General features: G+C 37.4%; 5 protein-coding genes and 1 long non-coding RNA gene across 11 annotated transcripts; 3 read left to right on the top strand and 3 right to left on the bottom strand.

The window, feature by feature from the left end:
• Window positions 1–11887: 11887 nt before the first annotated feature.
• Window positions 11888–13966, bottom strand: LOC121973733. The gene is made up of 4 exons (XR_006109729.1): window positions 13926–13966; window positions 12898–12958; window positions 12593–12720; window positions 11888–12444 (listed from the first exon to the last, which is right to left on the bottom strand). It is a non-coding gene; the product is annotated as an uncharacterized LOC121973733 (long non-coding RNA).
• Window positions 13967–25901: 11935 nt separating this feature from the next.
• LOC121972856 lies at window positions 25902–26978 on the top strand. The gene has a single exon (XM_042524478.1). It carries the CDS (start codon window positions 25902–25904, stop codon window positions 26976–26978), a length of 1077 nt encoding a protein of 358 aa, XP_042380412.1.
• Window positions 26979–45769: 18791 nt separating this feature from the next.
• Window positions 45770–47504, top strand: LOC121971505 (NAC domain-containing protein 87-like). Of its 2 annotated transcripts, none has more exons than XM_042522813.1 (4): window positions 45770–46126; window positions 46211–46354; window positions 46662–46792; window positions 46890–47504. In XM_042522813.1, exons 1-4 carry the CDS (start codon window positions 45979–45981, stop codon window positions 47256–47258), a joined length of 792 nt encoding a protein of 263 aa, XP_042378747.1. In that variant the 5' UTR covers window positions 45770–45978; the 3' UTR covers window positions 47259–47504. The 2 variants fall into 2 exon arrangements, with proteins under 2 accessions (XP_042378747.1, XP_042378748.1); XM_042522814.1 differs by having other exon boundaries at window positions 45772–46126; window positions 46689–46792.
• A 7764-nt stretch (window positions 47505–55268) lies between these two features.
• Window positions 55269–59366, top strand: LOC121972855. The gene is made up of 10 exons (XM_042524477.1): window positions 55269–55604; window positions 56745–56811; window positions 56917–57009; window positions 57604–57658; window positions 57738–57867; window positions 57935–58228; window positions 58311–58412; window positions 58506–58959; window positions 59036–59087; window positions 59193–59366. The coding sequence occupies exons 1-8, from the start codon at window positions 55269–55271 to the stop codon at window positions 58947–58949; spliced, it is 1521 nt and encodes a 506-aa protein (XP_042380411.1). The 3' UTR covers window positions 58950–58959; window positions 59036–59087; window positions 59193–59366.
• Window positions 59367–63870: 4504 nt separating this feature from the next.
• Window positions 63871–75881, bottom strand: LOC121971503. Of its 2 annotated transcripts, none has more exons than XM_042522806.1 (11): window positions 75713–75881; window positions 74811–74925; window positions 74273–74458; window positions 74074–74185; window positions 73953–73986; window positions 71872–71903; window positions 71719–71753; window positions 71489–71641; window positions 68265–70783; window positions 64331–64357; window positions 63871–64249 (listed from the first exon to the last, which is right to left on the bottom strand). In XM_042522806.1, exons 2-11 carry the CDS (start codon window positions 74879–74881, stop codon window positions 64182–64184), a joined length of 3237 nt encoding a protein of 1078 aa, XP_042378740.1. In that variant the 5' UTR covers window positions 74882–74925; window positions 75713–75881; the 3' UTR covers window positions 63871–64181. The 2 variants fall into 2 exon arrangements, with proteins under 2 accessions (XP_042378740.1, XP_042378741.1); XM_042522807.1 differs by having other exon boundaries at window positions 63871–64246.
• Window positions 75882–89158: 13277 nt separating this feature from the next.
• Window positions 89159–124425, bottom strand: LOC121971504 (ATP-dependent DNA helicase Q-like 3). 4 transcript variants are annotated; one of them, XM_042522808.1, is made up of 21 exons: window positions 124267–124425; window positions 124008–124133; window positions 123700–123856; window positions 119857–119964; window positions 119483–119490; window positions 119315–119398; window positions 107836–107976; window positions 107191–107225; window positions 106951–107034; window positions 106229–106317; window positions 105762–105914; window positions 104086–104182; window positions 99222–99225; window positions 95676–95825; window positions 95504–95596; window positions 95372–95437; window positions 95117–95247; window positions 92100–92194; window positions 91574–91701; window positions 90360–90463; window positions 89159–89913 (listed from the first exon to the last, which is right to left on the bottom strand). In XM_042522808.1, the coding sequence occupies exons 2-21, from the start codon at window positions 124017–124019 to the stop codon at window positions 89403–89405; spliced, it is 2250 nt and encodes a 749-aa protein (XP_042378742.1). In that variant the 5' UTR covers window positions 124020–124133; window positions 124267–124425; the 3' UTR covers window positions 89159–89402. The 4 variants fall into 4 exon arrangements, with proteins under 4 accessions (XP_042378742.1, XP_042378743.1, XP_042378744.1 ...); XM_042522809.1 differs by having other exon boundaries at window positions 119315–119389; XM_042522810.1 differs by lacking the exon at window positions 107836–107976.
• Between the last annotated feature and the right edge of the window lie 19754 nt (window positions 124426–144179).

Here is a 144179-nt window from a genome sequence, read left to right as displayed (position 1 = left end):
AAGTCCTACAATATATCTATACAACTGTATGTAAAATCGCAATAGTAAATCATGATGTCCTCATGTTCATCGAGTCAAAATGATACACACATATAAAACTTTAGTATGTACAATAAGCCAAAAATATATGTGTACATTAATATAGAGCATTACACCAAAAATACATATTCATACATAATGGATACTTCATCAAAAGGAATAACTCTCATACTTAGCAGAAGCTGATGAAGCACCTTAGGTGGCAAGCTCTTGGTGAGTAGATCCGCTAACATGGAATCTGTCCTTATATGCTCTATCATAATTTAACCACTTTGAACACTTTTTTTAACTGTCAAAAACTTTATCACTCCCTCCATCCTCAATAAATTTGACATTTCTCATCTTGAAAAAAGATCTACTCAAGGGTATGTAAAACTTAAAATCTCTTAAGTTTTCAGAGTATCCTACAAAATGACAACTAACGATTTTTAACTCCAATTCCTTTTGTTAGACCTATAGGGTCTAGCCTTAGCTGAACAACCCTAGACATGTAGATGTTTAAGAGTAAGCGCTCTACATATGCATAATTCATATGAGGTTTTTGTTACTACCTTACTTGGAACTTTGATGAGTAAGTAAACTATAGTCTTGAGTGTCTCATCCTATAAAAACTCTAGTAGAAAAAAATACATTTATACTTCTCACCATATCTTTTAGAGTCTGATTTTGTACTTCTACTACACCATTCTGATGAGGCGTTCCAAGCATGGTGTATTGTGCCACGATTCTACACTCTGTAAGGTAATATGCAATGGCACAAGATGTTGTTCACCTGATCCATCAGATCTACCATATTATTCACCATCACGGTCTGATCTAATGACCTTAATCTTCTTACTAAGTTGATTTTCATATTCAATTTTGAAAGTTTTGAACATGTCCAGGGATTGTAACTTCTCATAAATAAGGTACAAGTATCTGCATTGAGAATAGTCATCTATAAAGCTTATAAATTATGCTTGTCTGTTCTAAGAAGACTTAGAGAACGATCCACATATATCCATATATATAAGCTCTAAGACTCCATGATTCCACTTTGAATATTTATTACTTTTGTTAGTCATTTTTCCCTTGATACACTCAATGCAGATTCTAAAATCTGACATATTGAAGGAATCAAGAATTCCTAGTAACATTAACCTATCTAAGCGTTGTTTAGGGATATGTCCTTAACGCCTATGCCACACATGTATTAATTTTCATTTGTCACATGACGCTTCACACCTATAATATGCATCATAATATTATACATATGAGTTTCAGTATCCAATCTACATAATTTGTCAATCAAGAAACCAATACCACACAAAATAGAATTTTAAAAAAATACTAAGCTTTTTATTTCCAAATGAACAAGTGTATCCAAATTTGTTCAAAAAAAATAAAAATTAAGTTTCATCTAAATGACAACACTGCAAATGTATTTTTCAAATTTAAAATTATATTATTCCCTAAACAAACTCTAAAAACATCTATTGCTTCTACTTTTGCCTTCTTGTCAGCTCCCGTATAGATAAATCTTTCAACATCAATTGACATTCGGATCTTGAGGCAAGCTTGCATAGTTATATTTATGTGAGTAGTTGCACAAGTATCTATCCACTAAATGTTATTATGTACAATATTTAGGTTGATTTCTAAATTAACAAAGTTAAGAAGTTTACCTTTCTTGACATACCAGTTGATGTATCTGGTATAATCCTTCTTCCAATGACCTTTATTTTTATAAAAGAAATAAGTTGAGTCTGAATCTTGTTACTTTTGCATCTTATGCCTTGAAGCCTTTGTCACTGCAAGTTGTTTACCGTTACTCTTACTTTATCCTTTCTCTTCTTATTGTTCAAATACTGAGATGAGGATGCAAAGTGAGCACTGTGAAATGTGTCATGCCTTAATTTCTCTTTTTCTTGTAGACACTAAGCTATGAGCTGATTTAGTGTCCACTTCTCCTTTTGAGTATTATAACTTATTTTAAAGGTAGTGTACTATGTAGGTAAAGAGATTAGGATGAGACTCATAAGAACGTTTTCAGACATATCTAACTTTAGTGTGTTAAACCTTGTAACCAAGTTTAACATCTCTATGATGTACTCCTTAATGCTACCCTTCCCGTTGTACGACATAGACACTAACTTTATGAGAAGTGTAATAGTCTCGACCTTTTTATTTGAGATAAATTGATCTTCTAACTCTCTAATAAATGTCTTGGCATCCTCGTTCTCAATAATTGAACCTCTAATTCCAGAATGGATATCTCATGATCATTAGACTTATGTGACTTGATTGCTCCCACTTGTCATAGATTACCTTTTGATCCATAGTGGAATCACAAGTCAAAGGTGCAGGGTGATTATGCCTAAATGCAAAGTCTAGATCTATATAGCCTAGTAAAACTGTTATATGCTCTTTCCATTGTCCAAAGTTTGTACCAGTAAGGGGATGTTGTTTAAATTAGGAGACATTAAGAGCACTACATAAACAAAAACAAAGAACATAGCTCAATTCAATAAACAAGGCATGTATCTTTATATTTGTGTAATAACAAAATACAACAAATAAACTTACAATTTTATGGACATTAATTTAGATATCTAGTGCAATATTGCATTATGTTTTTGGACTAAATTATAATTTACTAGTGATACTCTTCAAACAACTTATAATCACCTTTATCTGCCACATAACTCGCCTTCCTTTAGGCCGATGTATCATGCGCATGATATTTTATTTATAAGTTTCTTTAGTTAGCTTATGTTTTCAACATCACTCACAACACTTCAATCAGCCACATAGTGTCATTTCCTTTGCACTAACACACTATGCGCATAACTTTGAAACCAAACTGGACTTGTGAGCTTACTTAAACATATATCCGGTATAAGAATGATTTTCTTTTGGGTCAATCATCCTTAGCATGGATATACACCCCTCTATGCTAATACATCTAACCTCCCCAATAATTCTCATCACTTTGACTATAGTATAGGTTCAACTAAACAGCAAGAGCTAGGAAGAATACAAGAAAGAAGATTTGCTGAAAACTGAGTTAAATTCAGTTATCATTTGATTGGTGTCAGCTGTCAATCAATAGACACATTTCTCAATTGATTGCCAACAAGCCGCAATCGATTAACACACTTTATGTGCAAATTTTTGGGCATGCTAATCAATTGGTGCACAGTAGTCGAGTTCCCTGATCAACTCGAAAGACTTCTATTCACAAGTTCATCCACTTCAATAAATTGGTGAACATCAATCGATCCACTAATCAATTTGGAAATCTTCTATGGACAACTAAATGAAATGCAACTGATTGGTAATATCCAATCGATCGACCCAATCGATTCTAAGACCTTCTATATCTAACCCAGGGTTCTCCAATTGATTAACCCTTTATAGCAATCAATTGGTGTTAACCAATCGATGGCCCAATCTACTTGGAGACCTTCTGTACATAATCCCTAGTTTAGCAATCGATTGATCCCCATAGAAATTGATTGGTGAACACCAATTAATCACCCAATTAATTCCAACCCTTTCTGTGCTCGATTCTAAACATCCCAAGTGATTGGTCCTTGTGACAATCGATTAGTGAACATCAATCAATTAGCCATATTAATTTGGTAACATTATGTGCCCAAATTCGCACTTACCAATCGATTGGTGACCTTCATCAAAAGATTGACATCAGAAAACCTAATTTTTTTAACATGATTTTTTAGCTCAAAACCCCCTAAAATCGTGTTGTCAATCATGTTCTTCATAGATAATGGGAAAAATTCGATTCATAGGTTAAATCCTAACATATCCATGCTACATTCAATGGATATACATCGATTTCGCTCATCTATATAGACTTAAATGCAAAATCGATATATATTTCTAAATCGTTGATAATTAGCTCTGATACCAGTTGAAAGTTTTGTAACACATCAAAATAAAACAAAAGAATGCATCTATAACAATATCTAGTTATTATCAATCTTTAAGGCAATACAAAACTGAAATTGATACAACGACAAACCAATGCTGACCTAAGTCCATAGCTAATGTCATTGTATCTCTTATTTATCGTTGGAGTTCCTACAAGGGCAGAATGAATCTTTTACAGTAGTGGTTCGCAATCGTAGTCCTTCTTAAATGGGGAAGAGAGGAGGAAGAAGCTCCCATAAACCCAAGGTTCAAGATAATACCCTAAATAATGAGCTTCTTCCCTTATATATCAAGCTCATCCTATAGGGACCAACCAAATAAAGCTCATACATCATTAACAGTCCATTAATGTAAATGAACCAGGTTAATGGATCTATACATTAAATCCACATCCAATATCTTAAATTCTCCTTTATACATAAAGCATTAGATCACTTAATTGGGGATTAGTTCCTTAATAATAATTAGTTGTATGCATGTATCAATCAAGTGTAAGTCCACCTTATAGAGATTAAGTCCACTCATGTGGATTTAATAAGATTAAGCCCATCCATGTTGGCTTAATCATATCCTTCAAATTACACCAACAATTCTATCTTGAAGATTATTATAACTAATGATCTTTTTAATAATATGTTCATATATATTTATTTTGTCATATATAACTTTAGTTTGAATATGCTCAAATTAAGGTTTGAATAACTTGAACTCAAATTTTATTTCAAATCGAGTTTGAGACATAGTTATTTGTTGTATTTAACTTTGAATCAAATTTGAGTATTGCATATACTTTTTGAACTACTTAATATCAATATTTTTATAGTATTCGGCTTGATTATATATATATATATATATATATATATATATATATATATATATATATATATATATATATATATATATATATATATATATATATATATATATTGTTAGAGTGTATACTAAAAGTCTAGCTTTTGTATAAACATTTATTTAGAAATAAAGAATCACAATGATCAAATACCTACATTTGTTAAGTGTGGTTATTCAATTAATTTATATTGTAGATAACATGGTGTATGGTGTCACATACAGAAGATCATGTTATCAATTCTTTATAAATTATAAACAGTTGCTCACGACTAAGATGGAAATGAACAAACCATTGGAATAGTCATAGTGTAATTAGGTATTAGTTTATCTTGACTAATAAATTACATTAGTACACTCTAAGTGTATTGAGTAGGACCATTTTAGGTAAGTTCTTTTTATACTGACTTGATAAAAGAACTAGACCTTAGTTATTATGGAAGTGTGTGCTCTTAATCCTAATATAATAACAAACACATATATTTAGTATTTATTTCTTTGACTTATCAATGGGTGAGATTTAGCCCGATAAATCAATAAGCCCGATAAGTTGGGAAATGATATTACTTATAGTGTGTGTTGTTAATTATAGAAGGAAACTGTGTCCTAATAATCTAGGTTGAGAATGACCCCAAGAGGAGCTCATAAGGATTGTCATGTTAAACCCTGCAGGTGGACTTAGTCCGACATGACGATGAGGTTGAGTGGTACTACTCTTGGACTAAGATATTAATTAAGTGAGTTGTCAGTAACTCATTTAATTAGTGGACATTCAACATCTTAAACACAGGGAGACTAACACACTCATAATAAGAAGGAGCCCAAAATGTAATTTGGGATTGGTGCGATAGTTCAATAATAATTCTTTAGTGGTATGAATTATTATTGATGAAGTTAAGTTGTGTGTTCGGGACGAACACGGGAAGCTTAATTTCATCGGGAGACCAAAACCAATTTCTTCTCTCGGTCCCTATCGTAGCCTCTTGTATATAGAGATTTATACCCACCACATACCCACTTATTACCCACCTTTATACCCATCCTATTGGGGTCGGCCAAGCAAGCTTGGAACCCAAGCTTGGGTCGGCCAAGTAAATAGGGTGAGTTGAGTTGGTGTGGCTGGCCCTAGTTTGAACCCAAGCTTGGTGTGGTCGACCACATCACATTAAAAGGGATTTTATTTTTAATCTTTTCTTAATGTAGATATCATTGTTTTAAAAGAGAGTTTAAAATTTAAATATTTCCTTTTATAGCTTTCTACAAAAGATTAAGAAAAGATTTGAAATCTTTCCTTATTTGTAGATTGATAGGTAGATTTTAATTTTGAGAAAACTTTCCTTTTTTAATCATGTTCATGATTTAAAAGAGAGTTTAAAAATTAAATATTTCTTTTATAAGTTTCTACAAAAGATTAAGAAAATATTTGATATCTTTCCTTATTTGTAGATTGAAAGGAGATTTTAATTTTTAGAGATAACTTTCCTTTTTGGAAATCATCCACATGTTTAAAAGAAATATTTTAATTTATAAAATTTCCTTTTTACAAGCCACCATGAAGGGAAAAATTATTGAATAAATTTTTATAAATTTCCGGAAATAAATTAGGAAGTTTTAATTCTTGTGTTAATTAAAACTCTCCTTGTTTGTTTTTAAAAGTGGCTGGCCATTGCAATTGAGAAGAGAAAAATTGTTTTTAATTAAATAAATTTTCTTTTTCATGGCAAAAGAATTAAGGAAGTTTTTATTTAAATTTCCTTATTTGCCAAGGCCAAGGATTATAAAAGAGATGGTAGAGGTGCCTTCATGGGTGACAACTCTATTCTTTTCTTCCTCTCTTTTTCTCCTTGGTGTGGCCGGCCCTAGAGGTTCTCCCTCTCCTCCTCTCTTCTTCTTTAGTGGCCGGTTTTATCCCCTCTTGGATCTCTTGATGGTGTCCGGTTCTAGCTAGGAGAAGAATGAGAGAAAGGAGGTTTTGTTTCTTGCATCCCTTGGAGCTTGGCGGTGGTGGTCGAACCTCACATCTCTTGGAGTTTATGTGGTGGTCGAATCTTGCTTGGAGAAGAAGGTGGCTTAGGTGGATTCTCATCTCATTAGATCGTTATCCACACAACGTCCGGGTTAAGAAGAGGAATACGGTAGAAGATAAGAGGTTATTTGCTTACAAAGAAAGGTATAACTAGTAATCGTTTTCCGCATCATACTAGTCTTCTTTGTATAGTTATTTTTGGAAATACCAAATACAAGAGGCATATGATTCTAGAGTTTTCGGATTTGTTTTAAATGTGTGTTTCTTTTGTTTTATTTTTCGAATTTGTGATTCGATTGTTCTTTTTGGTTAACCTAGAGTTATTTAAGGAAATTAAATATTAGCTTTCCTTAAAAGGCTTTGTCTAGGTGGTGGTGGTTGCTCCTATATCCAAGAAGGCCATATGCCTTGTCATGCAGTCCTGGAAGCCAATTTTAGAAATTAATATTTAATGGAATTAATAACATAGACGGATTTGAATTAATAGTGTTAAGTTCCGCTTGCAATTCAAATCTAAACCATCAAGAACAGATAAGTTAAATTTGGAATCAATGATGTTATGTTCCGTCTGCGATTCCTAATTTAACTTCTAAAGAATACAATAGGTTATTTAAAGAAAGGTTCGACACTTGTACAAAATTTTTGTACAGTGGAACTAGTACGTTTTCCTAAGACTAACCAACATATATATATATATATATATATATAGAGAGAGAGAGAGAGAGAGAGAGAGAGAGTAGAGAGTAGAGAGAGAGAGAGATTTTAGCATGCACATCTACCGTGGACAACTCTCATATGGGAGGGCACCTCGAATCAATTTAAGGCACCCTCATCATTGTCAGCGTGAGGGGCACCCATCATAGGTGTGTTGGTTAAATTTTTCCTATATTGAAAGAGAAAGAAAGAGAGAGATGATATGCTAAGTGCCCCCCGTGGGTGTCTAGCGTGGGCAACTGAGTGTATACGAGGCACTGAAGGTGTTCAAAATACTTTTGGGCACCCCGCGTGCACTCAGTCGCCCATGGGGGCCGCACAACACACACATACACATATGGTTTTGTTACCCTAAGAATCTTATGTTGCATACCCCGTGTAAACCCGAAAAATTTTTGGATTTGATTTTTTTTTTTTTTTTTGCTTAATACTATAACTAACTCCTAAATTCTAAAGATAAAATTTTATTGGCATAACCGAAAGCTTAAAAAAATAAAACAGAAAATTAAAAAAAAATGAACTCACGTTAGGAGCGGATAGGGTGGGAAAGATATCAAAAATTTAAGTATGCAGTGAATACCATACTGATATCTACCGTTCATATCAACATTTTTTGTATCGGTGTCGGTATAAAATTTATTATTTTTCAATATTTTGATGTATATTAAAATACTGAATAAATTATTTCTTTTTTCAATTAGGATTTTGGGCTTTAATACGGTGATACAGAAAATTTTAAAAATATAAGACACAATACGACTAGGATACGATGATTATTAAAAAAATATAAAAATATTATATTTTATGTCTTATGGTATACTGTGCATCTTATGATTCAATCCAAATGAAAAGTTATAACATTTCAAAGTTCACTCACCAAATACGTTGTAGCAGCTACTAACTGGTAATTGTTACAGTACAATTTTCTCTGTTGTAGCAGCGACTGGTTTGTAGATGCTACAATAGCATTAGAAAAACTATGTTGTAGTAGCTATTGGTTAGTAGCTGCTACAATAGAGAAAATTATATTGTAACTACTACTGGTTAGCAGTTATTACAATGTGTTTCTCGAGTAAATTTTGAAATATCAAAACTTCTGATTCTGATGAACCATATAATGTACAATATATCAAATTGAAGATCTCTTAAAGCTTTAATTTGATACATGGTGTACTCGTAGTTCAATTTGAGTCAAAAGTTATGACCTCTCAAAATTTACTCAGAAACACATTGTAACTGCTACTAACCAATAACTGCTACAAGCAATTTTCTCTGTTGTAGCAGCTGCTAACAGTAGCTGCTACAATATAATTTTTCCTGTGAACTTTAGTATTAAAAATATAAAAAAAATCCTAAAATAAAAAATCATATTACAGCAATCAGATTAACCCTTGCAATATTTAATTTTTTTGTAATTGAGCCCAAATGTATCCATAAATGTGTCCCATCCGTATTCTAGCGGCTAAGATACCATACCAAAAATTTATACTAAAACTTTAGTATACTAAATTTTTGGTACGGTATCATTATAAATTTTTTTATACTAAATTTTTCAGTATAGTATACAGCATGAAAATTCAATATCAATATACCACATATATATAAGGAAAGACATTAATAGTAAGTTGGATTCTAGAGCTTCCTTAAGAATGATAGTTTAACACCCTAAAGAAAGTAATATGATGGGAGAATATTCTTGTTTATGAAGGACCTTAACTCATCTCACATAGCCCTCGACCTGAAGGAGCTCTGTATCAAAATGACAAAGAAATATGATTGGGCATGAAATTGACAAGCTAAATGAGTAGATATGATCAAAGAATATGATTGGGCATGAAATTGACAAGCTAAATGAGTAGATATGATCAAAGAATATGATTGGGCATGAAATTGACAAGCTAAATGAGTAGATATGATCAGAGAATATGATTGGGCATGAAATTCACATAGCCCTCACATATGCTCAATCTTGTTCAGAGAATGTGTTCCCATCAAATTTCACAAACAAAGATCAAGCAACCCACTTTAGGACAGCAGAATGTATCTATACAATCCTATTTAGGTTAGCTCAGACTCTTAATTGCCACGCACAACTCGATATTCTGAGTTCCGAATTAGCATGTTGAGTTCCCCATATAGCTTGATTTATTAGACTTCTCATGCAACTCAACTTCACAAGTTCTCCATGTAGTTTGGCCTCCAAAAAAACACATGCGCATGCAATTTAGTTCTGAGTCCTCTAGCCAGCTCTCCCCCTCCGATCATTTTAGCTCTTCGAGCTCCCTATGCCAAGCTCGATCTCTCATATTCCTTATTTTACTAGCATACTTGCATGCAATAATTAGACATGTCTTCTAATCCGACAGATTAAGGAGATGTCTATGAGCTCCTATTGTGATGATGTATTAAATAAAAAGAGCTCCCTTTATTAATCAGATGATTAAAGATATTCTCCGGCATAACTATTTTAGGACTCCATTCAAAAATATCTTTTAAAAAAATTATGAGCTACATGATAGTCAATTATATCATCTTCGAGTCGATTTGATTGAGTATATCTAGACACGTTACGGTCACGCGATCAATGAAAAAATAATTTATTTTATAAAAAAGAGTGGGACTTATAAAGAAGTCAACTATTTGATTTTTTTTTTTTTTGTTTAGAGAGATGAATGAAATTTTTTATTTTTATGTAGCACTAATATGATATTTGATCATGTGTTGAAACTTTCGAGATTGATACACTGGTGATGAGATGAGGGTGTTGATTGCTGTCACAGAAATCCGCAAAACGAAGGAGGTCAGAGAGAGGAACCACTATCTTCTAGAGCGCTCGGAGAATCACATAAACTTGAAAAGGGGTTAGAATGGTGTTGGGATACCCCAACATTGTCACTCTGACGCATAAGTTAGAATCAACAAGGAGGTAAAAGAAAAATGTAGGCAACAAATAGTAAAATTCTTGAGATAAGCATGTCTTTTACCTCTCCTCGTTGACCCCTTTTATATTCTTCATTGATGGTCTTTTGTCTTGGCTAGCGCATGAGATCTTGTCACAATGAGGTCTGGGGTTCGAATCTCGACAAAATCGGTTCGAATCTCGACAAAATCGAGGTAAATACCTCTCTTATGTACTAATCACTATTTCAAAGGCTAGTAGCCGCCCGTGATTTACCTCCTCTGTGTTGGCCCTGGGACGGATTGACGGGGACGTTAGGGGCGAACGTATTCACCTTTTACCATAATTGATGATCACTACAAAAAATAAGGCATTTTGGGATGAATTTTGGGACGAATTTTACAAAAATATTCGTTGCAAAATTTTTTGGGACGAAATCAGGGACGAAAATTTTTTCGTCCCAAAATGTTTGATGCCAACTTTTGGAACGAATTATGATTTGTTGCAAATTCAGCAACGAATTTGGGGACAAAATTGGCAACGAATAAAATTTTCGTCCCCAAATTTGTCGCAAAAAAGGAACGAATAATTTTTTTGTTGCAAACTTAGCAACGAATTTGGGGATGAATTCAGTTCGGAGGAAATAATTTTTTGTTGCCAAATTTGTCCCTATTTTTGCAACAAAATTGGGGACGAATTCAGTGACAAATTATTTTTTGTTGCTAAGTTTGTCCCTAATATTGCAACGAATTTGGGGACAAATTCGGTGACAAATTTTTTTTGTTGCCAAATTTGTCCCTAATTTTGCAACGAATAATAAATTTGTTGCAAAATTTTAAGCATTTGCGACAAATTTGGGGACAAAAATACTAATTTAATTAATAAATAAATTTTCGTCCCAAAATTCGTCCCAGAATCTGGGACGAATTTTGGGACGAATTTGTGGATTCGTCCCAGAATTCGTCCCAAATTCTGGATTCGATACAATTACGATAGAGTGGGAACAAATCGTTTTCGTCGCCAAATTCGTCCCTAATACTAAATTTTTTTTCCATATTAAATTTCTTTTTGCAATTCAATCCATAGATACATAAACACCAAATTCAAATAACATTTATATACATTCAACACATCTTAATTTCACATACAAGAGTAATAATTGAACTCGATCAACTCATAATTCAACAAATATAAAGATCTCAACAAATTTTACAAGATCTATCTTGTTCAAGCTTCTAGAAAATATTATAAAGTTCAACAATCAAATGTTATATAAGTCCATCATCCATCCAAGGAGGTAAATAAACTAAAAATACATCAAGTCATCTTCGTCTGCCCAAAAGCTTTGCACCCCTTCAAATCTCCTTTGCCTACATAACAACAAACAAATAAACCAGATCATGTGTAACAAGAAAGATTATAAATATAATACGAAATGCCCATGTAACAAGAAAGATTGGAAACAAGACATAACTGTGAAATTCCTTAAACATTCAAATAAATGTCCTATTTACCAACGATATGAACCATCCATGTCATAAAATTATAAGAAGTATCTTGAAGCTAAGTAAAAACATCGTAAATATGATACAACCTAATATAAATGGCACATCAAATTGTTATAATAATACCTATTTCACCATATCAATCAATAGCTACAAATATTCTATGTCCATGTGATCACATGGAGAGCATGAAAGATATTCTTAAAATTTCCTAACATATGAAAATAGCTCAAATGAAGAAAACACAAACTAATTAAACTTAATTTTTTTGTGATACAAGTGTTTTAGTAATCATGGTTACTTGGTTGTTAGGTAAACTCTAATCATAATTTGCAATTTGAACTAATAAAGCAGTAGTAATAAATTTCAATAAATTAAAAGCAATTAGAAAATAAATAAATAAATAAATAAAATTAAAAGTTTAACATGTTACTTAATACTTACTTTTTTTCTCGGACCTTTAGTTCGCCTCACCAACCCTGTTAAAAATAAATTGACAATATTAATTAAAATAAAAATTAGAAAAGTTAACAAGTCATTGATTAATGTGTAAAATAGTAAACATGAGACAAATAATCATCATACATAATTATGAGAAATTTCTTTAAATAAGCTAACAAAACTTACCCATCGTCAAAAATTAAAGTCATCATTATGATTATCATCCTCCTCCTCCTCCTCCTCCTCCTCTTCCTCATTCTGCATTATACTTGAATTCTTGTTATACATCCAACTTCGCTCATTCTGCATTTTACCTGAATTCAGCTATTTAGTTAAACATTATTAACAGAAATAAATCTTATCATTGAAGACAAAACAACAAAGAAAAGCTTATCAAAAAGAAGAAATACAATTAATCAACTATAAAATAATTATTTAAAGCTAACTTTATATACAGATCATAAAATGCATATTAATGAACTTAGAAATACCGAAAAGACGTGAACAAATACAGTTGTCTTCAACTACACTGAGATCATGCCAAATTGAAACCTGCACAAGCAACATTATCAATTATTATAGTATTATTCTAACAATTTTAATAGAGTTGAAGCAATTGTAATTAAATTGAAATAATAATATTTTAATGGAACAAAATTTGGAAAAAAACAAAATTACTCTCTATATTAGAGCAATTGTGGATCAGAATTGACATTTTTTAGATGAAAAATAAAATATTTTGATAAGGATATTTTTGAGATAAAAAATAGAATAGGGTCGCTTCTGTTTTTTTCTTTAAAAGAAAATCTTTTTAACAATAATAATAATAATGAGCACCCTTTGAATTTTGTATCAAAGAAAAAAAAACATGTCAACTCTATTGTAATTTGTCCCTCCATTAATTAATTCCAATCTAAAAACTATCCTACAAGTATTTGTAATGATAAAGAGGATCAGTACACAGAAAATCAAAGGTAAATTTATACCTATGGTATACTGGAGCTCCCCATACATTTAGGATTCGAAACCCTAGTATCAAAATTTTGCCCTAGTGTAGTTGAGATTTTATTACTTCCACACCCCTAAACTGTACATCTATATACAAGAAGAACTACAAATCTTTATCCAAAAACAGACCTAAACCCTATTTCACATATCATCATTGGTCATTGACATCTAAGTGATCAAGAGTTGCAGTGCTTTTCTTTGTTAACAAACAAGAATGAAGCCCTAAATTTCACAGATCAGTACTCCACCATTCCAAATCTTGTGACATCAGTGCTAGCAGCGGCGACTCGCGGCCAACTGCCGCTAGCCACGGCCAGCCGTGGCCACGCGCGGCCAGCCGTGGCCACGCGCGGCAAGGCGACCCCACGCGCGGCGCGCGGCCACGCGCGGCGCGCGGCCACGCGCGGCCAGGCGAGGCCAGGCGAGGCCAGCCGCGGCCTCGCGAGAAGAAGTGGGCAGATGTGGGAGAAAGGAGAGGGAAGAGGGGAGAAGGGAGAAGGGAGAGGGTTACCTGTGCCGCAGCCGATCGGGAAGGAATCAGATGAGGAAGGGGCAGATGGGTGGGAGGAGATTTAGGGTTAACTTATAAATTAAAAAATAGATTTTGGGACGAATCTAGGAATTCGTCCCCAAATCTGGGACGAATTCCAGAATTCGACCCTAAATCTGGGACGAATTCCAAAATTCGTCCCAAAATATAAAAAATTTAAAAAAAAATAAAAAAATGATTTGGAAACACTAAATATGAACTTAGAGATATCGGATTTCCGTGAAATAAGTTTCTATGGATTTCTAATTTTCTCGTGATCTTAAAAATATCTTCATCCATAATTTTAACATACTATATTAAATGCGGCAAATTTTTTTTATTATGAATTAGGTCAAATTCGGGTTAAAAAATCACCATACTAAATATATGAAGTTAAAATTATGGATGAGGATATTTTTAAGATAATGAGAAAATTAGGAACCCATAGAAACTTGTTTCATAAAATTCCGATATCGTTAGGTCCATATTTAGGCCTTCCAAATAAATTTTCTTTTATTTTTTATTTTTTTAAATTTGGGACGAATTCCTGGATTTGTCCCAAATTTTGGGACGAATCCAGGATTCGTCCCAAATTTAAGAAAAATAAAAATTAAAAGAAAAATCATTCGGAAGGCCTAAATATGGACCTAAGATCTCGGAATTTCATGAAATAAGTTTCTTTGGGTTCCTAATTTTCTTATGATCTTAAAAATACCCTCATCCGTAATTTTAATCTCATATATTTAGTGTGGTGATTTTTTAACCCGAATTTGACCTAATTCAGGTAAAAAAACATGAAACACAATATATTATTTTAAAATTAAGGAAGAGGATATATTTATGAATAAGGGAAAATAAGAAACTTATAGACTCTTGTTTCATGAAATTCTGACATTTGTAGATCTATATTTTTAGTTTTAAACACATATTCAAACATGCGTTAAACGCTAACATACTTAATTAATACTAAACTATCTATGTTTCACTAAATATGGACCTAACGATCTCGGAATTTCATGAAATAAGTTTCTATAGGTTCCTAATTTTCTTATAATCTTAAAAATATCTTCATCCATAATTTTAACATATTATATTGAGTGCGGTGAATTTTTTATTACAAATTAGGTCATATTCATGTTAAAAAATCACCACACTTAATTTATTAGGTTAAAATTCAGATTTAGGATATTTTTATGATCATGAGAAAATTAGGAATCCATAGAAACTTGTTTCATGAAATTCCGAGATCATTAGGTCCATATTTAGGCCTTCCGAATGATTTTTCTATTATTTTTTATTTTTTTTAAATCTGGGACAAATCTTGGATTCGTCCCAGATTTTGGGACGAATCCAGGATTCGTCCCAAATTTAAGAAAAATAAAATATAAAAGAAAATTTATTTGGAAGACCTAAATATGGACCTAACGATCTCGGAATTTCATGAAACAAGTTTCTATGGATTTCTAATTTTCTCATGATCTTAAAAATATCTTTATCCATAATTTTAACATAATATATTAAATGCGGTGAATTTTTTATTAAGAATTTGGTCAAATTCGGGTTAAAAAATCACCATACTAAATATATGAGGTTAAAATTTTGGATGAGGATATTTTTAAGATCATGATAAAATTAGGAACCCATAGAAACTTGTTTCATGAAATTCCGAGATCGTTAGGTCCATATATAGGCCTTCCAAATAAATTTTCTTTTATTTTTTATTTTTTTAAATTTGGGACGAATTCCAGATTCGTCCCAAAATCTGGGACGAATTCCAGATTCGTCCCAAAATCTGGGACGAATCCATAAATTCGTCCCAAATTTTGGGACGAATTCCTGGATTCGTCCCAAATTTTGGGACGAATCCAGGATTCGTCCCAAATTTAAGAAAAATAAAAATTTAAAGAAAAATCATTCGAAGGCCTATATATGGACTTAACGATCTCGGAATTTCATGAAACAAGTTTCTTTGGGTTCCTAATTTTCTCATGATCTTAAAAATACCCTCATCCATACTTTTAATCTCATATATTTAGCGTGGTGATTTTTTAACTCGAATTTGACCTAATTCAGGTAAAAAACACGAAACACAATATATTATTTTAAAATTAAGGAAGAGGATATATTTATGAATAAGGGAAAATAAGAAACTTATAGACTCTTGTTTCATGAAATTCTGACATTTGTAGATCTATATTTTTAGTTTTAAACACATATTCAAGCATGTGTTAAACGCTAACATACTTAATTAATACTAAACTATCTATGTTTCACTAAATATGGACCTAACGATCTCGGAATTTCATGAAATAAGTTTCTATAGGTTCCTAATTTTCTTATAATCTTAAAAATATCTTCATCCATAATTTTAACATATTATATTGAGTGCGGTGAATTTTTTATTACAAATTAGGTCATATTCATGTTAAAAAATCACCACACTTAATTTATTTGGTTAAAATTCAGATTTAGGATATTTTTATGATCATGAGAAAATTAGGAATCCATAGAAACTTGTTTCATGAAATTCCGAGATCATTAGGTCCATATTTAGGCCTTTCGAATGATTTTTCTATTATTTTTTATTTTTTTTAAATCTGGGACAAATCTTGGATTCGTCCCAGATTTTGGGACGAATCCAGGATTCGTCCCAAATTTAAGAAAAATAAAATATAAAAGAAAATTTATTTGGAAGACCTAAATATGGACCTAACGATCTCGGAATTTTATGAAACAAGTTTCTATGGATTTCTAATTTTCTCGTGATCTTAAAAATATCTTTATCCATAATTTTAACATAATATATTAAATGCGGTGAATTTTTTATTATGAATTTAGTCAAATTCAGGTTAAAAAATCACCATACTAAATATATGAGGTTAAAATTTTGGATGAGTATATTTTTAAGATCATGAGAAAATTAGGAACCCATAGAAACTTGTTTCATGAAATTCCGAGACCGTTAGGTCCATGTATAGGTCTTCCAAATAAATTTTCTTTTATTTTTTATTTTTTTAAATTTGGGACGAATTCCAGATTCGTCCCAAAATCTGGGACGAATCCAGAAATTCGTCCCAAAATTTGGGACGAATTGCTGGATTCGTCCCAAATTTTGGGACGAATCCAGGATTCGTCCCAAATTTAAGAAAAATAAAAATTAAAAGAAAAATCATTCGGAAGGCCTAAATATGGACCTAACGATCTCGGAATTTCATGAAACAAGTTTCTTTGGATTTCTAATTTTCTTATGATCTTAAAAATACCCTCATCCGTAATTTTAATCTCATATATTTAGTGTGGTGATTTTTTAACCCGAATTTGACCTAATTCAGGTAAAAAAACACGAAACACAATATATAATTTTAAAATTAAGGAAGAGGATATATTTATGAATAAGGGAAAATAAGAAACTTATAGACTCTTGTTTCATGAAATTCTGACATTTGTAGATCTATATTTTTAGTTTTAAACACATATTCAAACATGCGTTACACGCTAACATACTTAATTAATACTAAACTATCTATGTTTCACTAAATATGGACCTAACGATCTCGGAATTTCATGAAATAAGTTTCTATAGGTTCCTAATTTTCTTATAATCTTAAAAATATATTCATCCATAATTTTAACATATTATATTGAGTGCGGTGAATTTTTTATTACAAATTAGGTCATATTCATGTTAAAAAATCACCACACTTAATTTATTAGGTTAAAATTCAGATTTAGGATATTTTTATGATCATGAGAAAATTAGGAATCCATAGAAACTTGTTTCATGAAATTCCGAGATCATTAGGTTTTCTGATTTTTTATTATTTTTATTTTTAAATTTGGGACGAATCCTGGATTCGTCCCAAAATCTGGGAACGAATCCAAATTTGTCCCCAGATTTTGGACGAATTTCTGGATTCGTCCCAGATTTTGGGATGAATCCAGGATTCGTCCCAAATTTAAGAAAATAAAAATAAAAAAAATTATTTGAAAGCCTAAATATGGACCTAACGATCTCGAAATTTCATGAAACAAGTTTCTATGGTTCTAATTTTTCATGATCTTAAAAATATCTTTATCCATAATTTTAACATAATATATTAAATGCGGTGAATTTTTTATTATGAATTTGGTCAAATTCGGGTTAAAAAATCACCATATTAAATATATGAGGTTAAAATTTTGGATGAGGATATTTTTAAGATCATGAGAAAATTAGGAACCCATAGAAACTTGTTTCATGAAATTCTGAGATCGTTAGGTCCATATATAGGCCTTCCAAATAAATTTTCTTTTATTTTTTATTTTTTTAAATTTGGGACGAATTCCAGATTCGTCCCAAAATTTGGGACGAATCCAGGATTCGTCCCAAATTTTGGGACGAATCCAGGATTCGTCCCAAATTTAAGAAAAATAAAAATTAAAAGAAAAATCATTCGGAAGGCCTATATATGGACCTAACGATCTCGGAATTTCATGAAACAAGTTTCTTTGGGTTCCTAATTTTCTCATGATCTTAAAAATACCCTCATCCGTACTTTTAATCTCATATATTTAGCGTGGTGATTTTTTAACTCGAATTTGACCTAATTCAGGTAAAAAAACACGAAACACAATATATAATTTTAAAATTAAGGAAGAGGATATATTTATGAATAAGGGAAAATAAGAAACTTATAGACTCTTGTTTCATGAAATTCTGACATTTGTAGATCTATATTTTTAGTTTTAAACACATATTCAAACATGCGTTACACACTAACATACTTAATTAATACTAAACTATCTATGTTTCGCTAAATATGGACCTAACGATCTCGGAATTTCATGAAATAAGTTTCTATAGCTTCCTAATTTTCTTATAATCTTAAAAATATATTCATCCATAATTTTAACATATTATATTGAGTGCGGTGAATTTTTTATTACAAATTAGGTCATATTCATGTTAAAAAATCACCACACTTAATTTATTAGGTTAAAATTCAGATTTAGGATATTTTTATGATCATGAGAAAATTAGGAATCCATAGAAACTTGTTTCATGAAATTCCGAGATCATTAGGTACATATTTAGGCCTTCAGAATGATTTTTCTATTATTTTTTATTTTTTAAATTTGGGACGAATCCTGGATTCGTCCCAAATTTAAGAAAAATAAAATATAAAAGAAAATTTATTTGGAAGGCCTAAATATGGACCTAACGATCTCGGAATTTCATGAAACAAGTTTCTATGGATTTCTAATTTTCTCATGATCTTAAAAATATCTTTATCCATAATTTTAACATAATATATTAAATGCGGTGAATTTTTTATTATGAATTTGGTCAAATTCGGGTTAAAAAATCACCATACTAAATATATGAGGTTAAAATTTTGGATGAGGATATTTTTAAGATCATGATAAAATTAGGAACCCATAGAAACTTGTTTCATGAAATTCCGAGATCGTTAGGTCCATATATAGGCCTTCCAAATAAATTTTCTTTTATTTTTTATTTTTTTAAATTTGGGACGAATTCCAGATTCGTCCCAAAATCTGGGATGAATTCCAGATTCGTCCCAAAATATGGGACGAATCCATAAATTCGTCCCAAATTTTGGGACGAATTCCTGGATTCGTCCCAAATTTTGGGACGAATCCAGGATTCGTCCCAAATTTAAGAAAAATAAAAATTTAAAGAAAAATCATTCGAAGGCCTATATATGGACTTAACGATCTCGGAATTTCATGAAACAAGTTTCTTTAGGTTCCTAATTTTCTCATGATCTTAAAAATACCCTCATCCATACTTTTAATCTCATATATTTAGCGTGGTGATTTTTTAACTCGAATTTGACCTAATTCAGGTAAAAAAACACGAAACACAATATATTATTTTAAAATTAAGGAAGAGGATATATTTATGAATAAGGGAAAATAAGAAACTTATAGACTCTTGTTTCATGAAATTCTGACATTTGTAGATCTATATTTTTAGTTTTAAACACATATTCAAGCATGTGTTAAACGCTAACATACTTAATTAATACTAAACTATCTATGTTTCACTAAATATGGACCTAACTTTCTCGGAATTTCATGAAATAAGTTTCTATAGGTTCCTAATTTTCTTATAATCTTAAAAATATCTTCATCCATAATTTTAACATATTATATTGAGTGCGGTGAATTTTTTATTACAAATTAGGTCATATTCATGTTAAAAAATCACCACACTTAATTTATTAGATTAAATTTCAAATTTAGGATATTTTATGATCATGAGAAAATTAGGAATCCATAGAAACTTGTTTCATGAAATTCCGAGATCATTAGGTCCATATTTATGCCTTCCGAATGATTTTTCTATTATTTTTTAATTTTTTTAAATCTGGGACGAATCCAGGATTCGTCCCAAAATCTGGGACGAATCCAGGATTCGTCCCAAAATCTGGGACGAATCCAAGATTCGTCCCAGATTTTGACCCATTTTTTTCATTTTTTTCTGAAATATATTTCGATTCTGGAACGAACCCTGGATTCGTCCCAGAATCTGGGACGAATTCTAGATTCGTTCCAGAATTTGGGACGAATCCTGGATTTGTCCCAGAATCTGGGACGAATTTTGCAACGAAAATAATGTTCGTTGGGAATTTGCAACGAAAATATTTTGTTGCAGATTTCGTTTCTAATTTGGATCAAATTTTGTGTTTGTCGCCAAAATTGTTGCGATTTTGGGACGAAAATTTTTCGTCCCAAACTTTCGTCCCTAAATTATTATTTTTTTGTAGTGGATCTTTTGTCTTCTATGTATTAATAATCAATAATGATATGATAGCTTTTGACATCCTCCTGTATTAATGATCAATAATGATAAGATGAGTTTTGACCTCCTCCTATATTAATAATCATTAATGATCGATGGCTTTTGACCTTCGATCAATGATCTTCTAATTGTTTTTGATATTATGGTAACGATTTGCTATCTTTAATGTATTGTTAATCGGTGTTTCAAGCTATATTAATTATGCCTATGCATTTGAGGACTTTTGGTTACATTGATCTCTCCGGAGAAAAGAACCTCATAAGCATTATATAATCGATTCGGAAACCAAGTATATGACTTTGGTATTAGTCGCTCAGGTGACCCAAGGCCTACATCCTTGCCCTGTCAGATCTCTCGAATGAGGTCTTGTTTGGCTGGTCTGACTCAAGTAATAGTGACACTCGGGAGGGAACGATCGATCAGGAGTGACATTGTCTCTTGGCGCTTGGCTCAAGTGACGCCGAGCAAGCATGATCGGACAGGAGTATTGGCTGGAGTAGTCTTACAATCCCCGCCCCGGTTGGTATGGTTCAAGCTAGTTTTACCGAACTGAGTTATCTTTGACTAACTTTTGTCTTCCATGTAAGCTCCACATAAGTAAATATCTTGACTCTTGTGAAGACACGTGGAAGATTTTATCATTCCCACATCAATATTGTAAGGATCATAATTATAGATAATTCTAAATGCATGAAAAAAAGAATTAAATTAAAGCGGTAAAAATTTACAGTGATCTTCCACAGATCCGTAATCAGCAATGGTGAAACTCGCTGTCGTAAAAGCGATCACAGGATTGGAAAGCCCTTAGCAATTTCACAAACCAAATCTCACCGCCTTGAATATTCTCCTCGCTTACTCTCGTCTCCAACCCACGCATGATCCTTGGGCGCACCCCTTTTATATAGGGAAATAAACCAGAGGCATAATGGACTTTTCCATTATGAGTAGTGGGGAACGACGGTCATGTTCCCACATCCCCCACTCTCCCCATTTCCCACTCGTCCAAGGTAAGTCACTAAGACTTGTTTATTCAGGTAAGTCACATAGACTATTAGAGAGTTTGGTCACATAGACCATATGAGAACATCTAATCCATACTTAGAGAAATTGGTTCGTGCAACAGCAAGCACACTGAGCAATAGTTGCTAAGAAGATTGTTACACCTTGACTTAGCCGCTCCTTGAGCAATCAATGCTAATAAAGTTGTTACACTTTGTTTAGCTGCTCAAATAAATTAGAGACACACTCTTCATGGCACATAGCCACTTTCCTGGTGGCACATAGCCTTTATACAGGATCCATCCAATCTTCAAGCGACACACAGCTATTATCTTGGAGATATCCATGTCTTGCTATTTACCCAGATTAAATAATTTTTATTTGCATCGATATGAACATCTCTAATCCCTTATAATGACCATTATGTCAAGAGCATGTTCCATATCCAATATTCACATTCATTTCTATACATAACAGAAATGGGTCGACCAGTGAATAACAACAAAAGATGTAAATATATTTAATCTTCTTTTTTAATTAGAATCTATTCATTTTAATCAGTCACTTTCCTAGTTATGCTTCATAGACCGAATCATCCATAGTCAAAGGATACACACTAAAGTAGCAGACACTGATTAAAACTTTAAGTAAACGGCTAAATAATCACTAAGGAAAAAAATTGAGATTAACATATAATCTCAAAGGTCTCACATAGTAGAGAAATAGGGATTCATTCTCCTACTACTTTTATTGTCGCAATAGCACATGTGGTATGAATCACATGCTACGATGTTAGTCTCTTTACTAAAAAGAGCGCATGTTGTCTTCAAATTTAACATCGTACAAATTTTGATCTAGACATACCTAATGTCTAATCCTGAATTCAACATATGAATTCTAATCTGGCTTTCAACAGGTTCAATAAATGATGGGTTCATTTACTTCGATCATTATTAACACATAAACGATCTCATCTTGACACAATTATCAAGGCGACCTCAACTTATGGATCTGTCTCTAATTTCAGCTACATAAGCTATTCCATAAGTAATGGTTTTACCCTTATTTGTACTTAACAAACAGAGATGATTGTCCATGTGAGTGGACCAATCTCCACCTGCCAACATGCTTACCAAGATCTTATATGAATGTAACAAATACAACATATACACTGAATAAATTTTGGCAAATGACACAATCATAACACAAAGTCTGATTGTTATTCCAATATTGTTACATTCTACGAAGTCCTAAAGACTTTACATGTTCTTTAAATGACTCTTTAGTCATTGGCTTAGTAAAAGGATCTGCAAGCATAACACGTGTAGGGACATACTCAAGAATGACTTTTCTTTTAGCCACAATATCTCTTACAAAATTATATTTAATTTCTATATGTTTGCCTTTGCTATGATATTTGGGGTCCTTAGAAAAAGATATTGCAGCCTGACTGTCACAGTAGACAGTTACTGGACTCCCACTATCCTCAGCAATTTTCAAATGCTTCAGAAACCTTCTCAACCAGACTGCTTCTTGCACAGCAGCTGAACATGCCACATATTCAGCTTCCATAGTCGACAAAGCTACACAAGCTTGTTTCTTGCTGTTCCAAGAGATGGCGCCACCATTCAGCAAGAATGCATAGCCTAATGTGGATTTTCTATCATCCAGATCTTCAGCCCAATCTGCATCTGAATAACCTTTCAGACTCATATCTGATCCTTGAAAACAGAGACAATAATCTGTTGTCGCCTTCAGATATCTGAATATCCTTTTTACTGTCTTCCAGTGTCTTGGTCCTGGGTTTGACTGGAAGCGACTGACCAAGCCCACAACATAGCTAATATCGGGACATGTACACAACATAGTGTACATCAAACTACCAATAGTACTGACATATAATTTTTTATTCATCTCAGCTATTTCCTCTGGAGTTTTAGGATACATACTCTTGCTCAAAATAGTACCTTTCATAATAGGTGTATGTTCTATGTTGCAATTAGACATGCTGAAATGATGTAACATCTTATTTATATAAGACTCTTGTGACAAACCCAAAAGTCTTTTAGGACGATCTCTTATGATCTTAACTCCTAAGATGTATTCAGCTTCTCCTATATCCGTTGTATCAAATTGTGATGACAGTCACTTCTTGACTTCATTCACATATACTATGTCATTTCCAGATATCAGCATATCATCAACATATAATGATAAAATGACATACTTTCCTTTTTTCCTTTTCAGGAAAACACAATGATCCTCATTGATCATCTCGAAACCATAAGATAAAATGACTTCGTTAAATCTTATGTTCCATTGTCTTGACGTTTGCTTTAACCCATATATAGACTTTCTAAGTCTACATACTTTCTGCTCTTGACCTTCAGCAATGAAACCTTTTGGTTGAACCATATAGATTTCTTCGTCAAGATCACCATTGAGGAAAGTAGTTTTTACATCCATTTGATGTAATTCCAAGTCATAATGTGCCACAAAGGGCAAAATAACTCTTATTGATACAAATTTCACTACGGGAGAAAATGTCTCTTCAAAGTCAATACCCTCTGATCCGGTGATAATCTAGGAGGGCCCCCCTCCCAGGAAGTGCAACGCTTAGGTGGACGTCAAAACCGAGAGGTGGTCAGCTAAGGGACCAGCCGAGCGAACGTCTATACAGGTCGGTCGGTCGGAAGAGTTCACCGACTGACCGGAAGTATTCAAGAAGAGTTGGGTCAGCCTGCGGCGCATTGAAACCAAAGTCACTCACGCCGCTCGGATGTGATATACTCGTAAGGGGATATGGAATTGGCTGGTCAGAACGATCAAGGGAAGTTCAATCAGATTAACGGCCGACAAATCAGACGGGAGATATGTGCCAACATCCTTTTGGGAGTCAATGTCGCTGGCTGATGGCGTTGATGGACGGAAAATCGTACGGGAGAAGATCTCGCCGCCTTGACAGAGAGGTGTTCGCCCCGTTATAGTAGGACGTCAAGGACCCTTTCTCGATGTTAGCTTTTGGGGAAATTTTGGGAATGTGCGACGGCTCGGGGAATGTGCAGTTAGCCTGCCGAAGCTCTATATAAGAGAGGAGGTGGTCATCCGCGGAGGCATGTGCAGATACGTCTTTGAGCACCACCATTCACTTCTTCATTTCCTTTATTTTCCCTTCCTGCTGTTGTGTGACTTGAGCGTCAGAGGGCCGTCGCCGGGAACCCCTTCCCGGCTTGGCACTAACGACTTGTGATTGCAGGAGCGAGGCGTTTCCATCGCACACGGAGATCCACCTCAGCGTTATTTCCCGGCAGCCGTCCACTCAGCTTCAGGGCAGAATCAAATTGGCGCCGTCTGTGGGAACTTCAACCTGAACCCAAAAGCGGAGGATGGAAGACACCGGACGATCAACAACCGTAACACAGACGACAAAAGAGTTGGAGAGGCTGATCCAAGCCGGAGTGGCAAGAGCAATGGAACAACAGCAGTGAATGCTAGCCGATCGACCAGCACAGGAGCCAGCCATCTCAGGATCTGGCCAGGCTGTAGATCCTGGTCGCGGAGCTGAACCCATAGCCCACCCGGACGTGGGCAAGAGATCAGACACGACCGGGCCAGCACCAAATGCGTCAATCCCTTTTCACCGAGCATTGTCTAGGACGCCCTCAGAGGAAGGAGGCAGAGCCCGCCGAGACCAAGGTTCCTCGTCAGATGAGGCGCCCGAAAGGGATGCGAGGAAGGGAAAAGCGCCACGAGACGGAGACTCGCCCGAACGGATCAACGACCAGTTCTCGCGAGGAATCATGGAGGATCCCTTACCTCGCCACTACACCCCATTGGCGATTGGGGAGTACAATGGGAGCGCCGATCCAGATGATCACTTGGCCAAGTTCGACAACGCGGCCACTCTGCATCAATACACCGATGGGGTGAAGTGCAGGGTATTCTTAACAACGCTTTCGGGACCAGCTCAACGGTGGTTCACTAGGTTGCCGACCGGATCCATACGCAGCTTCAAGGATTTCCGGGCCACTTTCCTACACCACTTCGTGAGTAGCCGCCAACATCAGAAAATGAGCGTCAACTTGTTTTCACTGAAGCAAGGTCCCCGAGAAGCGCTCAGAGCATACATTCAACGATTTAACCAGACGGCAATGGACATACCAGCAGTCTCATCAGAAGTGCTGGTAAACGCTTTCACTCAAGGGCTCGTAGAGGGTGAGTTCTTCCGATCCCTCATCCGCAGACCCCCGAAAGATTTCGCTCATCTCCAAAGGAAGGCCACGGAGTACATCAACGTGGAAGAAGCACAAGCGACCCGAAGGAAAGAGGCGCCTGCCGAGCCTCAACTAGCGGCCGATCGGAGGAGACCAAGCAACCACCAGCCTCCGACCGTTCCCAGGACCGCGGGGTCGCAATCGTATCCCGAGCAGAGAATGCATGCAGTCCATATGGAGGTCGCCCAACTCAAGAAGGGCAAAAAGTGGACCCCGATGTTCTGTAAGTTCCATCAATCAGGGACGCACAACACGTGGGAGTGCCGAGGCGACCCTAATGTGCATCGGCCCGCGCCAAAGGAGTATAGACGTCGGTCGCCTACGCCGGATCGGCAGCCCGAGCGCCGAATCGACCGAAAAACTGAGGGTCGAAGGGCTCACGAGCCACGGGAGCATCATCCCCGAGAAAGAAACCCTACTCACGCCTCAGCCGATCAGAACAGACATTCAGTGCGAGAAGAGGAGAACAGAAGGAACACTTCCCGTGGAGAAATTGGGATGATCTCAGGTGGCCCGACCTGGGGAGATTCCAACCGAGCCCGGAAGGGCCACGCGAGGCAGCTGACCATATACGTGGTAGGGTACAGCAAGGAGAAGGCAGAGGGGCCCGAGATCAATTTTGGCTCTAAGGACTTGGAGGGGATCGAGATCCCTCATGATGACGCACTGATCATCAAGACGGTGATCGTAAATTATACCATTCGCCAGACTTTCATCGGCACAGGAAGCTCGGTAAATATTATTTTCAAACAAGCATTTGATTTATTGCAGATTGATCGGGCTGAACTCCTACCCATGGCAACACCGCTGTACGGCTTCACCGGCAATGAAGTCTCGCCAATCTGGCAGACGAGGTTGGTCGTCTCGCTTGGAGAGGAGCCCCTGATTAGGACGCGCACCACGAATTTCATCGTGGTAGATGCGCCCTCACCGTACAACGTGATATTGGGCTGACCGGCCCTCAACGAATTTTGGGCGGTAGTGTCGACCTATTGCCAGAAGATTAAATTCCCGGTGGAGAATCTGGTAGGCGAAGTTCGAGGGGACCAAGTGGCAGCCCGGCGGTGTTATGTTGAGATGGTCAAGGCGAACGCTAAAGCCGCCAGGAAATGCCCCCGATTGGAAGTAAACGCCATCAGAGAAAAGCCGCCCCCACTGGTATACGACAAAAAGGAGGAGGTGCAGATACATCCAAGTCGGCCGGAGGCTACTACATTTGTAGCATCCGATCTGGCCGGCCTGCAAAAGGAGGAGCTGGTCGCCTGCCTTCAGAGAAACCATGATGTGATTGTCTAGTCGATGCACGAGCTACCCGGGGTCGATCCAAGTGTGGCACTGCATGAGCTGCACGCTCGACCAGACGCCCGACCGGTCAAGCAAAGGAAGCGCGACTTTAGCGCTGAGCAAGACCTGATTATCTGAGCCGAGGTATAAAAGCTACTGGAGGCCGGACACATCAAGGAAATTCAGTTTCCAACCTGGCTCGCCAATGTAGTGTTGGTCTCCAAGCCAGGTAATAAATGGTGAGTGTGCATCGATTTCAGGGATTTAAACAAAGCCTGCCCCAAGGACTCCTACCCGCTACCAAGGATAGACCATATGTTGGACTCAACGATCGGATGCGAGCTGATTTGCATGCTCGATGTCTATCAAGGCTATCACCAGGTTCCACTCGTGCGTGAAGACCAGGAGAAGGTCAGTTTCGTCACAGCTGATGGGACATTCTGTTACAAGGTCATGCCGTTCGGATTGAAGAATGCAGGCGCCACCTATCAGAGAATGATGAACAAGGTGTTCCGGAAGTATATCAGACAGAATTTGGAGGTATACGTTGATGACATACTCATTAAGTCACTTCGATCTGTCGACCTATGTGCAGATGTGGAAGAAACATGCCAGACGCTGAGAAATTATAGGATCAAGCTCAACCCAACCAAGTGTCTGTTTGGTGCTAAGGGTGGACGGTTCCTGGGCTATATAGTCACCGAACGAGGAATCGAAGCGAACCCCAGTAAAGTAAAAGCTCTCCAAGACATGGCGCCGCCTCGCAACCTGAAGGAAGTACAAAGGCTGACCGGAAGGATCATGGCTCTATCAAGGTTCATATCTAAATCAGCTGACCGGAGCCTGACATTTTTCAAGATCTGAGGCGAGTGACCAAGTTCCAATGGGATGGCGAGTGTGACAAGGCGTTCGAGGAACTCAAGCAATATCTCAGCTCCTTGCCCATCTTAGCCAAGCCAGTTGTGGGGGAGCCGCTTTTAATTTATTTATCATCAACCGAGCATGCCATCGGTTCAGCGTTAATAACTGAGAAAGGGGGGAAGCAGCAAACGGTGTATTTTTTTGAGCCACATATTGAAAGACGCTGAGTCTCGCTATACAGGTCTTGAGAAGCTCACTTACGCTTTGATCCTCGCCGCTCGGAGGCTTCGACCCTATTTCCTGGCCCACTCTATAATTGTGATGACCAATAGTGCCTTGGGTTGGGTCCTGCTCAACCCTGAAGCGTCTGGCCGGTTAATCAAATGGACCACTGAGCTCAGTGAGTTCGATATCCAATACCGACCTCGGTCGGCTATAAGAGCTCAGGCGTTGGCGGATTTCATCACAGAAGTACCAGACCCTGAGCCAGAGTCCTCATGGAGGGTATACGTGGATGGTTCGTTCACCCGATCGGGTAGTGGAATAGGCATCCTGCTTATATCCCCAAAAGAAGACCGAATGCATCTATCCATTTGATTGGACTACCGAGCCACCAACAACGAGGCTGAGTACGAAGCGCTCATAGCTGGTCTCCAAGCCGCTCGGCACGTCGGGGCCAGGGAGGTACTCTTACATTCGGATTCACAGTTGGTAGCTCAGCAGCTGAACGGAACGTTCGAGATCAATAGCGCTCGGCTCAGGCTATATGCGGAGGCCTTCGAAAAGCTTAAGGTAAATTTCCAAGAGGTCGTTATTCACAAAATTCCCCGATCAGAGAACCAAGCGACGGATGAATTGGCAAAGCTGGCTAGCGCAATGACACCGATCATCGCCACTTCCCCCATTGAGCGGGTCTACCTAGTGGCGCACGTTGACCAGTTAAGGGGGATACCATTTCCGGAAGACTGGAGGACACCCATCATTAGGTTCCTCCAGTCAGGAGGCTTACCAGGAGGTCACGAAGCTGATCGAATCTTAAGAAGGAGAGCAGCTCGGTTCACCCTGGTGGGCGAACAATTGTATAAAAAAGCTTTCTCACGCCCTCTGCTCAAATGTGTGGGCACCGAGGACGCTGAATACATCCTTCAAGAAGTACATCAAGAATCTTGCGGAGGGCACCCGGGTGGACGATCACTAGCAAAGAAAGTTATCCTAGCAGGATATTTTTGGCCAACACTCCAGAAAGATGCGAGCAAGTTGGTAGCCACTTGCTTATCCTGCCAAAAGTACAGCAATCTGACTCACCGACTGACCTCCGAAATGAAAGTGTCCTCTATTGCGTGCCCATTCGACCAGTGGGGAATGGACATAGTCGGCCCTTTTCCTATGGCGAACGGTCAGAGAAGGTTCCTACTTGTGGCCGTTGATTATTTTTCAAAATGGGTGGAAGTCGAACCGCTGGCGAGAATAACGGAAAGCATGGTCAAGAAGTTTTTATGGCAGAATATTATATGCCGGTTCGGCATACCACGCCGACTTGTCTCGGATAATGGGAGACAGTTCACGGGCCAAGAGTTGGGGGAATGGTGCGCGGGTTATGGCATACAGCAAGCTTTTACCTTCGTGGCCTACCCTCAAAGTAATGGACAGGCTGAAGTTACTAACCGGGAAATCCTCAAGGCGTTGCACGCTCGGCTCAATCACATGTGGGGCAGCTGGGTGGACAAGCTACCTAGTGTGTTATGGGCGCTACGGACGATTCCCAAGGAAGGGACTGGCTTCACGCCATTCCATTTAGTATACGGAGGAGAGGCGGTCATCCCAGTCGAGGTCGGGATTGAGTCCAATCGGGAGCTTCACTACGATGAAGAAAATGGGGAAAGGTGACTGTTGGAGCTCGACATGGTCGATGAGACACGCGACAAAGCGGTCGCCCGGCTGACAGCATATAGACAAAGGATGCGGCAAAACTACAATCACCGGGTGATCCCCAGATCTTTCCAGGTGGGCGACCTAATCTGGAAAAGGGTCAAGTCGGTCGGAGATGTCAAAAAGTTGGAAGCTCCATGGACGGGCCCATTCAAAGTAGCAGAAAGGTTGTGGTCGGGTGCATACTACTTGGAGGACGCGGAGGGAAGGAAGCTGGAGAGACCGTGGAGCGCAAATCACCTCTAACCTTACAGAGCCGGATGAGAGGTGAGCGAGAGAATTCATGTACACTTGCTTAAATGTATGTTTCCTTGGACACAGGAAGAAAACAATGGGATCTCTCCTAACCCCTTCTTAGCAAACGCTTCATCGACGGTCGAGCGGCGACCTTAAACCCTCGCGTCATCGACGGTCGAGCGGCGACCTTAAACCCTCGCATCATCGACGGTCGAGCGGCGACCTTAAACCCTCGCATCATCGACCGTCAAGCGGCAACCTTAAACCCTCGCGTCATCGACGGTCGAGCGGCAACCTTAAACCCTCGCGTCATCAACGGTCGAGCGGCGACCTTAAACCCTCGCGTCATCTACGGTCGAGCGGCGACCTTAAACCCTCGTATGATCGAGCGACAAGTAAGAACAAGATGATTGCCTAATCATATTCAAAGACGATAAAAATATCGAGGAAAATTGTCAAAGATAAGACAAAAGTCAGTTACATCTTAAAAGTTCATGCCAACCGGGTACACCCGATGGTCGATTAGTACAACTGAAAAAAGCACTTAGCAAACCAAGCGAACAGAAACGCTTTAGTGGGTTCACTCCAAATAAGCCAAGGCACCGTCGGGGATAGAGTAATTGAGCTGGTCGTGATCAATCGTGGAGTCGAGCAGATTGGCAGGCAGATGTCCCTTTTTCTTGAGTTGATCAAAAATGTTGTCCACGGCGCAGCCGAAGAATCGGAGAACTCGGGCAACGAACTTATCCACGAAGGTGTCAGACCGGATGTAAGCTACCTTCATCTCTTCGAATCGGCTAGGCTCGCTTTCCTTATTGGCCTCCAAGGCCGACCGGGCGCTCTCCAGATCTACCTTCACCACCGCAAGATCAGCGTCCTTGTCGGATAGCTGGCTTCTTAAAGTGGCCTCTTCAGACTCGCGAGCTTGCCGCTCGGAATCAACATACCTTCGACATTTTTCATCTTGTCTTCCGTCTGCTTTAACTTCTGCTCGAGAGTCCGGGCTTCCACATTTTTCTTCTCTAGATCCTCAACAACCTGTTGCTTGCGGTTGGTGGCCAGAGTGATTTTTCCCTCGAAGGTGGAGATCTCTTTCTTGAGTCGGTCAATATACCCGACTTGCTCGGCGCTCTTACCCCGCTCTGCGATCAGCAACTCTTCACTCTTGGCTAAGTCAGCTTGCAGCTGAGCCACCCGAGTGTCATTTAGACCGTGAGTGGTGCCCGACTGGTCGGGGGTTTCCTCCAGCCGTTTCAACTCATCCTCTACAAAGGCAAGTCTCTGGCTTATAGCCAGACCATCTACCCAAAACTACGAAAGTCGTGATGGGAAGGGATCATAAACAAGGCCAAATTAATCGGTATGGAAGTTAAGAGAAAAACTCACGCCGGTAATCTGCTTAGTGTAGCTGTTCGCTAATACACCCGGAGGAGCAGCCGTCGCTCGGGCGCGCGCATCTTCCCATATCTCGGTCAAATGGCCTTTAATGATAATCCGGTGTTCAGTCTGATCGGCTGAGCTACCCGGCGCTGAAAAATCTTCAGTAGGAAGGTGGAGTGTGGCTGTGATGTGTCTCCGACGAGTTGTAGCCGAATGGGAAGAGGCTGATCGGCCCGCGCGGGAAGAAGAAGGCACTGGGTTGATGCTTGACCTTAAGATGCGGCCCTGAGCCAATAGTGGCGGTAGACTAGCTGCGAGAGAGGCAACGAGAGGGGCGGAGGGTGTCCGGTCAGAAGAAACATTGGCAGCCTCCGACAGTATCTGACCGGAAGCACTGGTCTGATCGGCAACCCTCGCCATTGAAGTCGCAGAGCACGCAGCTTTCTTTGCGCGACGCCTCTTGCGCGTATTCTCAAGTGGCGCTTCCGATTGCGAGCCCTCTTCTGGAGCTAGCTGATCCGCCGGAAGCTCCGCGATCGGCATTCTCGCTGCTGCTTCTCCGACTGGCATCAGGTTCAACTCCCCATCGGCCTCCTGAGTAGGCCCCTGTTCGGGCAGTACCGGTCCGGGGAGATCTTTCGGCTGAAACCCCCGCTCGACCAACACTTCAACCACTACCTGGTCAACATCGGCAGTGGTAAGCTTCGACTGCCCGACCAAGCGCGCTCGCATCATGATGTCGGCTGCAAAATAAAGAAAGAAATCAGTTAGATAAAGAGAAAGGAGGAAAATTGATGGTGTACCTAGGTTGATCGGCTCGTCGGGGCTGATCGGACTAAGGTCAAAAAGCGCCAAGACTCCTTCCTCCAGCAGCTTGTGAATGTTGAACTTCTGACCAGCTAGCATGGAGATAGCAAGCAAGTAGGCGGGAGTGTTCTTGTAGCAAGGCAACAAAGGTTGGGGCCCTAGCGAAAGTTTCCAAGTGGTTTGGAAGGAAGGTCGGTCAGGGAAGTGGACAAAGAAGAAGTGTTCTCTCCAATGCTTATTGGAGGAAGGCATCCTATCAAAAAAGACCAAGCCCGGTCGAGCTTGTAGGAGGAAAGTGCCTGGCTGATCGGACAGCTTGGGGTAATAAAAAAAGTGGAAAATTGAAGGGGTCAGGGGAATGCGATGTAAGCGGAATAGGATAATTACCCCGCACAGAAGGCGAAAGGAATTAGGGACTAGTTGAGAAAGGGATAGACCGAAGTATCTACAAACATCAAGGATGAAGGGATGAAGAGGAAGTCGTAGACCGGCAGCAAATTAGTCGCGGAAGAAGCAGACACAGTCGGTCGGCGGAGCGGAAGGCCTATCGGTGGCTAGCGGGACATGGATCTCGTAGCCAGGAGGGAGTTCAAAGGTATTGGCTAGGGTTTGGGCATCATCCTCATCGAATCGTGACTCCATAGTATCGTACCAAGGGCCCGGAGCAGAGGACGAAGGCTGTGATGCACCGGCCATGATAGAAGGGAGGAAACGAGAGGAGTCGGAAGGAAGTGCAAAAAGAAAAAGAGGGCAGAAGCAAGAGAAGGAGCTCGCCGGAAGATCGCAGGAGACAAAGAAGTTAGGGACTACAGAAGAAGACAATGGACTCACCAGGAACGGGAATGACAAGGGAACAGGAGGATTTGCTGAAGAACACGAAGTATTGTCGGGGAACACGGGGAAAATCGCCAAATAACACGGACGAAGTCGCCGGAAGCAAAAGCATGAGAGAAAGAAGATGGCGGCGACAAGCATATAAACATCAAGGGACCTCGCTTAGCCGTCCGATTGATAGTGCGAACACCTAGAGGCAAATCTGACCATTGAAATTCAAACAACCCAAAGGTCATATCCCAGCTTGTCACCTCAAGCATGCGCTAGCAGGAGGAGACGCGTGGCGTGCGTTGATAAGGTGGTTGTCAGAGCACTTAAGGAAGCGTGCTTCACATCAATGCCTCAGGCTGATAAAGGTTTTCGAAGAGATTTTTGCGAGGGGCGCCTTAGCAAAGGCTCTAGAAGCCAACCGAGCAAAGATAGAAAGCTCGCGGTTAAACAATCCGGTAGGCCGGCCGGCGGGCTCGTGAAGGGGGCCGACCGGTATAGGTGACCGCCATGCCCGCAGGAAATCACATCTTCACAACATTTTGTCCAGTCAGTCGGACTTACAGCCTCCTTCGACTAGACTTAAAGGGGGGGCATGTGATCCGGTGATAATCTAGGAGGGCCCCCCTCCCAGGAAGTGCAACGCTTAGGTGGATGTCAAAACCGAGAGGTGGTCAGCCAAGGGACCAGCCGAGCGGACGTCTATACAGGTCGGTCGGCCGGAAGAGTTCGCCGATCAACCGGAAGAATTCAAGAAGAGTTGGGTCAGCCTGCGGCGCACTGAAACCAAAGTCACTTACACCTCTCGGATGTGATATACTAGTAAGGGGATATGGAATTGGTTGGTCAGAACAATCAAGGAAAGTTCAATCAGATTAACGGCCGACAAATCAGACGAGAGATATGTGCCAACATCCTTTTGGGAGTCAATGTTGCTGGCTGACGGCGCTGATGGACGGAAAATCATACGGGAGAAGATCCCGCTACCTTGACAGAGAGGCGTTCGCCCCGTTATAGTAGGACGTCAGGGACCTTTTCTCGATTTTAGCTTTTGGGGAAATTTTGGGAATGCGCGACGGCTCGTGGAATGTGCAATCAGCCTGCCGAAGCTCTATATAAGAGAGGAGGTGGTCATCCGCGGAGGCATGCGCAGATACATCTTTGAGCACCACCATTCACTTCTTCGTTTCCTTTATTTTCCCTTCCTGCTGTTGTGTGACTTGAGCGTTGGAGGGCCGTCGCCGGGAACCCCTTCCCGGCATGGCACTAACGACTTTTGATTGTAGGAGCGAGGCGTTTCCACCGCACACGGAGATCCACCTCAGCGTTATTTCCCGGCAGCCGTCCACTCAACTTCAGGGCAGGATCACCCTCCATTTGGGTATATCCTTTTGCAACTAAACGAGCTTTGTATCTATTAATCGATCCATCTGCTTTCCTCTTTATTTTGAGAATCCACTTATTCCCAATAGCCCTTCGGCCCGGAGGAAGATCGACTAAGTCCCAAACATGATTTTGAATCATGGACTCCATCTCTTCAACCATTGCAGCTTTCCATTTTTCTCTAACTCTACATCCCAATGCTTTCTCAATGGATTGAGGTTCGTCGTCATCAATTGGAAGTGTAACCAATGCCTCATTCTCAATTCAAACCTCTTCTTAGGTTTGATCTTACGAACACTTCTCCGTAAGTTGGGTTGTTGAGAAGTCAACTCATGACTCGGCATATCACTCCCACTCAGTTGACTAGACTCAGGTATCCCTTTTGACACCTCTCTTGTTGATAATATCTCATCCTCCTCAAATAGAGGAATATTTTTATCAACATTACCTCTAATTGGAAACTCTGTTTTGAGAAAAGTCGTATCTCTCGAGTCTATTTCGGAGATGGTTCCATCTAGTTGCTTACCTATGAAAGCATAACCTTTGGAAGTCTCATGATATCTTATAAAGATACATTTCTTACCTCTAGGCTCTAGTTTTCCATACTTGTGAGAACTATCATTAACATAAACAGCTAACCCCCAGGGTCTCAGATTACTCAAATTTGGTTTTCTGTTTGTCCAACGTTCATATGGGGTAGATGGAACTGACTTTGAAAACACTTTGTTAAGTATATAGGCTGTAGTTAATAATGCATCTCCGCAATAGGAGATTGGCAAATTAGCTTGCGCCATCATAGACCTAACCATTTCAAGAAGAGTCCTATTTCTTCTTTCAACTATCCCATTTTGCTGTGGAGTTCCAGGGATTGTCAGCTGTCTAATAATCCCTCTATCATTACATATTGTCTTGAACATATCAGACAAATACTCCCCTCCATGGTCAGTGCATAAAGTCTTAACTTTACATTCCGTTTGATTCTCAACTTCGTTCATATAACGAATGAAGCAATCTAATGCTTCAGATTTGTGAGAAATCAAATACACATGACCGAACCTAGAGAAATCATCAATAAATGTAATGAAATAGGAAGCTCCATGTCTATCATTCACATTCAGTGGACCACAAATATCCGAATGAATTAACTGCAATGTTGATTCAGATCTAATAGCCTTACCAAATGGTTTCCTAGTTGCTTTTCCAGCAAGACAATGCTCACATATAGACAATTGAATCTTAGCCCGAGTGCCCAATAGACCCTCTCTAGCTAACCGATTCATACGTTCTTGTCCTATGTGTCCTAATCTAGCATGTCAAACCTCATCAGTTATATCTGCATCACTAGTTAAAGAAATGTTTGAAAAACAACCATCAATAGCATAATTGACATCTGGTTCTACATCAAGAACCATAAAACCATTTGTTAAAAAACCATATCCGATTGACACTGAGTCAATCTTAAGTTCAACAGACCGACTGTAAAAATTAATACAATACCCTAAATCAAGAAGATACGTAATAGAAACAAGATTCCGTTGAATTTCAAGAGCATACAGGACATCATGTAGAAACAAAACTCTACCACCACGGAGGTTGAGTTTGCAAGTGCCGACTCCTTTGACTTCAACTCTTGCATTGTTTCCCACACAGATCCACTTGTTGCCAGCTGGTACCCGACCATACTCAACAAATGTAACTCGTTCCCAAGCTACATGGTTGGTTGCTCCCAAATCTATAATCTACAAAGGATAAGAATCAGCTAACAACACTGAACTAACAACAAAATGCTCTTGAAAAGAAGACACACTTGGATTTACCTTTTTTGGCTCAGTGCACTCCCGAGCAAAGTGGCCCTTTTTGCCACAGTTAAAACAAGTCAACTTGTTTTTAGGTTTCTTTCCAGTCTTCTTTACTATCTTCTTGATTGAACCTTGTCCCACAACAGCAGCTTCCCTCTTCTTTCCCTTCCCTTTCTTAAACCATTTCTTTTTCTTGGATCCATATGATCCTGTAGAACCTACAGCCACATAGGCTTGTCCAGAAATCCTTGCGAATTCAACTCTCTCAGCCTCCAATTCTACATGGCATGAGACATCAGTGAAAGTCTTGATACTCTCACTGTGAGTTAGGGTCTGCTTCATGGTCTCCCAAGAATCTGGAAGTGAAAGAATAACTGCTTGAACCTGTTGTTCATCAGTCAACTCATGACCAGCAGTTTTAAGCTACCGAATCATGTTCGACATCTCCCTGAGGTGTTGAACCATTGATACATTCGGACGCTTTTTGTAGCTGTCAAACTTGATTGTCAACTATCGAAGCTTGCTCAGACTTACTTCACTATATTTTTCTTTAAGGGCTACCCAGACTGCATGAGCCGTAAGATATGACTCATACTCAAAAGCTAGGTCGTCTACCATTGAACTAACCAATATACCCTTTGCAGTTGAGTCCTTTTTCTTCCATGCCTTATAGGCATCAAGATCTCGTCTGTGTTGTCCAGTGGGACCATCTACAGGTACTTCCATAACATGATTTACAGCCTCTAGAACTTCTTGTTCCTCAAGTACATATTGTATCCTGAGGTACCAGATCTTGTAGTTATCCCCATTAAGTTTTTCACCTTTGTTGAGTTCAGCTATTATGTTTTTGGTTGCCATAATCTATCATAAATAAACACATTATTTAGTATTCAGTGTATATCATATGTCTGCAATTTATGAATGACTTAATATTACTTTGAGTTGGTTTACAAAATCAAGTGACAACTATGTTTTCACTCATCATCCGTATGACCAATCAAATTAATATTAATCAATTCTATTACATACATCCCAACAAATGAACTAATCATTTATAATATCAAGAATTCTTTAATTAAATGAACTAATCATTTAATATATCATGTTTTTTAAAATTAAATGAACTAATCATTTAATACTTCATGAACTAATCATGCATCATGTCAAGCAAACAACATAAATAAATAAACACATCATTAACATAAAATTATGTTGTAAATTGTTAACATATAACTAACTAACATGAATGAAATGGACTAACATATTGTTCATACAAAACGACAATAACAATAACAGAACTTTAGTAAACTAAATAAGTAACTACCACTCCCACTAGGACAGACACTAGTGCAGTGGCTAAAATAATCTCTCTCAGCCTGGACTCATTTGGGGTAATCTCAGGCAGGACAACTTCAAGATTTTCAATTGGATCCCACACACACTCTCCCATATCCTCTTCAGATTCATCTGGATCTTCAGGATCTTCTGAATGCTCTTCAGATTCTTCTGGATCCTCCTCTGGAGGATCTTCAGGATCTTCTAAATCCTCTTCAGATTCATCTGGATCCTCCTCTGGATCTTCAGGACCCCAATAGAGATGAAGTAACTGTCTACACATCTCTGAATACGAGATGTGCCCATCATAATCATCCCAAAGTTGGAATGTTATCTGCCTAAGGTTTTCCGGCAGTGAATAGACTAAAGCAAATCTTCTGTGTGTGTCTTGGACTGGAAACTCTTCTCGCTCAAGTTTCCAGAACAACCGATCGCGCTGACCAATAAGCCATCCGAATCCTTGAACAGGGTCGAAATCAAGCTCCTTAATCTCCTCCCAAAGCTCATGTTGTCGTAAATCACGACTAGCCATCTGAAAAATTGAAATTAAATAAGTCAGTATAAAACTGACTAACCAGTACAAAACTTACTTATTTCAATTTATACATACATAGTACTAACATAATAAATCAAGAAAAATAAATTTTCTCGATTTTCAGGAGTTAAGTCGACAATTAGAACAAATCTAATTGGTTAGACCCATTAGATCGGTTGATTAGGGATCCAGATCCTAAGCTCGGTCCATTGTCCTTAATTAGAACTAATCTAATTGGACAGGAATTTTTGTACCTATGTTCTGTTACTATTTGATCTAAGTCCATTTCTACCAATTTTAGACTTATTGATCAAACTCAGGTCCGTTTGATCAAACCAATGTCTATTGGTTTAAGTCTAACCAATTAGAACAAATCTAATTGTTTTAATCAAATCTGACCCAATAGAACAAATCTGGTCATTTGATCATATTTGATCCAAGTCCAATTAATCAACCTAAATTGATTTCGGGTTTGGATCAAATTGGTTCGGTTAAACTAACTAATGATTTATATCTGAACCGGATCTAAATGGACCAAAATTACTCTAGACCATTTATCATAAATGGTAAATTAATTGAACACATTTCCAATTAATTACCGCATGCATACAAATTAAACGTATTGCTACAGTAGGTATACATTGGCATGGTACAGTAGGCATGCGTTAGGAAATTTCGATGGTGCACATTAATTCCTCTTAAACAGCAAAACTTATCCATGCTAAGTAAAAAGCGTTATCTTTTTTATTAATTTATTTGATTTATAAATATCAAACTTTTCCTCAAAGATACTGTGCTTCGTGTTCACATTATCTCTGTCGTGTGCTGCCCACGTTCGCACGTTGCACACGCCGTGCATGCCACGCAACTGCGACGGACACAGTCGCCGGCCACGAAGGTCACTGATGCATCGTCGACCAGTCAGAATACCTTTGCGGACCTTTGCCGGCTCCAGCGAAAATCACAAAACCGTCGCGATTTTCTATCCTGGCAACAGCAGCGCTAACGTTGGCAAAACGACTCGATCGCCAAATTGCAACCCAGTTGCAAGTCTCCCTGTGACCTTATTGTCGGCAACAATCAGAGACAAACTCCGTTCCACATCCCTCTTTCGAGATGGTGACCCTTACCAGCAACCCTATCGCCGGTGAGCGGCGTTGTATGTTACGACACATTAGTCGTGCAAAACAATGACGACAAGTAACGACGCGAGAAAACATCCGAACGACGATTTCATAATTCGTCTTAAGCATTTAGAAATAACTACGCACTCTTATACCAATGTAGATAATTCTAAATGCATGAAAAGAGGAATTAAATTAAAGCGGTAAAAACTTACAGCAATCTCCCGCAGATCCGCAATCGGCAATGACGAAACTCGCTGTCGTAAGAGCGATCACAGGATCGAAAAGCCCTCCGCAATTCCACAAACCAAATCCCACCGCCTTGAATATTCTCCTCGCTTACTCTCGTCTCCAACCCACGCATGATCCTTGGACGCACACCCCCTTTATATAGGGAAATAAACCAGGAGCATAATGGACTTTTCCATTATGAGTAGTGGGGAACGAAGATCATGTTCCCACATCCCCACTCTCCCCATTTCCAACAATAATAAAAAAAAAAATATGACACATTTATTAGGATTTTTTTTCTCTAAATTAAGTGTGCAATCATGGGATGCTAGGTTTTTGGGTCATCCATCGTGAGTACTTTCCGATGTATCGTAACGGTCGATAGAAAATTTCTATAGGATCAGATCCCCTCATATTCAATTTTACCTAGTTTAACAATAAGAACAACTGGTTGAACAATAACGTAAGGAACGGAAAAAAAAGACCTCACGGCCAACTCTGCTACCGGAGATGCCAAAACAACCTAGTGTGATACGAGGATTTTGAGTAATGATCTTTTATAAATACTAGTGTGATCGTGCACACGCGTTGTGCGTGTAATATAATAATATATAAATTATTTGGGTCTTTGAAAATCCGAATTGTTGTAATATAATAATATATAAATTATTTGGGTCTTTGCAAATCCGAATTATTTGGATTTTCTAGTGTTACCCTTATGAACCAAGAATTAATTATTTGACCCATGCAATAGTGACGCTAGAGAATCCCAACAACAAACTACTGTAACGGGCTTCCTTATGAAAAAATTTATTTTAATTTAATATTATACTTGTCTTAGTAAAAAAATTAAGAAAAATATATTTTTTAACATCGTCGGTCTAAAATATTTATAGAAGTTTCTTTGATTATAGTGTTATCAATTCTAAGATATGAGATATAAGAAAACTATATTTTTTTATATAAAACAACCAGAAAAAATTAATGATGAGAAAAATTGATAATAATACATTGTAGCTGAGTCTTGAACTCTAAATCACTGATTGTTTCGTTTGTGGAATTACTAATAAACTTTGGAATTATTTTTAGTGTGAATAGAAAAAAGGACATTAACGTAAATGTATTTTAAGTTTCACCAAAGTTAGTTAGTAAAGGAGGAAGATTTTTAATAAAATAGTAAAATTAAAATCGTCAACGATACGAGTATTTAACTCTAATCTCTCTTCTCCATTTTCATTTTATTACTTCCTCTTCCCTATAATATCATATTAGCTTAAGCATCAAATCAATCTCTAATGTACACTTTCTTATCTAGAGGACAAATCACATTAGTCTGTATAGGTTGCACGTAGGCTGACTGGCTGACTATAAACCGAGATAGTTTGACATGTCTAAGGGACAAGTGACTTCACAAGGACCCACCCTGTATGACTCACATCCAAATGCGTTTGCAGATATCCAATTCCAGTTAATCCTTGAAATGATTGACTTGACTTTATAAAAATTTTCTATCAACTATTAAGATAATTAAAAAATATTTATAAAGACCCATCTAACTAGTTAATATGGGCAGTCTCATGTTTTTACTAAAGAAAAAATCTCCTGTACACTATAACTCAGATTAAAATCTTAAATTCTTCCTGACCACTGCAAACGAGACACGCATCTTCTCTTTAAGTGCTGTAAAGGAGGATTTCAAGCAACTTAATTTTGATTACTTCTGCTGCACCTCATTATTGTTCGGCCCATTGTGCACTGGTTAACAGACAGTCGGCCCCACACGCATACAGCTATCTAAGTCTGTGGCCCACGCAAACATGTGACTCGAAGATATTCAGGTTTGTTAGATATATATTCTGATTAATCGCTTCATATCTTCTGCTTCATTCCCTACTTGTCTCCTTACACTCGACATTAAATTATATCGCTTGTCCTATTCAACAACTCCACTGTTTACTTTGAGGTACATATAAGAAAAAAGGTGAATTATATTTTAGATGAGAGATTTAGAATGTTTGCGGATTAATTTTAATCTATTTTTTTTCTCACCCGTTTAAATTAGGTAAAATGAACTTTCCACCCTCTCAAAAAATATTCTCAATCTTTATTCTTGATCTTAGCCGTCATAAACTCTTGCAGCATCGTTGTGAACTCGCGGCTATAATGACACTACGAGGTTACAGAGGCCTCGTGCCAGGTAGACTTGGTCGTAAGGTCGTTGGCACCACGACTATGAGTTTGCGGTCTCATGAGCTCACAGAGGCCTCACGATAACTAGGCTTGGCCACGAGGTCTTCACGAGGTCATTGTCTTTGTGATTGTAACAACCTCACGAGCTTGCAGAGTTCTTGTTGCGGTTAGCTAGGTTTGGCAGCAAGGCTCTTTGCAAGGTCATTATCATTGCGTGGTGACCATGGTGGCAAAAATCGAATACGCTCGCCTCCAGCGTCCCCGTCAATCCGTCCAGGACCAACACGGAGAAGAAAAATCACGGACGACTACTAGCCTTTGGAATAGTGATTAGCACACAAGGGAGATATTTACCTCGACTTTGTCGAAATTCGAACCTCAGACTTCATGATGACAACACCTCATGTGTTAGCCACTAAACCATCTCGAGAGAACCAAACATAATCATGAGGTTGTTGCCTCCTTGTGGCGATCAAGCCTGAACCCCTTAGGGCTCAGTGTAGCTAGTTCCAAGAAACCGGAAATAATTTGAATCGTAAGAGTGACAATTACATAATACTCGTTGTTTATATATTTAAAAAGATATAAGATCTCTTCATTAGTATAGGTCCTTTTGAGTAGAGTCAAATAATAAAGTCATGATATTGTCCGCTTTGGATTTAAATTCTCATGACTTTATTATTTGACTCTACTCAAAAGGATCTATGCTAGTAAAGATATTTTACATCTTTTTAAATTCATAAAAAAATATTTTTTTTTATATATCTATAATATGAAATTTTAAGTGTGTCCCAACAGTATGAACCGACGATATGCTCGCCCATCTAAAAGGATCAAAATCACTTCTTTTCTGAATGTGGCGATCAACTAAGGCATCAAGCGTTTATCTTTCCTAATTTTTTCTCCTCTTTACGATGATTCCCTTTTTTTTTTGTTTCATTGATAACTATTTCCGCTGTCAACTGCTTTCCTTTTCATCCATAAATAAATTAATTTGTTTAAGATAAACTGAATGAATCAAATTTTTTATAAAAATCGAATAAATTAAACCGGTAAAAAAAATCAACTAATTGGATCTATTACTGATTAATCGATCCTTTTTATCAATCAAATAATATTTTTTTAAACATCAGTCCAAAACATTAGTCAACTGCTTATAATATAGTATAAATCAAGATTTTTTTTTTAAAAAAAAATTAAGTTTCTAAATAAACCAAATTAAACTTGTAAATTCTTTGGATTCAATCGATTAATTTAATTTAACTAATTTTTTACAAGTAAAAACAATTAGGGATGAATATTTTATAGGATCGAAAAGTGCTAGAGGGTGGAATAGCGCTCGTGGCTAATTCGTTTATTTTAAAAGAATCGAGTATATTGTAGCGGAATAAGAACAATTAATAGAAAATAATGACACAAGTTTATTTTACTTGGTTCGGAGCCTGTGACAACTCCTATTACAAGGCCCACACTTGTTAAGTATTTATTTTGAGCAATTCACTATCAATCTGAAATATTACAAATTAAAGTATAGCTAATTAAGTGTAGTAAAAATATACTAACAACTAAGAAATATGGAATTGGAGCTTTAGGTTGTCGGTAGGGGTGAGCATTCGGTTTATTCGGTTTATTCGGTTAATTTGATATTAATTTTATATAAATTCTTTTTATTGTTATTTTAAACAAATTTAGTTAATTCGGTGTTAATTGAAATAACTAATTCGATTAATTCAGTTTTAGTAAAATTTTGATTTGATTCGGTTAGCCAACACTAAATCGGTTTTCGGTTAATTCGGTTAATTTATGGACCGAATTAACCGAATGCTCACCCCTAGTTGTCGGAACAGTGTTATGACTTTGCCAAAATGTCTTTTGAGCAACACACAGAAGAAGACTCGCAATTTTCTGATTTTTCATTTGCCTCTACTCGAGCTAGGCTTAAGTAAGCCATTGAGGGCGCCTCCAACCTCCATAGAAGGCGCCTTCAGCCAAGGTTTTATCTCCATTTCCGCGGTGTCGATAAGCTCCGCCGCCTGCACCACTTATCCAACCGAAGGCGACTCCAAGCTCCATGGAGGGCGCCCTCCATCCAACGTTCAAGGCACCTTCCATCTCCTTGGAAGGCGTCTTCACGCATTGCTGCACGAGGCTTTCGACCGAGGCGCCTCCAAGCTCCATGGAGGGCGCCTCATGAACTGTTCATCCGAGGCTTTTAAGTCTTTTCTCTCCATGCAAGATGCATTAGTCCAAAATACAAACATATTCTGTAAAATAAAGTTAGCACAATAAAATATGAAATAAAAAGTCATTTTGATAGTCTCTGAACTGTCCGGTTCTGACTTCATATTTCGCCTCCGAAAACCCGAGGTCGAACCGATGTCTACTACTCCCTCATCGGGGAGCACGTCCTCACCTACTCCTCTCAGGAGAGTTTACCTATTGCCAGACCGGTCGTCCGACTGACTTGACTTTTGCTCTGCGTCCGAGTCTTCAGGACTTTTTCGCTAGACGTTCGATTCCCGACCGTCCAATCTTCCACCAATTCACCCAAAGATTCTCGATCAGCCAAGACTTTCCACCTAGAGTCTCCGACTCTAGGATTCACCCAAAGATTCTCGATCAGCCAAGACTTTCCACCTAAGGTTATCATTCCCTAGGACCTAGGGTTACCGCGCCTAGGGTTTTCCACCTGCATAACCGTAGTTAGGACTTTTTATCACCTAGGGTTACCACCCCCTAGGACCTAGGGTTACCACCCCCTAGGACCTAGGGTTACCACCCCCTAGGGGTTTCCACCTGCCTAGAATCCACTAGGACTTTTGCCTAAGGCAACTTAAGACTTTCCTACAAGCTCAATCAACCTTATTAGACAATAAGACATCTTAACTTTTGAATTTTTTGTCATTATCAAAACATAAGTTTAATCGCCTGGTGCTTCCTGCACCAATATATTTCTCTGGATTAAGATGGTGGGAAGGTTGGGCTAAAGAGATGGGTGGATCATCAAGCAATTGGCAAGTCAAAGCTTGCTTATTAAGTATCAAGCAGTTAAAGGTGATTTGTTAGCCTTTAGTATTCTAATCAATTTATTTTTAGGCTAATACAAAGAAGATAAATCATGATTGATTACTAGTCATTAGTGCAAGTAGCAATGTATAAGGAAAGATATGCTTGGATATACTAAGATTCAACCCTAAGATCTCATATGATAACACCTCATATTTTAATCATCGTACTACCTCGAGAGAACCGTTTGGCTCCAATTAGAAACATTAAAAACAAGGGTATTTGATTGTCATTTCATAATATCTATCCGACTACTACCTACTTATTCCCTGCTTCATCCACTCGATTCACTCGTTGTGACTCGGAAGCATGCATGGACAAGTCACTAGAAGGGATAAACTTTTCGAACAAAAAATATTGTCAAAGGTTTAATGATTCTAGAATTTGTTTTATTGAGAACAAAGAAAAAGGAATTCCCAATCTACCAACTTATTCCTTTCCCTTTTATCAACGAGGAGATTATTATGCAAGACTGAAATTACCAGGAAACTCTCGGGTCGGTGTGACTTCGAGGGGCAGAGAAGGACTAGGACAATCTAGGAACTTATTAATTTATTATTAATTTTTTTAGGTGACACCTGGCTGGATTAATACTGAAGATGAGCGGTTTAATAAGTTTTCCTAACAGTAATTTATTATTGTTGAACATAAAGGAAAGGTGCTGCCATTGGAGGGCTTGTTTGAATTTTCAAATGAAAAATAAAAAATAGGAGGGCTTGTTTGAATTTTACCCCCAAAAGATTGAAAGAGTGTTATGAGCCACGAGAAGAAGACCAAGAGCAGCACGTCTGTCTCATTTCATCGGGAATGATTCTATTTAAGCCCTCTTCTCTTCTTCTCTCTATTCTCTTCTTCCCTGACTCCACCTAGCTCCGAATCATCGTTCGATTTCACCTGCCCTAATTCTTTCTCCTCCTCCTCCTCCTTCGGATTGGATCAGCAGCTAGCGGCAGAGGAAGAAAAGGAAGGGCATGGAATTGCCGCCTGGCTTCAGGTTCCATCCCACCAACGAAGAGATAATCAGTCACTACCTCCTGCCCAAGATCCTCGACCACTCCTTCACCGCACTCGCCATAGCAGATGTCGACCTAAACAAGTGCGAGCCATGGGATCTTCCAAGTAACTAATCTGTTTCTTTCTTTCTTTCTTTCTTTGCCCTGAACCCTTAAACTCTAAACCCTAAACTCTAAACTCTGAAATTAGGCAAGGCGAAGATGGGAGGCAAGGAGATGTATTTCTTCTGCCACAGGGATAAGAAGTACCCAACGGGCACGAGGACCAACAGGGCCACACAGTCCGGCTACTGGAAGGCCACCGGAAAAGACAAAGAGATCCACAAGGGAAAAGGTGAGTTGAAATGCTAAACTCAACTTTTTGAGCAAAAATGATTTGGAATCGATTTTTTAATTTATTATTAAAATAACGATGATCTCAATTCATTTTTATTTTTTTTTAAAAAAAATATTATTATAATAATAGTTATAAATTTATAATTGTTAAAATACGATATTGATCTGTGTTACCAGAAATTGTAAAATTCTAGCTGCTGAAACATAGTGTTTGTTATTAGGGAGTGAGTGTTGCCCTCGTTCATATATCCCTATACCTCTTGTATATAATAGAGTTCTTCTATATTCTCTTCCTCTTTATAAAGATCTTCATCCTCTTTTTCTTCGACAAGGTGCCCTTGTGGGCACGAAGAAGACTCTGGTGTTCTACAAAGGAAGGGCACCGAAGGGGGAGAAGACCAACTGGGTCATGCACGAGTTCAGGCACCAAAGCAAGGTACATGCATATCACAACTATCGAAATGGTTGTTCGTGTTAATTTTCTCCTGATTCCATCATATTTGTGAAAGATGTTGAAAATCCTGTGACTGCAGGATGAATGGGTTGTTTGTAGGGTGCTGGACAAGAACCCCTCGCAGTCGAAAAGCTTGCAGAGGATCCAGTCCTTTGAAGATGAGCTCCTGCTTCCTCCTCCTCCGCCTCCTGCTCCGATGGCAATGAGTTTCTCCGCTGTGCTCACGGCTGAAGAGATCGACCGGCAGCTCCTCATGAGCCTCCAAAATCAGAGCTCTTATTGCTCACTCCTCTGCGACTCGGGAGATTACTTGCACCAAGATGAAGAACTGTTAAGAGGCTTTGCCACTGCATCATCATCTAGCACGATGAAGCAGCTGAAGGTGGAGAACTCCTTTGGCGACGAATACTACCACCATGAAGAACAATGGAGGAGTGATCGATTCTGAGAATTCTGAGTACATATATATATATATATATATATATATATACAGACCAATCTCTTGTTAATTAGAAAGGATAGTGAAAATAATTTTTTTTGTTTGTTTGAACTAATGTTGGGGGTTTAATTGTACTCTTTGTTTGTATTAGTTGTGATTAGGCTGTCTAATTCATGATTTGTTTGATTGTAAAGAGTGAAATTTCTTTTTGGAAATTAAAAAATAATAATAATTTTCACCATTTTTGGAGTCTTATTCCCTGATGATACGATTTTTCTTCCAAAAACTAAACTGACTCTTATATTTTTTTTCTATGCTTTCTAAAATTATAATAATAATAATTTATTGAATATTTCAATACTCCCTCACAAACTAGTGAATTGGATAAAATACTTTGAGAGAGTACCTGATTAGATATTCCTTTGTCAGATCTGTGTCTAGTCGTTTTGGTCAGTCTATTTGAACTGCCTGTCTTGTTAGTCTTTTTTTAGTTCTTGATTTTATTTCTAATTTTGTGTTTTGGTTTAGGGTTTTGATTTCTGATTTTTTGTTTCAAGGGCCTGATTTTTTATTTTTCGGGATTCTGATTTCCAATTCTAAAGTTTTGGGGTTCTAGTTTCTGTTCTGGGTTCTGATTCGAGTTTATGGTTTTCTGGGCTTTGGTTCTGTTTTGAGTTATGGACTTTGTGTTCTAGGTTGTGGATTCTAGTAGGTTTTAGGTTCTGGATTCTGTATTTTAGATTCTGATTTTTATTCTAGCTTCTATTTTTAGAATTGAGATCCTTTGTCTCAAAAATGATGTGTTTCTGTGTCCCTTCACCGTTCAGACAGGTTAAATCATATCTCAAGGATACAGTGTACATCACGAGGATGTCATGACGGTCCGATCGGCGAGGGGACACGAGGACGTATTATTTTTGGGACAGAGGATCTCAACTACTATTGTTAGGGTCCCTCACAGCCATACGAAAGGAGTTGAATCATGGAGTTTTTAGCTTCTATTTTTGTTATTGGTTTTGGTTCTGTTTTGGATTTTGATTTTGGTCTGGGTTTTAATTCTATTCTGGATTTTGAATTTGTTAAGGGTTCTAGTTATGTTCTAGGTTCTGGTTCGATTTTGAGTTCTATTTTTGTTTTTGTTATATTCTTAGGGGTTATGATTCTATTTTAGGTTTTGGTTCTATCTTGGGTTTTGTTTCGATTTTTATTTTAATAGAAGGCAACGGAACTTAGTGGTGCCCAGTGCCAAACTTTGAGATGAGTGAATCATCAAATATCTAATTTGGGCGACCGGTATAGTCGTACGAAAATTTTTCATCGGTTGTCAAGGTAAATTTAGAAACATTCGCAGCTAGCTACCGAGAAGGTTAACATCCCATAATTACGTGCTCCATTTAGAGAAAAAAATTCTACAAATACATTATAACTAGGAATCAAATCGCAGGTTAGGTGTCTAGGTGGTTATGAAAACCGGTCAAATCCTCAAACCCATGATTTTAGCTACAGTTTCAAGAGAGGAGTTTCAACTGCCCGTTAATAGTAGTAATGAAGAGAATTGTGACTGAAAATGGGGAAGTGGAGAGACTATTGGCAATAATCGCTATAGTTACGAGAGAAGAGTTGTAACTCCCGGTTAATTGTAGTAATGGAGAAAATCATAACTGAAAATGGAGTTAGTGGGAGAGATAATCATCAAAATTTCATCCCTATAAATACTGATACATCTATCATTGGGAAAGTTACTAATTTTCATAGTAAGAGAAAATATATTCTCGACAGAATTATTTTAATAAAGAAGAAGTGTACTTCACAATTCCACCTTTACCATCACTTTATCAATTTCTAAGGATTATGATAAGTGGATTTATTATTTTATGATTTTGTTTTACGGTAAAGAGAATAATAGTTTTATTTTTAATTTTTTTTTCACAATACTATTGTGTTTCACTATTATTATTACCCATTATTGTTTATTATTGATTACTGTTATTACTAAATTTTGAGGTACTGAATTAATTATGAACTAAATTGTATGAATACATATTCTAAGCATTACTTATTACTGAATTACTATTTATTACCGACCTCTCTTCTAAAAGAAATCATTCTAAAGGGTTGATATTAGTTTAAGCTACGAGGAATATAATTTTATTTCAGTGTGCGTCAATTTCTATTTTGAGATTACTATTATTTTTATTACTGAGAAACTACTATCTTTCAAGAACCACTATATTTGTATTTTTGTCTCTCACTTGCTAAGTGACTTCCAAATCACCCACCCATTACAATTTATTTCAGTTAGAGACGAAATGGAAACTAAAAATGAAATCAAGAATAAAGAGCAAGTCGAGTTTAAGGATGGTAAATTTGCTCCAATTGCTGACAGAAAGACTAGAATTCTACTACAATAATAAATTTTTAAATTTAAGTGAATGTAATTTAATTAGTTTCAAATTGTGTAAATAGTTTATTGTTTATTTTGGAATGAAAAGATAGATTTTTGTAATTCTTGTACTACTATGGTTGGTTGTTTTTGAATTTTACATTTGAAAAAACACCGATGTCAATCACCGGTTGTGGGGCGTGACAGCCCCAGGGAAACTTTGAGATGACAATAGTACGTATATGATGCGATAGAAGAAATAGCATGTGATATAATGAAAGAAGAGAAACAAAATCATAATGAACGAACTCAGACAGTGATAAATGGATAGATGAGTTTCATAAGCAATGAGGATTCAATTCTCACGTGTCACAAATAAATATATGTTGCATTCAAATCATTCATGATCGTGCCATTTATGTGACTCTTATTCGATGGGCAGTGGGAAAATTCTATGATGTTGGATCAACCAACTCTAAGTAAATAACAGATAGAAATGCAGAACCGTAGTCCCTTAGGCCGTCCACTACCATTGGGAGAGAGGTAAAGAGGGGAAACTCATGTAGCAAGCGCTTGGGCGGAGAGGACTACATAGGCAGTGAAACCCTGTTGAGTTTTGACCCCGAACATTGCAACTTCATCGCAAGTACTTAATTACCACTAAACCATACCTCCGGGCATAATAAAAGATAGAAATAACTAGATCCCTATGCTTTTATATTCTAACCGAAGAAATATAGGAAGCTCATACTGGCTGTGATATGTTGCCACGTGTGCTCATCGGGTGATCAAAGGCAAGACTGCGTGCCCAACATGTCCTTTCCTTTGCTAAAGGAATGATCACCAACCACCTTGTTAGAGAGGGGATCTGCACAAGAGATTACTATTGTCCCGTGAAACAAGTTGCCTTCTCATCATCATGAGCTACTACCTGTCCAATCACCTAACCTCAATCCTCTCCCTTCTACACTCATGCTTCTAATGCTGCTCTATAATGCCCATGGTTAGAAAATTATCAGCAAATGTGATTAAGTAAAGTAGGAGTAGTAATCCATGGGAGATATCCCCGAACGGGATGTTCTCACAACCTTGAAGTGGAGGGGTAGGAATCCATGGGAGATATCCCTCATTATCCTTGAATGAGGGTGTTCTCGAGGCCTGGATGATTGAGGGGTTGTAGTCCAGGAGAGATATCCAAGGGTGGGAATATTCTCTCTGACTAGATGACTACACCACATGTTAGGCTGTTAGTTGGAGAAGTGTTAGCAGGAATGTAAGATAAAATCATCGGAATCGGAGTCCATGGGAGATATCTGAGGGTGGGAATATTCTTGCGGCCTAGATGACGAGCTGAGAACATTTTCAAGCAGGAATACTTCGGCACTGTCAATCAATTATGAAAAAAAGGAGTTTGAAGGTTTACCCAAGAAGCTACCCGTGCAGATTGTTACCCTTGCTGACTATCAAGACAGGTGGATTGTCACTTCTTCACTCGAGCAATATAACTACTAGGCCTCTCCACAACAAAAAAAAAAGCATTTAGCGACGGAATTAGAGACGGAAGTATAGTTCCGTCTCTAATTAGAGACGGAAGTATAATTTCGTCTTTAATTAGAGAATTTTGGCCGTTTTAAATTTGAAAAAAAATGAATCTGTAAATATTAGCGACGGAAATAAAGTATCCGTCTCTAAATAAAGACCGATATTTTGATTCCGTCTCTAATCAGGGATGGAATTACATTAGATAGCGAAGAATTAGCGACGGAACTTATAGTTCCGTCGCTAACTAGCGACGGAATATAAAGTTCCGTCTCTAATGTCGCGATTTAGGGCACAGAACAGAACCCTCGCGTTCCTCTCTGCGCGCGTTGTGTTCTCGTCGGCGATCCCTCGCGGCTTTCATCTCCTCTCCGCAGCGGGTCGTCTCCTTCTCAATTCCCTCTCGGTTAGTTCGCAGCAAGCTACGCCCTCGCCTCCTTCTCCTCTCCTCTGCGCTTCTTCTCTTCTCATCGGTGCCACCTTGGTTTCTCTTCTCACTCGTCTCCTTCTCCTCTCCACAGAACGCATCTCCTCTCCGCAGCAGCTCCTCTCCACAGAACGCATCTCCTCTCCGCAGCAACTCCTCTCCACAGAACGCATCTCCTCTCTTCTCATCGGTGCCACCTTGCCAGAAGTGTGATCGGTAATCTCCTCATTTGATTTTGCTAGGTTTAGTTTTAAGTCAGTTTCTTTAAGCTAGTTTACTCCTCTGGTAATTTTTATATCTCATTTAATTTGAATGTCTCTCTTTAAGCATGTTTAGAGAATTTTGATTTGGAGAATTGCTTTCTTTGTATGTTGATTGCCAAATGGAGATTTGGAGAACTTTTATGCCTCTTACTAGGTTCTTACTTGTAGTTTTAGGTTAGAATAATTGATTTCTTGTGAAACATACCTACTCATTTAATTTGAATGTCTCTCTTTAAGCATGTTTAGAGAATTTTGATTTGGAGAATTGCTTTCTTTGTATGTTGATTGCCAAATGGAGATTTGGAGAACTTTTATGCCTCTTACTAGGTTCTTACTTGTAGTTTTAGGTTAGAATAATTGATTTCTTGTGAAACATACCTACTCTTAGCATGGACTTTAAGAATTTTGATTTCTTGCTTGTGAAACGGTGGCATGGTTCTTACTTGTGAAACATGCCTCTTACTAGGTTCTTAAAGCCAGTTTCTTTAAGAATTTTGATTTCTTGCCAAATGGACTCTTAGCATGGACTTAGTAGTTAAGGACAACTTCTTAATTATATACTTAATATTTTGTATTCATGGTATGATTTTGGTTAGTCCTCTATTCTATTAATTGCATACTTAGTACCTCTATTCTATTAATTGCATACTTACTAAGTTATTAATCTAGTACCACAATTCCTTCTTTTACTTTTTTTTTGTTGTGCCATCTCTTATGGTCTCACACCTACATATTACAAGTCAGTAAAAACAATGTCCGCCTTTAAAGATACTAACAATGTTTTAGTCTTAGTATAAATTTGAAGTAGTTACTAATTCATATTCTTCACACATTAATTGTTTTTTTTCACCATGGTTGTTTTCAAATGTATTGAAATACTTACAAATGCATATCACAAAAGCATTACGGCCAGCACTCATCGATATGAAAATATTTGTTTACTGATAAGAGTAAACACTCTTAACACTCTAAGTTGACTAAGCTATGAAGATACTAATGATTATCTCCTTACATGCTTGCCTTTGAGTATTCTTAATGTGCCATTGTGCCAATGGGAAATTTATTCTTCAAGCTTTTTTGGAATTCATCACATGCCAGTTTTGCTCAATGGTTATGTTCAACAGCTGTACTCATTTCTACCATATTTCTTGCTTTTGGTTAAATTTTCTTTTATGATTTCATATTTGATGCTTATTGAAATCATGTATATGTAGAATCATATAAACAAGAATGCAACTGAGAGTTTGAATAGTTACTTGAGTTATAGGAATCCACTCATTTGTATTGCTCCACAAAATGTGATTTCACCATCTCCTTGCGAAAAGTGCATATCACCTGTACTTGTATTTGCTCCTTCCACTAATACTGGAAGATACACTTTTGAGCCTGTACTTAGATTTTTGATGTCACAATTCCCTCCATTTTCCCTTCCAGGAATTGTTCTTACAGCCTCGTTTGCAATCTTTTCCCATTCGGGGGTTCCTTCTTTTACCTACAAGTTTCAATGTACTTGAACAAAAATTGGATGTACAATAGATTAGAAAATGGATTTATCCGAGATGACTATTATGCTGGAGTTGAAGAGTTTGTGAACTTTGCGAAGAGTCATCCAGAATGTATGGATGGTGTCATGTTACGTTGTCCGTGTAATCATTCCAAATGTAGAAATAAAGCTTTTCATGACAAGGATACTGTCAAAGTACATCTATGTAAAAAAGGATTTGTTCCAAATTACTACAACTGGTACTGTCATGGAGAGCCTTATTTGTCTCACCGTATTGGAACCTCGGATGCTTCATCATCAGGCACAACTCCTTTAGGGGAATCATCATCTAATGAGAATGCAATGCAATCAATGGTTTATGACGCTATTAATGCTGTTGATCATTCAAATATAGATGATGTACCAACACGTGAAGTTCAACAAATGTATGACATGTTAAAGGCTAGTGAAAGAGAAGTGTGGGAAGGGATTCCGTCTGGTCATTCTCAATTATCAGCTACTGCAAGATTATTGAACATAAAGGCAGAGCATCATTTTTCAGAAAGATGTTACGATGACATCTGTCAATTGATGTCTGAGTTACTTCCTGCGGATAACATAATGCCTGATAGCTTCTACAATACAAAAAAATTGGTGAGAGGTTTAGATTTGCCGGTAGAGAGGATTGATTGCTGCATTAATAACTGCATGATATTTTGGAAAGAAGACAGTGAACTGATTGAATGTAGAATCTGTACTCACCCTAGTTATAAGCATAGTAGTCGAATTCCAGGGAAGAAAAATAAAAAGGTTTCATGGAAAGTTATGTATTATTTCCCGTTAACTGTTAGACTCCAACGCTTATACGCATCTACTGCAACAGCAAGCTACATGAGGTGGCATCATGAGCATGTTGGTGTCGGCCTTTTTGCATGTCACAAGGCGCTCCAAATTAATAAAGATTGGAACCCATATAAGCTAAAGAAAATGCGTGTAGTAAGGAGTCCCAAGTCGTATTTTTCCAAGGATAACTAGTAAATGCGTGTAAATCCTAAAATTGGTTCCAATCAAAGTATTACATCACAAGATCAAAGAATAAGGTCAAATAAGGTTCATTCTCATCTAAACATGATCCATTTCCTTCTCATCAAATAAGCATCAATTAAATTCAGATTTAAATGCACCAATGAATCAATTAATGCAAATCTCTCATCTTCAGTCAACAATCAATTCCTAATCGCATTCAAATTCAACACTTAACTCATCCACCAAGTCTTCACTTCTCACTAACAATCAACCACATTCTACAAAGGTGAACAATGAAAAGTTTAAGTAATTCATTCATAAACCAAGCACATTCAAAGCCACACCAAAATCAAATGAATCAAATAAGATGTTTCCTAAATCCATGAATTGAAACTAACGCTAACTTATAGAAACCTAAACAAAAGATACCAAGTAAGAAGAAAATTGCAAACTAAGTTAGTAGCTAAACATTACTTTAATTGCAGAAATCTTAAGGAATTAGAATTCGAATCAGAAATAAGAACTGGGTTTTTGCAACAAAGAAAATCAAAACAGAATTGCATAAGAAAAACTCAAACAAATTAAAATAGCAAAGTAATGGATCAGATCTGAGGATCTGAACAGGAACATCAACAATTCAAAGACAAAACAAATAAATCTAAACCCTAAGCATTCCTCAATCCGGATCCCGTAGCAAAAACTCCTCCAATCTGCTGTAAAACCAACAGAAATGCTCTCGGAACCCCTATAAACATTCAACAACAATCAAACAAACTTCCAGCTATTTCCATAGGGTACTCACAGCTCACGGAAACCTCCGTTCAAGCTCCATCCATCTGGAAACCTCATCGGCCGAAGAAACAGAGCCCAGGTCCTGTGAAGTTGCAAACCAGATCGAATGGCCAATTCAACACAGTTTGGCTGCGGAATGGAGATCGGAAAATATCCAGTAGCATCTGAGAAACCTCCCTTCAGCTCTGGTGGATGCGAAGATCGCCGATTGGGAGACCTCCACAATCGGAATCGCGGCGATGAAACAGAACCCAAATCGCCATTCGGGAAACCTCCCTCAAGCTCTCTGATCACCGGAAGACGAACGCCGGCAGCTGATGATCGTCGTCGTCGAAGAAACCAAGCTCTCGGATCTGGAACGTGGAATGGGAACTCGGCCGCCGCTAAGGAAGAAGACGATGCTACAGTGAAGAAATCGCGAACGCTCGAGCCCAGCTGCACTGTAGCTTCTCACGAAGCTTTTAAACCATCTTCAATCTGATCGGACGGCTGAGACTAATTTGAAGCTTGATCAACGGCTGGATCAACTCAGATCTGGATCAAAACCCTTGGATCTTTATCAATGGACAAGATCTGCTCCTCATTAGGTCGGATGGACCAGATGCTTGACGGATGGCTCAGATCTCTCCAATCTTCAATGGACGGCTCATAATGCTCCAAGGTTTGATCGCCTCATTAAGCCCTTGATTTGAGCCCAAATGCGGTCTGATTTGATCGGGTCCATGACCCTTTTGATGCCTACAAAATAATAAACAAATATTAGCATCAAATACCATGAAATTAGGCTAATTTGCAATTAGGTCCAAAATCAAATGCAATTATGAAATGTAATGCAAATATGAGTTTAAGCTATGAATAGACCATCAAAAATATGCATTATGAATCAAAATAATATAGCTAAATCATGGTTATCACATGTACACGAAGAAGGTATAATGTGTCATCCTTGTGACTCGCCTGCATGGAAACATCTTAATACAATATTTCCCTCATTTGCAATGGAGCCACGTAATGTGAGACTCGGACTTTCTACAGATGGATTTCAACCTTTTGGTCAGTCTGGACAGCAATATTCATCTTGGTCCGTTATAATAACACCTTATAACTTACCACCATGGATGTGTATGAAAGATGAAGTCATGTTCCTTACTGTACTTATTCCAGGGCCAACTAATCCAAAAGAGAAGATTGATATTTTTTTGCAACCTCTGATTGTCGAGTTGAATGATTTATGGAATATAGGGTCAGTAACTTATGATGTTGCAAGTAAAACTAATTTTAGATTGCATGCTGCATTATTATGGACGATCAGTGATTAGCTTATTTTCTAAAAATTTTCTAAAAATTAGCTTATTTTCCAGCTTATTTTCTAAAAATTTTCTAAAAATTAGCTTATTTTCCAGCTTGTATGAACAACAACTACAAGTACAAAATCCATCAATTTGTGCAAGTGAGATAGCTGAAAAGTTAGAGACGGAATTTGCATTATGGTTTCAAATCTATGTAAGTTAGAGGATAGTTTTAATTTCTTACATCCATATTAAATTATCAGAGGCTTATTTTAATTCTACTATTGTTATAGGTGTCTGATCGAAGAATATCAAATGTGCAAGATTCCAGGATAATCAATCTTGCATTAGGACCTCTCCGTAAGATAGTAGTCTACTCTAGCTACTATGTTAATGGTTTTAAATTTCACGTAACACAACGGGATTCACGCAGACTAACTTTCAATTCGGGTGTTTGTGTGAAAGGATCTATCAACAACAATAATTCTGAGTTTGATTATTATGGGAGACTTGAAGAAATCATAGAAGTTGAATATCCTGCTTTACCCATCAAAAGATGTGTGTTATTTAAATGTTCTTGGTATGATCCGACTCCAAGAACAGGTACCAGAATACATCCAAACTACAATTTAGTTGAGGTAAATGCAAACAAAAGCTTCAACAAGTATGAACCTTTCATTTTTGCGATACAAGCGGGGCAGGTTTTCTATCTTGAATATCTCACAAAGAGGAGAAGAGCTAGTGAATGGTTAGCAGTTTGCCGAACAAAGCCACGCTCTACCATAGAAATGCCCAACTCTATCGTGTACCAAAACCACGATGCATTTCAAAATGATACAGTAGAGATATATTCAGTAGATTCTCAGATTCAATCAACATCTCAATTACTTGTAGATGTTAATGTACCTTATGAGGAGATAGATGATGGAGAAATATCCAGCAGTGAGGAGCTTATTGAACATACAGAGTCTAGTGAGGAGATCTCCAAAATGTTAATGATTAAAATTGTTATATATCCAGATTAAGCATTGTTCAGTTAAATTTTAGATCTAAATATTCATAGTTATATCACTTGTCTTACTCTATTAGTCATTATTATTTGTTTGATTAAACCTAGTGTGCATGCGTATGTGTTATAATGTAATTCTGCAGATATAGACATGTCTGATGCTGGTGGCCAGATTGTTCTACGGATTATCGGGGGTTGGTAAGTATTGGTGTTATTAGTCTTATTCGCTACATCTATTTTTTTAACATATTTGGTTTATTTTATTTGTTAAATGCAGTTTTACCCCAAATGGTCATAGAGTAGCTGCATACATCACCTCGAAATTTAAAGAGCGATTTAGTCCCGCTGGTACTACATGGAAGCGGGTAGACCCAGATATGAAGCAATTTTATTACGATGAGTTTTTGGTAAGCCAATTTAATTATCATGATTTTGTTATGTTTTTTATAATAATTTGTGAATGTATTATTGCAGAAAAGATATACTTGGGAGACAGAGCACGAGGCAGAATTTTATGCTACCTGGAACGCAGCTTGTGCCAAACTATACAAAGACATGCTATATAAAGCAAGACAAAAGGGAATAAAACCATCCTATGTACCTGAGAACATTTGGGATGCATGGCGAGCCATTTGGGCTGTAGACAGATGGCAGGAAAATGCAATGAAAGCTCGAGCCAATAGAAAGAGTGAGCTGGCTGGCCCTAGTACTGGAGCAACAAAACATACCGCTGGATCCCGATCGATCGTCGAGCATGCCTTAGACTTGGTTAGTTTCCAATTTTAAAATTCTATAAGAGTTTTGTACCTAGACTATATCAATGGAATTATTTACATTCTTTAATATTCAGGAACATGATCTACAGCGACCTCCTACTTGTTGGGAGATATTTACCAAGACACACAAGTCAAAAGATGGCAACTTTATAGATCGTCGATCATCGGCATTAGACGTAAGATTCTACACTTGAATATATATAACTATTAACAATAATTACCTATCATTTTAGTAAATATCTGACAATACTTTTTTTTAATGTAAATAGGAAGAAATTGCTGCTAGGGTTGCACAGGCGTCTCAGCCTAGTTTAGAGGGAGGTGAGGAGCAGACTCTATCCACTGACCAGATAAATGAAATTTATTATGATGTGGTTGGTGGAAGGAAAAAGACCTCCACCCTATATGGTCTTGGGGCTCAGGCGAGAGTTGTATATGATCAAGCGATGGCTCCTAGGGCCAGGGGTCGTCCCAGCACATCATCGAGTGCATCCGAATCATCTGCTAGAGTAGACGTCTTAGAACAGGAAAACGCAGATTTGAAGACTCGACTCTCGACCTTGGAGGCTGAATTTCGAGTAGAGCGGCAATCCCGATTGGATCTTGAGAAAATTGGGCGGGATATGCAGGCCTTCTTGGATCAAATGAGTGCAACGCCGCATCGTTTTGCCTCTCAGGAGACTCAAGACCCTAATAATCCTCCTGATCCATAGATTGTGATAGGTATCTTGATGTTTAACTTTTTAAGTTTTTTTTTCACTAATGAAACTATGTCTAACATTGTATTATATCTTTTCAGGAACGTTGATGCCTATACAACACCATCATCATATAACCAAACTAGCTTTCAGGTATGTAAAATAAATTCATAATATTAAATTTAATATGTTACTCATAATTGTGAATTAGTTTATTCTTTGTTTTATTAGTAATCTATCGTATTAATATTTTTGCAGGATTGATTACTACTTGCTAGCTTAGGATTGGATTTTCTTTGCTAGATGGTGTTGTATTGTGATTTTAAATTTCAGATGTTGTAGTACTATACAATCAGATGTTTATGGTTGGAGATGTTTGGATATTTATCTATGTTTTGTGATTGGATGTTTAGTTTAAATTTTGTGCTTGGATTATTGTTTTGTGCTTGGATAAAGTTTTTTGTATGAATGTATTGTTATTTGGTGAGTTTTGTGTTGTTTGTATGTGATGGTTTAGATTATTATAAAATGTAAACAAGGATGACTGCAGGAACAGAAATGTGCTGCTGAAATCTCCAGGTATTAGAGACGGAATTTTAAAATTCTGTCTCTAATTTCACCATGGAAAATACTGTTATAACGATATCTAGCGACGGAACTTTAATTTTCCGTCGCTGATTGCCCTGAAATTGTTTGAAATGTCGATGTCTTGCGACAGAATATTTAAGTTCCGTCTCCAATTAGAGACGGAATATTTACGTTCCATCTCTAATTAGAGACGGAACAACATAATTTTGATCAAACCAGAAAGAGGATTTTATTTTTAGCGACTGATGATTAAATTCCCGTCTCTAATAATTTAGAGACGGAATATATATTCCGTCTCTAATTAGCGACGGAATTTATATTCCGTCTCTAAATACAGCCAGCGACACAATTTGTATCGACGCAATGATTCCGTCGCGAATCAGTCGCTAAACTAGTTTAGCGACGGAATAGCGACGGAATATTCCGTCTCTAATGCTGAATTTTTTTGTAGTGCTCCAGGAATATTCCCGATAGGGATGTTCCTAAGTCATGAATTTCCCAATCCATGAACTTACCTGTCCACAAACTTCTTCCCAAACCACGAACTTTCCAGTCAATGAACTTACTACTAATCAACTTCCTAGTCCATGAACTTCCTAGTCCACAGACTTTTCCCAAACTGCAATACTTCCCAAGCTGCCATACTTTTCAAGCCATGAAATTGCTTGTCTAGTCACATCTCTGAGACATACATAGACCAGTCTGGATATATATGTCTTGACAGGGATTGCAAGGCACATCAATTGGTATTTTTGGAAGATAGGATTTGTGGAGATATAGTTTCTCTGACGAATAAGCGACTTTGAGGCTCAATAAATACTATTCTTACGAAGGCATTGGGATCATTTAAGGTTTAGAGAAAAAAATATGGTTTAGAGTTTTGATATGAGGTAAGATGCTCAAAGCGGAGGCTATGGCAGTCGAGATATTGGATTTAATAAAAGGAATCATTTACAATTTAGGAAGAATCGATTATGATATTATGTTTAAAATTAGAATAATTAAACATTTGGTTGAAGATATCAGATATAATCTTAATTATACAATTATCAGGTAATTGTATAATCAGGATATCATAATCAAACATAACATACTATTATTTAGTTCAACCTTTCGAATACTCATTTTGAAAACTAGATAATCGCATTCCAAGTTATATCCCTCATTTGCTAATGTGACAGACATATTTTATAATCTGGAATCACTTATAACTTGAATCAAATAAAATTAAATAACATAATATTAGATAAATAACTAAGATTATCAATAATAATCTTCAACCAAATATATCCTTTTATTATCTAGACAACTAATTTACCCGTTTTCTTTCTAATAATTTTTAAAATTAAATTTACTCTTTTTAAAATAATAAAGAATTATATTTTATCATATTTTTGTATATTTTTAAAAAATATAATAAAAAATTATGACATATTTTAATATTTTTCAATGGTAATAATTTTTAATTTTATTTTATTTGATCATGCCCGACAAGGTGCTTGGTACTCTTCACCACAAAAATAAACAGGATTACCGATAGAAAATTCTATTGTAATTCCGTTGATATAGGCGTTTAGTGATAGAATTACGATAAAAATGATTTGTAAGGAGATAATTCGTCAAAAAAGAGTTTATCGACATAATTATAATTTTCGTCTGCGATTTCCGACAGAAAATGAATTTTTGTAGCAAATAACACCGACGAAAATATCAATTTTGTCGATAATCCTATTATGGATTACTGACAGAATTGGTTATTCTGTTGGTTATTTCATAATAGAATTACCGATGGAATTGGTACTTCCATAGGTAATCTATTTCGATATTTACCTACGGAATAATCTATTTTGTCGGTACTTCAAAAAAATAGTTTATATTTAAGTTATTTAGGTCAACCTATTTATAATTTTCATATATAAAAGAAATTATCACAAATGATGATACTTCATACATACAGATAATTTAAAGTGTTTCACAATCCAAACAATCACATTTTATATTCATCCATACATTCATACGATCATATTTCACAATCCACGCATACAAATATATTTTCGTACAACTTAACATTTACATTTTATACATTTCATACAATTCATAATATCACTAACACAAATAAACTAACATCCATATAACCACACCTTCATACAACTATACATCCATACGAACAAACTAATAAAAAAGTACCTAAATATCCATAATTTAAACATCTAAATAATACATCCATAATCACAATCATCTAAAACAAATAAAATATAAACATTCATACAAACAAACAACCATACAAATAAACTAATAGGTGGCTCCCTTGTAGGATCAGAAAGTCAATCTTCCTATTAACATGGCAGTTAATGTCTAAGGTAGGTCAACCAGAGTGAATGGCTAATCGGGACATCACAGACCACCATCCGATCGAACAATCTTAATCCCATAGGACTCTGCTCCCTACATTGTCTCAATCAGATCACACACAAGGCTTTATTCCCTTACTAGAGCCAGCCCTAGGATGGTCAAGATAGGATTGGTACATAGGGCCCCACCTCCGGTGAGAGTTTTTTTTTTTGTAATTTTTAAATATTATTTAAAGTAAATGCTAATCCATTGAAAATAATAAATTCAACAAGTGGGGTCATTTTGTAATATATATATATATACTCTCTGCTCCCCCTACATTATCCCGGTTGGATCTATCACTCCCATGGCTCAGTATCCTCTAACTTCTTATAAGATGGGCAGGCGTGTAAGTAGGCCCATCGACCCATGATAAGAGATTAAGCCCTCTTTTTACTAACCTATTATCTCATTATTTAGGTCAAGCCTAGAAAGCCCAATGGACCTTTCGACTCAAGAGCTCATCCCATAATTAATGTTGTACATGAATTGTCAGAGGCACGTGGAATTATATCTTTACATAAATATAAGATAGAAGTAACATATGAATGTTGGACTGTACAATGTAGCAAAGTACATGGATTTGATATATCTTTTATTTAATATAATATTTAATTAATGCGGGGATTACAAAGATTTTATAAAAGGATCTCACCTTACAAACGTATGTACATCTTTTATTTTGCACGCATCTCGTATTTTTCTACTGTCCATCTTTCATATTTTTCTCTACCCCACTAACTTAAATGTCAAAGTGGCTGACTTAGCTTACTATCTTTCTTCCTCCTCCACCTTATGATCTTCCAGATGAACTCTTTGAGATCTTTTTCCTTCAAGGTTTTTAATGGTCAACTCTAAAATTAACTCCCGATGGTTGAACTTTCACCGATTTCAAATCAGATGGCATCAGAAGTGAAACTGAAAAACATTGTCGAAGCAAATTCTCCCAACACCTTTGATTAAAAACTAGGATCGCCGCACAACTAGGGCAGTGAGGCTAGGCCTCGTGGTCGCTTGACCAGACGGCCAGGCCCAGCGGCCACTCGATCAGGTGGTCAGGCCCCGTGGTTGCTCAGCTAGACGGCCAAGCCTTGCGGCCATGCGACTAGGCCAAACGATTGTACAGCTGAGCCACGCGACTAGACGGAGTGGCCAGGGAGGTCGTGCAACCAAGCCCCACAATCCAAGTCCAGGCGGCCCTGGCTAAGCGACCACACCCCGCGGTCGCACAACTAGGCAACCCTAGTCGAGCGACAAAGTCCTGCTGCCACACGTCCAAGTGGTCGTAGCTGAGCAACCAATCCTAGCGACCGCCCCGGGCCTCAGGACCATAGGGCTTGTCTGCCTAGCCAAGCGACCTAGTCTCACGGCCAAAGCGACCAAGCAGCCAAGCCAAGTGACCAGGTGACCCAATTTCGTCGCCGTATGACGAATCACGCTTGAACTTATTTATTATATATTGTTATATTTTTTAATAAAAAAGATATTTTGAGAAGGAAATGCCTCCTTGAATAAAATATGAAATGAAAATATGATGCATCCTTCAAAACTTTTAAGACCCGAATGCACCCTTCAGAAAATGCTTCCGATGGCCACTTTTTCCTTCCACCCTACGCACTTTCAAAACCTCTTTTTATCATGCTTTACCCAAGGGTCTGATTCCATAAACCGAAATTACAAACACAACTGAAAAAAAAAAAGACTCAAAATTGCCTAGTTACTTTTACATTTTCTCTTATCTTCTTTCCCTCATAACTTTAATCTAAGTAATTAAACCACAATTGTATACGATTCTTTTAACTGTGTTGCAACTCAGACCACAAGAACAGATATACTGATTTGATTGTACGCTAGTGAAATGAACCATTCTAGCTTCTTTCCGGCATCAAGTTATCCTGATGAGATTTACTCCACACGATCTACGCCTGTTCTTTGCAATGAAATTTCAAGCACACAATAAAAAGAACTCTATTCTGGTGTGTCCTCTCATCATAAACTTATAGCAAAAGGGCACATAGCCGCAACAAACCATATACAGACTACATCAATTTCAACAACATTGATCAAGCTATTATTCTCATGAAAATCTGCACCGAAAAAGAAAAAGAAAGAAAAACCACAGAGGTAGTAGAACAATTCTCCAAACTATCGAACACCCCCGTGGACGGGCCTGCATTTTGTCAAACTCATAATGGTCATTCTACAACTAGCAGCATTTTGGAAGAAACTTACTGCTCAGCGAGCGGAGCTTGTATATATTGTCGGAGACTATCGGGGCTTCGTCTCATTTGATTTGCTGCTCCTAAATGTTGAGAGAGAGAAGAATGACCTAGCTGCTAAAAGTAACAAATAGAAGGAAGTATTGGGATGAGCACGAGTAAAATTGTCGGAATTATTGATCTTGCGTTAAATCTTACCTTTGGTTGATGTTGCTGCTGATGAACCTGAAGACAGACGAGCGTTTTTAGTGTTGGTTTGAGCAGCAGAAGAATTCGAAAAGAAATTTGTTAAAGTTATATGAAGAGATTATGTAGGTTTTAACAGGACTAATTAACCGACATAATTAACAACGAACTAGTTCAAGGCATTACCATCTACTATCCAGATAAATCAAATATAAGCAACTAGGTCAACTCCAAAATGCATATAAAACTAGGTTCTCTACGTTTTCACACTCGAAGGTCTCTCCATAGGAAAATGCCATGGGTTAGTACTTCTTGAATACAATGTAGGGTTTCTTCTGTTGATAATGCTTCCATTCACTGATTAAGTTAAATACACAATGAATAAAGTTAACTGATGTCAATCTCAATTTAATTTTGATTTGTGGCGATTGTGGGTAAAGGGGCCCCCATGTGTAATGTGTAAGGGGATTAAGGATCCATTTGCAATTTTCCATACTCGTCCTATAGGTAAAAGGGGATTACCAATTCATTGTATCAATGTTATGATAGCCAATGGATCTTACTCATCAGTTAATTGTATACCGATGTTATGATAGCTGATAAATCTCACTCATCAAGGCATCCAAGATGTTTCCTTGTCACTCATTATATTTCCCTTCCATATTTTATATCCCTGAGTTTCTACTGAATTCATTGCTTAATTATTAACCTTAGTAGATCAATAATCTGTCACATTGGTGATCTTCCAAAGGAGGCCTATATGGAGTAAACTTCAAGGATTGTTACTTGGGGAAAGACTAGTGTAATATGTAACCTAACGAATGTTTATTGCTCATGGGAAGACAAGTCAATGTGTAAGCTAAAGAACTCTTTGTACACAATAAAATAATTTCCGAGAGCTTAGTTTTGAAAATTGAACTTAGCTCTTCTACCGTATGGCATGACTATAAATCACAGTGTTCTACCTCATCTCATAGTCTTGAAGGCGTATTCTTCTTATTGCAAATGTAATTGATATCATCATCATAAATAATGAATCCATCAAGATTGTAAGATTGAAAGAATATCTGACATGGGTAACCTCAAGTACTTCCTTAGTAATAAAGATTCCTCATTCAGAACAAGGCATCTATATCTCAAAGAGCAAGTCGTATTAACCATGCTTGATGAAGTAGGCATACAAGGGATTAGTACATTAACCTCAAGAACTTCCTTGGTATATAAATTGCTCATTCAGAAGAAGGTATTTATATCTCAAAGTGCGAGTATCTATTAATCATCCTCGATGAGGTAGACTTATGAGGGATTAGTACCATGATAGGGGGACATAAGGTTGACAGGAAAATTAAACTCGCACACAACATTTCGTTTGTGGCTAATGTGATTAGTCAAATTCTATACTACCCATGTCATGCCTATTAGGTAGTTAAAACATTACCTAAAAGTGCTTCAGGAAAAAATGTGTAATTTGTGACCGAGGTCTTGAAAGTGCTTCAGGAAAAAGTGTCTTAATTTGTGACTGAGGTTATCTTTTGGTTGTGGGATACTCTAATTAAAATTAGGCAAGTAATCCTATACATGGGCGATCTGTATTTGACTATTGTGTTCTCTTAGAGGTAATCTTATTTCTTGACAAAGGAGTAGGCAGTGGTGGTAAGATTGAGTGCAGATGCAAAATACAAAGTGATGGGCTTAGCAACATAATAGTTCATTTGGGTTAAGCATCACATAATAGAAAACATATTGTAGAGCTGAAGAAGCTTTATTATGATAATCAAGATACAATATATAACCTAGAGTCTCATGTTTCACAAAAGGATAAACCATATAGAAATTATTTTATTATGTAGCAAGTTCAATCTAATTATCACCACACTTCTTTATTGTTCTAATGATCTGTTAGCAGCAGATTTGCTACTTAAATCATTAAAAGGGGCCATGTTGAAATATTCAAATAAGCTTAAGGGTGACTGCTATGAGTAAAAGTGGCTCATGTAAAATATTCAAAGAGGTTAAAGGCCCACTTTTTTTTTCATATTCATCTGGATAGAGGGGTCTAGCGAGATCAAATCTAGCATCATAACAGATCAATATTTTAAAAATACATGTACTCGAAACATCACAATGAAAATGCAAAGTATATAGAGAGATGTACAATAATATTGAAATTAGAGAAACCAAAATATATCTGTATCTTGTACCTATGTCTATTCTAAGTTTAACTGTGCTAATCCATATTCAACTAGTTGTATGTAAATGCCGCATTTATGAGCACGTGAAGAAAGCAATCCCAAAGTGGATGCCTTGGGACAATTAAATAATTTTGGTCTTGAAATATTATGAGATTAATGAAACTCAAATGCTACAAGAACCTATGCCTCCATCAAATACCCAATACCTATTTTGGTAATAACAACAATAACAAGCCTTATCCCACTAAGTGGGATCGGTTATATAAATTCTTCTACACTATTTGGCTCTATCTCTTACTGTATCATCATCTATATTTAAATAAATTTTATCTTGTTTTATTGTTGCTAACCAAATCTTTTTTTGATTAACCTCTTCCTCATTTGATGTGTATATTTATCATAATTTCACATCGCTTAACTAGAGCATTTATTGATTGTCTAAGTACATGTCCATATCATCTTAAACATGTCTCTCGGAGTTTTCACTCGATAGATGCAACTCCGACTTTCTCTCTAATGTTTTCATTTCTTATCCTGTCCATCCTTATATGTCCACACATCCACCTTATCTCCGCAACTCTCATCTTCTGCTCATGTGCTTTAGTCATAACCCAACCTTCAACTCCATATAACATAGCAGGTCTAACCGTCATTTTGTAAAACTTATCTTTTAAGTTTTAGAGATACTTTATGATCACATAAAACACCTGATGCTTTTTCTATTTCAATCATCTTACTTGTATTATATATAAAACATCTCTCTCAATTCCTGCATTTTGCAAAAAAGATCCTAAATACTTAAAGGTCTCATCTCCTATATTAACAATTGTCTCAATATGTCTAATATTGTTAAACTTAAATTTTATATATTCTGTCTTTACATTGTAAATAATAATTATTACTAGAGTCATTCATTATATTGTAATAATTTGTACTACAATTTTAATTAAATTAACTTTCTAGTTATAGTTTTATATTTAAAGGTAAACAACCTAAGTAGAAGGAACTATATGTGATTTAAAAAGTTTTTAGTAAATATCAGCACATTTGAATGTGCAGGGTACCATTTCGGCATGAGACTAAGACTCTACTCTTTATATATATTTATTTGGAGAGAGTAATTATAAAAAGTACTTATAAAAAATTAGTTTACGCCTACAATATAGTAAACAATAAAATGCTAAGGAGCTACACTATAGGAGATCTAAAGTTTCTAATAGTAAGCAATTGCTAAAGTTTCCAATATTACACTTCTATCTCTCTCTTCATTTGAAGTGTAATATTTGTCATTTTTTATTACGGATCTGAGTATCTCCTTGGTCGAAATAACTGAATAGCAGCCTACTTTTCGACTAAATACCACACATCTTCTTTTGAAGGATAAAGCTGCCTTCATTCTAAAACATCAAATGAACATTCATTAAACCTCAAGACTCCTCACTTCTGATTTTTATAAATTTATTATACTTGGGTTACAATAAAGAGAACTAACAGATAATCTTCTTTCTTCTTTCAGCTTAGCATAATTTTAAATGCATTATGATGGTTTGAACTGGTAGTTTAATTGAATATTTAAGCATTTTCAAAATCATGTGTATGAGGAATATGCATGGTGGTGATATACTGATATGTCCAAGAATGCATATGCTCAGCATAACCCAATTTTTAATATAAATGTAAGGAACAGACTAGAATTAGCAAAGTAAAAGTACAAGAGCACAGCATGAACAAAAACAATGATATTCTTTATATACCTGGCAATACATCATGAACTCCTAGATAATCGCCTGCCCCTGCCCTCTTGTTTGAGTTGTGATCATGCAAACTTTCGTTCACCATAGCTTTTAGCTGACTGTAGCTCTTCTCGTGAAGGGAAGTTCTTCTGGACATATCAAAGTTATTTTTGTAAGCAGATTTTGGATCTTCTACATCATCCTCTCCTTCTGAATTGATTGATGGGCTAGCCCAACCAGTCACATTTGCCTCTCCCTTGCTTTTATGAGCAAACTTCAAGAGCCTCTTCAATCCCTTGGGAGCATCCCTGTGGTAGATCAATGCAGGAGGGTTTTCAGCATTTCCCCACTCAATGGCATCTGGTTCATTACTATCAGCCTGAAGCATTTGAGATAATGAATGTCGAACACGAGGACTTGATATGAGTGGTGGTTCAAGAACATTGGAGATTGAGGCATTGGACAATCCAGTGTCACATGCAGTGGGAACATCACGTTCTAGTTCCACCCATGCAACTGATGAAATGCTTATATCCTCATCAGGTTGAATCTCAGCAACAAGAGGTTCTATAGAGTTATGGTTGGCATTATCGACGTCAGCTAAACTTTGATCCACAGTTTCTGTTTTTTCAAGATTTAAACAATTATCTAGTGAAGTTACTAAATTTGCATGAACATCATTTGCTTGTTCAGCAAGATCAGCCTCCAGTACCTTATTCATTGTCTCAGGTGTCTGCTCCTTTTCTTCAACTTGAATGGAATTGTCACTTCTCTTTGATGAAGCATCAGACTCGATAATTCTAGACTTGGTTAAACCACGATCAGCCACATGCCCAGTCCCAGAAAATTTTCTGGCAGGTTTGACTTCTAAAGGAACAACACTGCCTTTCTTCGTCACCTTGTCATAGAAGCTTGGTTTTGCCACTGATGAAGCAGATTCATCTGGAGAAGCAGTTGGATTTTTGTTTTTCACAGTAATATTGGTATTTACTGGTGTTTTCTGTTTCTTTTCCCCTTGACCTCTGGCAATTCGTTTAACTTCAGCCTTGGCTTCTGGCTTATCTCTTGGCTGATGCAATGGTTTTTCAATTTTGGGGCTAGGTGGAGTTGGACGAACAGGCTGGGATCTCGGACGGCTAGGAGTAGTATCACAGGACACTTTAGAAGAAATTTTAACAGGCTGTGCTCCACTTCTCTTTGGCAATGAGCCAGATGACCATGAAGCACGTGTAATTGGCAAAGATGATGGTTTTACTGAAGCTTTTTTGGATACTACTGACTTTGAAACTTCTGTTTTTTGTAACACTGGTGGAGGAGAATTTCTCTGAGGTCTTTGAGACCTAACCAAATTATCCAACCTTTTAGCAGTGACCCCAGATTTAAAGGCCGGCTCTGCTTTGCTCGGTTTCAAGGTTTCCTGTAAGACCCTAAGTTTTTTTTCCATCACAGGATGTTTGTTGCCATTGTCTGCTCGAAGTTTCTCATCCCGTTTTGCCTTATACTGACTATAAAATCCTCCTCTCTGTTTGTTGGAGATAGACAGGGACCCACCAGAACCAGTATTGGGATTACTGTAATTCCCCAGTTTCCTCTCCATCTTAGTTAGCATTTGGTTGAGCTCTGCTTCCTTCTGCTTACTCCACTCAGCTGAGGCAGTATCCCCATCATCAATTTTGCCAGTCTCGGATGATAATGAATCCACAGGACCATCCTTTGAAATTGCCACTATCTCTACCTCAGGTGATGCAGCAATCTGAGCAGTTTCAGAAGCAGTATTCAAATTGCCTGGAGATATACAAGACTCAGTCTTCGCAGGAGTCATCTTATTGTCTTCTTCCACATGTAAAGAACAACTGCTTTGAGATAAAGGGTCAGAAGCATTTTCTTGGTAATGATTCAGAGAATCGGTCAAACCAGAATTCCATTTTCTCAATACAGTTTTGTTGTTGATCAGAGAGTTGTCTCCTGAAGCTCTCCTTTTCTGACCATCCAAATTGTTATCTTTTTGTTTGTTTTCAAAGAGGCTAATTGCCTCTTGGACACTCATCCTTCTTACTGTCTTATCAGATTTCTTCACAGGCTGATCGGTTTGTTCATCTCCACTGTTGTTTTCATCAGTATCCTTGCTGGTTGGAATTTTCTCCCTGGTGGAAAAGTAACTGAGGCTCTTGATAGTCAGGGCTGTAGATCTGTGAGATCCAGACCTTCCGATTTGTACTCGTCTCATAGGAGAGGCAGCTCTTCTAGGGGTTGCAGACCTAACAACAGGTCGGCTTCTTTCATTGAATGTCTGATCTTCATCAGTAGACTCGGAGGAATTATCACTTTCTGTCGAACTCTTCCGCTCAGCTTGTGCAATTTTTGCAGGAGAGATGCCCTCAGTAGAAGATTTTGGTTTACCAATCGCTGCACTCAAGGTATATATTCCTTCAATAATATCCTCGGGATTATTCTTTGAACCATCAGAGCATTCTTCTTTAACTGAGGATTCAGCCAATTGGTCTTCTGAAATCAATGATAAGTACTTTGATAAAGGATCCCTAACATGAAAAAGAAACAAACTCATCTATAAACCCACAGAGTAATAATGGTACATTATTTGGTTGCATGAAAACTGAAGTAAAAATTAAAGACATTGACAATGAAAGAGAAAATCAGGCGGAACGCATTGACCTAACAGAACTGCTGCTTGAATCAACTAGAAGACAAAAATGAAATATCATCCATGAATTCCTGACATGTATAGAAATTTTGAGCCACTTAAGTTTTTTTTATTTTTAAACTAAGGTTCCTAGAAAAGACTAGCATGAAACTGAGTGACCAGGAACGAGCTTAGACATTTCATGGATGAAAATTGGCCATGATTTGTTTTACTGTTAAGGTTATATTTCCTTAGTGATGATCGTCATTTGTTGTAGTAAACCATAAGCGTCAGTTGCAACTCATGCCTAAGAACAGAACTTTCACCTCAGTGCACCTCTGAGAAGTATAAACAGAAAACTTATGCATATGAATGAAGAATTAAGAAGACCTTTAAGCTTATAGATTTCTGCAGAGTTCTGCAGCATTTAAATAGCAATATAAAAGAGAAATTTATCACCAGACAGAATATAAGCTTATAATAAAATTCTCCATAATTAATAGGTATTAAAATGATAATAATAATGATCTCAAAAGCCAAGATACACAAGTTTTTTTCCTAGTGAATATCATTAAATTTATGTAATCCATCTTTGAGAAGCTACCTCAAATCTCTCACTTGAAAGTGCTGTGAAAATTTTGCTAGATCAGATAACTGTTTCACTGACAAAGTGGCACCAGCAGCTTGGCTAAAAGATGCCACTAACTCTTCTTTGAGTACAACAATCCTCAACTCTATTGCACGCAGCAATTCATTCCTGTGGTGTCATCTTATTCAGTGAGTGAAGCTTGTTTTGAAATATATGGCGATGAAGATGGAAAAAAAAAAACTAACTTTGTAGCATCAGATGCCCCAGCCTCAACTTTTGTCTGCAGAAAGTTAAAGAATGACAAACACCAATTTAATTACATCTAAAACTAGAAACTTAAGAGAATAAAATCAGAAATGACTCTGCAGAAAACATAGAAGAGTAAAGCAATAATTTACATTTGTTAGGCCAACACCTTCAAAGTGGCTGCCTGTCAATGGAGGGAACCAGAATTTTAGGTGACATAAAGGTAATGCTAGACTGCAGGAAAATAAAGCAAAGCAGCACTTACAACATAGTTGACCTTTCTAATTTATCTTTGTAAAAACATAATGATGCAGCATGCAAAATGGATTAAAAAAAAAAACAGTACGGTGCACAAAGCTCCAATCGAAGAGTCGGACCACATTGAGTCACGTAGTCTTATCCCACATTGCAAGAGAATGTTCCCACAACTCATACCCGTGACCACAAAGTCACACAACAAAACTTTACCATAATGCCAAGGACCCCTTAAAAAAGGGTAGCCCCGTGCACGAAGCTCCCGCGGATGCAGATCCCGAGAAAAGGTCTCACAACATTGAGTTTATTGCACAACCTTACCCTGCATTACAGGAGACTATTTCTGCAACTCAAACATGTGGTCACACGGCATTAACTTCATCGTTGCGACAAGACTCCCCTTTATGTAAAATGGCACCGCAAAAATAAGAACACTCGCCTAAGAGAATTCAAAATATTATTATACTACAAAAAATGAATCATTACATGAGATCCTATCCCCTTTATAAATTCATAATCTGAGAGCCTAACTTATCTCCAAAATATAACAAATATTTTATAAATTTAAAATGACTCCTAAAAATATAGTAGAATTATAGAAACTTAAAACTTTAAGATTTCAAAATAAGCCATAAATTTTTCCCAAATTTTGAACTGTGTTGCACAATCTTGTGTTGGCCTTAAATCTCGATGTACACCCTAAAATGGTTAAGCTCACCAACAAACTATTTGCATAAACAAGAACAGAAATTGTCATTTGGAAGATAGTTGCCTCACTAACAAATAAAGTGTAAAATAGAACAATTGAAACCGGTCATAGTATTGACATTGTTCAACTTTGAACAAGAAAATTAATAAACTGAATGTCATGATCATCCAGGCCCAAGGAAACCTTATCAGTTTACAGGCTCAGTTACCTTTCGGGAGGCCTACACCTATAGAAATTGTCTACCAACAACACAGTCACATGGAATGCTTAAAAAATGTTTTAAAAAATGCTTAACCAATCTTCTAGAGTGTTCTAAAGACAAGATTAATGGAATGTAGTACGGAAAGTGTTGCAACCACAGAAATTCTAAAGCTTCATCCATAAAACTATTGTGCTCTCTGGTATACCATCCTAAAAGGATGAATTTTATTTAGCAGAAATATGGAGGCTGTCTACTCAAACAAACTGCTATTGCATGCAACAAATTCAGAGCAACAACAAACTAAATGGCTGTTATACATTTACATTTCCTAACAGACAAAAAACAATATAATATAGAGTAAGAAATGCAGATTAGAGTTGCCTCCAACAAACAGCATTTCAGCACCGAATGTATGTAATTTTCTTTCCTAGAGGTTTTTGAAAGTAAAATTTAGCTTCAAAAAAGGCCATAAGCGGTTTCATCCATACATAACACAGTAAGTTTTCATCATATTTTGTATAGTTCCCCAACAGATATGAAAATATCGATTAATATTTTGCCTATAAGTTCTCCATATGGGTCGAATCAATTGATATGACATAATTATTTGTGCATATCTTCCAAGGATGCTATTGTATGCATAGTATGGGTAGTTCATGGATATTAATTAGGCATCAACAAAATGATTCAGAAATAGAAAAGGAAAGGCAATTTTATCATTCCACAATCCCTCAAATCTAATTATAGTGGCAAAAGGTCATACGCGGACCCCAGGCGCCCCCACACGACCCCCTCAAATCTAATTTTGATCAAAGTATAATTTAACTAAAAAAGTCTGTAAACCAGGAAAATATTTTTTTTATCAAATTTACTGAGATTGTGTATAATAAATTCACATAAACAAAGTAGTAATACAGAAAACTGTAAAACACATTGAGGTATGGACACAAACAGATTCAAGTTTGAAACAATTAAAATAAGTGGCATGGTTACCTGAATCCATTTAACATCCCACAATCTTAGTTTAAGTTTAATAGGCATGATAACTACCAAGTAAGTGTACATACCTGCTGTAGCGTCTCCAGCGTGATCTGGATTTTGCTGAATAAATAGGAATATGCCTCAATGCATTAGCCAAAAGAATAATGGAATAAGATTTTTCCTCATTTGCAAGCAAGCAGTTCATACCTTATCATAAATAGAGAGATGAAACCTTCTGGTATCTTCCAACTGGGACATCTCATTTGCAACTGCAGTGGTGGTTCTTACCACATCGGGGGAGCTAACAATACCTAAAAAACTAAATAAAAATTTGATGATCAGTGTAATCGTAATCACTGACATGATAATAATGCTCATCAATAGAACCTTCTATCACTAAAAGTACCTTGCCAAAGTTGATTTGGTAAACCAAGATGAGATTTCGAAGGTATTAGCCAATTCCAACTTAAAGTTATTGCGAGATGGGTTTGATTGGCATTGCTTCACTTGTGCTAAATGCACAGCTAACTGGTCCAGAGGACCACATGCTAAGTTTTCAAATTTACCCTCTTTGCAAATGAGAACCTCATACCTGCCATAAATGAAAAAAAAACACAGAAAAACATGTTGAAATATGAAGTCATAGTCAAAAAAGAAAACTTCAAATGCATAGGTCAGTGCTTAGTCTAGCTTTAAAACCATATTTTCAAATCCTTCAGACAGTTGAAACTATCTCACTTCTTTTATTCAGTTGACTTAGTGTTTCTCCCTTAAATCTAAGTTGATTGATGATTTTGGTATTAAAAAATGCCAAATTACATTGGCTATAAGCAATTTTATTAATGAGAAATGCCAAATTACAACCTCAAGAAAAGTGATGAAGATGAAAAAGTAGAAGATGCTGAAGATAAATGCAGTAGATACTTCGTATGATCAATCTATACCTGTTCTCTTTTGATGATATGTTAAAAAGTGCATAATCTAGAATTGAATCTGCGCCTATCTCCCCTTCCATTCTTTTGTTACTGAAAGAGCAATCGTTCCTGGTACTTTAAAGTTCTGAAGGAAACAACATCTCAGTTCATAAGACTTCCAAGGAATCAGTTGAAGTTCACAACAGAAAGACTTATATAGTGCTGTAGTTCATTCCTTTTATTCAACTTGATATAACAAAAACTAATTCCGAGAAACAATAAACTTGTTAAGATTTCTATAATGTATAAGAAACTAAGGCTAAACACTATCAGTGCAATAAATCTGCAAATGAAGAATTTTCACAGTAGTTCCGCATCTTCATTCTTAACAAACTACAAAAGAAGTTGAAAAATGGCAGCTAAAACATTTGAAAATTAATTCACTTCTTACATGCAAATCCTGCAGGAAAATACATAGCAGCAACTGCAGGGTTAAAATACAAAAGAATGAAACACAAAATCGAAATTGTACCCAAATTGACTAAGCCGTCGTCCTAGAGTTGCAAAAACAATATAGTTCATGAAACAAATAACAAATGTCAATCTTCCAACCAGATCCACTAAACTTCCCAGATCAAAATCAACGATCTAAAGCACAAAAAATTCAAGGCCGAGCACGGAAGATGTACACCGAGAAACGAGATTCACTGGCAGGAATTCTCAAATCCAGCGATAACACAGTCCAATATTTCTCTCACGGCAAAACAAATCAAACTCAAAACGCTTAAACAGACAGCTCAAGCTATAGCATCCAGACCGAAAATGCACCATGCATCTAACTCAGGCCAAATCCTTGGTCCACGCCCCAAATAAAAAAAAAAAAACACAAAACCCGAGATCTGCAACACATTGCCCAAAGACGGAAGCTTCACCTAATAATGGGCGAAGCACAGCGCAATCGGGAGTACGAGAGGAGCGTGGGCACCAGATCCAGAAGCAGAAAACCCTAACAAGACGACCGCGCACTGCTGTGAATCGTGAGAGAGTGGAGCGTTGAGCGGAACCAACAACAAAAAGTACGATCGCCTCATTTCTCCCAGAGATGTGTTTTATAAGCCACCGCCTTGGTAATTTTTACGATAATGCCACTGACATCAAGTCGCTCTCCTCTGCTCTTCTCTGGCCCAAGGTAACGGGCATCCTCGCCATCGCCGACACGTCGGCGTCACGCGAAAGCAACCGTTATCGTGACGGACACATTAGTCGGTTGATTTGAGCTTTTTAGAATAATATGTGCCGCATAATTATGCTATGGGTGGCCTCCATACGCAAACGCGTGGGGGCCACCGTATGAACAAAAAGCAAACGTGAAACAAAGAAAAAAATGAACCATAATTAAATGATAATAAATTGGGCAAAAATTTTAAAACGATTTATATATATATATATATATATATATATATATTTATATTTTCTAATGTTTACTTTAGATCTTGTGTATGAGTATTTTTATGTATATGATTTTCTAAAGTAAGAATTTGATTTTCTAAAACTGTAACCCTATAATGCAAAGAAGTAAGTAAGGCTATGATCGTGTTATTCTGTTGTACTAGGATTTGGTCGCCTTGGCTTACTAAAGCAGAATTGCTATAGCCTATGTCTTTAGATTTAGCAAATTGTTGGGAATAGTCTAGAGCTTCCTCGTAATGAGAATTAGAAAATTGAAGTTTGTTCATAAACTGGTCCGAAAAGAATCTTAGTAAACTTTCCCTAGGAAAAACAATTACTAAACACCCACCTACTACATATAAATTCTTAAAAATACAAGATTCACCTACTAATGGCTCTACAAACAAAGACACAAGTTGAAAGTTTTTCTGGCACCTCACATACACTAAGACCTCAAACAAATCTCTCCATGATATCCAGAAAATCTACAAGCACTCAGGCTACCTATCAATTAGAAGAACTTATAGATATTGACCAAAACTTAGACACCTTCTCTAATGAACAATTAAATACACTAAACCCAAAACGATTATATCATCAGGGATTGTTATCTTTTTCCACTTCACTGTATAGACATCATAGAACCCAACCATTACACCTACCCGATGGGGGAGAAGAAAGATTTAACCTTATGAATGAAGAATCTGCTAGACTACTCTTACAAAGAAAACATAACTATATTCACCTAGGACTTATAGTGTTTGGCCTCAGAGGACTTACTCGAAAAAGCATAGGAGCTAAAGTTTTCTTAGTACTATATGACTCAAGATTCTCTGACAATGACAAAGCGGTTATTGGACTTATAGAAGTAGATATGAATAGTAATCTAGGAATTACGTATTTTTGTCCTAATTTTAATATGACCATTCCAGACTTTATTGACCATATTAAAATTTTTGTTCAAGCCAGGGGATATGGTGATTTTCAGAAACATAATATTCAAATAGACATAATCTTTCTTGGAAAAACAATGACTAGCATAAATAACAGTTTTAAAGTACAAATTAATAATATAATAGAAACTCTCACAACAAGGGGAATTTATTTCATAAAACCCAAAGACTTTTCATCTGACTTACTTGCTGGATTAGACTGGAATCTTAACTTAGATCTAAATATTACCCCACAAACACTACAACCAAGAGAATCCATAATCTATAAAGATAGACATGGTAAATCAATAGTAAGATTTCATAATTATAAAACCTCAACTTCCCAAGAAGACAGTCAGGAAAATAACCAACCTACTTTAAATCTAATGAACATAGAACTTAATACACACTCACAAAAAGAAAAAGATAATTTCCTATTTTATTATGATTTAAATGAATACGTCTACCTTCCATTTGAAATAACTAATTATTTTACACAAGAAGATCTTACAGAATTAGAAACTTTTGACATACTGCATCATAAGCTAGACGAAGATTGGATGTTATATTTTGATGAGGACCATAATATTATAGCTAAAAAGAAAGACTACTTTTCCAACGTTGCTTTAATGAATCCTGCAGAATCTAGTGCTACCAATACACCACAACCTTTACAGGTAAGATATCAAGAAAGTTCTATGAGAACTATGGATTATGGAGAAGGGCATCCTCCAAGAACACAAATTCACCCTTATACCAACAATAATCCTTTGTTAAGAACTATAGGGAAAAGAAGACCACCAGAAATTACATACTTTGGAAAGAATTCAGTTTTACTTAATATAGGAGAATGTGACGACCCACAAATGTATGACACTTATTTAGAACAATGGATAGTCTCTGTCAAAAGAGACTACCAAGCAAAACATGAATTAAATATAGAATCTGGTGACGCCATGATAAGAGTAGGAGAAAATTATTTAGGTGATGTAGCTAGAGCAGCATGGGAATCTTATAAAACTACTCACCCTGAAGAAATAGCTAGGATTGCTTCACAAGGTAATAATATACTTAATTTTTGTTATACTATCCACAGACTTTTTACAGCAAGAGACGCTAACACAGGATTAGATATTAGACAAAAAGAGGCTATGAGAGATTTAGAACAATTACAACTTTTTAATTGGAATTGGATTAAACCTTTTTGCAATGACTTTCTTGCCTTAACAGCAGTATCTGGAAATTACTGCAACCCGGAATTAGGAGAACGACTATTTAGTAAACTTCCAGGGGAATTAGGAAAGGAAATACACAAGGCCTGGACAGATATGAAAGTAGCACCACAATATGACAATATAGGAATACGTATACAACATATAATTTTTGTATTAAAAGAAAAATGTACTTACATCCATATTCAAAAACAACTTAAAAACCAACAATATGGGTTTTGTAGCCAAATATATACCCCACAACAGTATGGTTCAATGGCACCTAAACAAAAACAAAAGCATTATAGAAATACTAAAGCAACTACACAACCTGCTAAAACTAAAAATGTCAGGCCAAGAAAACATATTATGTTAGAAAAAGCAGAGAAAAGAAACCATATTTAAATAAAGAAAAACATGTCAGAAAATATAAACCAAAGAAAACATATGCTAATACTAATACTTGTTTTGCTTGTAATGAACCAGGACATTTGTCATCTGCCTGCCCAAATAAGAAAAACTTATACACAAGAGAAGCTAAATTAGTTACTTGTACAAATTTAGATTTAGTAGAAATTCAATCAGATGTCTCAGACACATCTTCTATCTATTCTATTATTTCTGTAGATGATATGGAAGAAATTCCCCCCTCTTCCGACTATAGCTTAGTAAACTCCTTTCTACAACACCCATACTACACAGACTTTGATAACAATTCAATAAACCTAGAACCAGAATTATGGAATGACTCTCCTATCATGGATACCAACTTAATGCTTACACAACTAAATACAAACTTAGGTGAATTCAATTGTACACATGATTGGAAATTAAAAACTGGAACAGATAATATACCCTGCTATTTGTGTAGTTATTATCCATCTATTGATAAAAGAGGTACCTGTATAACCTGCAAGAAACAGGCTTGTAATTTGTGTCTTCAAAGTTATTTTAATGTTCTAATCCCAATAACACAGCCCACTAAAAGTAGTACTAAAAATATCCTTTTAGAAACAAGAGTATCAACATTAGAAACCAGAATAAACCAACTAGAAACTCATGTGGATATAATAACAAACCAAATAGAAGAACTAATATCACAAGAGTCGTTACCATCTAACAAGGATAAAAGTTTACAAATAACAGAATCACCAAACACAGATATGGTTTTTATAAAAATCCCTAGTATTTGTAATACAAATAAAACCCTTGATGTTAGGGTAAAATGCTTAGTAAATATACATGACCATGAATTTACATTACAAGCTTTCTTAGATAGTGGAGCCACTAATTCAACTATAGATGAGGCTACACTTTTGTCTATTTTACCTAAAAATTTAATTAAAACTTCATCACAACCTTTAATTAGTACACAATTTGATGGCCAACAACTTACTAGTACCCAATTTGTCACAAACATACATATAAAATTTTATAATAACTGTGGCACCTATAGTACTTCCCAAACTCTCTCCAAATTATGGGTTAAACCATTACTACATCAGAATATTCACCTTATCCTAGGACTAAATTTTCTTATATCACCAGACAGGGCCTTTTTACTTACAAAAGATTATGCTCTATTCTTCTCTAATCCAATAGTTGCACCTATTGTGTCAGACTACCCCTCAGTAGTTAAGCTTTTAACAGCTTCAACAGAAACCCGAACCCAGTCTAAGGACAATACTTGCCAGTGTACTATAAAAGGGACATGTAAACAGATGTCATCCTGTGACCTTGCCTTTTCTGAATATCAGGAAAACTAGACTTACTTGGCTGGACAAGCCCTCTAAATGATCTTTCCTCATGGGATATTCCTAATGATCTACTTCTCCCTAAACAATTACTTCAAACTATTAACACCCATCAGCCAGATATAGACTCTCTTATATCTCGACTAGAAAAACTAGAGATTATTGGCGACAACCCAACCAAATATTGGGAAAGAGATAAAATTTATTGTAAATTAGCAATCATTAACCCTGATCTAACTATTAAGGCCCAAGACTTAAGATACACAAACTGGGAAACTGAGGAATGCAAAACACATATTCAACAATTACTACACTTAGGAGCCATTCAAAGATCTACCTCTAGACATAGAAGCCCAGCTTTTATAGTAAATAAAGGAGCTGAACAAAAACAAGGACAATCCCGAATGGTATTTAATTACAAAAGGTTAAATGATAACTGCCAGGAAGATGGCTATAAAATACCAGATAAAGACCAACTTCTGAATAAAATTCAACATTCTAAATGGTACTCAAAGTTCAATTTGAAATCAAGATTCTGGCAGGTACGGATGCACCCAGACTCAATAGAATGGACAGCTTTTTCTTGTCCTGAAGGCCACTTTGAGTGGCTTGTTATGTCTTTTGGTCTTAAAACAGCTCCTCAAATATTTCAACGAAAAATGGATGATATTTTTAGAAATGTTGCTCACTTCACCTGTGTCTACATAGACGATATTTTAGTTTTTTCCAAAACTAAACAAGAACACTATGCTCATTTACATACAATCTTCACTTTATTTGAAAAACATGGTTTGATTATTTCAAGAAAGAAAATGAAACTAGCTGTTACACATGTTGAATTCTTAGGGGCTGAAATAGGCCAAGGACAAATCACTTTACAACCTCATATTTCAGCTAAGATTTTGGCCTTTCCAGACAAAATGGAAGACACTAAAACTTTAAGAGCTTTTCTAGGTCTTCTAAATTATGCAAGACCCTATCTAAAAGATATAGGAAAAATTAGTGGACCATTATACAATAAGACATCTTTGACAGGACAAAAACATTTTAACCAACAAGATATTGCTTTAGTTCAGCAAATCAAACAACTGGTTAAAACTATCCCTAAGTTAACTTTACCTCTTGACTCAGATTATTTAATTATTGAAACAAATGGTTGTGAGACTGGTTGGGGTGGTATTTTATATCGCAAAAATTCCAAATATGAACCTAAATCATCAGAAGCTTTATGTCGTTATGCTTCTGGAAAATACCATGAAAAAGGACACTTAACATCATTAGATTATGAAATTTTAGCTGTTATTTACTGCTTAGAAGCTTTTAGACTATTTATTTGTAACAAACCAGAAATCCTTATTAGAACAGACTGTGAAGCCATAGTCAAATACGGTCAACAAACTAAAACAGTCAGAAAAGGCCTCAGTACAAAGCGTTGGTTAAAATTTACAGATACCATAATCAATAAAGGACTTAAGATACAATGGGAACATATTAAAGGGGTTAATAATTCTTTAGCAGATACATTATCAAGATTGTTACATTGACATTTTTAATCCTTACAGGATGGATAGACCAAGAAAAGTTCGTACTTTTTCCACCAAAACCATGCGTTTTGGCACTCAAGACTTACAACTTTTCACACAACCAGAAGATCATTTTCGCTTTGTTGGCAGAGACAGACTTGACCACATCCAAAATTGTCTTATTGACAATATTTGGCATATCCCTACACTTCCAGGAAGCTCTGGACATAAAATTGCAGTAATAAATGTTCTTTCCAATTACTTTCTTACCACTATCCAGAAACCAGCAGGAAAGAAATTTTCCTGTTACGTGGTCTTTTCAGGACCCTAGGCAGGGGTATACTCTACATGGGAGGAAACCAATTTAGCCATTCAAAACCTAGAACATCCATACTTTAAAGGCTACTATTCACTTGATGAGGCTTTTACAGCAGCCAGAGCCCATCTAGGACCACATTTCTTTGTGAGTACAACTCTGCAAACAACACCAATACAAGCCACTAGCCCTGATACGAATACTTTTACTTATGCTCAAGTTGTGCAACATACTCCGGAGAATAACCTGGCAGAAACTTCAACAGAACACACCAATACTCCTATTAGACCTGATTACCTAACTTTGGCTCAACTTAAAGAACAAAATAAGGCTACAACTTTACAAAGAGCATTTGAGATGCGCCTGGCAGGTTTCCCAAATACTATTCCTGAGGATATTCATACTTATGTTCGCAGTCTGGCTGAAAAATCTACTTTACAAACGTTTATAGAATTATGTGAAGCCCTAAAAGCTTTTCACAAAACACCTTCTGAAGGAATGACTATTGTATATGAAGCTGAGTTCAGCCCAAAACTTAAATTCCAGAAGAAAGGATCACCTTGCATAGAATCAGATAAATATGGATGTCAATGCCAGCTTCTCTATGCCTTCAGAAGAGCTAACATGGATTATGAATCCTACATTACTATGGCTTACAAAGGGAGACAAATTACCCCTTTTACTCTTCTTGATTATGGCCTCTTACATAAATTATGGATTCATGACCCAGATTCAGTTAAAGATTTCCCAAAGAAACTTGGTACTGTTATTTCTACTGCTTTGGAAGAAGAAGAAACGTTTGTAGTATGCACATTTGATAGTACTCCTCCAGAGTGGCTGGATCTCAAGATAGAGCCAGCCCGACATTTAGTAAAAATTGACGTAAATGAAGTTGGCGGTTACCAAGCCGAGTTACATGACTATCCTACAGACCCAGATTGTGATTGGGAAGCTTCTCCCTCCTTTTCAGACCAACGCAAACACTGGAGAGCTTCAGTCCAAGGGACGCATTGGGGCTGGGACAGACTTGAAGATCCTGATACCTATCTCCTAGTTGGCGAATCATTTACTGAAAAAATTTATTGGCCAAAAGATATGGGTACCAGATTTTTCCCTTTTCACTTTACTACACAGCATACTACCCTGTTTCAACATTACCAGAAGAAGACAAAGAGAATGAGTAACAAGAGGTTAGCAAGTTCTGCCCTTTCAGCTAGAGCCTATCGAGCTGCCTTAGCCAGACACAGAGCACCAAATCAAGCTTCCAGCTCACAAGCACCATCTTTAGACTCAACCGGAGAAGACAACATTGATAATATGATGGACAGCTAAGAATGACAACCACCTTACTCAACAGCGCCACCACTACTCAACAGCTATATGATGGACAGCCAAGAATGACAACCACCGTACTCAACAGTATCACCACTACTCAACAGTGCCACCACTCACCAATGTCTCCACTAAAATCAATACTTCCTTCCACCTGTCTTACTTTCCAAGATGCTTTCCTTCCCTCCTAAGCAAATGTTTTCCTTCCTCCCGAAGAAATCCCTCTACTCTTGCCTATAAAAGGCCATCTTCCTCTGCCTCCCAAGGTATTCGCAGAAGCACAACCCTCTCTCACTCTTTACCTCCTCAAGCTCTTGCAACTCCCTTTCCAGCTCTCTTTCGAAATCCTTCTTTTCTCCCTGTAAGTATGTAAAATATGTCAATTTTAGTATGTAATTTTCAGTATATAATGTCTATTAAAAATTTCAGTCTCAGTATGTAAAAATTATGTAATTATTAGTTTGCTGAAGTGTAATCCCCTGTAAAATTTCTCCATTATATAAATCCATGCTTGTTTTATAATGACAATCTAAGTTTAAAAACATTTTGTCTCTCTCGTCTTGGTTCTTTTCCTCAGTCCTTGTCTTAGTAACCGACCGGTGAACAGTAACTGTATCAGGAATAACCAAAAATCATATAAGACCTGTGCGAGCTAAGTAAGAAGGGTAGCAACCCAAAATCTTACGCATAAGCCGGGGCACTGATTGAAAGGTGAGGTCCTGAACAGGTGAGGCTCCCTGGAAAACAAACAAGAAAAGAAAGCAGTTTAGTAAAAAAAAAAAAAAAATTAAAAAAAATTATTAAAAAAAAACATTTCTGCACTTCATTATTACTGTATTTTTCTTTTACTATTTACTGTTACTGTTTTACTATTACTGTTTACTGTCAAGTTATTTTCTATTTACTACTGTTTATTGTTAATCTATTACTGTTTACTGTTAATCTACTTCTGTTACTGTTTACTGTTAAAAAAAAAATTAAAAAATTATTAAAAAAAATAAAAAATTATTAAAAAAAAATCATTTCTGCACTTCATTATTACTGTATTTTTCTTTTACTATTTACTGTTACTGTTTTACTATTACTGTTTACTGTCAAGTTATTTTCTATTTACTATTGTTTATTGTTAATCTATTACTGTTTACTGTTAATCCACTTCTGTTACTGTTTACTGTTAAAAAAAAAATTTTAAAAAAAATTAAAAAAAATTATTATATATATATATATATTAAATAAGGCTTTTAAAAAAAATAAAATAACACTCAATCTATTTTTTTAAAAAAAAAACTCTTATTTTAACATCATTACAGTAAAATTATTTTCGCTTAATCAAAATTTTACACATGAATTTGGTCAAAATTATTTCAACTTAATTTAAAATCATTTTAAAATTATTATAGCAACTATGGCATAGTGGCTTTAAGATTGTAATAGATACATTATAATTGTTACAATAATTTTTAAGTAATTTTGACATAAGTTGAGAACATTTTGATAGTTTAAATAATTTTAATTAAATTAAATTATAAAGACTATTTTTGATATAATAGTAGTGTATTTATAATAATTTTAATTAAGTTGAACTAATTTATTTTAATATATTGTAGTAATTATAGTTGTAACTAGTGCATGGCATTGCAACTACTATAATACTGCTAGAGTAAGAATATTTTTTAAAATGGAAAATACAGCATTATTTTGATGTTTTAATAATAATAATAATAATAATAATAGCCTTTTCTCTCTTTTTTTGCTTAATTAAATTTAACCTAACCTCATGAGAAGGATATCATAGTAACCTTGTCATATTTTGATGGCATTAACACGTTGTTTTAAGTTCAATTAATTAAAGCAAGTTAGGTATTGGACAAAGTTGAGCTTTAAGAAGCCCTAGAGCTATGGTACAATGATTAGGTTGTTTGAATTTCGACTGTAGTGAATTGTAGAGATTTTTTTCCAGTAGGACTATAAACTTAAAACTTTGGTCGTTTAGATAAGTCTCCACAAGTGCTACATAATTTAGCCTGATAACTTTTAAGAAATTTTTGTATGACTGAACCGATCATATTCGTCACATAAATTAACTAGTGAGTGGTGAGATGGCACCTCTCTTGGTTGCTTCAGTGTAGTTATGAGCCACTACGTTCCAACTACACTGTTATAATATTGTGAAATTATAAAGGGATTCCATGAGAATGCAATTTCATATTTAATTAATAAAAATGTATCTTGTTTTAATTATGATCTCATTATAAATTGTAAGATAAAATGTTCTAGGAATGTTGTTGCTTTACTGATACTTTGAGTAAAATGTGAGATGATCTCATGCGTGAGGTAGTACTATTAAATGTATCTAGTCATAATGATTTTGAGATAGAATATTGACTTTGTAATATGGTTAATATATGTCATGTGTTAGTGCAATAATGTTGAAAGTGATTAGATTCAACTTTGGATTTTGATATTGTATAAAAAGTTTAAATTAGACCTTCCATTTATATTTGATATATGTGTTAAGTTGTACACCGACCTTGGCAGGATACATAAGGTCAAGTGTTGATGATGACCACAAGGCAACATATCAATTACTTGGAGGTCTAATGGAATTGGAAGAAAATTGCATGATGCAATCGAGAGATTAGGACGAGAAGCATTGAGGTGGTGTTGATTGACCTATATTCATGGACACGAAGGTAGTGTAGAATAAGTGTGAATGGGAAAAGAGGTAGAAGAGAAGAAATTCCATTGTGAATGGGACTTTAGTCCTACATTGATAGTTTCAAGGCACTTTTGTTGGTTTATATTGATTCACATATATTAAGATTGTGAACAAATGCATAAGGAGAGACTTTTTCTCACGCGTGAGTGTGTAGGGGGGTGCAAATCTGGGTCTTGGATTTGTACTGAACCAAGTTGACTCGAGCGTAACTTGTGCACACGAATGCCGGGCTAGTCGGTGGTTGTTTCACTGCTTGGCTAATAATGACCACGCTCGACCTGGTTGCTTCGACCGATCTGCTACGCCTGCCCGATCAACACACTGGTATTGAAAACTAGCCAAATGAATATGAGAAACTCAATACCCTAAATAGATTCGGGGTTAATGGTTTAATAGTATACTGAAGATGGATTTCAATAGATTAGAGGATCAATCAACTAAGACAGTTGACTAGATCCGAGAGGCTAATGAATCAAAAGGTAATGTTCATGGCTAAGTTGATGGTGATGAATCTTATGCGTAATGATAGATTTCTCCACTTCCAGTAACTATTTGAGAAGGAGAATGTGACTTTTTGAGAATGATCCATTGACAAATCATAAATTATGGAATAGAAGTCTAGAGTATGTCAAACCACATTGAATAAACATAGTGATCTTGTGTAAGTGTCATTCTTGTATGTTTTCATATTTTTTGTGCTAGTCATTTGCAGGTGACTATCGTCATTCACCCCCACCCACCCCAACATGATTCTCAACCTGTGATATTAGAGTATGAGTTATTTGTTGGACTAACCATCAAGAAAATAACACAAAGATAGTCAAGATCTTACTTCAACATTGGGAAAAGACGGATGAAAATGTGGTTTCGAATCAATTTCAATGACGCATGTTATAAAGTGGCGGTTCGAGTTCTTGGTGGACTAGAAGGGAAGGGACCATTAAAAAAACAAATGGATAGAGAATCAAATTAAAATCGGTGAAAGTAAACTTAAAGATATTGTATCTATTTTATGCGTTTTACCTAACCACATCTTTAGCAAGGTATGGAATTATAAGAGCCCCAAAGATCTTTGGAAGAAGATCATCAAATTCCATGACAACTCCACTCAAGAAGGGAAAGTGGAAGGAGATAAGATCAAGGAGGCTTGTGGAGAAAAGTGATGAAAAATCTGAAGCTCCGTATTTTTGCAGAAGAGGAAGTGCGAGTTCCAACCATGGAAGAAGCTTTGATGGGCACCAGACTTTCTACATCAGGTGAGTCAGTGGAAAGTCATCCACCTCTTCAAGGAGCAAAGAAAAGCAAAATTTACTCCTGAGACCACCATGTCAGGAGTAAATTTACTCCTGCGATAACATCAATATCTGTCCGTGCTAAATACCTGAGACCACCATGTCATAGCCGGGCCCGTATTCACCGTGATTTACTCCCTCTCATACTTGTGGGGCCGGGGTGAGGGGGCCGCTGGGTTGGCGGTTCCAACCTTTTGCAACAAAGAAAAGCAAAATTTGCCCCTTGGGGCATGGTGTGATGGTAAGAAGTAGGACGAGATCTCATGTAACGAGAGTTCAAAACTCACACAGGGCACCTCATACGCCCGCGGTGTTCTAACCACTCATGATGTTGAGTTGTCCATAGGAACCACTGTACTTCCTAAATTTATCTTCACAACCAATAGAAAATTTTCGTAAGGAATAATCATCTCTAGGATTAGTCGATTTGAAAAACTAAATACCTGAATTAACAAAAACAAAAATAAAATTTGATTGAGGAGAAGATATTGGAAGCTCAAGCCTGAAGTACCTCCACATAAAAAAAATAAAACAAAAAGAGTATATCATATACTTTGAATGCAATGGAGAGACACTACAAAGTCCGGTGTCCTCTTAGCCAAGAAAGAGGTAAAGGCAATGGTAAATCCTAAACTTCATAAATTATGTGATATTTTAAGTAATGCAAGTTTTAGGAATAAGGAGGAAAAGAAGAGAAAAAAAACATAATTTGGTTCACATGTGGAAAGAGGGGTCATAAACACACGAAGAAGTGCCTAGAGGAGGAATTGAAGGAATGAAAGACTGAAATTTAGAAACTCATGTCAAGGGAGAGCTGTCAAGGGAGAGCTCCAAAATAAAGGGGAAGATATACTCTCCTTGCTTAAATTTAAATTTTTTTCATGCATAATAGGAATAATTTTATTTATTTACCTATATATAAATATGGCTTCAAGTGTAGTGATGTCTAAGGCTGTATCTCACGAAAACTCGAGGTCTAGAAGTCATGATAGGACTATTGTGTCTGAAGTTAAAGAGGGTAGAGAAGCATCTGAGTAAGCAATCCAAAAAGATGGGCGCATGTCTAGGTCTAGTAAAGTCCAAGGGGACTAAACTAAAACCAAACTTTAAGGTCAAAACTTGTAGATTTAGAAATACCCTAGAGAAATTCATAAATTGTCTAAGAATTTAAACATGAGTTTAAGAAGGCAAAGGGCTAAGCACGAACGATCAACTTTAAGATATTGATCATCACATCATGCTAAGAAGGCAAGGGCTGAAAAGTCATCCTACTAGAGAGAATCATAATATGATAACATTTGGCTCAAGGAAGGTAGCTAAGGGTTTCATGCGCTAAGTTTAAACCCATAATCTTTGGATAAAAAAAAAAGCTTGAGATACTAAAAGGATTTAAGGATGTGCCAATAGTTTGAATAAAATAATTCTTGACCCATTTTTAATCATACAAGTAAAATTTGTTAGCACCTACAAACTCTAGAGTTTTTTCCCCCACACTTGCAAATCGAAATCCCTAGCCTAGTCCTATAACTTCTGGTTACGGCATATAACTTTTAAACTTTGACTGTTATGGCATATAATTTATCTTTAGAGAATCTAATTAAACTAAAATGACGCAAAATTCTCTTTAAAGAACAATTAGTAAGATATATGTTGCTTTGTAGTGCTGTAAGGGTGCAAGTGTTAATTTGTGAAACATATAAAAGGCTAAAATGAAGCATAAACTTCACAAAAATCCCAACTTAAAAAGACAAACCAAAACATCACATTTCACATGTTTAATTAACGACTAGCCTTTTTGAAGTTCTTGGAATTTCCTGCACTATATAAATGCTTATGGCAACTTTATGATGTGGCAGAGAAAACTATGATTCATCCATGCATTCAAAGCTTAGATCAAGTGAAATGGATACAAACTCATTCTATCATATTGGATGTGCTACTAAATCCCAGAAAACGTTAAATAGTAGATTTGTTAGAAACTCATTCTTGAAAGCATGCCTAATTCTAGCATATCGACATCTACAAAATCTCTCAAGAATGAGAACCAGTTGGATGGAAGTACCCATTTTAAACAAATTCAGGTGAACAAAATGTTTACTGCAATCTTATTCTCTTCTCTTTGTTCTTACTTGCATGTTTCCCAGCATCTGAAGTTCTTACGATTGCTGAGCCTGAAGAATGCTCCTTCCCCTTTTTTCTGACAAATTCCGAGAAGGATGGGATCGGAGGAAGATCTATCCTTTCTCCAGGACCCTTCATCTCCGGAATTGGAGGAAGATCTATCCTTTTTCTAGGACCCTTCATCTCTACCAGTTCAGGGAAATCTACAAATGCATTATCCTGAGCCTGATCATCTGTAGCTTTCCCCGTAGTTGCTTCTTGAATTAAATGTGAGTCCCCATCAAGTGAGAATTTGTCTCGTCCGCTGCTGGAACAAGTCTGAGCAGATATGTCTCTAAATTTGTCTTGTATCTGCTCCATGCTCGAATGTGATAGCCACCTGATTGTGGCAGCAACTTGCGAATTGTAGAATGTTTTCCCAACCTTTCCATACTTCTTAAAGCATTCCATTTCAAGAAAGTCAGCACATGCCTCAAAGTCTAACCTGAGAAAGAGACTTCAAGGATTAGTTTCATTTTTATCAGTTTTCCATTTTGACCTCCAATTTTTCATTTTTCTCATTTTGGTTTTCAACTTTTCATATATTTTCTCTCTCATTTTGCTCTCTGCAATCCAATTAAGTGCTTCAATTTGGCCAACTGGTCTCAAATTGATTTTGTAGTTCATTAAAGTGTATAAATTAACCCGCATTAATGCCAGGGATTACAAGGACATAAAAAGCAATACTAATAAAATATAGGGGAAGAGGATCAAATGAGACTAATGAAAAAGTCGAATGCCAAAAATACAAAAAGATGAAAGGCCAAATGAAATCAAATCCACAACATATGTTAGAGAAACCTTAAAAAATGTACGATGACAAAGTAATTACTAAAAACTTTAACATATGAAAGAAGAATATGATTGGTAAAGATTAGAAGAAATTCTTACAACAATCTCCCAAGCCGTTCCTTAGCCTGATTCAGAGCATTCAAAAATCTCATTTTGACCTGATTTCTCAATGTGTCAGAAATGGTCTTCTTGTCAGAATTATCCTGATTCACCCAGTATATTTGAACCATCAAACAAAAGGTATTTGAACCTGGATAGCAATAAATTGCACTACTAGAAGGGAAAAACAGGAAATTTTGAATGGATTTACATGGTAATCAAACAACATATTGCCCATGAAAGACTTATTTTTTCCACATTGTTACTTAAATTCCTGTCATGGTGGCAAAAGGCGAATACGGTCGCCCCCAGCGCCCCCGCCAACCCGTCCAAGGCCAACACGGAGGAGGTAAATCATAGGTGGTTGCTAGCCTTTGGAATAATGACTAGCACATAAAGGAGGCATTTACCTCGGCTTTGCCGAGATTCGAACTCCAGACCTCATGGTGGCAACACCTCATGCGCTAGCCACTAGACCGTCCCGAGGGGACACTTAAATTCCTGTCATGGATTGTAGAGAATGATGTTTCAGAAGCATGCAGTCCTGGATAAGTGTGCTTGCCACTTTACACCAAAGAGAACCTACCTCAAAAGTATTATATAACAAGCCGCTTGCATTTGTGGTAGATCCCTAAAATCATTGGCTTATATGGTACTTTTCAGCTTTTCTTCGTTGTTAATGACTCGTCGGATTCTGAATTTCCATCAAACATGGTGATATTGCTATATGCTTTAGAGTCTTCTTGAGATTTTAGAAGATTTGACTGACCTTGTTAAGCTATTGTCACAAATTTTGTTTGGAAAAATCCCAATTAACCGTTATTTTTCTTCTCATTTTGGATTTTCACCTGTTGGTGCCTGCTAAGTTCCCTTACCTCTCCAAATTTCCACTCCACTGCCAAAATAAGTATACCCATTCGACCTTCTGGTTACATAGAAGGGAGGATTCTGCCTTGTTCAGACTTGACTAGAAGCATATGCTACCCACCTTGCTTTGTCATAAGGTTCAACCTTATCACCTTCACTTGGGTGTCAAATTCCTAATAACTGTATGACTTGTTAAGCAGGTAGGAAAATTATATAGAGCACAATAAAATTGTATGCAGGTCAAAGAAACTCTGTAAATTATGTGGAACAGTATGTGTCCTAGCATGACAGTTATGAAAAGCTGATGTTCCTATTAGTCATCAGTTAATAAAAAAATACTAAAATACCTGCTTTCTTTGGCCTATATTCTGAAAATAAGCCTCTTCTGCATGCTGTAAAATCTCAAACTTTTTGTCTAGCGTTGCATCAGTTGACATCCTAGACATAACTATATTGGTTGAAATATCTGCCTCATCTGTCAGGTTAGGAGCAATGGTTAAAAGGTTCATAAGTATTCAGAGATATAACTAGTGTTTCATCCAGTAGTAAGAATCATTTTATCATCTCATGTATGCAATAGTGTAGCTTTTATACCCCAAAAAAAATCTGGTGTCTCACACCAATTTTATACTACAGCAAGCATCAAATTTTACTAGTGAAACAACATCACAAAGAGCGGAATACAAGGATAGGATCTGTATATCCGACCATAACTTGATGAGAATAACACAGCTTGGATTTATGGATATTCATCATAATCACCTTATTACATTATCAATTACTGATCAACTTGACATAATAAAAAGACTCTTGATGACTGAAATTCGAACACACTACAAGAAAAGATTGGCTCAAACCAGGGCAATGTATTACCTCCAGAATCTGATATTTCTTCCTCAAAGAAACTGTCGTCATCTTCCCGATTCCAAAATTCGGTATGTTGACCTTCTAAAGAAATGTAGGTTGAGCTAGAGAGAAGCAAACATAAAAAAGGTTCAGCAAATCAATCAAGGGACTTATTAAACTAAAATTAGCATATTGAGGCTAAATCCATGAAATCAGATGTGAACATCATCCAGTCTCTTAATTCTGATGCAGAGACAAAGCTGTGGCCAAAATATGGTGATTCTAGGTTCTAGGACAGCTCGTTTAGTTAATAAACTTTGTGATTACTATTTTTATCTTCTTCACCATCTTGCAATTTCCTTCATCCTCAAATCAATGCAACGTGCCAGTTAAGGCATCCAGAATGAATTGGGATGATTTATTTATATCAAGTCAACAAAACTCTTCAGATTGGCATCATTGATGATAACATGGGTTCAGAAGTATGACCTATGTCCCAATCTTCCTTCATGCTTCAATTTCTATATACAAACATAATAGCCAGATTGAGTTGATGAACTAATGAAGTTGTAGAACACTAAATCTCTACTGCTAGCAATATGAAAGTTTGATAATGATTGTCCTCAGATGATGTCTTGCTGTGAGTAGCTCCTTCCTTATTGAATAATAGGAGTATAGATCAAATTTAGTTTTTCGTCTATATAATTGGCATTGATCTTGTGGGTATAGGAGTTGTGATACCATGTCTATAATCCCATAGTACAAGTTTGTGCTAAACTGAAATAAATTTGGCTTCAAAGGAACTACTTGAAGAGTATAAAATTATCTTGTAGAGTTATCTTCTCCTTGTGTATGCATCATCACCACTCCTTGTTTTCCTTTTTGCATGCTTGAGATAGAATTGAAAAAAAAAAGTTGCCAAGTATCATTGTGGCGAAGCTCAACACTGTAGGCGCTCATAGCTATGAAGCCAACATGTTGAAATGTGTCCATAGCTATATTCAATTGTGCCAAGTGCAGAGATGCCTTGCAATCTTGGGTCATGGCCAACCATGTCTAAATGTTTTAATAAAATACTATAGTAAATTATACCCATACAATTCCAATTACTGGTGTCAGAACTATAACCAAACAGCATGAGACAAGTAATAGTTGCATCTTCCAAAGAACAAGAAAGTTACCAAATCATATATTGGTCTTTTTTTGAATTGGCATTTGAATTGGTATCCTCGATAGAGAGTGGTAGGATGGTGTGAATTAAGTAAGATTTAAGGCCATGGTTTCCATCACCTTTATATCCTAACATATAAATTTAATCTATATTTCTCAGTACATCTTCTCAACATGGTTATGTTATATCAAGCAGTCCAATTCCTCATGAAAAATTTTGTTAAATTTTGAAATCAAGAAAGCAACCGACTAAAAATTAGTAGTGTGATTCATCTAGTTCCAATGGTATATTGCAATGAAAGATGGATACGTTGCATTCAGGCTACTTGGTTATAAACATGTATTATTAGACACATGATTAACCTAAAACCTAATGATATCAAACTTCAGACTTACAGATTAAAATTTTATGACTAGCTTTTGTAACAAATTATAAATGGGGTTTTCTGTTAAGACCTCTCTGAAAAACAAAGCAAAAATAGTGATTCTGAAATTTTATTAGGATTTCAGAGAGTTCAGACAATATACAAGTTTAACCCATTGAACTTTAGTTTCAACAGGCAGTAGGAAAGAGTGAGAACACAACTCAAGCAACACCATTTACATGTCTCATATAAAATCCACATAACTAGCAATTTCAGCTATACAGTATCTGTAAACATGCTTTGATCAGACCGGTAGGCAGCCAGATTAGGAGGAATGGATCAAACCCTAATCCCTGAAGATACGGAGGCATCAAGCAGAATATGCATATTAAAAAAATGGAGTTGGGAGAGAGGGGGAATCCATGCATGGTTTAAAATTTCGAGTTGTATCGGAGTTTCGGCCTATGACCGGAATGATACGATTTCGGTACCATATCGTGCCATGCCGATATGATTTCGGTATTTTTTTAATACAAAATATATTAATAAAAAAAATATGAATTTTTTTTATAGAAAAATTATGTATATAATGTGATAGTTCTATTAGGGTTTAATAAAGTCTATTTAGATTATCCTTACTATAGCTGAGAGTTAATTAAAATTATTAAACTAAGTTTTAATTAAAAATTAACCATGATGACATCAGCACGGCCGAGGGGGACATGCGACCCCTCCGAGCAGCCGCAAAGGTCGCACAATGCCTCTACGGGGCATGTTGGTCTCTTCGTCGTACCGATCGGTGGGTAGAACAAAATATTTTGTCAAAGCCGTCTGATATAGCACGAGATTTTAAACCACGTAAACATTTAAAAATATAAAAAAATAAACTTTTAAAAAATGGAATCATAAGGCTCTCATATGATAAATAAATAAATAAATAAAATATTACATATTTTAAATTAAAATAATTAAAATATATAGTTAATGAGATAATTTTATTAGATTTTAATTAAGCTTATTTAGATTATCCCTATTAGAGTTGATTAAGTGTATTAGCATAAGTTTTAATTAAAAAAATCCCTCCCACATCTGCGTCTTGCGATGCCTTGCGTTGTGGGGTAGCGGGACCCCTCCATCGCGGTAGGTGGGGTTGCAGGACCCCTCCGCTGTAACTGGCAGGGTCACGCGACTCTGCTGCAGCCAACGGGGTCTCGTGACCCCTCCGCCGTGGCCATAGCCGTGGGCCTCGTAACAGGCATGCCGGTGCTGATTTGTGGGCAAAATAAAATGTTTCGCCCATTTCGTCAAGCACAACTTGAGATTTCACCCATGGATCCATGTACAATCTTAACCCCCCTAGGACCCTCGACATTTGGTTCCAGAATCTATTTAATTATTGGAAGAAACAAACTATTGCTAGTTTAACCGTGTAAAAATCTATATCCTCCCATTGGAAAACAAAGAGATTAAAAGAATCTACTTTATGCTGTCTAATCATTGGAAAAATACCTTTTGGTCAAGATGGGAAAGATCTTGGCCTTCTGTGAATAAGTTTTTCCCTCAAGATCCTTTAGGTGTTGTGCAACTATGCTTGGTTGTTTGCAAGAATCACATGATTTCTGACATACAGATGTTGACACCTATTCATGGAAAATGTTGATTAATGATAACAAACCAAACAGTCAAAAAAAACAAAGTTCATTTTTGAGGAGAACAAAGAAATATCATTGAATGCATGATGTGGAGAAATAAAGTTGTAGGCACCTGTTCGCCAAAACTTTGAAGAATCTTTCCCCTACGGCAACCAGAACCTTCACAGTATTCCACCATCTGTTTTTGTAACATCTGTAAGTTAATCCAAGAAATTTTTATAATTGACCAATACAACTAACGCACCTGAGTAAATGCAGCTAAAGACTTCTCTGGCAAGCCACTTGAAGGAGATGAAGATTCTCTCTTTTTCATAGTGGCAGTTCGTAGAATGAATTCCTACAACATGTACCAAAGTGTTAAGTGGAGGTGATGTTTGGTAGATCTTTGTTAACTATAGTATGTATAACATAATCACCATTTTTTTGCGATCATCCAGTCCATAGTACAATATACTCCTGGAAGACAACTGATCACGGCCAGCTCTTCCAGACTCCTGGTAAAACGATTCCATTGATTTTGGAATATTGAAGTGACAAACAATGCGGACATCCTTTCTATCAATACCCTAAAAATGAAATCATTAATAACTCAGCACCAAGCACCTTAATAAGTATTAATATGTTCTTAACTATAAAAAATAAGCTTCAAGACTTCCAAAATAATTTTAAAAAATGATCATACCATCCTGTACCAGCATAATTGAAGCGGTTAAACCAAAAATTTTAGTCATGAGCACACCACAGCAGCAGCAACCAGAGAAGATTTCATTAGTAAATAGAATAATAAAAAGAGTAGAAACTAAATGGCTAAAAGGGCTCTAAAGCTAGAATATAAGAGATATCTAACAAGATTGTCTTATCTTTAACCCATAGGAATAGAATTACAAAATTCAAACCAAATACACCAAATTAATTAATAAATGGTAGCCACTTTGAAAACCCATCAGAAAACATTTTTTACTTACATGGACCAATAGGATGACCAGCATCCACGATTAACGATATCGAGTATACTGACTAATCAGAAACGTCTAACGTATAACATCCTAACATGTTGGAGACCTACTTATAAATAATAATGGAGACAATGAGTTGAAATCTCAAGCCATGTCGGATGAAACATTTCATTCGGCCCGCAAACCGGCACCGGCACGCACGGTACAAAGTCCACGACCGCGGGCAATTGGATCAGGCGGCAGTCACGGCCGCGCGACCCCATCTGCCGCGACCGCATGACCCCTTCGGCTGCAAGGCGAGGTCGCACAACCCCACCAACCGTGCCCGAGGGTCGCGCAACCCCACCGACCGTATCGGAGGATCGCGCGACCCCGCCAATCTCAACGGAAGGTCACGCGAACCCACCAGCCACGATGGAGGGTCACGCGACTGAGAGGCACAGGCTGTCACGAGACACGGGCTGGATTTTTTAAATTAAAACTTGCGTTTATAAACTTAATCAACTATAATCAAATAGGCTTAATTAAACTCTAAAAAAATTATCTCATTAATTATATATTTTGTTTATTTTAATTTAAAAATATATATAATAAAAAAATCTTTTTTTATTTAAAATATGAGAGTATTACAATTCCATTTTTTCTTTTAAAAATTTATTTTATATATTTTTTAAATGTTTACATGGTTTAAAATCTCATGCCATACCTAGCGACAATAGTAAAATATTTCGTTTCGCCCGTCGACCAGTACGACGCAGAGACAGACACCCCCCAAAGAGGCGTCGTGCGACCTCCGCAGCTGCCCCGAAGGGGTCGCGCAACCCCCTCGACCGCGCCTACGTCATCGCAGTTAATTTTTAATTAAAATTTAGTTTTAAAAGTTTAAATTTTTTAATTCTCCAAAATGTTCGGGTCGTGTTTATAGGCATGACCGTGTCAAAATCTGGCACAATCCAATGTTTTCAATGGTTTGGCCATGCCTTTTAGGCACAGCTGTATCTTTTTGGCACGACCGTGTCTTTTTTAGACATGGTCGTGTCGAATCCCGAATTTTTCTACACTACGGATCAAAAGTAAAACGGTCATAACTTTTGGCTCAGCTGGACCCACGGATCTTGCGACCTATCAAAAGTTAGATAATTTCAAGATCTACAACTTTACTTCAGGGTCCAACTAGAGAAAACCGAGTCTAAATGATGAAAAACCAGTTTTGGCAACGCCTAACAAATGGGACAAGTCTATAAAGTTTAGGTGAGGTATAAAAGGGTCAAGCAAACCATTGTCTGACTCATCTTGGACCGGGGGCTCCTCCCCCTTCCTTGGGAGAGGATTAGGGGAAATCCTAGAACAACCATCTTCATCTATCTCGATGATCTGTCCACCTTCGAAGCAAGGATTTCATCCAAGAAGACCGGCAACGCATTAATAAACATTCTCTTCTCTCTATCTTGTGTATTTTCTGTCTCCAGATTGTAGATTGTTATTTTCTGTCTGTTGGTTGTATTTCCTTTGCTATAGTGTAGTTCTCCGGATTCTAGGAGTAGGGAGTACTTACAATGTGATTGTTGATGCATGAACTATGTATTTGTTCCTTTGCATGTTCTATGATATGTTTATATTTTGTTCTTATTTGATTAAATGTGTCTGGTGAATAATTACATGTATGTGATGTTTGATTGAATGGATATGAATGATTGAGATCACCATGTAGGGGAGATGCATCAAATTATATGGCCGAGGGCCCTCAGTGACAGAGGATATCCCTTTAACCAAAACTTTCCAAAGTATCATCATAAATTTGGGATCATTAATGGGTTTTTCCCAATTTAATAATAGAAGTGACTTATGTAATCTAGACTGTATGACTAGGGGCTCTCATATGACAAGAGGTATTCATTTAATCGAACTTTCTATGTTACCTCTTTACATAATAGTATTGAAATTCAATAGAGTAAACACTCCAATGTAAACAGGTCCGTACTGATAATTTGGTTAAAATCCCTACAAGAGTGTAAACATGGAGGGAGGAAAGTGGACAATACTTGAGGACGTCAACTAGCATTGTAGCGAAACCCCTAGAATAGTTCCTTCTAATTCCAACTTCTCCCTTGAACCACTTACTATCTCTTGACCCCCCACAACTCTAGGCCCTCTCTCAAACATTCTCCTCTTGCTCTCTCTATCTCTTAATCTTTTGCTCTCAAGCTTTCACTCAACCTTCAATTGTCTGGATAACTTACTTTACAAAATCAACTAATGCTTAATAAACAATCCTTGTGCATCGATAGTTTTATTACTTGACGATTTAACCGTGTACTTGCAGTTTTGACAACAAGAAACTTTGTGCATCGGGTTGTCCCTATGTGTTAGTCATTATTGTCAATTTAGAGATTTCTTTAATATATTTAAATACCGTTGGCAGAATTTTAGAGTTTAATTAGAACAATATTATTGTGGTTCTGCGATGGAGAATTGAAAAAGAGATCAAAAGGAAGAAGAAAACTATATACCATTTTATATGCCATTACAAACATTATTTCTATTTATCTCATCTTGACACATTTGTAGCTCGTTAAGGGGTGTGAACATTAATATAACATGATACTCATCAATATGATTGACACAATATAAGTATCATCTAGTTTTGACAATTTATCAAAATGATATCTTTCAACTATGCAGTCAAGCACGGAACAAAATATTAAACCATGAGATGATGTATGTGAGTATTATAGAACCCTAAACATAGTTTTTGGGAAGACTTAGGGGGTGTTTGGTTTAGGGGTTTGGAAATGAGGGAATGGAACAATAGAAATATATGGTGTTTGGTTAATGGGTTTGGGAATAAAAATTTGGGAATCATTTCTAAATATTTGGGAATGAATAAAACCCAACTAACTAGGTGGGTTTAGAATTCATTCCCGTGGATGGGTTTTGTTCCCGATATTTTATTTTTGTTTTTTTTCTTTCCTTTATTTTCCCCTAACCGGCTTCGTGCGACACCACCATCCTCGACTTTCTGTGACAACAGCGCCCCGCGACAACAACGCTCCCAACTTCGTGCGACAACGGCGTCCTCTCCGACGCAAGTCATCGTCGGCTCTACGAGTGGGTTCGCCATCGCTTCCTCTTCGACTCCCTCCCTTGCCGCCGCACTCCGCAGTAAGCAGGTAATCCTTAACCTTAAACCATTGATGAATCGCTTGTTGTTTGTTTCATTTTTTTTTAATTCTTGATTCTGTTAACAAAGGCCAGAATGTATCCGCAAGTGTCTAAAGTTTTGATCTTTGGGGAGCGGAGGAGGAGAAAGTATCATTGGAAATCTCATGCTTTTCGATCGGTAATTGAGGGAAAAACCTTGGAAGTTTCGATCAGAAGTTTTGATAGAGGAAGAGGAGGAAAGGCCTTCTCCGGGAGATCTGATCATGTTCATCTTGATTTCTGCAATTGATCAAACAAGAAATCTCTATGAGTGTCGAAGTTTCGATCTTTTGGGAGAGGAAAGGGGGGAAGGCCTCACCTTTCCATCTTAATCCTCCTTCTCGTGTTCTTGATTTCTGTCAGTAATTGAAGAAGAACACAAAATCAAGTTTGAATCTTTTCTTTGTTTTGTTTGTCGAATTGGTGTTTTCTTTCCCAAGGAGTCGATTCCTATAACAAACTGATTAATGGCACGACCGTGGATGGAGGTTCTCCTGTCAACGATGGCGGCGCCTCGCTACCCTAGCGCGATCTTATTCCTCTGCCCGAAGGGGTGCGGCGCAGGAGCAGAACAAGAGCTTCGAGAACGCATTGACCAAGTTCGACGCCAACGCCCCCGGCGGTGGGAGAATGTGGCGACGTGCGTCCTCGACAAGACTATGGCTGTCAACCACTTGCTAAGTCGTGTTCTTAATTGGTTGCTTGTTCATCATCTTACTGGGAATATTATTATTTATTTTAAGGATAAATATTATTATATTTGTATTCCTAAACCTTTGGTAAATCAAACAGCAGTATTGGTAATCATACCTAATCAAAGCTTATAAACCAAACAACAGTATTGGAATGATTAAACCCATTCCCATTCCAGTCTACCATCAAACTCATTCCCATTCTCATTCCTGCACTCTACACCAAACGCCACCTTAGATAAGATAATACAAAAAAAATTCCGACAAATAAGACTTTAATAGATCCAAATGGGCACATAAGACTAAGAAATGTGGAATATAATAGGGTGGATGGAGTTCATGGTTTTATAATAGGGTGGATGGGGTTCATGGTTTTGGACCAATAAATGAAGAAAAAAACACTGTATTAGATTTTACAATTGTATATGAACTTATAATAGTTAATACGGTCTTCAAGAAAAGAGAAGAATACCTAGTTACATTCAAAAATTCAGAACAATAAGTCGCAAATTGAAATAGAGATATTTAAACATTTGTAAAATTACAATGTCATCTCTAGAAAAAACTTAACCACCCAACATATGTTAATGGTGTTAGATGCGAAACTCAAGCATAATATCAATAGAAAGAAAACATGCCGGGATCCAAGGATCAAATGGTGAAGATATGAAGCAAAGTATCTTTACAGAGAGAATAGGACCACAAGTATTAGAAGAAGAATAAGATGACATCAACTTTGAAAAGAAAAATCAAGAACAAACTTAGTGTGTCAAAAGGAGAATCTTAGTGGTAGAATGAGAAAATATATGAGAAAGTGGTGAAAAAATGAAGAGCCTATAAGTTATTATACACTTGTAAGGACAAAGAATTTTTTTTAAAAAAATTACAGTAGGCAAGAAAGAGACCAAGAAATTAATAAGTGAAGCCAAGAAAGAAGCTTTAAAATGCTTGCATCAACAACAGCTTGACCATAAAATATAGCTAAAGCAAGAGAGAAAAATAATGGATTTTACTTAAATATGATGCATTGAAGATGAATCCAATAAGCTACTAATGAAGGATGAGAAATAAATGAGCAATAAAAGATATATTTTCATTAACTTTTTAATAAAGATTTAAATAACCAACTTAGCTTAAAAACTTAAATTAACAATAAAGAAGCATAGAAATTTAAATATCGGAGAATTCAAACTTCAGAAGTAAACATGCATTAACCAGAATGCATAATAGGAAAGCAATTGGATCAAATAATATACAAATAGAGTTATATAAATGCATAAAGAAGCAGGGCATTTATTAGAGAAATTATTCAACCTCATATTGAAAACGAAAAAAGTTTAATCAATGGAGGGTAAATACTCTAATCCCTTATATAAAAAAACGTACAAAATTATACAAAATATAAGGGATAGGTTATACCATGAAACTTGAGAAAGTGAACTAAAATCAATTTTTATTAGTGTCTAAAAGATCAACAATAAAAGTTATACATCTTAGATAATTGATTGACAAGCATTGGAAAAAAAGAGAAAGAATTACAACACATTATACTCATTAACCTCGAAAAACTGATAATAGAGTTAAGAAAATTATATAGAGAATTCTAAAAAAGAAAAGTGTTAGCATAGCATAAAAAAAAGGTAGCCCGGTGCACGAAGCTCCCGCTATGCGGGGTCCCCGAGAAGGATCCATTGTATGCAGCATTACCTTGCTTTTTTACAGGAGGTTGTTTCCAGGATTCGAACCCGTGACCTTTTGATCACAAAAAAACAACTTTACCATTGGTCACAAAGCATAAGGTAATTGAAATAATTAAAAATATGTATAAGGATGTAGGCATATTAACTAAAGGTTTTCATGATAGGGTTACATCAAAAATAAGTTCTAAATGCATACCTTTTTACACCAATTATAGATGAACTTACAAGACACATATAAGACACTTTACTATGGTGCATATTATGTGCAGATTACATTGTTTTGGTCAATGAGACAAGTGGAGAAGTGAATGCTAAATTCGAATCTCAACGAGAAATGTTAGAAGTAAAAAAGTTTTAGGCTTAGTAGAGTAAATGCAAAATATATAAAATCTAAATTTAGTAATATCAAAAGTAGCACAAAATTGTTAAGTTAAGAGATGACGAGTTATCTGTAAATGAAAACTATAAGTATCTAAAATAGATTTTGTAAAAAGATGAAGGGATTGATAGAGATATTTTACATAGAATACAAGCAAAATAGTTAAAATGAAATAGGGCACCTCTAAAGCTTAAAGGAATGTTTTACAAAATGATGATTAGACATGCTATGTATATAGAGTTGAATGTTAATATAAAGAGAGCACACGAGCAAAAGATGAAATTTACCGAGATAAGGATATTAAGGTGGAGTTGTAAAACAAGAATATTAAAGAGAATCAGAGTTGCCCCTATTGAAGGAGAACTCTTAAGGACTTGTTTAAGGTGGTATGAACACGTACTTAAACATTCAATAAATGTCTCAATTAAACGATGTGGAAATATAATAAATATATACATTAATAGAAGAAGAGAAAGACCAAAGAAACTTTGGTTAGCAATGATAAAACAAGATAAAATTCATTTAAATATAAATAAGGATATAGTAAGATCAAACCAAATGGTGTTGGAGAATCCATACAATTGACCATACTCAGTGGAATAAAGATTTAGTGGTGGTGATGGTTGTTGTACGGTGTATATAAGTAAATAATGAATCTAAACTAACCTCATGTTTCTTAACACACATATGCCCACTAATTTAGAGTGGGAATTTCAAATGGCTTTTAAATCAAACTAAAAAAACAAGAGTGTGTCACATGTTACCACTACGGCCAACCACCAAGGATAAAAACCATGGAGATAGCTAGCTCTAGATTTGAGATATGTCGGGTTGTGTAAAGATGTTCTTCTTGATGAATATTAATTATCACCAAACTGTTGGCATTAATTTAAATAGTGGTGTCTCTAATGAAATCAGTATAGTTACAACCAACTGCATGTGCCTTGTAACTAGATGGACCCAATAAGAGTATGTTAAATCACAAAGAAAGCTTAGTTATTCAATGACAATAGGAGCTTCACTGAATTTCATTAGAAGGGAATGCATACCAGCAATTAATTAATCAAGCTGGGTAATGTCGAGCCTGGGGTGACCGGCTCAACCCCACAAAAGTTTTCCATTGGCCACCTGGGTAAATCGGGAAGTACTTGTGGCGGACGGCCCAAAAGTCCAGCATTCCTTAGTTACAAGTCTCATTTGAAGAAAAAATCTCTATAAATACGTCATAGCTAGGAATCGAACCGTGAGTGCTTAGGAGACAAATGAGCGGCCTTACCGCTGCACCATAGCCCAAGGGCATTAAAGCATACCAGCAATGTTGTTAGGGTAAATGGGTAGATTCAATTAATTGAACTAGAAAGTCCTCTTCTATAGTTCCACCTTTATATTTTTTAGCATCATACATATTTACATATTAGTCTGCACCAGAGATATTTACAAAGAGATTCTCAACATTTACTAACTAAATAATTGGTGTGAAAGTCAATGTAGAATTGGGCTGACTTAGAAAATAAAGTGTGTATGCTGACAAGCATACTTATGCACTAATCAGCCATACCCACAGCTGACCATCTCAATTAATATATTAAACACAAAAGTTTAGTGTAAAATAAACACAAGTGAATAACAATAATCTAGCAACTTAGTGCATTGGTTGACACTGCTAATATGAATAACATACTTTATTGAAGATACATCAAATTTGACAAATTCCTTGTGCGCAGATATGAGACATGCTTCAAGACCATTAATCAAATGTTAACTAAGACAAGTGATACATAAATAACTGAAATCTACAAGTAGAATAATTAGTAAATTACAAATGGATTCACATAAAGGAATGAGTGAAGCAAGAAGAAATCATACAGATTCATGATATTGATTATGAAAAGACATACCCAAAAGCAACTGTTGCAACAACGACCTGAACTTTGGAAGATAACCAGTCACCCAATACACTAGTACGCAATTTGCTACTCAAGCCAGCATGGTAAACTATACAATCAAAAAGTGAAATAAGAAAACTGTTATGACAGTCATAGTTTTCAATACTTCCATCTTAGCTATTTTATTCTTTCAAGTATCGCTAGGGATCTAGATACAAAAGACTAACAGCACCTCTGCTTAGGTTACTGGTCACCTGAACATGTGAATTTCTTATCTTTGAAATGTATTACCTATTTTGCATTATGAAGCTGTAGGTTAGATAAATAGAGCGCTTTTGCTTTTTATTCACTTTGATAGGGGGACCTGACTAATATTTTCTACTACATTTGTAGTCATTGGTGATTTAGAAGGTTGAACGTACACAAATTAAATTGGTGAAAAAAAACATGCATCAATGTACTCAGGATTTGTTGTTATTAATCATGATGTACTAACAATTCTCATGTGCACAGTAGCATTCAAGTCTTATTTAAGTGGTGATAACTAATCTTGGACAAGAAGAGGAGTCGCTTGAAGAAGATGCATTAAAGATGTGTGTATGTTTGAAGGATTGCCTAGATGCAAAAGAGCATCAACAAGATCAAGGTGGGATGTCAACATCAGACTTGGCCACCTCGCCACTGTATGGTAAGTATAAGATCGAACTACATTGATACGGTTATATTTACATGCATGCGAGTGCTTCAGATAATAGCATTATTGTACTCATATTGGTGGGACCAATCACATTGAGAAATGAGACAAAGTTATTGCTCATTACAATGTTAAGAATGTTAAGGGGCTTCCAATTTGTTAAGCAGAGTATACACCAATTTCTTAAGTCATGAACATCCAATTTGTGAGACATGGATGCATACACCATGGTTTAAAATATTGACTGTATCAAAATTTTAGTTTATGACCAGAACAATATGGTTTCAATCCCGTATCATGCCGTGTCAATATGATTTCGATATTTTTTAAATGTAACATATATTAATTAAAAATAAAAAATTTAATCTAAATATTAAATAACATACAAAATAAATAATAATAATAATATGTGATCGCGGGTGCCTTCGTATGATAAATAAATATATAATTTATTATATATTTTTTAAAATAAAATAATATATATATATATATATTAAATTAATAGGATAATTTTATTAGGGTTTGATTAAGCATATTTAGATTATTCAATTTATAGCTAGGAGTTGATTAAGCATATTCCATCCATTTCGCCAGGCACATAACGAAATTTTAAACCATGGCATGCACTGATATATTAAGGATCAATCATAAAATATTTATAACCATGCACTAAGATAACAAAGTCATTTATGTTTTCAACAATTCAATATTTTTAGGATAAAAAAAGCATATTTGAGTTTATTATAATTTAGTAGAGTTGTGGTAACTAATAAATCTCCAACCTTAGGATACATAATAAATTTCAATTAAGCATAATTGTATTTATGTCCAGTTTGCGGAAGAGGAGCTTTGTGCGCCGGGCTGTCCTATTTTATTATTAAATTTGTCATGTATATTGCAATTGTTAATTGTTATACTAGATTAGGTACCTTCTAGTGCTTACAATTATGGTGATGAAATTGAATGCTTAGCATGTTAAACCCAAGAGACATACCTGCTGACGAAATGCCATTCTTTGACAGGTAACTTGATAAGTCATCGCAGGAGGCACGCTCAAGACAATAAATAATTGAGCAAGCATTTCGATTAGACTTCAATAAATTAGAGAGATCAGCATAGGAATCATCCAGGAGGTCTTTATATCGAACTGCAATGATAAAACATGAATGGTATAAACCTCCACAAAAGAAAATGAATGCATTTCGCTCTTTATTTTTGCTCAGAAGAAAATAACAGAAAAGGAATTAAAAAATTTTAAGATACAGTGTCTAACAAGATTTGTAACTGTAAAATAATTTCACATTGAGAAGGCTGCCTTTGACAAGTATCATTTAAGCACGGAGTATCATAAGCTAGTATAAAATGTTTGAATAACTAATAAAGAAAACAAAATCATTTTAAAAACAAAAAATAAGGTAAATTTAGCATGCTTCTCACTTTGTTCTCACCATATGATATTACCTTCATAGAAAATATTAGGTCGATTAAATGAAGCCCTTAGAACTAATGGTTGTCGAAGGCATAATGATTCTATCACATCCTTCTCAACTCTGCATCACAGAAAAAACTTGAAGTTAATACTACCAAAATATTTCAATTATGCATAATCAATAAATTTCAACACAAATATTCACCAAAATTAAAAATCAAGTACCAACTAAGACTATTTACTCTCTTGAAAAATCTCGAGTCCCTATTTTCAATAATATTTATAACAATACTTGTTCCATATATGCATCTTAAAGTAAGAGTTTAAGTAAAATAGAGAAGTTACATATCTATAAAATTTAAGATATCATATAGTTTATAGTAATAGGAAGTAAAAATCTCTTATCATGTCAGAGTTTCAATTTTAACTAGAATCATATTATTTCTAGCATGCCAGCATTTCAATGTATAGTGTCAGTGGTGAACTGATAAACTTTATCTCATCTAGAATAGTACAATTTTATTATTATTATTCAAAAATAAGTTACAAAAAGAATAATAAAGCATAATCCTAATTTTTCATGAACCAAACAAAGCATGATCTTAATTTCAACATACACAGATAAGGTATTCTTTGTCTTGGAGATAAAAGAGAATCATTGAAAAATAATAAAACAAAACAAAAGACATTGATATATGTAGAAATTAAATGCTACTGGCGGAAATTTCTCCTTAGAAGTTAGAATTTAACTCACTGTGAAGCAGCTGTGGCAGTTAAAGCCAGAATTGGGACTTCTGGAAGGTGTATCCTTAGTGAAGATAGCTTGCGATAGCTAGGCCTGCATGCAAGAACATATATTGAATGTGTTGATAGGCTAACAATAGGTCTCAAACATAAAATACTATTCCTCTATTCACAACCTGATTCTTATTTTATAAAATACTGAGGCCATTGACTATATACAACAACCATATTGAAAAGCTTTGTTGCTAACCTGAAATCATGGCCCCATGATGAAATGCAATGAGCCTGTAAACATGGAGTGGACTATTAGAATCACAAACAACAAATAGAAGCAGCTAAAATATTCCTGCTTGAACCAAATCTATTGTGCCTAAGGCTGTATATGAACCGAACGTAACAAGTTTGGTGTCAGTTTGGTAAGAGCTTGTTTATGTTTGTTCAATATACACTAGATCAATTAAATGCATAAACTTAAATAACTCATTTAACTAAATAAGCAAGCTTAAATACATATGTGTTCAGCTCGTTAACGTTCGTGAACATGTTTGTGAACCAAGTTCATCAATAAAACTCCTATCAACTTGCTAAATAAATAAAGAAATTTTCAAAATGAACAAATAAATTTATATTATCAAGCTCAATAATTAATCAAATCAGCCTAAAATGGAAAAGTTTCAATCAATCAAATAAACTTAAATTGAGAGCTCGATAACATCTAAACGAGTCAAGCTCAAACTCAAAAAAAAAAAAATCAAACCAAGCCAAGCTTGAACAATCATTTTAACGGCTTAGTTCATTTCAGACTTGGCTTGGCTCGGTTACCTTATCAAACAAGATTGAACAACACAGAGTTTGGCTCGGTTCGGCTTATTTACAGTCCTAATTGTGCCTATACCTCATCAACTGCTACAAGACTCAATAGGCCTCTTTCATAAAGCTTTTTAAGCTTGGTCATGAATCCAACTGTTGCAACCAACTCTGGAGTCACATACAACAATCTGACAGATGGCTTTCCAGAATTCAGGTCCTCATGAATCTGAGAAAACAAATTACGAAGATAAAACAAATTATCAACAATGACTGGTTTTCTCATATTATTTTCTGTTAGCATATAAGTTCTTCCCTCACAACTCAAATATATGAGCCAGATAATTCACTTTTATTTCGAATGGTAATTAGAAGAAACATGACTTTTAAATTACTAATTACCACAATGACTTACCGAATTGCCATATCAATAGAAGACAACAAACATGTAATTGTCCTAGGATACGAACACAATAAATTGATACAAAAGTAAATCTAACTCCTATGACTAATATGAAAGTATAGTGTCATGCAATATGATCATTCACGCTCACCAATTTATATTTGCTCAACAAACCAAGTTGTTAAACTTATTCATATGACAAAGATGTAAATGGAGAGAAGTATTAAGAGATGAGGAGAATGGAAGCTGGTTAACAGGGAACCCTGCCAATAAGTTGATCTCTCCATTCCCAAGAAGTGGTTGTTGGAGCACCCAACAAGTACCAATTCTCTGCAAATTGAGAAACTCACCTCAAGTTAGCCTATTGTGTATAAGTTTCCTCACAATGACATATGTCAAAAATGTTAAAATTTGAAGTTACGTTGATGTTCATTGATCATGTCTTTGGAAAGATAAATTTGGTAAGCATTGGAACAAAATTTCTTGATATGATACAGTCCAATTTTTCATGCTGTGGTCTAGTATTACATGAATTCAGCTTTAGTCTTAAAATTTTTAGTTACGACTTCAAAAGAACTTAAACTGTATTGCTTATGCTAAGTCTTAGACACCAGGATACTGTTAGGTTTGTAAAAAGAGATCCCAACCCTCTTGTTTAATCAGCTCCAATTCTTTACATTCTAATAAAGTTTGATGCCTCTACGAGTGTTTCCTCTCTTGCAAAATCACCAATTGCAGCATGCAATCCTGTTAGATTTGTAATTGAGACAAGGATTTATCTTCATCATAGTGGTGTTGCATCAAGTGGTATCAAAACCCAATGACATTAGAATCCTTTCTTTGGACCTCATCATCCTCCATCATTACACACAGGAGCTCAACAATCTCCTTTCCAAGCGCCATCTTATTTTGATAGACAATTAGATCTAAATATATCCGTTGATTGGTTAGCTGGTGTGAAGATTAATTTAACATGCATGATCTGATCACCACCGCCAAGTAGTGATCCACTAAGAAATTTAGTGATGAGATTAAATAGAATAAGAACAACAACAACAGCCAAGTGTTTATCCCAGTAAGGTCGTCTATCTTGATCCCCTACAATGTTTTTATTTATATTTAAATTTTATCTTATTTTATTGTTGCTAATTAAGTCTACTTTGGTCTGCTTCTTCCCCTATTAATAGGTGTATTTGTCGTGCTCTCACCTAAACTAACTAAAGCATTTATTAGATGTTTAAGTATGTATTCATACAATCATAAATGCATTTCTCGGAGTTTTACTTTAATAAGCGAAACCCCAACTTTCTAATATTCTCGTTTCTTATCCTGTCCGGCCACGTATATTCGCACATCTACCTTAACATATTTTCTTTGCAATTCTAACCTTTTGCTCATGTGCTCACTTCATAACCCAACATTCATCTCCATATAACATAGCATATCTAACCATCATTTTATAAAATTCCCTTTGAATTTTAGAGGTACCTTACGATTATAATAAACACATTTTATAAAAATTTTCTTTGAATTTTAGAGGTGTCTTACGATTATAATAAACACATGATGTTCTCGTCTATTTCAATCATCTTGTTTGTATCTTATATAAAATATGCTATCAACCATTCAATCCTCTAACAAAAATGATCTTAAATATAAGTAACTTATCATTCTCTATTTAACAATTATATTACTACGTGTAAAGGCCAGCCCGGTGCACAAAGCTCTAGTCCCGGGAAGGATCAGACCACATTGAGCGTATTGTACGCGCCTTACCCTACAAGACTATTTCCGCGACTTGAACCCGTGACCACAAGATCACACGACAACAACTTTATCACAAGGCTCCCCTTCAATTGTCTTGCTACATATACTACTAGTAAATTTAATTTTATATATTCTGTCTTTACTCTACTAAGTTAAAAATCTTTAACTTCCAATGTCTCGTACCAAGATTTGAACTTAGTATTTACTCTTTCACATATCTCATTGACCAAAACAATATTATTGGTAGACTTGACTACGGTTCGGAACCGCCGGTTCGACGGTTCCAGGCAGGTCGACCCTTAACCTTAACCGCCCAAGACGGTTACGATTCACGGTTCGGAACCGCCGGTTCACAATTCGGTTCACGATTCAAGATTATTATGTTAAAAAAATTAAAAATTACAAATTAAAAATTAAACATTTAAAATTACAAATTAAAATTTATTGGAAAAAAGGGTCTGCACTTATTTAAGTTGCCTACGCATCCCCTTAAGGGAATCGAAGTCCACGTAGTTCTTTTATATTTTTATTCTTTTACATTGTCACTCACTTCCATTTCCCGTTCCTATCGTATTTGTTCCTTCAGTATCAAAATCTTCAACTTCGTCATCTGAAAGTTGCATTCTTTGGATTCTTTTCTCCGCTCTGATCCAATCATCTAATAATACTTGGGCTTCCAATGAGTCGAGACAAAGTTGATCGTCGTTCATCTACTATGTTGCCGCCAGCACTAAACGTCTGCTCCACAGCAACAGTTGATAAGCTAAAATTTCTTTGGCGATCACGGAGAAGACGAGAAAGCTTTGAGACTTATGTGACCACCACTTTAAGATATCGAAATTTTCGCTATCTGCTTCATTAAAATCAAAATAAGTCGTAAAATAATTCTCAAGTTCCTATGTGGAACTTGAGGATCCTCGTGGACGTTTTGTCTGTTCTTTTAATAAAAGTTGTGATTTTGTAAGTTTTAAATTACTACTAGTAGTTTGTTGTATTTCAGAAATATTAATTTGTGTTCCATATTTTGCATAATATTGATTATAAATATCATATAAATAAATTCTAACATTATATATAATATTAACTGGATCAGGAGAAGAAGAATCTTTAATTGGAATTAAAGCGTCATAATATAAAGTTAATATTTTTTTGTAAAACTTCTAATTTAAATGTAGGATCTAAAGCAAATGCAATTAAATAAATTTCAAGAATAAAATAAAAATATTTTTCTCATTTAGTTTTCATAGCTAAGATACAAGGAGATAAAGATTCATTATTAATATATTCATTTAAAACTAATACTATACTAGAAAAATTTTCTAAAACTAATTGAACAGTAGGATAATAAACACCAGAAAGTTGTTCGGTTGCATCATTAAATACTTTTAAAATTTCACAAATACTACTACAAATATTCCATTTTTGTGAAATAAATATATATTAGTATTGGTATTTTGTGTAAAAAATGAACATAATAATTCTTTATATTCAAATGAATCTTGTAATAATTGGTATGTTGAATTCCAACGTGTTAGTACATCACGTGAAAATTTTTTAGATCTCATTCTAGTAATTTTACAAAACCTACCCCATTGTTTCATTATAGATGGATGAGACCATAAATAAGAAATTGCAATTCTAATTGATTTAATATAACTTCCTAAAATTTCTAATCCATCTTGAACACATAAATTTAAAACATGACATACACAACAAATATGAAAAAATAAACCGCCAATAATAGGTTGACAAACAAAGTTTAGATCATCTATACAAGCGGTATTGGAACTAGCATTATCTAATGATATTGAAAATATTTTATGAGTTAAGCCAAATTCTTCTAAAATTAAACATAATAATTGTGCGGTGTTATGAGCATTATGTGATTCATCAAAAACTTTATAAGCTAACAATCTTTTTTTGGAGGTTCCAAGAGTTATCAATCTAATGGTAAGTCACACCCATATACGAATGTGTTTGCCAATAATCACTCCAAATATCGGAACATAAAGAAGCTTTATTAGCTAATTTACTAAATTCATCAATTAACTTCTTTTTTCCTTGTTTTACTAATTTTTTAATTGTACGAGTAAGTGTAGTTCTAAAAACACGTTTAGCACATGGATTAAGAGATTCTTTACAAAAATCTTCAAATGTGCATTTAGATCCAAAACTAAAAGAAAGATGTTCTACGAAAACAAATTTAGCTAATGATTCTCTTAATTTATTATCCGAATATAAAAATAAACCGGAATCGGTACTACCGCTAGTTGAAGAAAATCTTGATAATTGTATTTGAGAACGATCGAGTCCATATTCCGTCGAGTGCTTCGTTTCTACATGTCGTTTCAACGACTCATAGCCGCCGCTGGCTTAGAATTTGTAGGAAGCATTGCAGTGCTTACATTTTGCACGCATTTCTCCCGACGGAAGAGTGACCTTCTCAAAATGTTTAATGAAAATATAAGACTTTAGAGGATGAAATTCCCGAACCTTAGAAGTAATTGCATCGGTACTTCTTTGCGTTTCGGGTGTCGGATTCGGAAGATGCTCGATCTCATCATCGGCGGATTGAATGTGAGGGTCCTCCTCCGGCGGATTCATTATTTCCTTTCCCTTCCGAACTCAAGATGATGCACCTCCGCGGCCTCTTTCCATTGTAATTAAAAATTGGAAACGAAAGCATCTAGAGAATACGAAATTGAGATTAAGAGTAGAGAAGATGTGTAAAAATGATGAAATGAGCTCTCTATTTATAGAGTTCATTGATCAAAAAACGGTCAAATGATTCTAACCGTTGAAAAAAATACTCAACCCCCCACCCTCCCCCAACGGTTAGGAACCGCCAGTTAACTGGCGGTTCAAGCCATTTTAAAAAAAAAAACAAATTGGTTAAACCGGCGGTTAACTGGCGGCCCACCGATTTTGCGCCAAAGGAACTGAAACCGGCCTGACAACTTACCGGGCCGAGTCAATGGGCAACGGGCCCGTTGACCCTATTACGAGCTCGGATCGGGTCCAGGCCAGACCCAGCCCCGGGTCGGATCTAATTATCAGACACAACATACACCATGGTAACATGTTTTAGATGTATCTAGTGAGTTCACTCATAACTAATGTAAAAAAGATATGGTCTCAGAGTTGATCCTTGATGTAACCCTATTTTGATAAGAAATGAAAATGTATAGCTTATGCCGTCAACCTTTCAAGCACTAATCCAAATTGATTTTCAATCACCTTTGTATCCTTAATTATTTTTCTATTACTCTTTCCTATAGTTTATAGTATGGTCCATTCGCTTAATGCCTCTATAATTCACACGATTTTATACGTCTCCTTATTTTTATATAGGAGACTAGAGTACCTATCCTCGATTACTCAAACATTTTCTTCGTTTTCAATATAAGATTTAATAACTTATAAGTCATTTAATACCCTTCAATATCTTGCTTTCTAAGGAACTTTTATACTTGGGAATATTATTCGATTTAATTATTTTCCAATTTTGCATCTCAATTAATGCATGTTCTACTTCTAAAATTTGAATTCTTCGACAAAATTTTAAATTTTTATTTTCCTCTAACCTAAGTAAGTTTCCTAATTAAGATAATCACCAAAACTTTTATTAAAAGGTTGATAAAAAAACATCTTCTATCGCTCCTTTATTTCCTCATTCTTTACTAATATATCTTATTTGAGTAACATACATTGTTTTCCTCTCTTTCGTTTAGCTATTTTTGAGATATATTTTTCCCCTTCTTTTATATCAAGTTGTTGATAAAAGCATCCGAAAGTTTCATTTTTGGCTTCACTCATTGCTTTTTTAGCCTTTTTCTTAGCTACTGCATACTTTTTAAAATTTTCTTTGTTCTTACAATGTATGGTAACTTATAGATTGTCCATGTTTTTGACACTTTCTCTTATACTTCCTTATTGCACCACCAAGATTCTTTATTTGGTGGTTTATCATTTTGACTCGCCAAATACACTCTTGGCTCTATTTTTAAATTTGATGTTATCTTATCTCATATCGTAGTTGAGTCACCATATATTTTCTCATAATACTTGTACTCCTACCCTCTCCGTAAAGATACTTTGTTTTTCATTGTTTAACTTCCACAATTTGGTCCTATTTGGTCCTAGGATCCATGCATTTTTTCCTTCTACTAATACTATGCTGGAGGGGCGTATCCAGTAACTTATCTTAAGTGTTTAAGTTTTCTCCTAGGATGACCTTACCATCTTTATAAAATTTTCTATTTTATTCCTAACCATAAGAAAGACAATTTGACTTATTATTTCTACTTGAACGTAAATCGTGTTCTCCCCTCTAGAAATTTATTATTGTTATAAGTTCATATACTATCGCAAAATCTAATATAATTTATCTTTCTTCATTTCTTGGTTAAAACTATGGCCCCTATGTACCCTATGATATTTCTCATTTCTTATTCTACATGTCATTTAAATCTCCTATTAAAATCATTTTGTTTGTTAGAATTTTTTATATTACCTCATCTAGATCTTCCCAAAATATTTCGTGTCTTCATCTAATCCTATTTGAAGTGCATATATGTTTATTATATTAATAGTTTCTTTTGTCACCACTATCTTAAAGAGTTATAATTTTACCTCCCTAACTACTACTATTTGTCCCTTAATAAACTATCTACAAAATTAGCTTCTCCATTTCTCATTTTTTCCTATTAATCAAAACTTAAAATCCAAGTTCTCTGTTATCTTTGCTTATCCTCTACTCATTTTATCTCTTGTAAGCACAAAACAATGAATTCTTCTTCTAATCATCATTATTCATTGCCTCCATTGTTTTGTTAGTGACCATTCCTACATTCCATATTTTAAATCTAATGCAATCGGTATTCCTATTTTGTGTGCTCATATACAACCTAAGATGTGAAAACTTTTGCATATTTAACATTACACTCATGTTCTCGGAGAGATGTAGTGGTCTTTACCAAGATGTTGTAGTCAGACCCTGCGACACGTTCCTTCAAGAAAACAATCTAGTATTAATATAATAGTTTAATGGATTCATACATAACATTAGTTTTCATTTAACATTGATTAGCAACTTCATGCAACCCTCGTCCTTTATCCAGCTTGGACTAGTCATGGCAGAGTTTATTCACTATGGCTAGAGTTGTTCAAATAAAATGAGAACAAGTAAACAAACACCTACCAAATATTCATCTTAAAGAGACATTGCCCTTACAATGGATGTGATCCCATTATTTTAACAATCAACTACATACCTAATTTACAAATATGTGGCGGTCATCCTTGAGTAGCAGAATATTAATCCAATTAAAATTATTTCTCAGGAAATATGAAAATAGGGAAAGACTTATGTCCCCTTGTTCAATTCATTAATAATTAACTTCGGATAGAAATCAAAAAAGATTTATACACTTTTCACATATTTGAAAGAAGCAAACCATAAAGTTGTAGTGGTATTTTGAACTCAAGAAGTATTAGCATAAAGTTGTAGAGATTGAGTACTACCTCAAGCACAAAATTCCATGGACCAAAGTATACAAGCCCAAGTTGAAATGGAAAGGATCTGAAAGTAACCAAATTTTGTACTTCAGAAAATAATACCAAATGTTTCTACTTTGTTCATTGACCCCCCTCTAAAATTAAAGATCTTCTAAATCAGTTGCATAACTTCAAAGGAATCTCATGATAACTTGGTCCCTTTTAAGAAGCACCTTAATAACCATAAGATATCCAACACCACTATTTTCTCCTAAGAACAAGGAAAACTTTTACAGCCTTTACCCCCAAGAGAATCTATAGGGAGGAGAGGCGAGCTCAAATATAGGGTTCTCCCTCATCTACCCCAATGGAAACCCAATGGAGAGGAACCAAAATCCTTCTTCATGGAGACATTTTTTGACCAAAAAGCCATCTAACCAAAGTCAAATGGATAAAGTAATGTAGCACTAGAAGCAAAAAAAAATCCCCATTTACTCGTCTCCTTCGTCTTTGCCGCTCAAGAAGCTTAGGAGCAATTGGCAATTTGCGTGCAAGGTAAGGCAAGCAGGTTGCGAGTGAGGATAATCAGGCCTGTGAAAACCGTCAGTGAGTTGGTACATAGCACTCAGGCAGCAGGCATTTGATTTTTCCTTCAACAAAGGTTGAAGGCTACAATACAACATTGTGAGGACTTGTGTAGAATGCCAAAGGCTACAAAAAAATTGTAGATAATATAGTGAGGTGAGGTCACGCGAGGCAATAGGACAAGGTTATTATGTTTGTTTCTCATTTCCTCTCCTTCAACAAAGTTAGGATAAATGACCACAATGTTATGTCTGCCACCCCACCCACCCATCCCTTTCCTCTTTTCTCCCTCTTTTATTCCCACTATGTTGGGTGAACAAAGTATAAGAGAACAACCAAATATCTTTGTTACTTCAAAGAATGGTTAAAATGCTATAAAGTACTTATATATTATGACTCATTTATACTACCCTAAGAGAACTCAAAGAGAAAATTGAGTTTTGTAATATTCTCAGAATAGAAGATATTGATTATTCAGTTGACAAATCCATAACACTTATTAATATGTATCCTATGTTGGTACTTATAAGTTTCATCTTATAAACCTAGAGGGGGAGAGTTATTTCTCATGGTTTTTTAGCATAGAGCTTTATTGAGCAGATACGAGATGCACATTTGGATATTAATTATATTGACATAAAGATACTAATTATTCTAAGTAATGATTATTATAATTCCTACTTCTGAGGTTGTAAGCATGAAAGCATCCTATATATACTCCTCTAAGAGTGTTCTTATCCATTTAAGTTACACTGGAAAATATTGATTCTAATGCTCATTTATTTTAACTTGTCAACTTAAATATTGATTCAATTTTAATTATGGAGGATTTGTCAGCTTACTATGCAACATCTGAGCCTTCGCCTTTGCAAGTTCATGTTAGGCTACATTCCTTTCATCTTAATATTAGGCTCAATCCTCAGCACTAACATTTTCAAGCATTACGACTACAATAGACTTGTCCAGAATGTTCTCATTTTGTAGTAGGTGGCAGCTTTTCCTTATATTTTTAAAGGGCAAGCAAAAAGGAAGTTGATAAAGTTAATGATCAATTTTCCAAGGATCCAATGAAGATATAACTATTTCTCACATATTGGAAGGGACGCTCAATATAGATAAGTCCAAAGAAAACATAAAGATGCAACAGTTCTTTGCCAACCAAATAAAATGAAGAAATTTCATTCCCTTAAGGTCAAAACTAAGATGCCTATGCAATAACTACTTAATCATTAGAAAGGATACAAAAGGAAAATGTCAATAACACGTCAAGAGTAAAGCTCCCTTTAGTGGAAAAAAATGATGCAAATATTACTAGATTAATTAACTGAATTGTCCAACAAAACAAACCAGATCATGGACAACTTTTAATTTATTCTAATCACAAATCTTAGTATTTTTAATTTATTGTCCATAGAGAACTTAGTCTATATTGTAGCATATTTTAGAAGATTGGGCTATTGTTAGGTCTACATCAAAGATCCCAACCAAAATCTTGTTTAATTAATTCCACATTATAATAACCTTTGTTCCCTCCCTATTATATGGCACGCATTCCCACATAATTCTTGGCCGAGACATAAAAATTTATCTCTATCGTGCTAGTGATGGATCATGGCCCCATTTAGTGGGATTCAGAATAGGCACATAAACTATTATTAGATTAGGTTCATGCCATAAACTAGAGATAAGGGATATTTTCTATCAATAATCGCAGTCAAAGAAGAAGATTGGCAGGGGTTCAATTTATGTGTGTTAATTTTAGGGTGTTCTGCTCTTTAAGATTGAAGAAAATATAATTACAATTAGAGTGGAGGACAAAATTGATATAAAACTTATAGTTTCATATTAGATTAAATAATTTACCATTTGGAAAACAATGATCATTTTAGAAATTAGGATGTTGAAAGATAAAATAAGTAAGATAATAACATAACACTTTGACATTATAAATATTTCTACTAAATCTATTGAGTAGTATGTTTGCGACACTCCATTTGTGATGAACAAAATGTGCACATCATAACCAATGAACCGATTTAGCAGGCCTGAAGATTTTTTTATCAAATAGCTAGCTGTATGATAAATCAAAGAATCTCATGAACAATGTGTCAAAGAAATCCCACAAGATGAAATAATAACTCCAAAATTAAAAGCATGGAAAATGAATAAAACTCCAGATCGTGAATAATATTACTTAGCCTCATTGAGTTTGTGATCTAAGAATGCAATTAGATTAAATGTTTATTTTAGAGCAACCACTTCAATTCATACATGAGCTCATAGTTTCAAGTGTCAATTGATATTAGTCAATATGGTTGAAACATGTCATCCTTGCAGTTGCAGTCGATTGATACCAATATTGTGTCAGCATGGGAAAGTGGCAATCGTTATGTGGTTCATACCGACATAGTTTTAGCCCACAACTCACTCAACAATTTCTTCTGTTGTTCACAATGAAAAGATGAGACAATAAAAAAAGAGGGAAAGCATCAAAAATAGCAGTGATAACAATAAATAGGACTGATGCTGAAATCAGAGAAATTGAATGCAACCATATTTTATACCAATGCTTGAATTAACAATTATATTAATTTCTAATGGTTATCAACATATCTCTATAGGAATGTATAGAAATCCATTGCAGTTACAATAGGGTACATTATTTAATTTTGATTTAAAATTATAAGGTGATCCCACTAGGATACTACAGAAATCAAAATCTTCATTCAAAATGACATTTTGATATCAGTAAGGTATAATCATTAATTAAATATTTGTTACATGTTTATCTTATTGCTTTAAATTTTAATTTGATTAATTTTTAATTGCTAAAAAAAAAGGGCAACCCGGTGCACGAAGCTCCTGCCATGCGGAGTCCCGGGGAAGGATCCATTGTACGCAGCTTTACCCTGCTTTTTTGCAAGAGGTTATTTCCAGGATTCGAACCCGTGACCTTTTGGTCACATGGCAACAACTTTACCATTGCGCCAAGGCTCCCATTCATTAATTTTTAATTGCTAATGGCTTATATTTGAAATAATCAAGTTAATTGATAGAGGGAATTACTGGATTATAACACATTTTGAAGCATACTGAGTGCCAAATAGCATGGTACCAAAAGCTTCGCATTCGTATTGAAGACTAAATCTCTTGAATGGAATGACACTTCAGACCTTGCATGAGATACATTGATTTCAATGTTGCTATTTCTTCAAACTCATTTGCTGATGTTATAAATTGTGTAAACAAAACAGTTTCAAAAACTTTAGCATGGTGAAAACATAATTAAAAAACTATAGGTAATGCAATTTGCTACCTTCTGTTTGGCATCTGCAGCTAGTGTTGAAGAAAGAAATTCAGCAGAAATACCTTTCTTCCTCAAAAATTCAACCTGATTTTCCTAAGCATTAAAGCAAAGATGAATTTGCAACATGCAGAAAATATTTAAAAAGAGAATAAATAAATAGATAGTCAACATGCTTACCATGAGTGCTGCACAAAGGAAATGAGAATGGCTATCAGTCAAAAACTCAAAATAATAAAGTGAAAATACTTTCATATGCATTCCAACTAGATCCCTACTTCTAAAAACTCCAAACTAGAACTCCAACGTTACTCGAAATGGTGTTGAATGGGAAAAAAAATATACATGCAAAAATATTTTTCTTGTTTTGGAATTGATTTAGATATTTTATTTTCTGAAGCGTTGATAGGGAGTTTTTTATATAAATGTGAGCCTTATTTGGGTATTCCTAACAAGGAGTGCTTGATTTGGCAATTTGCCCAATAAGAAAGCAACCTCTTTTATAAAATCTGACATCAGGATTTCTAATTATAAAACAGATAGAAAGCATTCACCAATCAGTGGACAGATCACAAGCACAATGCCAGATTTTGCTACAGCTGGAATCTGATAACACAGAGATTTTCCACCTCCAGTTGGCATGAGGCAGAAACAGTCCTTTCCTGTAATATAAATAGCCGCATCATACTGAATTCATAAGGCTCTAATATTTAAAGAGGGAAAAACCAATGCAAAATGTGAATGAGACAAATGACTAATAATAAAAAAGAAAATTTTTGAATTAGAATAAGGGTTTAAAACTGGCATTATAATGATCATGTCATTTATTCAAATATTTTAAATAATTATTTTTTATACGAAATTAATTAGATTTCAGCTTGATTGATTAACCTATCAAAAAGGACCTAAGAGTGGTAATAGTAGTCAAATCTTCTTCGTCAACAAAACTCAAGAAAATGAAATTGCCCGTCACATAACCTTAACTAATCTACAGTGGTAAGAATTCGAGCCCTTTTTCCTCCTATCCATAGTATATCTCTCGCCCTCATCCTCCTTGGCTTGACAACAATAGTCATCAGTACAAGAAAATTCTTAGGCTAAGTAGCAACAAAACCTCTGAGTCTGTAATGTGTAAATAACAGCAAGATCTCAACCTTTCTCTTAAACCCTTTCTCCTCTCCATGAACAGTTTGCAACCTCATGTTAGGCAATGAAAAATCACCGTTCTTGTGCCATTGAGGCCTTTGTACATGATCAATAGGTGATTGCAGCAGCAGCAATGAGTCATAGTGGCAGTAAGTCTCAAAACACTTCTTCCTTATGTAAGAGTTTTCCGTATGCCACTCACTTGTGGCATTTTTGGCCATGATTATGGGTAAATTTGTGCATGCTAATTTGTTAAAAAGGGACAGTCTAGTGCACCAAGCTCCTGTCAATGCGAAGTCCTAGGGAAGGGTCGGATCACATTGCCTATAAGATGATCAAAGCATTTCTCTATACACATAACTATTTGGATTTGCTTCTAAAATTGCTAGGATTCAAACTTATTCCTTTGTGTGTATGCATGTATGCTAGTAAAGGTGTCAACAGGTGATGCTTAGCTTGTGAGGAACATGGTTGGGTGGCCAATTCTAGTATAGATGTCAATAGGTTGTGTCGGGTCGAGCTTAGGCCAATTCTAGTCATGCCTAGTATGGTAGTATAGTCAGGACCACAAGAGTCAAGTCAAGCAGAGCATGAGATGGTCAAAATGGCCTAATTTTTTAATATATAATTTTTAACTATTTTTAAATTACAAAAAATATTTTTAAAGGAATAAATATTAATAAATTAATATTTGTGCTAATATTATTGTAAAAAATCAAATTAACAACTAGTTTACTTAACATAAAAATATAGAGGTTGGACTCACCTACATGTTTCATACTTGTGCCAGCAAGAGTTTGCAAGTCGCGACACTCGCACTTGATACTGACCCGCACCATAGGTCGAGGTACTTGGGTCATGTCATATCCGATCAAATACCATATCAAGGTCAAATATTATATTGAGGTCAAATATCATATCAAGCCGATCAAGTCACGTTTATATGCTAGGGTTACACCACAATGGGATCACATATAGATTTATACATATTTGTATATTTGTTAAGTTATTTAATGCATGTCATAAACTTAGTGGTATAACTGCTACTAGCTATTAATTATGGTAGTGCATGAATAGTGACAAATTAATGCATGACATTATATATAAGCCATTTAACATGTCATTGTGTGTACTAAGCTTCTTAGTTTTCTTAGAAAATCATCTTAGGAATAGTGTTATTACCAAGTGATAAGCACTTGCATGTTACGATTACCATATGTCTATGTTATTCCAATTAAATGTCAAGGAACTTAAGTAGCTTAATGACATGATGATACTCATTCATTTACTAATGTAACAAATTTGTAAATGGGAGTATGCAAGTTGCGTATAGGTAGGTGTTTTTGTGGTTTAGCAGATGTCGCAAACCTTCCTATACTGGGAGTATAGGGAGAAATCCACGGGTCCATGCACAACCACCACTAATAACAAGGAAAATTAAATTATAACATGGTGGATAGATAGAGATATTATTAAGATACAGTTTTAGCTATATATTTGAATTGGTGAGATGATTAGCAAATTTCATGTGACAATATTATTGCAATATCATGCTACCTACCCCTTTTGCTTTATCATTAGTTATTATTTGCACTCCTATCAAATTATCCCTAGGGAACATCACCTTTGCTCTTGCATCAAGATGCTTCTAAAGATAGTGTTCAAGGTGTCAAAAAGGTGTCCAGATGAATTATCAAGTGTTGCACTAAGATATATTCATCATTAGATTTTTGAAAATTTATTCACATGGGTTGCAAAGATTTTTTAATCATGTGTTACTTTTCATTTTTCTATTGTTTATGCTATGTGGAGATCTTTGATTATTTCGATTACTATGGATTTGAATTTTATACTTATAATGTAACCATATTTATCATTACATTATCATGTGAAATGATCATATTTATTATGCCACCCTTTTACATTATAGTGCTCTATGTTGGCCATTAGAATTCAGCAATGACAAGTGGCATGCCCTATCTAGCACACTTCTTACAAATTCCAATGGTTGGCACAGCATTCCCCAGTAATATTGTCCAGTTGTTAGGTTAGGTGGCATTTGATTCTTTCTTAGAAATCGGAATGGGAATGGGAAGTATAGTATTGTGGAATGGGAAGGGTATGAGCATGATTATCACTCTTAAAAATAATGTTTAGTTACTTGAATATTTTCTAACGGAATGAACTAAAATTTCCACTTTTACCCTTAGCGGAAAATAAGAGAAAAAATTAGATGTGTGAGAAAAATATGATGAGAGAGAATGATAAGAAAAAGTGTGATGAGAGAGAAAATGTTATGGGAAAGAATGAAGAGAGGGAAAGAGTGATGAGAAAAAATAAGGAAAGAGAATGTGATGGAAGAGAGTATGATGAGAGAGGATGACGTGAGAGAAGGTGTGATGGAAGAAAATGAAGAGAGACATGTGCTGAGAGAAAATGAGAAGAGAGAGTGTGACGGGACAAATTGAAAAGAGAGTGAAAGTATGATGAGAACAAAATTAGGAAAGTGAGTGTGATGGGAGAGAAAGCATGATGAAAGATGATGAGGAGGGAGAAAGTGTGATGAGAGAAAAAGTGTAATGGGAGAAACTGAAGAGAAAGAAAGTGTGATGAGAGAAAATGAAGAGAGAGAATGTATGATGAAAGAGATTGAGGAGAGAGAAAGTGTGATGCTAGAATGAGCAGTGAGAAAGTGTGATGAGAGAGAACAAGGAGAGAGAAATCGATATCAAAGAAAAATTAAACAAATATATTAAGGGTATTTTTGTCCAAAACTTAATTCTCATTCCCATTCTCATCAAAACCTAAGGAAGGAGGTGGGTTTCATCAATACACAAGTTTTTGAATTTCATTCCAAAATTTTAATTTCATTCCCATCAAGCAAATTAATTCTATGTATGAATATTAACGAATTGAACACATATGTGTTCAAGCTTTTTCATTTAGTTTATTGAGTTGTTCAAGCTTGTCCATTTCTAATTTTCAAGCTTGAACATGAAATTTCAAGCTCAGTTGAACTCAATGTGCATTTTAAGAAGCTTAAATATGTTCATTTCATTTCCCATTGTTAACCAACTTAAGAATGTGAAGAAGAAGCCCTGCAAATATTGCAGCAGATTTTCAAATATTGAACTAATTACTACACACATTCAAATTTGTACAGTATAGCATATCAGTTTAAGAAGAAAAAAAACGCCCATCCATGTTTCACTATAGAGCACAAATGGCAAACTAACTGCAGAACTAGTAACCTGATAATACTGCATCTATGGCCTCCAACTGCTTTCCCCTGAATCCAGAGTAACCAAAATGGTAGCTTAGAAGGTTTTCTAAGTCTTCCTTTCTGAGATTTTGGCTCCCCGAACCCTTTATAGATTTCACAGGAAGGACTGATTTCTTCATTTGTTGCTGCAGAATGAAAAGTAGGTTATGTCAAGATACTAATAAAAATAGTGCTACTTTCTTGAGTTCCTAAAGAAAACCCTAGTTCAACCTTATGTGTAAATTCACATATGGAAGAAATGGAGAAAAAGGGGAAAAATCTTATGCACATTGTTACCATTTGCAACATATCCAGCGGCCCATCCAAAAGCCCAACACGATAAGTGAAGCTTGGCAGTAGAAATAAGTACGCAAGCCAGGGCTCACATTTATATGATCGCGTTCTTCTAAATATATTCGTATGCTGCAGAAGGCAAAAGAAAATAGAACTTTATGAAGAAAACTCACCGGTGAAGGACCAAAAATAGGAATGACCAGAGAGAAGAAAACAATCTTCTGAACGAGAAGAACAGAAGAGGGGAAAAGAACACGAGCACCTGATGGACGCGACCGATAGCGCTGCTTCCGACGAGATTTGGGGCGGCAGCGCACCGCCAGCCCGCCCCGGTGACTGAGGAGGGAAAGTGGTTGTGGGTGAGTTACACGGCTACAGGAGTTTTCGTCCCATTCGATCCCTCGATCTGGGGTAAACCTCCATCCATTGAAAGATGGTGGGGCACGGGCTCCCTGTGGCCTGTGGGGCCAGGTCTAGGGGGCCGCTGGGCGGCGGGATCCACCTTTTGTACAATGGTGGGGCACGGGCTAAGGAAAGCAGAGAAGGTAGGACAGAGAGGACGCGCCGATTCATTACTAGGTGGAAAAGAAGGTTATTGGGATTTTGGCCTTATCCACCGTCGGCCCATAGCGTTTTGTTCTCTGAACAATTTTTTTCGATTTTTCCATCTTTCTAGAATATATGTATTTATAATAAAATATGTACATGAATGATTTAAAATTGATATTTTATCTTTAATATTTTTATAATTTTTGTAATTGTTTGTAAAATTTAAATTTAACGTAAAAATTGATGAAGCAACAACAGGTGAACAATTATGACACGTCAATTTAGTATCTCACATTATTAGCTGAGTTCACTATTCTTTTTGTGTTATCATTTATATTTTACTTTTTAAATTTACTTCCGTCAACTTTTTTATGATATTTCATGTTCACTGATCCCTCATATGCTCCATGTCATCCTTTACCCATCTCCACGACTCTCGGGCCACAAGATATCCAAATAATTTGGTCATGTCAAGTAATCTCCATATGTATTCCATTAAATTTTTGTAAGACTCAAATACACATATCAAAAATATAAACAAATTTAGTTTAACTCTTTACCCACATATCAAAATTTATTATCATACTTAAACACTAAGGAGATTAATTTCACTGACAAGGAGGATCAAATGTTTGGTAAGCGATGAAATGTTAGCAAGTCAATGCTGACTAGATGCCAAGCAAGGTTAATTTCCCAAAGAAATTACTTGCACATGAAAATCCTAATGAGCCAAGGTTGATTTGAGGTTAAGACAATGATGATTTGAATTTCATATCCCTCTTTATGATTGAGCTATAGCATATGAATTAATAATAAATGATTTAAATGATCCAACGCAGGATCTTGTCGGAGATCTACAACAAATATGCAAAAAAATAAAAAATGAAAGCAGAAGCATAAAGACATAAATTATAAATCTACATCTGAATCCAGAGATATCCTCATCCTTCTTATCGCTAGAAGAATCTAAAGATCAAAACACCAATTAGCTACATGACATGACCAGAGACGGATCTTCACTAGGGTTGTCTTGCGCTATAGCCTATTTATCCATCTCTATAATACATTTTCGGCATTGTGCTAGTGGAGATGATGGTGGCCATTGAAGATAATGGGCATTCGTCGAGCGCCTAAGAGGGAGGTGAACCTAGCAATTTGTGGAGCTCTATTCCACTACGCGACATTGTTTGATTGCCTCGACTTGACTGCCCCTCGACCGCCCATGGAGCGACTATGGCTAGAGAAGATTATGTTGGGGGGAGATCAAGAACATCATCGCGTGCAAGGGTGGGAGAGGAAGGAGTGGCACGAGAAGCTGAAGCAGTGGGCGTAGTGGCTCAACGTTGCAAGCTTCGTCATGATGCTACTCAAATACTACGCTCTCATATAGGCCCGCCGCCTACTGTAAGGCTTCTGGTGTAAGGTGTAAGGTGTAAGGTGCAAGAGGAGGGTGACGACTGCTCATCATGCGATGGCAAGACCGGCCATTCTTCTTGGTATCGGCACGACAATGCTAGTTGTACAATTAACTTAACTTGTTATCTTTTTTTCCATTTCCATTTTTTTACATGTAGATGATCTTTTTGGCTTCGTGAAATGCACAAATTATTTGAAACAAGAATACTTCTCTATGCTCTCTTTTTTTTTATCCTTATTTCTTTTCCATTTTAATTGATCCTTCATTCAATTTTTGATAACTTTCGGTGATATAATCAACTATCAAAATAAAACAAGATAGATGATCAGGCCACAAATTATTTTATCTTATGCGATTAGGATGGATGATGTAGATTTTTTCTTCTACAAGGACTCTAAGGTTTAAGCCTCCCCCAATTATAATTCCTAGATTCGTCCCTGAGCATGATCTTCTATAGGTGCGAGAGCAACAACTCCGTAATCTCGATCCGATAGGGAAAACAAGAAAACAGTTCACTTTCCTCTCCTTTGGGGATCACACCCTTTATATACATAAGGGGCTCAAACTCGTTAGCTACTCATTCATGCTAATGGTAACAGGCTAATGGGTTCCACATACATGAGTCAACATCTAATGCCAAAAACACATGATTCAACACATAAATTAGATCACTTTAATGGGTTTGTTTACAATGGCAATCTGTGTGTTATTAATTGACATGTTAACACACCTTTTGGCGATTAAATCCAATAATCTTTCACTTGTGCTACATATGATACCGTATATAACACAATATTTTAGTTGAGCTCGACAATGCCAAAACTATATAGATTAAATACCTTTTTAGACAATTTAATCCATTAACTTCATTAGCATAAAATTAAAGAATCATAGTTTCTATAACTATAACAACCCCAATAGTAATTGCAATATCAATGTTGATCCTGTCCGAGTGCTGAGTCGACGGTCGTTGAGGACGTGGTGCTCTCGTTGACTCCGCGCAGCCCTGTGAGTGACGTAGACCTTCGGCGGGAACCTACAAGCACAAAACCAAGCCGGGAAGGGGTTCCCGGCAACGACCCTCCGACGCTCAAGTTAGCCTCCTGCAGCAAGAAATTGAAGTAGAATGACGAGAACTATGGCTACAGTGATGTGTCATGCATACCTCCGTTGAAGTCTGGGGGTCCTTATATAGGGCTCCCTGAAGACGCGTGCACGCTTACCGAGACGTGTGTACTTCTCAAAGCATACCTATAATGAGTGTGTCAGAAAAGCGTGTCTATGTCATACCTTAACGGACCGGGCATATCCCTGATGTGACAGTGGATGATTCCACCGTACGATTCTCTGCCTGACCATGTCGCCAACCATGCCGCTTGTCGATGACGCCTGCCCCGAGGAAGATATTCCCTCCTGCTCATCTTGTCGTCTACAAGACTGAGTGGGGGGTCCGCTCGGCTACGCCCCCATACTGCTGAGGGAGTGACCGAGCCGAGTGGGAGGCCCGCTCGTCCCCTAGTGCTTCATCTTGCTCTCGCCTCGCCATGCGTAGTCGAGCAGTGTCCACCGTTCAGGCGAGCGGGGACTCCGCTCGGCCCCTGAGCGTCGGAAACCCAGCGTTGAGCTGGGCTGTCGCGCTACCGCCCGGGCAATACATCGGTCGCCCGGCCGAGCCCGAGATGTTGACCGTGCTAACTCTGACCCCCACGTGTCATTGGCTCCTCTACCATCCGAGTCTCACTTTACCCCTAGATCGCATGTCTCCCCTTCAAGTCTAGTTGAAGGAGGCTGTAAGTCCGACTGACTGGACAAATTGGTTTAGTGCTTTGCCGGCCGCTCGGAAGTGATGATGAAATGATTTAGGTGGGCTTGGGCGATTCGCCCGGGCGAACCTTCGTTGGTCGCTCGGCGAGGAGTGCGTCGATACTTGTTAATCTTATCGCTCCATGTCCGGGTATGCTTGTGGTCAAAGCTATCGTCATCGAAATCTCCTCGGAATTCGTGCAAATCCCCATCATTAAAATCGAGCACGCGACCACGCCGAGTAATGACCTCAATTAAATGTCGCCCTGTAACCTAGCACCACCGCCGTCATTGTACGACAGGGGTGTCTACCACGATGGGACATGTGGTGGTTTGAATTCCACGGCCGGATGCAAGCTTTGATCCTCGCGACCTAGATCGGATGGCTACGGCTGGTCGAGCTCGATCTTTATAAAATCTCGAGGCCGACTTCTGTTCCATTGTTGCTGCCTTCGTGCTTTGGCAACTTCTTTCGTGCCCAGTGCTCCGGCAACCCGTTCCTTTGGCGATCCGGCGAACTCTCGGCACACTTCTCCTTTGTATTTGGCTTTCTTGTAAGCTTCTTCATTGCTCTACCTTGTCGGTAGCATTCCTTCGTGCTTTGGCTCTCCTTCTTGTATGTTCTTTCTGTTCCTGTCGGCCTTTTCCTATTGATCCCACTGGTTAAACCACCGTGCCTTTCGTTTTCCGGCCATGGCCAGTTCATATGACCCTTCTCCCGGCCTTTGGTACCACAACATGGAGAGTCGGTTCGACTTGGGTGACGCTGCCAACCTAGTAAGTGCTTTCAATCTTTCCCCTGACCATGAGATAGTTTTAGCCGAGCCGTCCGCCCAACCCCACAACCCGTCGGTCGACACTGTCACCTTTTTCCGAGACCAATTCGTAGCGGGCCTTCAATTTCCCATCCACCTGTTCATGATAGAAGCCAGCAACTACTTTTGCATTCTGCTCGCCCAACTTGTCCCTAACTCCTTTCGTCTGTTGTGCGGCGTAGTTGTGCTTTTCCGAGTGCACAACATTCCTCTAAAGCCTCAAGTTTTCCATTACTTTTATTATCTGAAGCAGTCCGAGATAGGTACCTTTTTGTTTCTGTCTCGGATCGGCCTCGTCTTCTTTGATAACATGTCATCCTCTAATAAGCATTGGAAGGAATACTTCTTCTTCTTGCAATTCCTCAAACCACCTCCCTTCCGGACCCAATGGCAGATCGCTCTGCCTTCCCAGCCCGACCTGAAGCGGTATAGGACCGAGCCCGCCTACCTCCATGCAGCCAACCTGCTGGCCGGGCTGAAGCTGGATATCCATAAGCTGCTCCACGAAGGAATGATGTATATGTTTAGCTTAAGTCTGACCCGAATGAGGTTTCCAGGTGGCCGCCCTGGTAAGAAATAACTTTCTCCTTTTTTCTTTGGGTCTAACTGATTTCTTCTTTCTTTCTCACAGCTGCCGCTATGATGAAGTCGGTGGTGCTCGGCATGATAAAACTCAAGGCTGCTGAGATAGAGGTAGCTGCAGCGAAGGAGGTGGAGAAACTCGGTATCGCTCCGATCGGCTCTCATGAAAGCGAGAGCGAAGAGGCGTAGATTGCGGGCGATGCGTCTTCCGCTCGGACCGCCACTACCGAGGCGGCGGGAGAGACCGCCCCGTTAGGTACTCAACCGGACATTCAGACCGAGGAGGCCGGGTCTTCTGATGATGAAATTCCGTTGTCTGGATGCAAACACCGCCGAACGGGCACACCAACCCGCTCGGCCACCTCAGTTGTGCGTGTGTCCGAGCAGACGTGCATTCCCCCTCCATTGGCTGATACGACGGTGGAAGCGCTATCTTCCGACCGGACCCCCTCTCAAGGCGATTGGCCTTCTGACCCCATCGTTGTCCAACCCCTTAGCTCACTCCCTCCTGCTCAACGAAAAATCAGACGATCTCTTATCCGTTCCGATCCGGTCGGCCAGTCCTCGGCCCCTTCAGCGTCTGCTCAGTCTACACCGGGTGAGCGCAGGATTATCAAGGCCATACTCCACCTACCGACGGAGGAATATTTGTAGGCGGCCGAATGGTCGGCGAGCCCCGAACACCAAATAACCATCCGGGGACCTCTGGCGAAGGTCTGGGAGGACGCTCGGGCACGCATTTCTCTGATGCCCCCGGGGCTTCTCGGCAACAGCCACATATAATAGGCCACCGGGGTAACTCTCATCATACCTCCACTTTTTCATTTCCATTCGGCGCTGACTTTTTCCCCTCTGATCTTGTTGCAGTATTGGGTGGAAAGCTTGCGGTAAGCAACCGCCTGGCGTTTTTAGAGGAGGAGTTCAAGAAGCTCAAGGTTTCTGGTGGGGCTCCACCTCCAGGCCCTTCTTATGCCGAGTTGAAGGCAGACCTTGACAAGACCAAGAGACTGCTGGAGGCCGAGCAACACAAATCTTCCGACCTGCAGACTATGGTGGATCGGCTCAAGACCGAGGTTAAGACATATGACAAAAAGATCGAGCAGGCCAACACCAGAAAAAACACGGCTATCTCCGATTTGGAGATAAAAAACATTGAGGCCCGGGCCCTTGTGTAGAGGGTCAAGAAGTTGACTAACCTGCTCACCGCCGAGAAGGCTGGCCGCTCAGCGGAGGTGATCGCTCTCCAGGGTGACCTGAAGACCTTTCAGGACGCTCTTGAAGCCTCCCGAGCCGCCCTTAAAGAATATCAGGAGGTTGAACCTAGTCGGTTCGCTGTCATGCGGCAGAACTATATCCGTTCGAAGAAATTCGTAGAGAAAGCTTGCGCTCGGCTCGTCCGTGCGTTTGAGTTGGTCGTCCCTGCCACGGTTAATTATCTGAAGACATCCCTGAATACTTCACCATTTCTGTCCGTGACCACGTCGAGCTTCTTACCAAGATCCTTGATGATGTCTTTGATTATATAGAGTGAAGTCGTTGATATGTACTTGCCGTTTGGCCTATTTTAATATATGTACTCGCCGTTCGGCCTATTTTTGATTAATGAACTCTTTCTGGGTCTTCCATTGCTTGTTCTCTCGCTGTGTATATCTGAGTGGGTTACCTGTTCCCTTGATCGCTATTAAATTCGTGAGAGCCTCGTCTTTTGATCTTTGAGCTACTGCTCGGCAATCGAGTTTAGGATCTCCTCCTTTCCAGAGAACCCATGTTAAATTGAAACGATGTGAAGGCGGAGCTTTATAGTCGCCGCTCGACTCTGGGGTTTAACGTCGCCGCTCGATGATCTTCAGACCGGGTATTTATAGCCGCCGGTTCGGTTCTGACATTTAACGTCGCCGCTTGACAGTCTTCAGGCCGGGTATTTATAGCCGTCGGTTCGCCTCTTCCGTTTAACGTCACCGCTCGATGGTCTTCAGGCTGAGTATTTATAGCTGCCGATTCGGCTCTGGCGTTTAACGTCGTCGCTCGACGGTATTCAGGATGGGTATTTATAGCCGCCGGTTTGGTTCTGGTGTTTAACGTCGTCGCTCGACGGTATTCAGGCCGGGTATTTATAGCCATCGGTTCGACTCTGGCGTTTAACGTCGTCGCTCGACGGTCTTCAGGCCGGGTATTTATAGCCACCGATTTGACTCTACCGTTTAACGTCACTACTCGACAGTCTACAGGCCGGGTATTTATGGTCGCCGGTTCGGCTCTGGCGTTTAACATCGTCTCTCGACGGTCTTCAGAGTTGACTAGCCATTTAGCGATGATCTTGTAATCCTTTGCTTTTCGATTTTAACCATGCAGTCAAAAGACGTAGGGCAAAGAAGAGATACAGGACACTAAATACATCGGCGCACCTTTCACCCAGCTCAGTACGGCTGGAGATGGTTCGCACTCCATGGGCGTTTCAGTCGCCGCCCGTCTTCATCTTCTAATAGTAAGCTCCCGAGCGGAGCTTCTCCACGATCTTGAATGGTCCAGCCCACAGAGCCTCTAGCTTGCCGACATCGCCGACCGGTTTCACTTTTCTCCATAATAGGTCGTCGACCTGAAAGGATCGGGGGATCATCCGCCGATTGTAACTTTACCTCATTCTTTGCCAATAGGCCGTCAGCTGAGCAGTCGCCTTGGCACGCGTTTCATCCACCAAATCAAGCTCCAGTTGTCTTCTCTCGGCGTTGTCCGCGTCGTACTGCTACACCCGGTCAGATTCTATTCCGACTTCGACGGGAACAACTGCCTCGCCTCCATATACCAAGTGGAAAGGTGTGACACCTGTCCCCTCCTTTAGCGTCGTTCGGATTGCTCACAATATGTTTGGAAGCGTGTCCACCTAGCTGCCCCCCGACGTGGTCGAGTCGAACTCGGAGAATCCGCAGGATCTCCCGATTGGCTATTTCAGCTTGCCCATTGCTCTGGGGGTAAGTTACTGAGGTGAAGGCCTGTTGGATGCTGTATCCGTCGCACTACTCTCTGAGTTGCTGACCGACAAACTGCCTTCCTTTGTTTGAGATGAGTCGGCGCGGGATACCGAACCGACAAATAAGGTGCTGCCAGATGAACTTCTTGACCATCTATTCGGTGATCCTGGCCAACGGCTCGACCTCTACCCACTTGGAGAAGTAATTAACGGCAACGAGTAAAAACTTCCGTTGACCAGTTGCCATGGGGAAGGGCCCCACTATGTCCAGGCCCCACTGGTCGAACGAGCAGGATACCATGGACGTCTTCATTTCTTTCGTCAGGCGGTGTGAGAGATTATGGTACTTTTGGCAGGACATGCAAGTGGATACGGTATGAGCGGCGTCCTCCTGAAGGGTCGGCCAAAAGTAGCCAACCAGTAAAATCTTTCTTGCTAGCGAACACCCGCCCGGATGTCCACCACAAGAGCCTTGGTGTACCTCCTGCAGTATATAGTCGATGTCTTCTGTCCCAACACATTTGAGAAGCGACCGGGAGAAAGCTTTCTTGTATAGCTAGTCTCCGATTAATATGAACCTGCCCGCTCGCCTTCTCAGCAGGTGAGCCTCTTCCCGATCAGAAGGCGTAGCTCCTGCTCGTAGAAACTCTATCAACGTTATTCTCCAGTCGCTGGGAAAGGTGAGTCCCTCCATCCGTTCGATATGGGCCACGAGGGACATTTGCTCGATTAGCTGCTGCATGACGATCGGTGATATGGAGCTGGCCAGTTTTGCCAGTTCGTCCGCCGCTTGATTCTCCGCTCGGGGTACCTTCCTTATAACCACCTCCTGGAAATTGGCTTTCAACTTTTCGAAGGCCTCGGCGTAAAGCCTGAGCCGAGCGTTGTTGATCTCAAACGTTCCGGAGAGCTGCTGGGCGGCTAAGTGCGAGTCCGAATGAATCCGAACTCTGATGGCGCTCACGTGCCGAACGGCTTGCAGCCCGGCTATGAGAGTCTCGTACTCGGCCTCATTGTTGGTTGCTTGGTAGTCCAGCCGAACAGATAGTTGCATCCGCTCTTCTTTGGAAGGGATCAGTAGTATTCCCACCCCACTCCCTTGCCGGGTGGAAGACCCATCCACGTACACCTTCCAGGTAACTTCAGGCTTGGGGTCTTGCATCTCGGTGATGAAGTCGGCCAGAGATTGTGCCTTTATGGTTGTCCGGGGATGATACTGAATATCAAACTCACTGAGCTCCGTGGTCCACTTGATCAGCCGCCTTGATGCTTCTGGATTGAGGAGGACCCTGCTCAATGGGCTGTTGGTCATTACTGTGATGGTATGCACGAGAAAGTATGGACGGAGCCTCCGAGCGGCGAGTCCCAGTGCAAAGGCGAGTTTCTCGAGACCGGTGTAGCGGAATTCAGCGTCTTTTAATATATGGCTCAAGAAGTATATAGGTTGTTCCTCGTCGTCCGGCCTTACAAGGGCTGAGTCGATCGCGTGATTGGTTGAGGATAGGTAAATCTTGAGGGGTTCGCCAGCTATCAGCTTAGCTAGCAGTGGTAGGGAGTTGAGATAGGCTTTGAACTCCTCGAACGCCCGATCACACTCCTCGTCCCATTGGAACTTCGTGGCTTGGCGCAGGATCTTGAAAAATGGTAGGCTTCGGTCAGTAGACTTTGAAATGAACCTTGATAAAGCTATTATCCGGCCGGTAAGACGCTGTGCTTCCCTTAGGTTTCTCGGTGGTAGCATATCTTGTAGCACTTTAACCTTGCTGGGATTAGCCTCAATGCCCCGCTCGGTCACAATGTATCCCAGGAAACGTCCGCTCTTGGCGCCGAACAGACATTTCTGGGGGTTGAGCTTGATTCCGTACATCCGTAGCGTATGGCAGGTCTCCTTTATATATGCACAGAGATCGGCAACCTGGAGTGATTTAATCAATATATCGTTTACATATACCTCCATATTGCACCCGATCTGCCGCCTGAATACTTTGTTCATAAGACGCTGGCAAGTGGCCCCAGCGTTCTTTAAGCCGAACGCATCATGTTGTAGCAGTAGGTGTCGTCCGCCGTGATGAAGCTTGTAGGACCGTTGGGCCGGCTAGAAGGGGGGTTGAATAGCCTGAAAAAAAATAAACAGAAAAGACCGTTCTCGAACTTTCAACAGAACACTTGCATAAAGTAAATTAGCAGTAAATAAAAAGCAGAAAGAAGAGGCTCACAACTTGACTTGGTTACAACCAAGGAGGTTGTTAATCCAAGGAATGAACGTGCACTAAAATATCTCCTTCAGGCGGAGAAGCCTCTTACAGCAGTGAAAGCACAAAAGACAGAAGTTAAATTAGAACAGAAGCGCACAAGTATTTGGAATGTAAATTTCTGAGTTGATTGAAAGCTTCTGGACCAAGGCTATATTTATAGCCTTGGTCGGGGCGCCTGGAAGGGTTCCGAGCGCCCTGGGGGCGATAAATTTTATCCCCCAACGTTCAGATCGAGTTTTGACTCGATCTGGTGAAAATACTAGGTCCGAGGGCCCGGAAGGGTTCCAGGCGCCCCGGGCGCCCCGGACTATTCCGGGCGCCCCGGAGCCCAAAGTCAACACCCGTTGACTTTTTCGTCCGGGACCTCTTCTCTGGTTCAGTCCCGCCTCGGTCCGGTTCTTCTCCTCCGGATCCGCTCACTTGGGTGATCTCTGCCATCCGGAAAAGGGCTCACCCGAACCCAACTTCCGGTCTTCTCGAGCGAGCTTCCCTCCGGCTTCTCGTCCCTCGGAATCGCCGCGTGTTTCCTTCTCGTCCTCCGGCGTACTCATCCGCAGTTTTCGTCCCTCAGACGCACCGCGTGCCGTCCTTCTTGCTAGCTGCGTCTCTTGCTCCCCGAGCAATCTTCCGCTCCGGCTTTCGTCCTTCGGAACCACCGCAAGCTTCCTTCTCGTCCACCGGGGTACTCTTCCGCAGCACCTCGTCCCTCGGACTGCCGTCCTTCTCACTAGCTGCGTCTTCCGCTCGACTACCTGTGTTCATAAGCTCCTGCACACTTAGACACAAGGTTAAATACACACAGGACCTAACTTAACTTGTTGATCGCACCAAAACAACCTTGGGGTTCCAACAATCTCCCCCTTTTTGGTGTGATCAACCCAAGTTAAGCTAGGATTAAAATAAAATTAAGTAAATTAACTTAATTTGCAATTTAAGTGCAAAAAGATAGAAAAGATAAAAAAAATTAAATCTATCTACCTCCCCAGACTTATACATTCCCTTCTTCCCCTTTGATCACAAAAAAAGTGGGGTTCCAAGAAAAAACAATCTAAGGGTTTAAAAACTTAGAAAGAATATTTTTTAAAAAATTTCTAGGTTTTTAAGAAATTTAGAAAAATTTTCTAAGTAATTTAAGCTGAGATTTCTAGTTTAAGGAATTTTTTTTTTTTAACTTAGGAAGAAATGATTTTTGAGAATTTTTCTAAGTAAGAAAAAAAATCCTAACTTAAATTTTTGAGAATTTTTAAGCGCAACAAAAATGACTTAGGGAAAAAAATTCTAAATAAATTTCTAAAATAAAATATTTTGAATAACCTTTTTAAAGCACTAATTAATTCTTGTATTAATGCTTTATTAGTAAGTTAATTAAACATTTATTTCAATATTTTGGCTTCCAGGTCGTGGCGAGGCACTAGGCCTTCTTGGTTATTGGAGCAACAACCACTTCCTTGACAAAGCCTCATAAGGAAATTCTTTGTTTAATTTTCTCACTTAAAGCGCTAATTTTATAATTTAGTTTAGGCATGTTTTAGGAACCCAATATAGGTTCCACCCTACTGGATTAATTAAAAAGCTTTTAGGGACATATTTTATTGAAATATTCCTAATTTGTTCCGGGTGATATTTAAAGTACCAATTTAAATTATTAAATCTTCTAAAATTGGTTTTAGATGAACATGCATAGTTTTTCAAGTTATCTACTTGAATTTTCAAACCATCATTTTCAAGTTTCAATTTTTCATTTGCTATTTTTAATTTATCTAATTCTTCTAAGGGACAAGACTTAGCTAGAATTACTTTTCAATTTTTATTTTCACTTTCTAATTTGCAGCAATCTTTTATTAAAAGTTTAACGAACTTAAACATTTTATCGGGAGGAAGAGATCGTACCTGAATTACCTTGTCGATCTCCCCCTGAACTGTTGCTTTCTTCCGACGTGTCTCCCCTTCATCGATGCTCTCGATGCTCATTTCGGAAGAGCTTGAATCGCAGTCGTCTTGATGACTCGCCATCGATCCGAGTCCGGAGAATGCTTCGACTTCCGATTCGGACGAGGTATCGTCCCACGTCGCCTTCAGGGCCTTTCGTTTTGGATAGGCTTCTTACCCTTTTCCTTGTCTTTGTTCTTGGGGCGGTTGTCCTTGACATGCCCTTCTTCATCGCAATGGTAGCAGCGGATCGTTCTTTTCTTTCTACCTTGTGGATGGTTAGTTTTCTAGAATTGTATAACTTCTTAAATCGTCTTACCATCATTACCATTTCTTCGTCGTCGAGAGAAGATTCCGATTCAGGTTCGTCTCTCGAAGCTTTGAGGGCGACGTTGTTCTTTGGCTCCCTCATTCCTGCACATCTTGACTCATGCACTTCAAATGTTGAAAAAAATTCTTCTAATGAAATTTTTTCTAAGTCCTTCGAAATGTAAAAAGCATCTACTAGTGATGCCCATTTTGAATTTCTAGGGAAGGAATTTAAAGTGTACCTGAGCGAATCTCGGTTACTTACCTCTTCTCCGAGATTCGAAAGTCTGATGATGAGCTCCTGTATCCTTGAGTGTAGATGTGCAATTGTTTCACCTTCTTCAAGACGGAGGTTGGTGAGCTGGTTGCGAAGTAAGTCCCGTCTCGCAAGCTTGGCTTCGGATGTTCCTTCGTGTAATTCAAGGAACTTCTCCCAAAGCTCCTTTGCCGAGTTGTAGGTGCCGACACGGTTGACTTCTTGTGGCGGAAGTACGGTTAGCAAATGGAATTCTACTTTCTTGTTTGCCACGTACTTGGCCTGCTCTTTCTTTGTCCATTGATTTTTCACTTTGCCCTCGAGAGCTTCAAAACCGAGTTCCATTATTAGTAATAAATCAAAATCGGTGCCGAAAAATACCTCCATGTGCTTCTTCCAGCTTGCAAAGTCCCCCTCGAATTTTGGTGGGTGGATGTTAGATCCGGCCATCTCGTTGCTTCGTTCGGCGGTTAGTCCTCCTGAAGCGTCTCGGCTCTAATACCACTTGTAGGACCGTTGGGCCGGCTAGAAAAGGGGTTGAATAGCCTGAAAAAAATAAACAGAAAAGACCCTTCTCGAACTTTCAACAGAACACTTGCATAAAGTAAATTAGCAGTAAATAAAAAGCAGAAAGAAGAGGCTCACAACTTGACTTGGTTACAACCAAGGAGGTTGTTAATCCAAGGAATGAACGTGCACTAAAATATCTCCTTCAGGCGGAGAAGCCTCTTACAGCAGTGAAAGCACAAAAGACAGAAGTTAAATTAGAACAGAAGCGCACAAGTGTTTGGAATGTAAATTTCTGGACCAAGGCTATATTTATAGCCTTGGTCGGGGCGCCTGGAAGGGTTCCGGGCGCCCTGAAGGGGATAAATTTTATCCCCCAACGTTCAGATCGAGTTTTGACTCGATCTAGTGAAAATACTGGGTCTGGGCGCTCGGAGCCCAAAGTCAACAGCCGTTGACTTTTTCGTCCGGGACCTCTTCTCTGGTTCAGTCCCGCCTCGGTCCGGTTCTTCTCCTCCGGATCTGCTCACTTGGGTGATCTCTGCCATCCGGAAAAGGGCTCACCCGAACCCAACTTCCGGTCTTCTCGAGCGGGCTTCCCTCCGGCTTCTCGTCCCTCGGAATCGCCGCGTGTTTCCTTCTCGTCCGCCGGCGTACTCATTTGCAGTCTTTGTCCCTCATACGCACCGCGTGCCGTCCTTCTCGCTAGCTGCGTCTCTTGCTCCCCGAGCAATCTTCCGCTCCGGCTTTTGTCCCTCGGAACCACCTCACGCTTCCTTCTCGTCCACCGGGGTACTCTTCCGCAGCACCTCGTCCCTCGGACTGCCGTCCTTCTCGCTAGCTGCGTCTTCCGCTCGACTACCTGTGTTCCTAAGCTCCTGCACACTTAGACACAAGGTTAAATACACACAGGACCTAACTTAACTTGTTGATCACACCAAAACAACCTTGGGGTTCCAACAAAGCTAACCGTCTCCTGATCCTCGCTGGCGAGCGGCACCTGGTGGTATCCCTGGTATGCATCCAACATATATATTAGCTCGCACCCGGCGGTTGAATCTACCATCTGATCGATTCTGGGTAAAGGATAAAAGTCCTTCGGGCATGCTTTGTTCAGGTCCCGAAAGTCGATGCAGACTCTCCATTTGTTGTTTGGCTTGGAGACGAGTACTACGTTCGTGAGCCAGCTCGGGAATTGCACCTCACGTATGTGGCCGGCCTCCAGGAGCTTCTCAACCTCCGATCAGATTATTTGATTCTGTTCAGCGCTGAAGTTTCTCTTTCGTTGCTTTACTGGTCGGGCGTCCGGTCGGACGTGGAGCTAGTGCTGAGCTATGCTTGGGAAAATGTCGGGCAGTTCGTGCATCGACCATGAGAAGACATCATGGTTTTGTTGAAGGCATTGGATGAGCACTTTCCTTTGTTCCTCCTCCAGGCCAGATGCTATGAAGGTGGTGGCCTCCGGTCGGCAAGGATGAATCTGTACTTCCTCCTTTTCCTCATAAACTAAAGTAGGAGGTTTCTCGGTTATAGCGTTTACCTCGATCCTGGGTGTCTTCCGTACGGATCTGGCTTCAGAGCGGACCATTTCCACGTAGCAGCGCCGAGCTGCTAGCTGATCTCCTTGGACCTCTCCTACCTGGTCCTCGACAAGGAATTTTATTTTTTGACAAAAAGTAGAAACGACCACGCGGGGCGTCCCAGGATCACGTTGTAGCGGAGGGTGCGTCTACCACGATAAAGTTAGTGGCCCGCGTCCTCCGGAGCGGCTCCTCTCCCAGCGATATGGCTAGTTTGGTCTGTCCGACTGGCAGAACCTGGTTTCCTGTGAACCCGTACAGTGGGGTTGTCATGGGCAACGGCTCGACTCTGTCAATCTGGAGTTGTACGAATGCCTTCTTGAAGATGATGTTGACCGAGCTGCCCATGTCAATAAATATGCGGTGAATAGTATAATTGGCTATTACCGCTTTGATGATGAGAGTGTCGTCGTGTTGTACTTCGACTCCCTGAGGTCCCTCGGACCAAAGCTAATCTCGGGTTCGTTCACCTTCTCTTCGTTGCAGGCCACAATAGTGAGATTGATAAGTTGGGAAATGATATCACTTATAGTGTGTTTTGTTGATTATAGAAGGAATCTGTGTCCTAGTAATCTAGGTTGAGAATGACCCCAAGAGGAGCTCATAAGGATTGTCATGTTAAACCCTGCAGGTGGACTTAGTCCGACATGACAATAAGATTGAGTGGTACTACTCTTAGACTAAGATATTAATTAAGTGAGTTGTCAGTAACTCATTTAATTAGTGGTCATTCATTATCTTAAACACAGGGAAACTAATACACTCAAAATAAGAAGGAGCCCAAAAATATAATTTGGGATTGGTGCGGTACTTCAATAATAGTTCTTTAGTAGAATGAATTATTATTGATGAAATTAAGTTAGGTGTTCGGGGCGAACACGGGATGCTTAATTTCATCGGGAGACCAAAACCAATTCCTCCTCTTAGTCCCTATCGTAGCCTCTTGTATATAGAGATTTATACCCACCACATACCCACCTTCTTACCCAACCAATAGGGGACGGCCAAGCCTAAAGGTTGAGCCTTAAGGTGGTTGGCCAATAGCTTGGAGCCCAAGCTTAGGTGGCCGGCCACATCATATTAAAAATGTTTTTTGTTAAAATTATTTCTTATGTGTATATCATGGTTTTAAAAGAGAGTTTAAAATTTAAATCTTTCCTTTTATAACTTTCTACAAAAGATTAAAATTTTTTTTGAAATCTTTCCTTATTTGTAGATTGAAGGTAGATTTTAATTTTGAAAAAACTTTCCTTTTTAACCATGTTTATGATTTAAAAGAGAGTTTAAAAATTAAATATTATCTTTTAGAAAGATTAAGAAAAGATTTGATATCTTTCCTTATTTGTAGATTAAAAGAGATTTTAATTTTTAGAGATAACTTTCTTTTTATCCACATGTTTAAAAGAAAGATTTTAATTTATAAAATTTCCTTTTTACAAACCACCATGAAGGGAAAAATTATTGGAGAATTTTTTTATAAATTTCCGGAGATAAATTAGGAAGTTTTAATTTTTGTTTTAATTAAAACTCTCCTTATTTTGGGGAAATAAGTGGTCGGCCATGTATATTGAGAAGAGAAAATTATTTTAATTAAATAAATTTTCCTTTTAATGGCAAAAGAATTAAGGAAGTTTTTTATTTAAATTTCCTTATTTGCCAAGACCAAGGATTATAAAAGAAGGGGTAGAGGTGCCTTCATGGTGAACGACTCTATTATTCTTCTCCTCTCTTTTCCTCCTTGGTGGCCGACCCTAGCTTCTGCCTCTTCTTTTCTTCTTGTGGCCGGCGACAACCCCTCTTGGTGCTCTTGATGGTGGCCGGTTCTAGCTATGAGAAGAAGAAGAGAAAGGAGGTTTTGTTTCTTGCATCCCTTAGAGCTTGGTGGTGGTGGCCGGACTTCTACTTCTCTTTGAGAATTATGGTGGCTGAAACCTAGAAGGAAGAAGAAGGTGCTTGGTGGTTCTCGTCTCGGAAGATCGTTGCTCACACAACGTCCGAGGTTAGAAGAGGAATACGGCAGAAGATCAAGAAGTTATTTTTGCTTACAAAGAAAGGTATTGTAGGACCGTTAGATTCGATAGAGGGGGGGGTGAATATCGATTCGAAAAACAAGAGTATAAGCGCAGCGGAAAAGTAAATGAACACAATTGTTTTTTACTTCGTTCGGAGCCTGTGACGACTCCTACTCGAAGGCCCATGGTCCTTGACCACTTTCGTTGGGCAATCACTAGCAATTCGAATATAATTACAAAAGGACTGTACAGTGAATGCTAATGAAAAATGAAAACAAGTACCGACAAGAAAGGAAAAGAAAGGAGCGTAGTGTCAAAGCTTTGTTGGCGTCGCAGAAGCACAGAGCAGTGGAAGACTTTTCTTTTTCCGTTGTTGTACTGAAGCTCCCCTCTGACCCTTCTTTTATATAAAGCTCGGGGCGCCCTGGATTCCTTCCGGGCGCCCTGGTGAGACGTGGCAAGTCCAACCAGCGAGCTCCACGTGGCGACGCGCAATCAGGATGAAATTTCCCTCCCGGGCGCCCGGACCCTGTTTTCCCGCAGAATCCGTCCTGCAAGACAAACGTTAGTCCGGAGGTAAATTTACCCTGCAGCAAAGATTGTTAGCATAGTTTTATAGATAAGCAAAGTATGACTTAGATTCCGTCTTTCCGAGACCGGAATCTAGTCACGATCTCGACTTAGATATCCGAAATGGATCTAAGCCGGATCGACGCCTAATGTTCCCTTCCCGGGAACGCGTCCTCGCAGTCACTCCCCTCCAGTGACTTACCTCACTTACCTGCCGGATGTCCGGTCAGTCCGTTGACCCGTCTGGACTTCTCGCCAAGCGTCCGGTCAGCCCGTCGACCCGCTTGGACTTCTCGCCAAGCGTCCGGTCAGCCCGTCGACCCGCTTGGACTTCTCGCCAGCTATCCGGTCAGCCCGTCGACCTAGCTGGACTTCGTGCCAAGCGTCCGGTCAGCCCGTCGACCCGCTTGGACTTCTCGCCAGCTATCCGGTCAGCCCGTCGACCTAGCTGGACTTCGTGCCAGACATCCGGTCAGCCCGTCGACCTAGCTGGACTTCTCCTGCACACTCGATCAGAGTGTTAGACAACAACAGACTAACTTAACCTGATTTGTCATTCATCAAAACCTGGGTTAAATCATTAGTGCTAACCGCACCAACAGGTATAACTAGTAATTGTTTTCCGCATCATACTAGTTTTCTTTGTATTGTTATTTTTGGAAATACCAAACACAAGAGGCATATGATTCTAGAGTTTTCGAAATAGTTTTTCGAGTTTGTGTTTTTTTTTCGAATTTGTGATTCGATTGTTCTTTTTGGTTAACCTAGAGTTATTTAAGGAAATAAATATTAGCTTTCCTTAAAAGGTTTTGCCTAGGCGGTGGTGGTTGCTCCCATATCCAAGAAGGTCATGTGCCTCACCATGCAGTCCTGGAAGCCAATTTTGGAAATTAATATTTATGGAATTAATAACTTAGGTAGATTTGAATCAATAGTGTTAAGTTCCGCTTGCGATTCAAATCTAAACCATTAAGAACAGATAAGTTAAATTTAGAATCAATGATGTTAAGTTCCGTCTGCGATTCCTAATTTAACTTCTAAAGAACACAATAGGTTATTTAAGGAAAGGTTCGACTCTTGTACAAAAAAATTTTGTACAGTGGAGCCGATACGATTTTCTTAGGACTAACCAACAATAATATGTTTTTCTTTGGGTAAATATATCATATGCATGATCCACATAATAATATCATGCGTTTATAGTGAGTTACATTAAACATATATCTAGCCCCAAAATGAGTTTCCTTTAGGTCAATCACTCTTAGCATAGATATACGTCTATCTATATAAAATATATTAAATCTACCTAAAATGTCTTCTTTTGAGTTGACATATTAGTTTGATTTGGTAACACATGTGTAGATAGATTTAAGAAAATACTAGAAGACCTAATTAAACATAAATCAATCATCTGCTGTAAGTGGTTTCCCAGTAATTCCAAGTGGGAAACCAAGCAGCGGAGCAATAATAGGGCTTCGAGTACATAACACGGGTTGATCATGTTGTCCAACACAACTGTGTTTGGTCCATCTAGAATGTAACACGACTTGGTCGTGTGGTACTACACGGTTATAGCTAGAATGCACCCACACAGTGTTAGATATGACCATGTTCGATCGATATAATGTGCCACACAGCCTGCATATATTGTCCAACACGGCAATGGTCGGTGTCCACCCATAATGCTAAACATGGCCTGGACTAAAACCCACTCAATGCATAATAAGGCAGGTCTATGTTGGACATCACAGTTGTGGCGCGCGTCGAACCCAAACCTATTCACACATTTTTTTTTTTAGATCGTGCGATGTTCTCATAAAAATCACTACAACCGACACACAATGATTATCATGTTTTTACATGATGATTCTCCAAAAAACATCCTGATGGTTTTAGGACCGTTGTTATTCTTCATGATTTGAGATCATGAAGAACTTAATACTAAGTTATATTATACTAAATCTCAACGAATATGCATGTTTAAATGTGTTCTATCAATACCTAATGTGAAACACATGCATTCGAACCAAAATTGCCAAAAAAAATTCACATTCTAATGCTAAAAAAATCAATGATCCTTAACATGTGACTTTGATACCACTTGATGGAAATTACATATCCTTCCTTATGATTGTACTATAGCATATGAAGAAACAAGAAATTATTCAAATGATCCAACATGGGATCTTATTAGAGATCTATAACAAATATGAAAAAAAATGAAAGTGGAAGCATAAACACATATGTAGGTGCGCGGAGGCCGGCAAGAGGGGGGTGAATTGCTGAAAACAAAAATAAAATATACCCTCCTCGAATTTCGACTCAATAAATAGCAACTATACAAATAAAATAGGAAAGTAAAGTAAAACAGAATTTAACCTGGTTACAACCAAGGAGGTTGTTAATCCAGGGCGATGAAAAAGCTCCACTAGCATAATCTCCTTTACTGTAGGCGGAGAAGCCTTTTTACACTTAGAACACTCACTTAGTTGTTAGGAATTGATTACAAGTTGGATGCTTGAGTTAATTATTAATTCCTAGCTCCAGGGGCCTTTAAATAGTCTTTGGAAATTCTATCCCGAGGGTCCAAGGCGCCTCAAACAAGGTCTAAGGCGCCTCCAGC

This window comes from Zingiber officinale, chromosome 4A (assembly GCF_018446385.1).
Source record: "Zingiber officinale cultivar Zhangliang chromosome 4A, Zo_v1.1, whole genome shotgun sequence".
Taxonomy (NCBI): Eukaryota; Viridiplantae; Streptophyta; class Magnoliopsida; order Zingiberales; family Zingiberaceae; genus Zingiber; species Zingiber officinale.
Note: the sequence above shows the minus strand (reverse complement) of the source record. Positions and strands in the feature narration are given on the sequence as shown.

Excerpts from the sequence above, each read along its gene's own strand:
- LOC121972856 (XM_042524478.1), top strand. The coding sequence starts at position 25,902 with ATGGACATACCAGCAGTCTCATCAGAAGTGCTGGTAAACGCTTTCACT.
- LOC121971505 (XM_042522813.1), top strand. The coding sequence starts at position 45,979 with ATGGAATTGCCGCCTGGCTTCAGGTTCCATCCCACCAACGAAGAGATA. Across the intron at positions 46,127-46,210 it reads CGAGCCATGGGATCTTCCAA|GCAAGGCGAAGATGGGAGGC; the intron begins GTAACTAATCTG and ends CTCTGAAATTAG. Across the intron at positions 46,355-46,661 it reads AGAGATCCACAAGGGAAAAG|ATCTTCATCCTCTTTTTCTT; the intron begins GTGAGTTGAAAT and ends CTCTTTATAAAG.
- LOC121972855 (XM_042524477.1), top strand. The coding sequence starts at position 55,269 with ATGGCCAATTCAACACAGTTTGGCTGCGGAATGGAGATCGGAAAATAT. Across the intron at positions 55,605-56,744 it reads CGCTCGAGCCCAGCTGCACT|GTGTCTGATCGAAGAATATC; the intron begins GTAGCTTCTCAC and ends CTATTGTTATAG. Across the intron at positions 57,868-57,934 it reads TTTATTACGATGAGTTTTTG|AAAAGATATACTTGGGAGAC; the intron begins GTAAGCCAATTT and ends GTATTATTGCAG.
- LOC121971503 (XM_042522806.1), bottom strand. The coding sequence starts at position 74,881 with ATGGAAGGGGAGATAGGCGCAGATTCAATTCTAGATTATGCACTTTTT. Across the intron at positions 71,904-73,952 it reads CGCTGGAGACGCTACAGCAG|GCAGCCACTTTGAAGGTGTT; the intron begins GTATGTACACTT and ends CTCCATTGACAG. Across the intron at positions 64,250-64,330 it reads AGCAGCAACATCAACCAAAG|CAGCTAGGTCATTCTTCTCT; the intron begins GTAAGATTTAAC and ends TGTTACTTTTAG.
- LOC121971504 (XM_042522808.1), bottom strand. Across the intron at positions 107,977-119,314 it reads CTGCAGATGCCAAACAGAAG|ATTCATGAGGACCTGAATTC; the intron begins GTAGCAAATTGC and ends TTGTTTTCTCAG. Across the intron at positions 106,318-106,950 it reads ACTGCCACAGCTGCTTCACA|AGTTGAGAAGGATGTGATAG; the intron begins GTGAGTTAAATT and ends TCTGTGATGCAG.